This window comes from Mastacembelus armatus, chromosome 9, assembly GCF_900324485.2.
Source record: "Mastacembelus armatus chromosome 9, fMasArm1.2, whole genome shotgun sequence".
Lineage (NCBI taxonomy): Eukaryota > Metazoa > Chordata > Actinopteri > Synbranchiformes > Mastacembelidae > Mastacembelus > Mastacembelus armatus.
Genome location: NC_046641.1, coordinates 24,713,384 through 24,854,474, shown reverse-complemented (window position 1 = coordinate 24,854,474; position 141,091 = coordinate 24,713,384). Strand labels below are relative to the sequence as shown.

Here is a 141,091-nt window from a genome sequence, read left to right as displayed (position 1 = left end):
TCCCACACGCCACATAGACCACCACAAAGACCAGATCTGGATTCATCCACCACTGAAAATAGTCCCCAGCTAATGAAACTACAGGAATCTTAGGAAATAATTGTTTTTTTAAATGAAAGTATTTAGATTTTTGGCTTCAGCAGCAACGACTGAGCTCAGAGACACAGACTGAAGCACAGAAACCACAACTGAGTCTGCGCATCGATTAAAACCAGGCTGGACAGCTCCAATGTTCTTATCGTGTAAGAAAGAAACCACAACCTCCCTGTTCTGACCAGGGTTGAACCCAGAGGATGGATTTACCTTTGAACTTGGTGAAGACGCTCTTCTCCTCCACCTCCTGGCCCTGGCGGCTCCTCATGCTCCTGTGGAACTCCGTCGTCATGGCGGTCTGGAAGATCAGGATCTTCACGCTGCGAACAAACCTCGGCTGCTTCTTCCTCACAAACTCCACCACCGCTCCGACCATGGCGTCCGCCACCGCCGACGGGCTGGCCCCTCCCTGACCTGAGGGGGCAGACGAGGACCGGTGATGATGACGATGATCAGAGGAAGCACGTGAGGATCCGTGTGGAATGTGACAGTGGTCAGTAAACGTTAAAGCAAGTCTGCATCAGTGAGAGTCACTTTAGAGTCACAGCCCCCAGAACCAAGAGGAACTATTCCCCACATTCTCCTCAGTCTGATGCTCGTCTGCAGGAACAGAACAGTGGAGGCACGAGGTTGTTTGGTTCTTGGTTCTGTGGAGCTTCATACTTACAGGAATACGACAGAATGTTAGTGAAAGTCTGTTTCAGCTCTGGTGTGATGCTTTAAGTGAAACAAACTGATCTCTGCAGGTTTGTGACACTTTAAACTGTAAACCCAGCCAACAGTGACATGACGAGATGAACACAGGAAGAAAACAAGACGAAAGAGGCTGAAACTAGACCGAACAACAGTGAGGTTCTGGCACAGACCTGTTCCCAGGGCAGGTAAGGACACGGAGCTGAACTTGTTCTCCTCGCAGACGTTCAGCACCCTGAGAACCATCTCGTTGATCTTTGCAGGATCGTTCTGGCCGACGACGTGCAGGATGTTTTTACCCGGCAGCTTCCCCGCCGACGTCCTGATCATCGGACTGGACTGGTAACCTGGTGAGTTCACTACAGAGAGAAACCAAACACGCGTGGGACTGAAGCGTTAAAGTGCAGGCAGCAGAACTCTTAACATGGGACCTGTGTGAACCAGGGGGATCCTGAATAAACAAACGTGGATAGATGAAGGTTACGTACCGATCTGTGAGCACTCCTCCTCCACTGCTGATCCAGCCCCGTCTAAGATCGCCTTGGACACTCCTGAGGAACGACAGAGCAGCAGGTTCAGGAAAAGGTGCTACCGATGCTTCGAAGCAAAACACCAAACTGTTTGCACGTCTTTGCATTTCTTGTTCTCACTGATCAGTTTTTAGAGAAATGAACCTTCTTCAGTTCAGTTCTGAGGGAAAATCAGTGATTTGAGTCAGTTTGAGTCAAGAACTGATCCTGGATTAAAACTCAAACTGTGTTTCAGGTGTGACAGCTGCAAAATGCAGTTGCAGTAGCTGCTTTTCAACCAGCAGAGGGCAGTAAATAAAAACCTAAATATTTAGAAGACAATAGGAATCAACCAACAGCTCACTAAATACACAGGGACTCTGGTTGGCAGCTGAGAAACTGGTTTCTGGGTTCAGGGACTCGGCTCAGGAAGAAAACTTAGCAGTCACCTGACTTAAGGGTGAAGTCCGGATTGGAGGAGTTGACAATGACATCACTGGACTCCTTGGTGATGTCACCTGATGACACCTCGAGGGTGAGCGCACCCATCTGCATCTGGTGTATGCCGAGGGAGGGGGACAGGACTGGGCCGATAGAGGCTGAGGCTGAGAGAGAGAGAGAGAGAGAGAGACACACACACACACACACACACACACACAGACACACTCATTTTCAATCTGCAGCTCTCACTACAAACGTCACACTGCAGTGGGCGGAGTTTCTGCACGTTTCAACCAATCAGCAGCTGAATCCACTGGTTAGTTTACTGGTCACCAACAGGAACCAGTTACCTCTGCTGCTGTTTGGACTGACAACCTGAAGACTTTCATCTCTCCACTATCACCGACCGAGGCTCTAAAATTATGGACTAAACTGTATTTAAGTCACATTGTGTCTCCAATGAAACAATAATTACTGACGGAACTAACTGGTCTGTAGATTTAAGGCTGTTCTGTATCAAACTACACTGGTGATGTGGCTGTTTAGCCTGAAGTGTCAGTGTCAGACTTAACGTAACGTTTAGGTGAATGAAAAGACGTCAGGAAGAACCAACCAGCGAAGGTCAGAGTGGCTCTGAAACAGTCCGGTCTGGTCTTTGAGCAGCTGCGTTCAAACCTCATGCCTCTTCTTCACAGATCAGGTCTGTCTGTTCTCGGCACCGTGGTTGTTCATGAGTGCAGGGGGGGAACACATGAAAGGTGCTGGAGGCGTCTTACCTGAGGGCTGCTGTGACTGGCTGGATGTTTGCCAAACTGGAGGCTCTTTAAAATCCTGTGGCTCTGGTTGGACGTTTCTCTGGGCGGTCTGACCTCTGAACTCTCTGATGAAACACTGACAGACAACGTGTTGACATTTTATCTTATTGCAAGTCTTTTTTCCAGTGATGCACATGTTCTGAGCAGAAACCTGGATCTGAACAGCTGCAGCAGAACCTGTGGGATGTACTATGAGATCAGTGGGTCAGCCAGGACTGTTGAGTCTGAAGCCAGTTTGGAGCTGGTTATGTTCCAGGTTTCAGCCTAAATCAGCTACAAAAACCCCAAACTCAGCTGTTTCATTAACCACATTACCATCTGTGGAAAATCCTGAAAACCTTAAAGCACAAAATCTACTCAGGTCTCTGCTGAGACATTGAGTCATTAGATGCCGAGCGATCCGTCGGTTGTTCCTGACAAGGTTCTGCATCAGGTTCTACTGATCCCTGGCTAAAGGAACGTGTTATCTGTGCAGGCTGCTGGAGCCACGTGCTCACAGTGGCACAGACAGTTTGCAGAACTTTTTGCCACTGGATCCCACATGAATCCAGTTGGTGATACAGAAAATCTGAGCCAGAATCCTCAGCGTGCCGGGCTGCTCTGTGAATGTGTTTGTAGTGTTTCCTGAGCTTCACCTTCTGTACGATGTTTTTGTGCTTTTCAACGTAGTTTAACAATCTGTGCTAGTCCCCAGATCCAGACTCAGACAATGAGGAGACCGGACTTTTATAGTCACAGCCCCTAAACTCTGGAACAGTCTCCCTTCTTGGGTCAAATTTAAAACCCCCTTAGAGACACGTTTGTTTCATCAAGTCTTTGTACTCTCTCTATTTGATGTTCAGCACGTTGGTCAACATTAGCTGCTGTTGTACTTTGTTGTAAACCCCCACCAGAGTCTTTTTCCCCACATGTTTATCTTCTTCTTTGGAAGAACCTGGTGCCTACATTACCCACAATGCAACCTATGCCTGACCAATTACTCTTGCCAATAAATGAGAACCGATCTGTTGAGCTGCAGAGAACACACACTTACATCCACAGTTTGGCTGCTGCTGGGGTGAACGACGATGGCCACCTCCTTCAGATGGCGAGGAGCTTTCCTGCGGCTGAAGGAGTGGATCTCTGTCAGCAGGACTCTGGACACCAGGTCCTTGGGGAAGCTCAGGTTTCCTGGTAATAACTCAGATATATTTATACTAAGTAAAACACAACCCCCTAAGGTCCATCCTGGGACGTCCCTCATGGACTGAGCCTGTGATCTTTCCAAAGCCAATGTCAGAAACAGTTTCTCTGTATTTTGTAAGTGCATAAGTAAATACCCGACTTTCCCTTTGGGAGTTAATGGTTTATCTCGTCACAGTAAATGAAAACTAGGATCTGCATAGAGACAAATAAGAAAGTGATTATTTTTGGGTTGTGTGCATTGACTATGAGTTAGTGGTGTTTTAGTGGGTTGTGTGAAAAGTCTTATGGACAGTTGAGTCGTTTCTTGTTTCACATTTAGCAGGGACCCCAAACATCCAGGCTTCCTTCCAACCTTAAGGGAACCACAAAGGACCAGTAATGGATTTAAGGACAAGGCTCAGTGTAGAATAATTCATCCCACACCTGCTGATCAGTTTGGTCACTGTATTTCTTACAGGTTGGTAGAAGCAGAAAAGCTTGTGGGTCTGGTGGGTCTGGTGGGTTTGGTGGGTGGACCAACACCCTGACCTGTGATGTTCTGAACTCTTCATGTATGTGAATGTGGAGGCCAAGAAGTAGTGATGGATCATGAGCATCATTAAACTCAGTCCTTCAGTCTTTAATATGTGTGAGATGAGACCATGGGTTTAACACTATGTAGATTATTATTAAACATTATTATTAGACATTATTTACTGACAGCGTTCTGTGGCTCCATGTTCTCTTCCTAACTCAGAGAAAGGGGGTCAGGTCAGCGACGCCCCACCTGAAAACATCCGAGCCTGTCCTGATGTTGCATCTCTGGCAAGTGAAAATAATGTTTGGTGGTTTATGTTTCCATGTCAGTTTTGTTGGAAGCCATATTTATTTTCCCTGTTTATTATTGGAGGTGTCTAATGTGCTGCTGGTTTGATTCCTGCCGCCTTACAAAGACCCACAGGGGGACCAAGGGTCGCTGTTGTTGGATTCACAGTAGAATTCTTGTCCTGTGGTTTAAACATAAGTACGTTTGAGAAAGATCAGGTCTGTATGTTCTTTGTGTGTCTAATAGCAAGAAGAGATGAATCAATAAATGTTTATTGATGAATATTGATCTCAGGCGAGACGCTGATCACGCTGTCGGATCATTGGTGTCTGAGTAAAAGTCTCCCTGAAGCTCAAACTGCACAGCTTTTAGATCAAAGCTTTGTCGTTTTCCTCTTCCTGTGACTGTGACTGTTATTTTTCCCAGCCAGAGAAAACTGTTCTTTAAAATAAACACACAAATAAATGGAAGCATTTTATTAGCAAGAATTGATTATTGGTTATTGATTAATGATTCAGATGATTCAGACGTTGAGATGATGAAAACATTTGATCACAACAGCCTTAAATGAGTTAAATGAGTACGATGGAAATATCAGATACATTTTAAAGGAAAACATATAGAAGTTTATCAGCTTGTAATAAATGAAGTGATTGATGCAGTAATACATGAAGCCACTTTCCTTCCTCTAGCTGGACATAGATAAGTCTATAGCCTGATTACTTAGACAAGGACTAATTTCACTGCCGACATCAGCACCAACTACTGTCAGGTCGACCTCTGCAGTAAAACCTGTGTCCTTTTGTTGTGGTGTCCTTCTACGAGATTTTCTACCTTGTTGTGATATGACAACAAAGTGGAAAAGGACAAGACTGATAACGGTAACAGTAACGATAACCCAACCTATGACAGAGGACCAGAACCTTTCCTCCCATCTTAGCTCACACTCTTGCAGCAGTTGCCCACTGACACCTCTGCCTCTCCAAAAACCACCTTTAAATGTCCACACTCATGTGCGTCACCAGTCCAGCCTCTCAGTACAATGTTTACAGTACTTTGTCTGGGTCCAAAGAATGTCAGCAAAACGGCATCAGGTCGATGTTGGCAGTCAAATTTCAGTTCTGCCTGTGAACTGAAGTACAAAACATCTGTGGCGTTGTCCTTGGCACAGTTATCAATGGTCACTGAGTTGTTGTGGAAAGCCAACATGTAAACGTCATGTCCATCACCCCCAACCAGATAATCCCCCCCAGTGGACACCAACACATCGTTGCCATCTGAGCCTTGCAGAAGAGAACTTTCATACCCAGACACCAGGATATCAGAGTAGATGGTGCCAATAACGGTCTCCACATCCTTCAACACGTCCCCCTCAGCATCAGCATAACGGCCTTGTCCCGTCAGCAGGTTCACATAAACCCCTTTACCCTTGTCATGATCACCCCGGTACAGAACGGTGTCCCTGCCAGGGCCTCCATCCACTAGATCTGCCCCTGGTCCAGGAATGAAGATGTCACTGCCAGAGTTTCCCATCATCGTGTCATTTCCATCCTCGCCATAAAGGGTGTCGTCTCCCGTGCCACCAATCAGGATGTCCGCTCCACTTCCTCCAATCAGTGTATCGGCTCCTTCGCCTCCTTCCAAGGCGTCATCCTTCTCCCCACCAATTAGAGCGTTATCTTGATCATTTCCTAGTATAGTGTTGGACTGGGACTGACAACCTTGGACTGTGTGGACCTTTGACAGATTTCTCTGAGAGCTGAGGTCCATACGGCAGTCAACCTGTGGTTGTTTCAGAATCACTTTAAAAGCTTCGATCTGAAAGAAAGGAGCATTTCCAGTGGAGTTTAGTGAGTTCAGTTTGAACAGGACTCCGTCAGAGCTCTGGAATTCCAGGTGCTGATGTTGGTAACTTCTCTTGTAGTTTAGCAGACTGAGCTTGAATTGTTCCCCTTTTGACGTGATGGTCACTTCTACATCTGCTGTTGACGGTGAGTCCAGTGTGACTTTGCCTCCATCGATGAAATCCATGTCAACCAACAGAGTGTCAGTGTTCAGATCGTCTGCAAAGTTATCGATTATTGTGTTGTTCCCATATCCAGGTTTGATTATGTAGGTGTCTTTTCCTTCACCTCCAAACATCAGGGCGCCCTCAGTGTACGGATCAAGCAAATTGTCCTTGCTGTTACCAACCATGATGTCAAAACCAGAGGAGCCATACATTTCTTTCACCGTGTCAGCTTCACTCATCTCCATCACTTTGCCTCGGAGGCCACACAAACGTCTTTCGTCTGAATTCTTGTTCCTGTACACGTAGCACCCGAGCAGTCCATTATTAATTGATGGTTGAGAAAGTGGTTCTGGTTCCTGGTTCCTATAATCCACAGTTATTGGGAATATTAAATGCTCAGTACAGCTGTTGGGGCTGGACATCAGTCCAGCTGTTATTCCATCACTGGTCTTGATCTGTAGGTGCTGATAATTCTTTGAAACAAACCAGTTCTCTAAAATAATATTTCTTCTGCCATTTACAAAAATGATGATGTTCTGTCGTTCGCATGTCGATGTTATTTGCTGATATGGTCCTCTCAGGAGGAGGAGGTCCACGACCTGATCTGGTGATTGATTGTTGATGGTTTTTACTCCTTGGCCTGGTGTGATAACGTACCAGTCCTCTCCTCCTCTACCCTGGATGAAATCATCTCCTCCTCCTGGGATAAAAACATTGTGTCCTTTGTTTCCTCTGATGACATCACTGAAGTTTGACCCTGTGATCTCCGTCAGACTCTCTAAAGCCTGGTCCTCCTGAAGGTCCACCACCAGAGGAGACATAGACTTGCTGTAGTCAATGATTTGACTTCTAATGCACTTGGTGAACGGGTCTCTGTGCCGGCAGTCGGCCTTGTTGTCTGAGACAGTGAAAGTGATCAGATCCTTCGTGACAATAAACAGGTGTCTGTCTGCTGGGGATCTGAACCAGTTCACTAAAATCACCCTGAATATTGTTTGGTCATTGAAAATATTCAGAACAGCATCTTCACCTTGTACTTGAACTTGAAAACTGTGAAGATTTGCTTCTATTATGGCCAGATCTGTCAGATTGTCTGTGGAGTAATTGTCAATCGTCACCACAGAATCACGTCTGTCTTTTACCATGTACATGTCTTCTCCTTCACCCCCAGTCAGACGATCCCGACCTCCTGCTCCGTCTATCAGATTGTTCTCTTTATTCCCAATGAGCACATCATCATACTCAGAGCCAAAGATGGTTGTAACTGTGTGTAAAAGTGGCTCAGATGTGTCCACAGTTTGACCCTGTTTCATAAAACTCTTGTTAACTCCTCTGGCCACCAGCTGAACTGAAGAAACCACAGTGGAGGAAATCTCAAAGAAGACTCCGTCTCCTGACACCATGTTCATATGACGATACACTTCACTCAGAAACCAGTTCCATATGGTCACAGTATGAGTGTCTCCATACATTAACACAACATCGTCCCCAGATTTAGACACAGAAATGTGACTGTAGTCGACACTGAAATGAAGCGTGTCCTGTGCTTTGGAAGGATCGTAATTGTTGATGACTGTTTTCCCTCCGTTTTCAGGGATGAAGTATGAGTCTAGTCCACCAGAGCCTTCAACATAACTTCTCTGTGGACCGAGGAAGAACATGTCATTACCAGGTTCACCATAAAGCCTGTAATAGTAACTTAACATGACTTCCATCATGTGTTTGTCCTCTGCTTTCTGAACTGCAATGAAACGATTAGAGTTTCTGTTGCCCCTGTATGACCCGTATCTTGAATTGGAGTCAGCTTTATACCCTGAAACCACCCGCACAGACCCAAATGGTATGAACAAGAATATTTTTATTTTTCTGGTTGTATATTCTAACTGATGGGACTCTCCCAGGCCCAGAATTATATCATTGCTTCCCTGTGTGTCAATGTGCCAACACTTCCTCCCAGAACTTCCATCAGCAGATACAAAATCCTCCATGCAGAACCAAGACGGACCATCGTCAGCAAGACAGAAATCAATGCCTCCTCCATTCCAGGAATAGTTACCGCTAATGAAATCAATGACACTTGTTCCATCCTGCTGCTTTGTGACTTTGTAATATTTGTGATAATCAGATATCTGTTCAATAAGTTTGTGGCTCTGCTCAATTTCCTCATAAGGGTAGTCATAAAAAACACTGCAAAAGCAAAAATGCAAAAGCTCCTTATCAAGGCCAACAAAACCAGCTGCCAATTTATCCAGAACTCCAGAGTCCTTTGGGAGCTTGTTTAGTTTTTCCTGGGTGCCCATATAAACATCATGAATGGCCATCCGGACTTCCGACAGAGCCAGGTTTACAGGTGCTATAAATGGTGCCAGTTGAGGCTGAACAATGTTAATAACATCCAAACCAAGCTTGAGACCATCTAAGGAAGCATCGATGTATCCCAGTGTGTCATTTCTTTTCAAATCTTCTATAATATTGTATATCCCAAATCCAATCTTGACTATTGGTATAGCCACCATAGTCCTCTTCATTGCAGGGCTTCTCATGACTGAAGCTGCAGCTCTGGCGAGTCTCGTCTCTGAGGACAGGACTTGTTTTGCAACAGCAGCTGTTGTCATAGCTGTCACTCCATGAGCTGTTTGCAAAGTCCCCATCACACCATGTTCGATGTCCCCCTGTTCAAAGGCATGAACAGTTCCTTTCAGTCCCAGCATGAGGCCTACGGCCCCCACTGCAGTCCCAGTGTGCTCTAAGTATTTATTATGTGGATGGGAGGAGACTGGACTGTGATGCTCCATGTCGTGAACTGCTGTCTCAATGTTCTGCAGCATCTTTTGGTTGTAGCGTTGACTCTCTGGAGATAAATCAACTCTTGCTTCAACAGCTTTAGAATCAGCAGCATCAGAAACAAGATCACAGATGAACTGTCCGTTTTCTATCCTGGCACTTCCCTCCTTCAGGTGCAGATTGACACCGTACTTTTCTTTCAGCTGACCATGGATCTGTTCTGCAAACGATGCCGACGTCCTGGAGAAATAAGATTCAAGTTTGAAAGTTCTCTCCCACGCTGAGGCTGAAGTCAAGTCCTTCATTGTTACATGGCCATCATCAAAGCCTCCTAATGTCCCTGAGGTTGAAGGGATTTTTTTGCCTTCAGATGTTGTTAAAGGAAGTGACTTGACTACCTTTTTGAATTTTTTATATCCATTTTTAAAGTTCTTTTCATTTTTATTGTTAAATATGTTGAATTTCTTTGCAATATTTGCCATTTTCTCTCCTATATCTCCCTTATTGTATTTCCTCCACAATTTGAACATCTTCATTTCTCTGGTTGTGACTTCTTTGAGATCATCATTCAACTTGTCTCTTGATTTGGATGATTTGCTTGAACCCTCAGGTGTTGCTGAGCCAGTGAATCCACGACGGCTTGGGTCAATCCAACTGCCTCTTCTGGCCATTGGATGGTCTTCCAAAAAGAATTTCAGTCCTTTCTCTCTGATATTCTCGTCTTCACTTGAGACCATATCCAGGGCCATAAGAATCAGGGGGAATGTCCTGAAGTTTCTGGCAGATTCAGCTATAACTGATGCAGTAAAATATGTGGTGAACGCAGCCTCAGTTTGGAGAAAATCTACAGTTTTAATAACATCCTCTGAAACTGGGAGACTATCTAAGGTTTTGAGATTTTTTAAAGTCTTGTCAAATTTTGAATTTTTGAGAATATTTGATTTCCCTTTCTGAAACATATCTCTAACATATTCAACATATAGTTTTTGGTTTTCTATTTCTTCTGTTGTATATTCTATTTCAGTTTTTTTGTTTGTTTTTTTGTTTGTGTCTGTTTTTGTTTTTTTGTTGAATTCTGCTATTTTATTGTCCATGTCTGTTTTCATATTTTTTCTGATGGCTGGGTATGTTTCTTCCTTAATCTGTTTCCTAATAATAGTTTTAAGTTTCTCGATCACGAAATCCTGATATTCATTGTTGTCCAGCCTTTTTCCTACAGGGTACACATACAGACTTTTAGGATCAACAAAATAAATCCAGTCATTGACCATCAGGTATGTGGTATTCTCTTCTCCAGTCTTTGCGTAGTGACGAATAACATTTGTGATGTCTTCTCCTGACTTAATCTCATAACACTTGGAAAGGACATCATTTAATTCATTTTTATTTTCATTTTCTATCCATTCAATTTCTTTTCCTTTTATTCCTTCCTTTATTTTTCCTATTACATATTTTTCTTGTGTTTGCTCAGTGGTGGTTGGCTTAAAAAATGGTTCGTCTGAGTGAAAGATTCCCCAGGCCAGTGCCTCGAGTTCATCAAAACAATGTTCATCTGGATGTTCTGTATCCTTATTTAATTCTGTATAAGACTTATATATGTTTTCATCAATAAATCTCCTTGGCTCATCTGGCCAACCGTATGTGTCAATCTTAGAACGTTTCCCATCCCCATGTTTCACTTCACGACGTCTTTTTTTTAGAAAATTTCTTTCATTGGTAAATACCGCCTCTCCTTTACTGCCCTGCTCCTTCCTGATAATCACATCTCCGTTCCTATCAACGGTCGCCACCACTTTCTTGCTGTCATCTTTGTGTCTCCATTGCAGACCGTCTGGGGAGATTTCCTGGGTGATTTTCTGTCCTGAGTGTGTGACCTGAACCAAAGTGTCCCTCAGGTGCAGCTCAGTCTCGATGTGGGCGCTGTCATGGAGCTTTCTTGTCAGAGTTTTGACGAACACGTCGTCTGATCCGACCACACAGGCCACAACACTTGTTGTTTTGATTTTATTGTTGTACCTGGAGGTTTGTTGAATGATCGTGGCCACGTCTTCAGCTCTGTATCCTGACAGTCTCATCTCTCCTGAGCTGTCTCTGGCACCATGACCTACCAGCACCAGTCTGCTGTCCTCTGACAGAGGGACTGAGTCCCCGTGGATCAGTTTTGGACTGTGGTTCTCATCAAGAATATAGACGGCGCTAGTGGACCGGTGCTTTTCATAAAGAGAAGTAGCAGCTTTTCTGACCACAGGGTCATTCTCCATAATGAGGATGTGCTGGTGGTCGTACTGTGTGGTGTGATCAACTGGTCTTTGTGGAATTCTGTAGCTGGAAACAGCATCAGGTTGATCCATGACCTGATAAATCAGGTGATTCTCCTGGAGTGTTTCTAAGACTGCTTTGGAGCCACGGTCTATAAGAGCCTGAATGAAGTTACGCTGGAAGTCTGTGGTTGTTCTTCCATCAAGGGAAAACACTGGTGGTGCTTCCAGTGCTGAATTCAGCATGAGCTCTGCAAGTGCTGGTCCAGAGAGGCCAGACACAGTTTGTCCGTCGTCTGAAACAGTCCCGAATATTTTCACTACAGTGTAGTGGTCTGTTTCTGGTACACAGGACTCATTGTACAGGCATTCTTTGCTCACTATGACTGAGTAATGAGGGTCCAAGCTGTATTCCTGTTGGACTCGGTCACTTGTTGACTTTTCTCTGTCCGTGATGACCAGAAGTTTTTGACTGTAGCTGTGAGAGATCTCTGCAGCGCTGAGCAGCCAGTCGTCAGTCTTCTGTTCATCAATAGCTGCCAGGAACTTGTCCAAATCCTGCAGGAACAGCACGTGGAAGACAGCAGGTCAGCAGCTTCAGACTAAACTACACATGATGATGATAGAAATTCTTGTTATACGCAGGTGAGATGATGTGGATGTGGATTTTCTAATTATTATTATTCTTAGTTAATTCTTAACATTTACAATTATGAGAAAATGCTGTGGAGCTTTAGTTCTTCAACTTATATTTCTGGTGTCTTATTAATCTGATTTCTTCAGTTTCTTGTTGGAAGCAGTTTTTATTGATCAATCTGAGGCTGGTTTAGATTCCAGTTCCTTCTAAGCTGAGCACTGGTCCCCAGTTTGAAAATCCACCCACCTGTTCCGTCCGAATAACACAAGCTGTGAAGTTCTCACAGTCCTGAAGCTCATCCTGCAGACTCATTGGGTTTTGGTCAACGTCCACCCTGAACGAGGATGAACATGTTTATATCACAGAGGGAAACATTTATGTGCCGTCAGTTTCAAATCAGCTTCTCTGAGAGAAAACCAGAGATAAATAATAAAAAATATTTTGCTCTTCTGTGGAAAGTTCTCATGAGACGGTCAGACGGTCTTTTGTGGAGCATTTCAGTCTCACAGGGCAGATTGAACAAAAAGACCAAAGTTAACTGAGTATTGATTTGTCACTTTGCATATTAACTTGACAAGTTCATTTCAAATTGAATGAAGCAAAAACAATGAATGAAAAACCAAAAAACTTCCACAGGAGGGGGAGTTTTCTGGATCGAGTGGATCAGTCACAGTTGTTGTGGTCTCCCATCTTTTTCAGGGGTTCACTGCTTTGATCTGATCCCCAGCAGCTTCTTGAACCAAAGTAACTGTCAGCAGACGTATTTTAGGTGTAAACCAAAGATGAATATTCCTCCTTACCTGCTGGACGACCTCTGAACTCTGACCCCATGTGTGGATGTGTCCCTACGATGAAACACATTATCTTCTCAGTGCACTTTGCTCTTTGTTCTACACACAATAAAAGAACCACCTATACAGCCAAGACCAGGTCTCGGTTACCAACACCAGAGTCCAAACAATAAATCAACCAGGCCAGTAAATACTCAGCTGAGTATTTAGTATTTTGGTTTGGATGTTGGCTGATGTTCCCAGTTTGAAGTCTCAGTTCTCAGTGTGAGAGGGAGAGTCACAGTTACACAATAGCAATACAACTAATTATGGAGACTACTGCAAATAATGAAGGACTGTAGTATTACTACAGAATTATACTACAATAATACTCAGCGCTTTATGAAATACAACAACCTAACACTGGACCTGTCTGTCACAGGAGCTCAGAATTAAGAGAAAGATCCAGTTGTCAGTACGGACAGAATGAGGGTGATAATAATTCATCCTTTTCAGGTGGAAGCTAATGTGGATAAAACCAGTGTTGTTACTGACATTGAGCATTTTTACTGTAATACATGTAAACAGCAGTTTTCCCAGAATACCTCTGCTCTGTCGGCCCTTGGAGACTTCGGTGAGACATGTGCTGAGACAGTCCTGTGAGGCGATGCAGTGCAGCGATGTCAGGGCCCAGCTCCTCCCACTCATCTTCTCTCACCTCTGTAACATTGAAAAGACGTTTCACACTGAAACAGGAGGCTGCTCTGTCCGAACAGACACAGCAGCTGCTGCTGGAAAACACTGAGGTTCCTGCATCGGAGCTCTGAGGCTCCTCAGCAGGTGTTTCTTACCAAAGGGCTCAGTGAGGATGAGGAGGCTGCAGAGGATCAGGAGCCTCAGAGTGTGACCTGCCATCATCCTGCAGAACAGCACAGTGACAGAAACAGGAGGAGAAGTTACTAGTTAGTCTGTCTTGACTAGTATTACTACTTTTAGTGGTTTGCCTGTGCGTTACTGTGACTTACTGGGAGTTACTGTGTTTTACTGTGCAAAGGTTTTAAAGACGTCAGATTTGAGTCTCTGGAGAGCATCAGGTAAAACAGTTGCTGCTGTGATCACGTCCAGAGCTCTGTGTGTGTGTGTGTGTGTGTGTGTGCACTGTCAGCAGGCAGGAGTGTGTGTGGTCTCTGCTGGTCCAGTAGATGTTTAGCTGCTCAGCCTGTTGCTGATTTGAATAAGAAGCTTCTATTGTTCAGTAACGTTGTGTCTCTGATGTTAAAGCTTCTTGGAACAAACAGGTTTATGAAGTAAATTCATCTAAATCACTGAGAATCACACAGGAAGACACAAACACACGGCTGAGACACACAAAGCCACATTTCATCCCAACTAAGAAATATTTTTAACCCTCTGATGCATGAATTATGACAGTCTGAGTCAAGAGTTTTTATTCTTCTTCATGGTCTTCAGGTCATGAAGAAGAATAAAAAAAAAATTTCAAAAATCTGATTTTTTCAGAAAGTTACAGATATGTCCAATTCAGTGGACTACATGCACCTGACCAATCAAGATAAAATAGTTTGAACATGTAAAAATAAATTAAATTGTGTTTTTATGGTAAATTCATGAACAATCACTTCTTTTTATGATTCAAAGAAACATTTTAATATATTTCCATGAATTTTAACATTGTATTGCCTGTTGTTTAGACCTGAATAAGAAAACAAATGACACTCACAGTGTCTCCATAGTTCTTTAAGGATGCAGGACTGTTAATACCATGCCATTATAATAGCATTTTCCGCAACAAGAACTGACATATTAGTCCTTTCGTCTCTGAACACATATTTTTAAAAATAAACACCCTAGAGGCTGATATGCAGCTCCACCTTAGAAACCACTGCATTTAGAAGAAATTACTTTTAAATAGCTGTCCACTGTAGTGACCACTATACGTCAGAGGGATATAGGACTAAAACTAAATCAGCACCTGCTGCCAAAGTGAGTCCTGTGATTGGTTCAAACATCTGGATGGATGATGAGTAAAAGAAGCTGCACTACAGCGTAAAAAGACGTTTCAAACTAATAATAAATGTGTAAATGAATCACTTCAACCTGCTGTCAGACATGGTCCACAGTCATCACTGTCGTCACCTGCAGCTACTGAACATGTACAGTCTCATCAACACACACTCTGTTAGTTTGTCTTTGTTCCACTCACCCAGATGTGATCAGCTCCTGTGCAGCTGGGAAGATGTGTAGACAGGGGAAGTAGAGTTCAGCTTATATAGGATGCAGAAAGTGAAAGTGCCCAGTCCTGTGTGTGCACAGGAACCAGAGCCAAGTATCTGTCAACTGTATCATCATGGAGAAATAGCTCAGCAAAGAAAAAGGAAGAGCCACAACATGAAACCAGTCACATATAGGAAATAGTTGTACATGAACTCACTGTAGATATTGAATGAAATATATATGAATGTGAGTATTGATTGAAATATATGAGCAGGATGATGGTCCAGTTTTAGTCCAGTTTCAGGCCTAGTCGCCCTTATAGATTATTGGAGGTGTTGAAGGTAATGAAGACTGGCTGGAGATGTTGTATTCATGGATCAGAAGGATTACGACTGGCAGAGCTGGTCCTGATTCCTGTTGTGTCTGTCTGACTTTCAGAAACAGGGACGACCAGAACAAAACCAGCAGACGGAGTCCGAAGTGGCCGAGGGAAAGTGTGTGTGTGTGTGTGTGTGTGTGTGTGTGTGTCACTGTCAGGAGGAAGGAGTGTGTGTGGCAGGAGTGTGTGTGGTCTCTGCTTGTCCAGTGCAGGTCTTGAGTGAAGATTAGAGGAAGATTTAGCTGCTTGTGTTGAAATCCCACAATGATCTTTAGGCTCGTGTGCAGGCAGGTTCTCTGGGTGTTGCATTGATGCTTCATGGTGATACTGTGGGTTTTAACATGATCAGGACGTCATGAGGAGTTTGAGGTGACTTTATTTAGTGGCTGCTGTTGAAAGAGGTGGAATTAAAGTGATGATATGTGCGTTCTTTACATCTTCAGGATATTAAGTTGAATGCTGAGTAAAAACCTCTCTGACAATCTACTGATGGGAAGGAAGAAAACACTTGAATAGAAATGTTTAAACTGATCAGGTATTGCACTTAAAAGTTTCTGTCGAATTGAACTGAGGCTTGAACTTCAAGTTTAAAATAGCCTGGAAACCTTTTAACACTTTGTGCAAACCACACGAGGTAATGGCAAACACAGCTATATTTGGCTGAGCCTGCATGCACATCGTGAGCGGATCTCAGGCTGTGCATGACATGCAGAGACTGTCGCCCAGAAAGTCACAAGTGTAAAAACTAGTATGAACCGGTCCAAGTGGGGGATTTTGGCAATGTTCACGGTGGGGAACCCACCCCCCCTCCCGACTTAGGGTTAGGGTTCTCATAAAAACCCCTGATTTTATGAAGATAGGCCTTTATTTTTCCCGGCTCTCTTTTTTAGAGGCTCTTTTTTAGAAGCCCTCTGAAGCTCTTTAGTTTAGTTACCTTGTTTTGTAAAACCTAAAGCCAATATATTCTGACTGATAAAAACACAATGTTAAACTCTTAATACTTGTGTAAATTTTCCTTCTGAGAGAGACACAAATTACACAAGGACCAGGGTCTCTTCAAAAGAAGACCCAGACGGGCCCCTGAAGGTGAACTGATGCAATAGTCACACTAGGGCACACACACACCTCATATAGGTGACATAGTCCCTCCAGCGTGTCCTGGGTCTTCCCCGGGGCCTCCTCCCAGTGGGACATGCCCGGAACACCTCCTCAGGGAGGCTCCCAGGAGGCACTCGGTACAGATGCCTGAGCCATCTCAGCTGACTCCCCTGAGCAGCGGCTGTTTTCCGACCTCCTCCCGGGTGACCAAGCTCCTCACCCAATCTCTAAGGGAGCGCCCGGCCACCCTGTGAAGGAAGCTCATTTCAGCCGCTTGTATCCGAGATCTTGTCCTTCCCGTCATGACCCAAAGCTCATGACCATAGGTGAAAGTTTGAACGTAGATTGACCGGTAAATAGAGACTACTTCAGAGACTTCAGCTTGGGTAATGGCCGGATCAGCCTCTGATCTCCCAGCCTCTACTTCCTCTATGGAAGACGTGTCGCCGGGGTTGAGGTGATCCTCAAAGTATTTCTTCCACCGTTCGACAATATCCACAGTCGAGGTCAGCGCTCCCCACCTCTACTGTAAACAGTGTTGGCAGAGCACTGCTTCCCCCTCCTGAGGCGCCGGATGGTTTGCCAGAGCTTCTTCGAGGCCAACCGATTGTCCTTCTCCATGGCCTCACCAAACTCCTCCCATATCCAAGCTTTTGCCTCCACCAGTGCCTGGGCTGTGGCACGCTTAGCCTGCCGGTACCTGTCAGCTGCCTCTGGAGTCCCCCAAGCCAGCCAAACTCGGTAGGACTCCTTTTCAGCTTGATGGCATCCCTTACTTGTGGTGTCTACTACTGGGTTCGAGGATTGCCGCCACAACAGGCATGAGAGGGTGTGTGTTCACGGTGTGTGTGTGTTCACTGCTGTGTGTGTGCACTTCGGGTGGGTTAAATTCAGAAGGGAATTTCGAGTATGGGTCACAATACTTGACAAAAATTGTCACTTTCACTCCACTCTTCACTTTCAGAGACCTCACGACCACAGCGCCGAGCTGCTGCGTTGACAATGGCAGTGGAGAACATGGTCCATTCAGACTCAATGTCCCCAGCCTCCCTCGGGATCTGGTTGAAGCTCTCTCTGAGGTGAGAGTTGAAAACCTCTCTTACAGAGTGTTCGGCCGAATGTTCCCAACAGACCCTCACAATACATTTAGGTCTGCCGAGTCTGTCCCGCTTCCTCCTCCACCAGCGGTTCCAACTCAGCACCAGGTGGTGATCAGTTGACAGCTCCAGACCTGAGTTTGTGCTCTCGCCCTCTCTCTCTCTCTCTGTTCTCTCTGTACCTTCTGCAGGTGTCCCTGGTCCTGGAGCTGTATATCACTGATGTGCAGTTACTGGTCCCACCAACCTGCAGTGTCTATTTGTTGTTTATTGTTGCTGTTCTTTTCTCTCTGCTCTATCCACACACCCCGACCGGTTGAGGCAGATGGCCGCCCAGACTGAGCCCGGTTCTGCTGGAGGTTTTTTCTTCCGTTAAAGGGAGTTTTTCCTCTCCACTGTCGCCAAGTGCTGCTCATAAGGGAATTGTTGGGTTTTTAGTTTTTGTAAAGTGCCTTGAGATGATTTGTATTGTGATTTGGCGCTATACAAATAAAATTGAATTGAATTAAATTGAATTCCCACAATGATCTTTAGGTTCGTGTGCAGGCAGGTTCTCTGGGTGTTGCATTGATGTTGAAAGGACTTGGGTGATTTGCTTCATGGTGATTACTGTGGGTTTTTTGCAGCAGCTTCTTGACATGGTCAGGAAGTATTGAGGAGTGTCGTAGAAATTTCGTTTAGGTTATTCTCAAGAACAAACACAAGTGTGATGAATCATCCATCCATCTTCTATACCCGCTTTTCCTGGTTCAGGGTCACGGGGATCTGCTGGAGCCTATCCCAGCTCTCTCTCGGGTGGAAGGCAGGGGTACACCCTGGACAGGTCACCAGTCTGTCGCAGTGTGATGAATCATCTCAGGTTTAATTACATGCGCACAGAGAGAAGTCTTACAGAATTCTCAGTCTTTCTGTTACAGAATTCAGGTTTATATAGCTTGACACAAAAGGGGTGGACTCATATCGGAAAAGACCAAACACATGCTTGTTCAGGTGTCCTCTATCTTCAGACCTTTACCAGCACTGAAACAAATTGTTCGCAGTTATTTACAGGCCTCTAAAACCACAAACCACTACACCAATAAAACACTAAACCCCTAAAAACCAAATACCATGCGTTCTTTAGCCCAATATATTTAAGTGACCCTTTGACAACCTGTTCCATGCTGTGTAAAATAACCACAGGAGTTTGAGGTGACTTTATTTAGTGGCTGCTGTTGAAAGAGGTGGAATTAAAGTGATGACATGTGCGTTCTTTACATCTTCAGGATATTAAGTTGAATGCTGAGTAAAAACCTCTCTGACAATCTACTGATGGGAAGGAAGAAAACACTTGAATAGAAACGTTTAAACTGATCAGGTATTGCACTTAAAAGTTTCTGTCGAATTGAACTGAGGCTTGAACTTCAAGTTTAAAATAGCCTGGAAACTTTTTAACACTTTGTGCAAACCACACGAGGTAATGGCAAACACAGCTATATTTGGCTGAGCCTGCATGCACATCGTGAGCGGATGTCAGGCTGTGCATGACATGCAGAGACTGTCGCCCAGAAAGTCACAAGTGTAAAAACTAGTATAAACCGGTCCACATGGGGGATTTTGGCAATGTTCACGGTGGGGAACCCACCCCCCCTCCCGACTTAGGGTTAGGGTTCTCATAAAAACCCTTGATTTTATGAAGATAGGCCTTTATTTTTCCCGGCTCTCTTTTTTAGAGGCTCTTTTTTAGAAGCCCTCTGAAGCTCTTTAGTTTAGTTACCTTGTTTTGTAAAACCTAAAGCCAATATATTCTGACTGATAAAAACACAATGTTAAACTCTTAATACTTGTGTAAATTTTCCTTCTGAGAGAGACACAAATTACACAAGGACCAGGGTCTCTTCAAAAGAAGACCCAGACGGGCCCCTGAAGGTGAGCTGATGCAATAGTCACACTAGAGCACACACACACCTCATATAGGTGACATAGTCCCTCCAGCGTGTCCTGGGTCTTCCCCGGGGCCTCCTCCCAGTGGGACATGCCCAGAACACCTCCTCAGGGAGGCTCCCAGGAGGCACTCGGTACAGATGCCTGAGCCATCTCAGCTGACTCCCCTGAGCAGCGGCTGTTTTCCGACCTCCTCCCGGGTGACCAAGCTCCTCACCCAATCTCTAAGGGAGTGCCCGGCCACCCTGTGAAGGAAGCTCATTTCAGCCGCTTGTATCCGAGATCTTGTCCTTCCCGTCATGACCCAAAGCTCATGACCATAGGTGAAAGTTTGAACGTAGATTGACCGGTAAATAGAGACTACTTCAGAGACTTCAGCTTGGGTAATGGCCGGATCAGCCTCTGATCTCCCAGCCTCTACTTCCTCTATGGAAGACGTGTCGCCGGGGTTGAGGTGATCCTCAAAGTATTTCTTCCACCGTTCGACAATATCCACAGTCGAGGTCAGCGCTCCCCACCTCTACTGTAAACAGTGTTGGCAGAGCACTGCTTCCCCCTCCTGAGGCGCCGGATGGTTTGCCAGAGCTTCTTCGAGGCCAACCGATTGTCCTTCTCCATGGCCTCACCAAACTCCTCCCATATCCAAGCTTTTGCCTCCACCAGTGCCTGGGCTGTGGCACGCTTAGCCTGCCGGTACCTGTCAGCTGCCTCTGGAGTCCCCCAAGCCAGCCAAACTCGGTAGGACTCCTTTTCAGCTTGATGGCATCCCTTACTTGTGATGTCTACCACTGGGTTCGAGGATTGCCGCCACAACAGGCATGAGAGGGTGTGTGTTCACGGTGTGTGTGTGTTCACTGCTGTGTGTGTGCACTTCGGGTGGGTTAAATTCAGAAGGGAATTTCGAGTATGGGTCACAATACTTGACAAAAATTGTCACTTTCACTCCACTCTTCACTTTCAGAGACCTCACGACCACAGCGCCGAGCTGCTGCGTTGACAATGGCAGTGGAGAACATGGTCCATTCAGACTCAATGTCCCCAGCCTCCCTCGGGATCTGGTTGAAGCTCTCTCTGAGGTGAGAGTTGAAAACCTCTCTTACAGAGTGTTCGGCCGAACGTTCCCAACAGACCCTCACAATACATTTAGGTCTGCCGAGTCTGTCCCGCTTCCTCCTCCACCAGCGGTTCCAACTCAGCACCAGGTGGTGATCAGTTGACAGCTCCAGACCTGAGTTTGTGCTCTCTCCCTCTCTCTCTGTTCTCTCTGTACCTTCTGCAGGTGTCCCTGGTCCTGGAGCTGTTTATCGCTGATGTGCAGTTACTGGTCCCACCAACCTGCCGTGTCTATTTGTTGTTTATTGTTGCTGTTCTTTTCTCTCTGCTCTATCCACTCACCCCAACCGGTTGAGGCAGATGGCCGCCCAGACTGAGCCTGGTTCTGCTGGAGGTTTTTTCTTCCGTTAAAGGGAGTTTTTCCTCTCCACTGTCGCCAAGTGCTGCTCATAAGGGATTTGTTGGGTTTTTAGTTTTAGTTTTTGTAAAGTGCCTTGAGATGATTTGTATTGTGATTTGGCGCTATACAAATAAAATTGAATTGAATTAAATTGAATTCCCACAATGATCTTTAGGCTTGTGTGCAGGCAGGTTCTCTGGGTGTTGCATTGATGTTGAAAGGACTTGGGTGATTTGCTTCATGGTGATTACTGTGGGTTTTTTGCAGCAGCTTCTTGACATGGTCAGGAAGTATTGAGGAGTGTCGTAGAAATTTCGTTTAGGTTATTCTCAAGAACAAACACAAGTGTGATGAATCATCTCAGGTTTAATTACATGCGCACAGAGAGAAGTCTTACAGAATTCTCAGTCTTTCTGTTACAGAATTCAGGTTTATATAGCTTGACACAAAAGGGGTGGACTCATATCGGAAAAGACCAAACACATTCTTGTTCAGGTGTCCTCTATCTTCAGACCTTTACCAGCACTGAAACAAATTGTTCGCAGTTATTTACAGGCCTCTAAAACCACAAACCACTACACCAATAAAACACTAAACCCCTAAAAACCAAATACCATGCGTTCTTTAGCCCAATATATTTAAGTGACCCTTTGACAACCTGTTCCATGCTGTGTAAAATAACCACAGGAGTTTGAGGTGACTTTATTTAGTGGCTGCTGTTGAAAGAGGTGGAATTAAAGTGATGACATGTGCGTTCTTTACATCTTCAGGATATTAAGTTGAATGCTGAGTAAAAACCAGTAGTAATATACTGGTCCCTTTTGCTGATAAGATCTATAATTTGATATGAAGTTAATAATTAAGGGCCCCTCCCATAATAAAGGGTGTTTCCCTATTAAAATATAGCCTGCGCCCAATAAAAAGGCGTTACCCCCTAATTAAAGTTGCCTTCCATAATAATATTAAATAATAATACAGGGTGTAGTTTAAAATGAGTATATTTAATACCCTATTAAATATAGCCTACGCCCAATAAAGGGTATCAACCCTAATAATAAATAAATAAATAAAAGTAGCCTCCCATGATAATAATGGGTGTAGTTTTCATTTTAAAATAAAAAATATGAGGGAGGGCTGAAGGGTGTTACCTATAACGATGCAGTAATGCTAGTGTTTTTAAAAGATAAGTAAAAGTTCGTTTTGCTGTTGGGTGTATGTGTATGTGTGTGTGTGACGTATAGGGTGAAAGGGGAGTGACCTGGGTCAGTACATAAGGGATATTGATGCTCTGGTCATAGTGTGAATTTCACTAGACGTGTCAACATCGACGATGGATGTGACAAGAGATACCTACAGCTACGATACGCCGAGGTCCGGTGATAGCAGCCCCAGTAGCCCCATCAGCAGCAGCAGTGGCGTGGGTAGCGGTTCGGGGGGTTATGCTTCCAGCTCAGGAGACAGCAGTGCCAGCGAGTTCACATTGTACTGCCGCGGTGCGGGTCGTGGAGGGAAGTTAGGTATGTCTTATGAAGGCCAGACGCCTCCAGCTCCGGCTGCATACAACGTTGAACATAGACGTGTGGTGGGGGAGCAAGCGCCCCCGTGTGAGCGTCTATACGAAGGGGGTGGGGCGTACAACTATAAGGTAAAATATAGTGGGGGGGTGGTGCAGATGTGGGCGATAGAGGTTGCAAGTGAGGAGGAATGGGGTCTCGGGCGTTCTCACAAGATGGGTGTGAGAGATTGGTGGCTGTTCCGTGATGTGGTGTGCAGGGACCTGAATTGTAAAGTTTGGGATGATTGCGTCTATGTAATGCAATGGCAGAGCATTGACGGTCCTGGCCTGTATAGGGTGTTAGCGGACTGATATGAGGCTCCACCTGATGAGTTTATATTTTTAAGAGTCTGCAGTGACCGTACACGCATCTCCGCTGAAGACCTGAACTCAGAACGTCCAGACCACCCGTACCCCGTGACTCACATCGCCTGTTCTCGGTATTTCACAGAGTGGATGTTCATTCAGTGGTGCGATTGGGTGGGCATGCAGGGGGTGTTTAGGGAGATTGACGATGCGATCATGCAGGACAATGTCGGTAGGGAATTTGAAGGTGTTAGAAGGCGTTTATCTTTTAATGATTCTGAAACTGGTGACAACAACAACATGGCTCCGAATCAAGCAGCAGCAGCGGAACAGACGCTGTAATGCTCTATGGTATGTGACGATGTGTTTGTTTGCTTGTATGCATGCATGTATGTATGTATCTGGTATTTTTTTTCAACCACCATTCTATGACTTGACAGAGTGTATTTTTGTCAAAAAAACAGAAATCGACGGACCTCTGACAGCATCAGAACGACTACAACTGTACAAAGCCACCTATGGTCAACCCGGAAGTACTGATGAAGACATGCCCACTCACCCCGGAAACACAACACCAGAAAAAATGGCCGATGAACCCGGAAACCCAGACGATGCCTTTGTGGAGCTGCTCCAAACTGCCATTCAACATCTGGCATCTCGAGCGCTTGGGCTGTGCTGGGAAGACCGTGAAGAATGGTGCTACGCGTGCGAGATAGATGCCCCGTCTCAGGATGGCCACGACTGTTTGTGGGAATTCCCCGCGGGGTTCCTGGCGAGACGCTTCGGCCTACTGCTGAGGAGATTGTGGACGGAGCGCTTTATTCCTGCGCTTTCTGCATTCCTCAAGTCTGGTGGCATCGAGGCTGACGATGCTAGAATTCGAGGAGCAGCTGAAGTCATCTTGCACACCTTAAAATCTGAGAAAAACCGTAGCGCCATAGAGCCAATATGGATGGTCGACAAAACTAACCGGCAGAAACAGCTGGCTGTACTTGTCGATACATGGAGGCCCGGTCATGAGTGAGTGAGTGAGTGAGTGAGTGATAATACAGCATTCTTTGTTTAAAAAAAAAACACCATTATGACCATCATCATGATTAATTCATTCATTCTGTATCAATGATTGACCCACTTCAACAAGCTGCATGTTTTCATCATTCTGTATCAAGAGTTTTATAAACTTCAACAACAAGCTGTATGTTTTCATCCTGTATCAAGAATTTTATAAACTTCATCAAACCTGTATGTTTTTCATCATCATCATCATTAAATCATTCCGTATTAAAACTTCAACAAGTTGTATGTTTTCATTCTATATCAAGAATTTTATAAACAAGCTGAATGTTTTCGTCATTAAATCATTCTGAGTTTTTCCATATTCATATCATTGTACGACAGTATACCTAGTGTTTATATGAATAAAAATCAAGTACTGAGAAGAAAAGCATTATTGTTTTATCGACACCCACCATGGAACGATTGATGGATAAAATATATTATGATCCGGCCAATCCTGGAGGCTTAGCCGGTATTAACAAGCTTCGTGAAGCCGTAAAGGAGCAAACAGGAGTAAGTCCTGCATTATCTGATGTTAAAAAATGTCTAATTTCCCAAGACACGTATACTCTACATGCCCCTGCATTTAAGAATTTTAGCAGAAGAAGAGTGTTGGTCCCCGGTATCGATAAACAGTTTCAAGCAGACATCGTCGACATGAGCGAATACTCATCTGCAAATGATGACATTAGATATCTTTTGACATGTATCGACGTGTTTTCCAAGTATGCGTGGGTCAGATGCCTTAAGACAAAATCGGGCCTTGCTGTCACCAAGGCATTCAGGGACATATTATCTGAAGGGCGTGTACCTGTAAAGCTACAAACGGACTACGGGGGAGAATTTTATAATAAACACTTTAAGACGCTGATGAAAGAATATAACATTAAACATTTCTCTACCATGAATGAGACTAAAGCCAGTGTGGTCGAACGTTTTAACCGCACGCTGAAGAGCAAAATGTGGCGTTATTTGACAGCTGTCAATTCACAGAGATACATTGACTGTATTGATGATATGGTCCTAGCATATAATAATTCATATCACAGGTCAATAAAAAGAACACCCGCTAGTGTGGATAAAAACAATGAGAGGCTGGTGCGTAAAACGCTGTACCAGCCACAGGTTGAAACAACCCGTGCTAGATTCAAAGTGGGTGACACAGTTAGAATTTCAAAGCTCAGAGGATTGTTTAGCAAAGGCTATAAGCAAACTTTCACGGATGAATATTTCACCATCAAAGAGCGACTGTCCACGGTGCCTACTGTATACAAATTGTGTGACCTGGCTGGGGAGGTTGTGAGAGGATCATTTTATCATAAAGAGTTGCAGCCTGTAATCATAAATAAAAACAAACCCTATAAAATAGAGAAAATATTGGCCAAACGTGGAAAAAAAATACTGGTTAAATGGGTGGGCTGGCCTGAAAAATTTAATACATGGGTAGCTGCAAAAGACGTCGTGGATATATAATATAGTGAGAAAAGAGGGATTCAAAAAGCAGGGAGAAAGAGTTAAACTCTCAAAAGAGACATAACTAACTAAGGGTGAAGACGAGAGAGAGAGAGAGAATGAATAAGAGAAATAGTGGTTTTTATATAACGCTCCCCAGCAACGCATCGTCCCACATCTATCCAAACAATAAAATATGGAACTATAGAACAAAACTGGCCAAGACCATATATTTAGATGGACCTTACGAGGTAGGGGTCAGCGAGGTGCAATATCCGGCTACATGGTTCCGCTTTCTACAAGACGATGCAGAAGTATGGATAAAAGAGAGACAGAGTACCGAACATGTTAAAATATCAATACCTATGGCTCACTATGAGACCATAGATGCACTCGTCCATGAATTCAATACTGCATGTAGGATGCAATTATCGCATGCGGTGGGCCTAAAAATGTGGTATAATAACCATACCGACAGAATTTCCATAACAGGCACAGCGGGGACTGCTGTGAGATTTAAAGGACGCCTCGCTGAAATACTAGGATTTGAGGCGGACAAACAAGTGACTATTCCTAATAATAATAAGTCATTTATAGCCCCATACGCAGCAGACATACATGCAGGACTATATAATATTTTCATATATTCAGACATCATAGATTATCAGTTGGTTGGGGATTCATATGTGCCCTTACTCAGATGCGTCAACATATCAGGGGATAGCAATGCCAAAATACGCACATTGTCTTTTGACACACTACGTACAGCTGACAAACCCAGTGTTAGACACTATACAGATAACATTAAAGGACGACCAAAACGAATATATCTCATTTCTCTACGGGAAGGCAGTAGTAAAACTTCACTTCAGACCTGTAGGGTTGTGAAATAGACAGAAAAGATGGCGATGCGCGTGCCTTACAACTCTGACAATAGTGAGAGACTTCTCAGATATTACAACGCTCAAGCAGGCGGAGATTTACCTGGGTTTATAGGATCACGAATGCAATATGGAAATGGCCTGGGAGGTCTGTTTCGTAGCCTTTTCAGGATGGCTGTCCCGTTATTTAAAAGCGGTTTCGCGATTGCAAGACCGCACCTTAAAACGGCTGCAGCAAATATTGCGGGAGAGGTGGTGTCAAAGGTCAGCCGCAGAATTATGAACGGGCCGCAACAGCAGCAGGAGGGGGGCGGAGTGAGTGTCTTCACAAGCCGGGGGATTAAGAGACCACCAGGGGTTCTCGCTGTGAAATACAGAGCTAAGAAGAAGAAGAAGAAGAATGAGGTTAAAAAGTCCGGTAGATGTAACACCGTCAGAAAGAAAACAAGCGGACAGAAGCACAGAGCTACGCATCAAGACATATTTTAAAACATGTCGCTCATCCACAAACAATCAGCCGAGTGTGTAAAATCAGAACTCGACCTCTTCACAGTTCCATGCACACAGACATCCATTGAGAGATCCAGCTATGTTGAAATACCGCCGGTATCAGCCCTCACCGATTCAGGGCCGCTGGAATTTTTCATAAGCGCAAGTGGAGAAGACTATTTGGATTTGAACGACACCCATCTGTATCTGCGTATAAAGATCACAAATCCAGACGGAACCAATATTGCAAACGGCGCGGATGTGGGGCTGGTTAATTACCCAGGCTGTACATTATTCTCCCAGGTTGATGTAATGCTTGGAGATAGGTTAATTACCCAAGCGTCTAATACTTATCCCTACAGAGGAATTATAGAATGTTTAATTAATTATGGTCCGGATAGTCTGGCCACACAGTTTGGTACTGCACTATTTGCTATGGACACGCCCGGTCACATTAACGCCGTGGCCCTGGATGGGAACAATACAGGACTGAACACTAGGGGCGCATATACAGAAAACAGCAGGATTGTGGAATTAATAGCTCCCATACACGCTGATCTGTTCTTTCAGGAGAAATTGTTGCTTAACGGTATCGACATCTCTATGAAATTTATACGTTCAAAAGATGAATTCTGTCTAATGGCAGCTCCTAATACCCAATATGCCGTGAAAATCCTGACAGCCAGCCTTTTTGTGAAGAAAGTCTCAATCTCTCCAGCTCTAAGGCTGGCACATGGACGTGTACTTCAACATACTAACGTAAAATATGCCGTAGACAGAGTGACCTTGAAAACATTCTCAGTCCCTGCAGGAACAAGAGTCTGCAACCAGGAGAATCTCTACATAGGGCAGGTGCCGAAATTTATCGTGGTAACATTCGTCGACAACGAATCGTACACAGGAAGCTATGCCAGAAATCCGTTTAATTTTGAACATTTGGATGCAGAGTTTGTCAGTCTCTATGTTGACGGACACACGTACCCAGCAAAGCCGCTGCAGCCACACTTTCCCAGAAGACAGTATGTCAGGGAATATTATCAAATGATACAAGCCACAGGCAGACATCTTAAAGACAGGCCCTTAGCCATTTCAAGAGAAGCATTTGGAAATGGTTACACTCTGTATTGTTTCAACCTTGAACCAGACGGCGGTGGTGGTAGTAATGTGTCCCTGATCAAGACCGGGAATGTGAGGATGGAAGTGAGGTTCCGAACGCCTCTCCCACGCACCGTTAACATGATCTGTTATGCTGTGTTTGATTCAGTCATCGAGATATCAAACAGCAGACAGGTGTTGGTGGACTACTATTGAGTCACAGCAGCAGCAAGATATGAACACAATTCATATTGAGTTGACTTGTGTCATCAGAAGGATAATTAGTAAAAATGTTCATTTTCTGGGTGTGTTACCGTGCGATCAGCTGGCCAAACTCAAAATTTCACGACGACCTGCTGCCTTGGTCGTCAACACAGACCCATCTTACCTGCCAGGCGAGCACTGGTTGGCCGTATATTTCACAGTCGATCATCAGGCCTGGTTTTTTGACAGTTATGGCAATGCTCCAGATAAATTTCAAACATATATATCCAACTTTCTCATTAAAAATGCCCGCAGAGTGTTATACTCACACGTCCAGGTACAGTCTCCCCTCTCCATAACGTGCGGGCAACACTGTGTATTTTTTCTCTGGCATGTACAAAAGAGGATTTCTTACAAAAAATTTATCGACAAATATAGCTCTGATCTTACCCGCAATGATGCCATGGTTTTACGCTTTGTCAATAGAATCAGTCCTGTACCTGTACAGCAACATTTTACATGTGTACAATGTGCAATTATGACACGTATAAAATATTAATAATAAAAAAGACATTTCAATATACATGTTGCCATAGTGTGTTTTATTATTATTATTCATAATGCAAGAAAATAATCATTGTACAAATAAATTCATCAGATCAATAAACATTCAATGTCATACATATAAAGTTATTTAAAAAAAAAAGAAAAAGTAAAAATACTTTGTTTTGTTATTCATAACACATGAAAATAATCATTGTACTGTGTGTGTGTGTGTTTTGTTATTCATAATGCATGAAAATAATCATTGTACAAATAAATTCAACAGGTCAATAAACATTCATATACTACATTCAATAATGTCATAGATATAAAGTTATTTTTAAAAATGTCACAGCAAAAATTATTCCAAAAAAAAAAAAAAACTAGTATTGTGCCCAGAATGTACGATTAGTTATGCGTTGAGCACCCCTCCTAGATCTATGTACAAGTATGTCAGGGCTGCTTTTTTTTGCTTTACTGGAAATGATATGATGATGATGATGGTGGCTGTGTTTGTGGTGTGGAGGAGAAGGACTATAGTTCTTACCAGATTTAATCTCTTCAATATCTCTACTAGTAACTCTTTTAATCAAATCAAATAGATGTGTGCCCCTAATTGTCTGCTTATTGATAGTGAGCTCACCCTGGTCCGTCCATGAAACTGCATCTCCTGCCCTGGCCAGGGCTGACAAAATGTGTTCTGCATTTTTCCTCTGTCTGTGGGGGATATGATTCAATACATCCTGCACAACCAAATCTTTCACACTACCCTCGTTACCTGCATCACCAGCAGCAATTCCTGGTGGTGGTGATGGTGGTAGAGACAGTGTCAGTACATTCTTTTCACGCTCCCCCTGTTTCACCAGTGACAAATATCTCTGTAGAATAGCTGTATACTTTTTAGCTTTCTCGTGAACATCAGTGTCTGGTAATTGTAACACTTGTGACATTTCCCGGTCGAGCTCATTCTGTGCCGTCTGTCTTATGGTCTCGTTGCTCTGCTGCTGCTGCTGCTGCTGCTTTAGCATTTCCAGTTGATTGTGTGGCACCAAATACATTTTGTGTGTATGGTCCATATCTATCTTCTGTTATTAATAAGGCTGATTATAAAGGGTAAAGCGGCTCCTAGTAAGGGGAGTAGAAAACCACCAGACTGATTGATGAGCTTTCTTTTTCTAAAACTAGTCAATTTTCTATCTGCTATGCGTCTGATGACAGATTTCCGCTTTTTCAGCTGCTTATACTGCTTGTCACTGAGTGGAATATGGCCCCTCAACACGTTGAGAGCTATTTCACACAATGCTTTTATAAAATCGTCGGCGCTGTTAGTTATGATGAGTCTACGCTGTTTTGGTCCTGATTTAAGCAGTAACTCGAGCAGTGCCAAATTTCTCTGCATACGGAGCGACATTGTTACTTTAGCTTTCTAGGGATGTAGACAACCTGCTGTGTGGAGAGCAGATTCGATCTGAGTCTCAGACAGTCGGGTGTTTTGGCTTTATAATCAATGAGTAAGTAACCATAAGGGGCAGCTGTGGCATCGTTGAAAGCCTCTAAAAAGTATTTGGTGTTACCGGGATACATCTGACGGGCTATCAATGTTATCTGGAATTTGTCTCTGGGGTTCTTAAATAAGACTAGGTAATTGGTGTTTAGACTAATTGTGCGACTGACCTTGCCCTGTATGAACAAATTCTGTACTAGATAGATACAACTGAGATTTCTATGATGTACATATTTTGTAAAAACATTTTGAACTTCCAAATTACCGCTGGCATCATTCATCAGATCATCAATAATCAGGAGGTTAATTTTGTCCGGAGGTAGGAGGGTGTCGTCCCCCAGTGATTCCGGCAGGCCATTGACAAAGTTTATCTCTCTAATCTTTAGGAGCTGATTATACAGAGGCTGCCAGCATGAATATATATATACACGATGTTATCAATTTTGTGTGAAATAAGCCACTGTGCATTTTCAATAATGTTTTTGACAAAAAAAGTTTTTCCACTATTTGACGGACCGCTCACAATCATGCTGAACGGGTGTAAAAGACGGCTGTCAAACTCTATTTCAGAAGCCATAAGGTAATGTGGTAAAATCAGACAAGACCCTACGCTTGTTGTACACGACCCGGACTTTCTTCACAACAGTGTCGTTCTTCAAATGAAACTTGGTTTTATTCCTTTTGATGGTGTCTGCTACAGCTGTGAGATGTATGTTTGTTTTCTGGTCAGCTACAAATGCCTTGACAAGACCCACCAGTGACTCATGAGTCACAGCGGTCGCATTAGTAGAATTCAGTGTGACTCCTTTACATTTTACCTGTCTCTTGCCTCTATGTGTGTGGTAAGCATAACACTTGGGACCCCCGGATACAAAGTTTGTGATGAAATCATCCTCCTCACCGCCCAGCTCATCTGTTAAATCCCCTAGGTAAGGACCTAAGGGAGGCATCCACTCCCCGGGTCTAGATGTAAAGATTACAGAATCTGTGTCACAATACAAGACCCTCTGTTGCAGCTTATCCAGTAATTCGTACAACATAAGCCTTGCATGAGCCGTCGTCACTGCACCTATGAAAACATTAACATCAGCCACCCTAGCGTCTCGGCCATCAGCATTTCTCCACTGCACCATAGCAATTTCATCAGAAATGAAGCAGAATTGTCTGACATCAATACAATCATTAAACATCAGCTCTGTGAACCTCTCAGGCTCTGTAATCAACTCACACGACCCCTGATTGGTTCTCATACTAAAACGCCCCCATAGGGAGTTTAAAAGTAACTTGTTACAGCTCCTGACTGCCTTGTTGACGGCTATCTTGTCAGGATCGAGTTTGATGTCTTCATGAATGAAATAGTCTTGTACATATTTCTGCTTTTCCTCCTCGGTTCTGACATGGTTTGGATAGCCAGACGCTTCTTGCTTACATTTTAGAAATGTCTTGACATAGGCTTTAAAGAGAGTGTTGCTCTTTTTTGGAAAATGCCAGACCTCATCAATGCAAAGAACCCGATAGCCCTTTTCAATAGCTTTTTCAAGCTCAAAAGACACCCAGGTACCAGACAACTGCCTCTCACTGTCGCTGTGCATACACTCGGCATCCTGATTCAGGGCCTCAGCACATGTTCGGCAGAGAGGAAACATTAGTTTGTGGTGGCATCTATAGGGCAAAACAGGATGGAAGAGCCCTCTAGGAGGCAAGACAGTACATTTAACAAGACCAAAATAATTCTCAATACTGTCGAAATTACCCACAATCACCTCAGGGTGGCCTATTGGATAATCTTTCTTGGATTGAACGGTAGGATAAAGACTTGTAAAATCGTAGTAGTGGACTTTTTCCTCAGCTGTACAGTCTGTCACATGCAGGAGCTTCATAGCATTTGTTCTACCTCCAAAAAGGGCGTCCCTAGGATTCAGCCGTTCAGGTTTCTTGTAATTGGCTAGAAAGGCCTGAACAGCTGGATCTGATTGTATCAACTGCTTCCACTCACACTCCCACATCACAACCACACATAGACCGTGTCGCTTCCTCAGAGCATCCACCTTGTTGATAAACTGTGCATAAACACCAGTATTATCGGCAGAGGCCTGTGGATAGCACTTTATACATCTATGATAGTAACATCCTGCAAATTCAAAACACGTGTTTGAAGCCTCATCAAACCCATCCACACAGTAACTTCCTACCTTATGCTCACCGCCTCTGAGTGCGTGTCTAATGACTCGCTTTTCAGAATAAGCCACAAATTCCAACCACTGGATAGATACATCTGAAAATGCTTTATTGCACTCCAGATACATTCCATCGTACGTGAGAGCAAGAGTATTGTAAGGCAGGAACAGCGTCTTAAACACACCCATACAGCTTGATGCCAGTGTAGTGAAAGCAAAAGGGTCTACCTGGGTGCACTGCATGAATGCATCGCGATAGATCTCGCAGGCCTTACGCAGCACATTAACATCATTGCGACAGTAACGAGCCATCTCAGCCTGCATGTCAAAGCGTGTGTCTTTAACAATATTGTACCAGCTCATGAATTTCACCTGTTCACTCTGGGACATTTGCTCATAACCATAGAATTTGGGCTCAGGGTAAGATCCTACATAAAACTCATTCTCTACAGTGTTGAATTTGTGTGGGAAGTAGCCCTTCCCTATTTCATTCTCAAAACCAAGAGCTGCAGGTGTTTTAGACAGACTCATAGGCAGGAAGCTGAAGGAATCAATCCACCGTTGACTATAGTCATTGTCATACATCAGAATTACTCTGCTCCCTTTCATAATCACAAAAGGAGTTATGCGCTGCCGTACAAAATATTCAAGCACTAGATAGTTGTCAAAACCCGAGGCATTGTGTGCTATAAAAGTATAACCTCTATATCTTTTACGGCGATAAGATCTGACAAACCCTTCCACACAATCAACACCTCTGAAACAAGACGGAAACGGATCCACCTCATCCATCACAGTGGCACATGCCATAACGGCTTCATGTTTACCATCCCGGTATCTAGTTTCAAAGTCGTACAGAATATATTTAGGAGGGAATGCCTCGTCATCTTCTTCTTTAGGCGGTGTAGGTTGTATGAAACACATGTGTACCCAGTCTCCTATGAGGGCTCTACAGTGATCACATCGAGGCTTTATACATTTGTGCTTTTCGGTTTTTTGACGGTTGCGTCTGTATATCATACTACACTCATCACAGTAACGCATAGTGTCACAAGGTATGATACCGTGAACTGGGTCTTGTAATTTGTGGTTATCAAAACACTGCTGGGATTTACAGATTCATTTACAGTCATCACATTTAACAGTAGGGCCTGGATGCTGTATACATAGTGTAAAGCAAACATTACACAGGTGTTTACAACAATGTTTTAGCAGGGTTTCATATGTCTTATAACAATACTCACAAACATACGATGCTCCAAAAAAACCCCTAGGATTTGTTATCAAATGATAATGCTCATTATAAAGATACAGCCATATAGTCTCTGGATGATGCGCAATGTGTGTCTGAAAACAGTCTGGTTGTTTTCTACCCCCACTATGATGGAAAATTATAATTTTCACCCCTAATTCTCTCTCAAATTTACCAACATGGCTAAACGATACCTGCTGTGTGTGGTGAAACCCTACTGATTCGTGTAGTTCTTTAGCATTGTGTAAGATTTCAGCATCTACCATAGAGGGATTTTTTGAACGAATAACACACATGCTGAAACATAAATTATTGTCTGCGCCATCATTATTTGGTGTGTACAAATGACTACCCTTTCTTGCCAAAATTTCATCATAGGGAACACTACCGAGCTTCAACCTAGTGCCGCCGCTACGTTGCTGCGCCACACTCACAACAAACTCTAGGCCATCATCAGTCAGCGACTCATCATTACTCTGTATCACCTGACTTACCTCATCTGTAAAATGATCAATGTCATAACCATTTTCTGACCTCAAAATAACTTGCACATCGTTAACCAATGATGGACCCCTCAATACAATGTTTAAGACACTACCCTCTCGCGATACATCAATAGCTCTATTTATCACTTCAACCAACCTCTCCCTGATTAAAGCTGGCACACCCTGTGGATTGTCGTCTATGTCAATATCGCTGAAATTAATCGGTTGTCTTAGCTCCAAGGCATCATACATAGGAATGTTCCTAACACTAATGGATCCTGCTCCACACTGTGAACTATCGACTGCTGACCCAGCACAACAACAACAACAACTAGATGAAGGGAGCTGTGAGCTTGCTGTACTGACCAAACCACCACCACCACCAGAGCTGCTGCTCTGATCACCGACATGATACTGATGATGTGGCTAATGTTGTGGCATCCACAGATGTATCTGTGGAAGCTGATGTTGTGGCATCCACAGGTGGAGCTGTGGAAGCTGCTAAGACCCCCCGTTTAGCCAGAGAAGCCTGATGGTATTGTTTGATTTTTCTTTTGAGTTGCTCTGTTTTCATACGTGTATTTTCAGACCAATTGAGGAATTCAGATGGTGATAGTACAATGTTACGATATTCAGAGTGTGGTGGTGATGGTGGGATGTTCAATAGTTGTCTGAAATAAGCATCTTTCTCACGAATCTCTGCAGCCCTGTGTTGGAATCTAGCATGTAATATGGGCCAGTTAGGGTATTCACTATCTGCAGACATGTTCAAATTAGGGTGTTCACTATGTGCAGACATGGTGTTGTCGTTCTGGTTGATGACCCTGTCCATTTTAAGAAATTATTGTGTTTTGTCTAAAAAAGTAGTCATTACTTTATGTGTATTGTTCATGTATGATAGGCATAGTTCTGCACTGTTTACAAAATATAAGCCTAACTGTGCACCCTCTGAGCGAGTCTGCACTATCTCTCTATGTATACAATCAAGCTTTTTACCATTCTCTCTGAGAGTATCCCTGATGTCTGACAGCAGGTCTATACAGGGCTGGGCCAGAAAGAAAGTGTGTTCACTGGCACTAGGCTGTGATGCTATGTCTGTGTAAACAACAGCAGTATTTGTCTCAGATGAAGAAGAAGATTCTGAACTGGCAGCCCCACTGGTTGTAGCTGTATTTCGTAAGGAGGACAAATAATCATCTAGAATATCAAATAACTCTATACCAACTCCAAAACCACAACCATCGGCCAAGTCATGAGTGTCTGCTGCTGCTGTATGTACAAAGTTATGTCCTGACCCACTGTATAACAGACTTGAGGATATCAAATCCACATCACCTTGAGTTGCTCCTGATGATGATGATGATGAATAGATGTCCTGCAGTTCGTGAGCTTGTGCAGCGTTCAGATTCTCCAGGAGCTGTGTGGCTTGAAAGGTCTCAGAAGCAGGCTGTTGGTGCTCATCTGCGCCGGGTGTTGTAGAGTATCTCAGTCTTTTATAGCTCAACAAATCTTCAAACACACACACACACACACACACACACACACACATATATTTAAAAAATACAGTATATAAATATATATATATATATATATATATGCACACATTGTATTTAGATAGCATTGAAATACATTATTTCATCCTACCTCCATCATCATTATGCTGGACACCCTTGGATGTTGCGCGGTTCCTGGGTACCTGTGGCTCCCTCTGCCGACCACCCCTAGTTGTTGTACGGTTCCTGGGTACCTGTGGCTCCCTCTGCCGACCACCCCTAGTTGTTGCACGGTTCCTGGGTACCTGTGGCTCCCTCTGCTGAATACCTATGGGTATAGCACTGTTCCTGGGTACCTGTGGCCCCCTCTGCTGGACACCCCTGGATGTTGCACTGTTCCTGGGTACCTGCAGCTCCCTCTGCTGACCTGGCGGTACAAGCGCTCCCTGTCGTGAGCTGACCGTTACAGCTGGGACGTGTCTTGTATGAACTCCACCCTCCTCTGTAGATTAACCCTCAAACGTTAAAAAAAAAACAGTTAAACATCGAATGTTCTATATTAGCATTTTACATACCTGCTAGCAGCTCTCTGGGTCTTTTTTTTAGACTTTTTCTGGGCCGCTGCCTCGTCGGTACATTTTCTGTAAAAATAAACACGTCATTAGGCGCCATTTTTAAAAGGACGATCTTGTATTTTGGCCTAAATGCCTCGTATAACATCACATACAACGTCTATATTCACCTTAAAACGTACCCGTTTTTACAACACTCTAGACTCACGACTACATAAAAGAAACATTTACAAAAATAATCTCTCACCTTTATTACCGTCATCAACCACATGCTCATTTACCAAACCCGACACTGCATTTTCATCACCTGGCGAAAACACGTATTTCGTTTTTTCATTATCACTACATGTATTAGTGTTAAGAACATTGCTAATGAATGAAAAGTAAAGAAAACTACACACCAGGTTTAGACAATGACTTGCTCTCGCGCAGGCTGGTTGGTTTGTCACCTGTCAGATGTTACGCTTTTTTTTTTTTTCCAATTATGCCAACATTAATTTTCGTTCAATACAAAAGATACCACTCTCTCTCTATAATGCTAAAATGGTATATAGACAAGACTTACCTCTGTGAAAGATGAACATGATTCTCCGCTGTTTTACGCGATTCAGTGTAGCACAAACGGTGTGGACGACTCTGCGGTCTGAATGCTAATGCATTGCTAACGGTAGCGAGGCACGCTCATACCTACCGACGTCACTATGACGTGGCACTAAAATGGCGTCTACGAGATTTTAAAAAAGGAGTAGCAGAAATTATTTTAATGGTTTTTAATGTAAATTAGTAGGAGAAATTATTTAATGGTCTATAATTCCAACGGCAAGGTCACTCCCCTTACACCCTATACGTCACACACACACACACACACACACCCAACAGTAAAACGAACTTTTACTTATCTTTTAAAAACACTAGCATTACTGCATCGTTATAGGTAACACCCTTCAGCCCTCCCTCATATTTTTTATTTTAAAATGAAAACTACACCCATTATTATCATGGGAGGCTACTTTTATTTATTTATTTATTATTAGGGTTGATACCCTTTATTGGGCGTAGGCTATATTTAATAGGGTATTAAATATACTCATTTTAAACTACACCCTGTATTATTATTTAATATTATTATGGGAGGCAACTTTAATTAGGGGGTAACGCCTTTTTATTGGGCGTAGGCTATATTTTAATAGGGAAACACCCTTTATTATGGGAGGGGCCCTTAATTATTAACTTCATATCAAATTATAGATCTTATCAGCAAAAGGGACCAGTATATTACTACTAAAACCTCTCTGACAATCTACTGATGGGAAGGAAGAAAACACTTGAATAGAAATGTTTAAACTGATCAGGTATTGCACTTAAAAGTTTCTGTCGAATTGAACTGAGGCTTGAACTTCAAGTTTAAAATAGCCTGGAAACTTTTTAACACTTTGTGCAAACCACACGAGGTAATGGCAAACACAGCTATATTTGGCTGAGCCTGCATGCACATCGTGAGCGGATGTCAGGCTGTGCATGACATGCAGAGACTGTCGCCCAGAAAGTCACAAGTGTAAAAACTAGTATGAACCGGTCCAAGTGGGGGATTTTGGCAATGTTCACGGTGGGGAACCCACCCCCCCTCCCGACTTAGGGTTAGGGTTCTCATAAAAACCCCTGATTTTATGAAGATAGGCCTTTATTTTTCCCGGCTCTCTTTTTTAGAGGCTCTTTTTTAGAAGCCCTCTGAAGCTCTTTAGTTTAGTTACCTTGTTTTGTAAAACCTAAAGCCAATATATTCTGACTGATAAAAACACAATGTTAAACTCTTAATACTTGTGTACAGCCGAGACTGTAAAACCTTCAAACATGTAGGACTCATCTGTTGTCAGTACCACAGAAATATTAGTTTTTAGCCCAAGAAGAATGAACGCACTGACAAAACCAGTTTGAAAAAATTCATATCTAAGACCCAGCAGCAGTGAAAGTCAGTCCCAACGTCATTAGTGAGAGTTTAGTGTCTTATTTGTAGAGTTTGTGTGTTTAGATCTGATTTGCAGTGTGTGAGAGATGATGCTTTGAGGCCTTTAAGTGGTTCTGTTCCTTCAGGGGTTCTACTGGATTTAAGTCAGGACAAACAACACCATGTTCATAGTCCGGTCTGTAAATGTCTCCCCCTACACAGTTTGCAGCCTCAGACCAGGACCCTCCTGTCAGGTCTCAGTCTGGTTTCAGTCTTAGCAGGTGGAGTCATGTTGTTTCGTTCACAGGTTCTTGAATAACACTTTTGTGGTTTACTGTGTGATTCCAGTGGTGACGTGTTTAGATCAGCATCATTAACATTTCAAGTTAGGTCACTTTTATTGATCTAGTCCAGTATCACTGAACACAATCTGAACAGCTTAAACAGCTTCTATCCTGAACCACGTCCTGATGATGGTGCAGGATCTAAAAGGTCTAAACATTAGGCGCATTCGGACCAAACGGTGTGAGGGAACCAGTTCTAAGAACTTCTCCAATGTGAAACGGACCCAAGAGCTACAGACCTTAAGGGTCTTTTTCTGTTCGTATGATGATATTTCGACAGCAACACTAGTGAAACCCCAAAAGCAGAACTTCCTCCAAAAATTCTAAGAATTATGGAGAAGTCCCTCTGGTCTGAAAGTGCCTTAGTTCACCGTGAGAAAACCATCAAAGTGTGAAGCACATGTTTTATTCAGATAATTAAGCCTGAACAGAACCATGCTAACGGCTAATGCTGCAGCCTGCAGGGATTCACTATAAAAACTACATTTAGGTCCCATTAAGTCCCAGGAAGACCCTTGGTCTGATATTGAATCTGACCCTAAATCAGTTGTTGTGTTTCACCTATCAGTTTATTCCAAAACAAAACAAGGTGTGAAAAATGACTTTTTTCAAACATTCATGTTCTTCAGTTCTGTCATGTTCAGCCTGACACTGGAGCCAGTGGGACTTTTGCTTTTCTTTATCAGAATGGTTGAAGGTGTTTTTGAGGAGCATCTTTCTCAGCGGTTCATGTAAACGTGATCAGGTATTCTGGGTAGGCCTGGATGTCGTTGAAGACCACGAACATGGTTGGGTTGGCGGTTTTATCGGTGACGCTGTCGTACAGGTCTGCAGCGTTCCCCGAGCCTCTGCTGGGCGGAGTGATCATTCCAGCTTTGCCCTGGGTAAAGTCTCCAGCCAGGAGTCTGGTCAGGTACATGCGTTTGTGCCCCTTGGCGTCGGGTTTGGCGTAGCCCACCGAGTAGGCAGGGTCCACAGCAAAGTAAGAGCCATTACCAAACATCGCACCTGCAGAAACAGAAAACAGACTCAGACAAGTCTTGTTGGTTTTCAGATTGTTTTCAGATGATCCAGTCTCGATCCTTAAATCCTGGTTCTGTGCTTCAGGCTGCATCATGTGAAATCTATTGTAACGTGCACAAAAAGGTTATTTCAGGTTGAGGTAACATGGCTGCCAGGTGCTGTGCGAGTCTCGACAGTCCTGGGAGCAGAGAACAGTCGAGGTCTGAGCAGGAAACTCACCGTTTGTTCCTGCGTAGCCGCGGTTGAAGCCCTTGGTGTTGATGAGGTCGATGGAACCGGCCCCGGTGCCGTGAAACAGCAGCTTTTCGTTGTTCGTGTGTTTGTTCTTCACCTCCATCTGTTTCTTCATGAGCTGGTAGTTCTGCCACAGCGTCGCGTTCTGGACTCATTCAATCTGCCAACAGAGACATCAACACGTTACTTGTTGCTCATTTTCACTCTGCTGCTGTTACTTTGTGGTGGTGAAGCCACAGTGACGTAGAAACTGTCCCAGGACATTGAACCTTCATCAAAACAATTTCTATGATTCTGATCAGTGCAGGAAATGCTGAAAGTTTGATATTAGCTGAGCAGGCAGTGAACATACACTGATGATGTTTGGAGTGAGGCTGGTCTTTGTAAGTTCTGTCTTCACTTCGTCGTATTCTTTAGATCCTGCAGCCACAGGAAAGAGTTTCAGCAGCGCCTCCTTCATGTCCTCCCAGTGCGGCGGCAGAGCAGCGTCATCTGCAAACAGCGTCAGACTGAAGGTTAGGTCCAGTTTCACACAACCTGCATCTCACTGCCAAAGTGCTGAGGCCGAACCGTCAGTATCAGAAAACACGGGTCCACAAACTGCAGCTGTTCAGGTCACGTCCGACCCGTCTGACCTGAAGAACAGCTGGTTAGAGACCTGGGCAGGAGCTCAAGACTCAGCCACTCACAGGACTTCATAAAGAATGTAAGCCAGTCAGCTAACAGGGAACCATCTGACCCTGGACCTGAATAAATACAGCACATGGAAACAGCTGGAAATGAGGCCTGTGTGTTGTGATTTGTTCATTTGTTCAATCAGATTTTTTGTTGTTTAACTGTAAATAATGTTTTTTTAGGCAGCAAAGAATTTTTGTTAGCAAGAGCCAAGACCGTCCAGCTGTTTCTTCAGGTCAAACAGACAGAGAGTCGACCTGAAGGTCTGAAGACAGAAGAGGGACCAGGTGAAGGCCCAAACACTCTGAAGACTCTGTTCTAACCCTGAGAAGAATCAATGTTTTGGACACAGCTGTTCATGCTCAGATCTACTGAGTAACTGCTGCCAGACACAGAGGCACCTGACCTGGCCCTGACCTGCTGAACTCACTTTCAGTTTGACAAGACAACGAGTGTTTCTAGGAAGCTTTTTTCTAGGAAGTTCTACTTCTGCAAATGTTCTCAGCAGTGTGGAGTCACAGCCAATCAGATCGTCAGCCTGCCAGCACCAATATGCCTGAAACAGATGTTCAGTGAATAGAAATGTTCCTGATGTTTAGAAAACTGGGCGATAGTGGCTCCTCACCTGTTCTGGACTGGGACTGTGATTGTACTGACCCTGTTAAATGTGAGATCCTCACCCTTCAGGTCTTTTCTAAGCAGCTCCACCTCGTTACGTCTGTTTTCTGAAACAGCTCTTCTCAGCATCACGTCGGCCCTGTACATCTCATCGTTGATCTTGATCCTCACGCTTTGTTTTTTCTCCAGAGCCTCTTCCAGCTGGAGGTTGGCGTACATGTCGAAGGGAAACATGACCCCACTGCTATGACAAAACTGCCACTCGACCCGTCCAACCAGCAGCAAGGCCTTGCTCCTCTGGTTCTCCAGCCTCTCCACCCGCCGCAGGATGTCCCTGATGGTGAGTGACAGACAAGTCAAACTAGTATTTTAACTCTGAATCTTAAAGGGGGAGGCCAGTGAATTTCTACATGTTTCTTATTTTCCACATGAACTCTGTCTTTTTCCAAAAACCAGCTCCAGAGAGAAGCTGCAGTGGAACCAGAGCCTGTAAACAGTGACGGCCGTTCTCAGCGTCTGGAGCTGGTTTTTGGAAACAGACGGGCCTCTGTGGAATGCAGTCACACCCTGGGGAGTATTATGTTAGATCAACAGCTGCAACATGCCATAGCTTAATAGAGGGCCACCATCTATAACGGAAGAATGTGTACATGGCAATAACAACTCCTTTTATGGTATAGAAGTAGCAACTATTAGTGGAAAAGTACCAGCAACTTCGGGCGGTGGCCAACAGCTTTATATTGTGTGTAACTTCCTTATTGCTTCAGATCTCTCTACCGCTTGTGTGTGAGCTGATCTCCGGAGATATCTCTGTATGCTAATAAACCAGCTGGAAAACTTAATTTCCACTCCGTCTCTCATTATCTCTCAATTAACGGACTCGGGGAAAGTCTGGGGATTGACTTTCAACACCTCCCATTGTTGGTGAGGAAGAACCATGTGAGCCAGGTCAGCGGTGTGGCTCCCTGCTGGGTTTGTAAATAGTCTGCCCCTGTTTGCTGACCTGACTGCAGCCTCGGCGGTGAAGACGTCCCTGGTCAGGCCTTCCAGCTGGATACTGGGCTCCTGGCCCCCCAGCCCTTTGTCTAAACGGAGGCTGATGGTCAGTTCCCTCTGCAGGGCCTGCAGCTGATCCACGTCGTCCGGCGACAGCTCACTAATATACTGGTCTCTGATGGTTCTCTTCGCCTGCTCGGCCACAATCAGGTCCAGGATCTTTCTCTTAGCCTGACTCACAGCCTGTGGGGGGGATACCAGACACATTGTTGTATCTTTACATGAAACTTTAGTGTTTCCAGTCAGATTTAATAAACCATTTTACTGTATTTCTGAAATTATTCAGTAATGGCCCCCGGCTGCTGTGGAAAGATCCACTGTCTGCAACACATCAGCAGCTGGACACACCACATGTTTATCAGTCCTGTTCCTGAGCACACTGCTCAAACCTCCATCTCTGCACACAGAGCCAGGCCACCTTGACGCTAAGCTACGCTAAATATTGGAATAAACTCACATATTTGCTCTTGTACTTTATGTGGAGGATTAAAAAGTTTATTTATCATCAGGAGCAGATTCAAATTAAAGTTGTCCACCCCTGTTGATCATGTGCTGCCCTGATCCTCAGTCCTGTGAACGTGTGAGAACAGGAAGGAAACATGATGCAGCTGTGAAATACGAGTGAACTTCCCTAAATGAAGTATTATCTCCTGTTAGTCTACAATAAAGTTCTGATGGAGCTGATGTGTTTACTGTGTCCACATGTTCCTTTCAAAGCAAAGAGCTCAAACCTAAACTCAAACCTTGTTGTTGTCGGCGCACAGCTGGAACACTATGGACTCAAACTCCTCCTCCAGACCAGAGGTGCCACTGTTGGGCCGCTCCTCCCCGGGTCCCGTAAAAAACGAAGTGACGGATTCTGAAACAACATGAAACAAGAATCAGTGATCACATGTTCCTGCTTCAGCATGAACACACACTGTAGTTTGTTCTGACTGTCCCACACGCCACATAGACCACCACAAAGACCAGATCCGGATTCATCCACCACTGAAAATAGTCCCCAGCTAATGAAACTACAGGAATCTTAGGAAATAATTGTTTTTTTAAATGAAACTATTTAGATTTTTGGCTTCAGCAGCAACGACTGAGCTCAGAGACACAGACTGAAGCACAGAAACCACAACTGAGTCTGCGCATCGATTAAAACCAGGCTGGACAGCTCCAATGTTCTTATCGTGTAAGAAAGAAACCACAACCTCCCTGTTCTGACCAGGGTTGAACCCAGAAGATGGATTTACCTTTGAACTTGGTGAAGACGCTCTTCTCCTCCACCTCCTGACCCTGCCGGCTCCTCATGCTCCTGTGGAACTCCGTCGTCATGGCGGTCTGGAAGATCAGGATCTTCACGCTGCGAACAAACCTCGGCTGCTTCTTCCTCACAAACTCCACCACCGCTCCGACCATGGCGTCCGCCACCGCCGACGGGCTGGCCCCTCCCTGACCTGAGGGGGCAGACGAGGACCGGTGATGATGACGATGATCAGAGGAAGCACGTGAGGATCCGTGTGGAATGTGACAGTGGTCAGTAAACGTTAAAGCAAGTCTGCATCAGTGAGAGTCACTTTAGAGTCACAGCCCCCAGAACCAAGAGGAACTATTCCCCACATTCTCCTCAGTCTGATGCTCGTCTGCAGGAACAGAACAGTGGAGGCACGAGGTTGTTTGGTTCTTGGTTCTGTGGAGCTTCATACTTACAGGAATACGACAGAATGTTAGTGAAAGTCTGTTTCAGCTCTGGTGTGATGCTTTAAGTGAAACAAACTGATCTCTGCAGGTTTGTGACACTTTAAACTGTAAACCCAGCCAACAGTGACATGACGAGATGAACACAGGAAGAAAACAAGACGAAAGAGGCTGAAACTAGACCGAACAACAGTGAGGTTCTGGCACAGACCTGTTCCCAGGGCAGGTAAGGACACGGAGCTGAACTTGTTCTCCTCGCAGACGTTCAGCACCCTGAGAACCATCTCGTTGATCTTTGCAGGATCGTTCTGGCCGACGACGTGCAGGATGTTTTTACTCGGCAGCTTCCCCGCCGACGTCCTGATCATCGGACTGGACTGGTAACCTGGTGAGTTCACTACAGAGAGAAACCAAACACACGTGGGACTGAAGCGTCAAAGTGCAGAACTCTTAACATGGGACCTGTGTGAACCAGGGGGATCCTGAATAAACAAACGTGGATAGATGAAGGTTACGTACCGATCTGTGAGCACTCCTCCTCCACTGCTGATCCAGCCCCGTCTAAGATCGCCTTGGACACTCCTGAGGAACGACAGAGCAACAGGTTCAGGAAAAGGTGCCACCGATGCTTCGAAGCAAAACACCAAACTGTTTGCACGTCTTTGCATTTCTTGTTCTCACTGATCAGTTTTTAGAGAAATGAACCTTCTTCAGTTCAGTTCTGAGGGAAAATCAGTGATTTGAGTCGGTTTGAGTCAAGAACTGATCCTGGATTAAAACTCAAACTGTGTTTCAGGTGTGACAGCTGCAAAATGCAGTTGCAGTAGCTGCTTTTCAACCAGCAGAGGGCAGTAAATAAAAACCTAAATATTTAGAAGACAATAGGAATCAACCAACAGCTCCACTAAATACACAGGGACTCTGGTTGGCAGCTGAGAAACTGGTTTCTGGGTTCAGGGACTCGGCTCAGGAAGAAAACTTTGCAGTCACCTGACTTAAGGGTGAAGTCCGGATTGGAGGAGTTGACAATGACATCACTGGACTCCTTGGTGATGTCACCTGATGACACCTCGAGGGTGAGCGCACCCATCTGCATCTGGTGTATGCCGAGGGAGGGGGACAGGACTGGGCCGATAGAGGCTGAGGCTGAGGCTGAGAGAGAGAGAGAGAGAGAGAGAGAGAGAGACACACACACACACACACACAGACACACAGACACACACACACACACACTCATTTTCAATCTGCAGCTCTCACTACAAACGTCACACTGCAGTGGGCGGAGTTTCTGCAGGTTTCAACCAATCAGCAGCTGAATCCACTGGTTAGTTTACTGGTCACCAACAGGAACCAGTTACCTCTGCTGCTGTTTGGACTGACAACCTGAAGACTTTCATCTCTCCACTATCACCGACCGAGGCCCTAAAATTATGGACTAAACTGTATTTAAGTCACATTGTGTCTCCAATGAAACAATAATTACTGACGGAACTAACTGGTCTGTAGATTTAAGGCTGTTCTGTATCAAACTATATTGGTGATGTGGCTGTTTAGACTGAAGTGTCAGTGTCAGACTTAACGTAACGTTTAGGTGAATGAAAAGACGTCAGGAAGAACCAACCAGCGAAGGTCAGAGCGGCTCTGAAACAGTCCGGTCTGGTCTTTGAGCAGCTGCGTTCAAACCTCATGCCTCTTCTTCACAGATCAGGTCTGTCTGTTCTCGGCACCGTGGTTGTTCATGAGTGCAGGGGGGGAACACATGAAAGGTGCTGGAGGCGTCTTACCTGAGGGCTGCTGTGACTGGCTGGATGTTTGCCAAACTGGAGACTCTTTAAAATCCTGTGTCTCTGGTTGGACGTTTCTCTGGGCGGTCTGACCTCTGAACTCTCTGATGAAACACTGACAGACAACGTGTTGACATTTTATCTTATTGCAAGTCTTTTTTCCAGTGATGCACATGTTCTGAGCAGAAACCTGGATCTGAACAGCTGCAGCAGAACCTGTGGGATGTACTATGAGATCAGTGGGTCAGCCAGGACTGTTGAGTCTGAAGCCAGCCTGCATCAGGTTCTACTGATCCCTGGCTAAAGGAACGTGTTATCTGTGCAGGCTGCTGGAGCCACGTGCTCACAGTGGCACAGACAGTTTGCAGAACTTTTTCCCACTGGATCCCACATGAATCCAGTTGGTGATACAGAAAATCTGAGCCAGAATCCTCAGCGTGCCGGGCTGCTCTGTGAATGTGTTTGTAGTGTTTCCTGAGCTTCACCTTCTGTACGATGTTTTTGTGCTTTTCAACGTAGTTTAACAATCTGTGCTAGTCCCCAGATCCAGACTCAGACAATGAGGAGACCGGACTTTTATAGTCACAGCCCCTAAACTCTGGAACAGTCTCCCTTCTTGGGTCAAATTTAAAACCCCCTTAGAGACACGTTTGTTTCATCAAGTCTTTGTACTCTCTCTATTTGATGTTCAGCACGTTGGTCAACATTAGCTGCTGTTGTACTTTGTTGTAAACCCCCACCAGAGTCTTTTTCCCCACATGTTTATCGTCTTCTTTGGAAGAACCTGGTGCCTACATTACCCACAATGCAACCTATGCCTGACCAATTACTCTTGCCAATAAATGAGAACCGATCTGTTGAGCTGCAGAGAACACACACTTACATCCACAGTTTGGCTGCTGCTGGGGTGAACGACGATGGCCACCTCCTTCAGATGGCGAGGAGCTTTCCTGCGGCTGAAGGAGTGGATCTCTGTCAGCAGGACTCTGGACACCAGGTCCTTGGGGAAGCTCAGGTTTCCTGGTAATAACTCAGATATATTTATACTAAGTAAAACACAACTATTTACTAGGTAAGTGAGCTGAAACTGGACTGTCAAAGAAAGACTCACCTGTTTCCCAGAAACAGATTATAGTAGTTACCCATCACACACTGTAAGGTTCACATTATCTACCAAGTAAATTCTTAGTAATTAGGGGACTGGAAAAGGAAGCGTTACAAGCGCTTTTAATTTGAAGCAAACTGCTGAACACACAGAAACAAGAAGTCAGCCAAGGCTCATTGTTTAAAAGACTGTTGAATAGAACCGACGGCCTTTCTCCTGAAATCATCAAACATCTTTTCTCCTCTTGTTTAATCATCCTCAGAATCAGATGAATGTCCCTCCAGACTTTCCTTCAGTTCTTCCCACTGTTCGTTCATTTCTTATTAAAGCTTAGAGTCACAGCGATGTGACATATTACAGCCTCAGTTTGTCACATCACAAGCCAAGATGTTCTTTGGTCTTCAGGATGTTCAGAGATCTCGTCCTTACAGGCTGAAAACAAAAGAGATTTTTTAAGTCTGAAGACGCAGCGTGGTGGTCACTGTGTTCTTTCTGAAATGTTTGATTAGTTTCAGCAGCATTTAGGTTTGATCAATAAAGTTTTAACGATGCAGCGTCTGTGGTCCATAAATATTTCCTTCCAAGCAGTGTCCTCTCATTTTGGCTGGAAGTGCCCTGGAGTTTTAAGACCATCGTCGCCCTCAGGAGCCGATGTCGCTGCTGTCAGATGATGGGAGTCCCCCTAAGGTCCATCCTGGGACGTCCCTCATGGACTGAGCCTGTGATCTTTCCAAAGCCAATGTCAGAAACAGTTTCTCTGTATTTTGTAAGTGCATAAGTAAATACCCGACTTTCCCTTTGGGAGTTAATGGTTTATCTCGTCACAGTAAATGAAAACTAGGATCTGCATAGAGACAAATAAGAAAGTGATTATTTTTGGGTTGTGTGCATTGACTATGAGTTAGTGGTGTTTTAGTGGGTTGTGTGAAAAGTCTTATGGACAGTTGAGTCGTTTCTTGTTTCACATTTAGCAGGGACCCCAAACATCCAGGCTTCCTTCCAACCTTAAGGGAACCACAAAGGACCAGTAATGGATTTAAGGACAAGGCTCAGTGTAGAATATTTCATCCCACACCTGCTGATCATTTTGCTCACTGTATTTCTTACAGATTGGTAGAAACAGAAAAGCTTGTGGGTCTGGTGGGTCTGGTGGGTTTGGTGGGTGGACCAACACCCTGACCTGTGATGTTCTGAACTCTTCATGTATGTGAATGTGGAGGCCAAGAAGTAGTGATGGATCATGAGCATCATTAAACTCAGTCCTTCAGTCTTTAATATGTGTGAGATGAGACCATGGGTTTAACACTATGTAGATTATTATTAAACATTATTATTAGACATTATTTACTCACAGTGTTCTGTGGCTCCATGTTCTCTTCCTAACTCAGAGAAAGGGGGTCAGGTCAGCGACGTTCCACCTGAAAACATCCGAGCCTGTCCTGATGTTGCATCTCTGGCAAGTGAAAATAATGTTTGGTGGTTTATGTTTCCATGTCAGTTTTGTTGGAAGCCATATTTATTTTCCCTGTTTATTATTGGAGGTGTCTAATGTGCTGCTGGTTTGATTCCTGCCGCCTTACAAAGACCCACAGGGGGACCAAGGGTCGCTGTTGTTGGATTCACAGTAGAATTCTTGTCCTGTGGTTTAAACATAAGTACGTTTGAGAAAGATCATGTCTGTATGTTCTTTGTGTGTCTAATGGCAAGAAGAGATGAATCAATAAATGTTTATTGATGAATATTGATCTCAGGCGAGATGCTGATCACGCTGTCGGATCATTGGTGTCTGAGTAAAAGTCTCCCTGAAGCTCAAACTGCACAGCTTTTAGATCAAAGCTTTGTCGTTTTCCTCTTCCTGTGAGTGTGACTGTTATTTTTCCCAGCCAGAGAAAACTGTTCTTTAAAATAAACACACAAATAAATGGAAGCATTTTATTAGCAAGAATTGATTATTGGTTATTGATTAATGATTCAGATGATTCAGACGTTGAGATGATGAAAACATTTGATCACAACAGCCTTAAATGAGTTAAATGAGTACGATGGAAATATCAGATACATTTTAAAGGAAAACATATAGAAGTTTATCAGCTTGTAATAAATGAAGTGATTGATGCAGTAATACACGAAGCCACTTTCCTTCCTCTAGCTGGACATAGATAAGTCTATAGCCTGATTACTTAGACAAGGACTAATTTCACTGCCGACATCAGCACCAACTACTGTCAGGTCGACCTCTGCAGTAAAACCTGTGTCCTTTTGTTGTGGTGTCCTTCTACGAGATTTTCTACCTTGTTGTGATATGACAACAAAGTGGAAAAGGACGAGACTGATAACGATAAGGGTAACAGTAACGATAAGGGTAATGGTAACCCAACCTATGACAGAGGACCAGAACCCTTCCTCCCCACTTAGCTCACACATTTGCAGCAGCCCGTCCACTGACACCTGTTTCCCTCTAAAAACCACCTTTAAATGTCCACACTCATGTGCGTCACCAGTCCAGCCTCTCACTACAATGTTTACAGTACTTTGTCTGGGTCCAAAGAATGTCAGCAAAACTGCATCAGGTCTATGTTGGCAGTCAAATATTGGCGCTGCCTGTGAAATGAAGTACAGAACATCTGTGGCGTTGTCCTTGGCACAGTTATCAATGGTCACTGAGTTGTTGTGGAAAGCCAACATGTAAATGTCATGTCCATCACCCCCAACCAGATAATCCCCCCCAGTGGACACCAACACGTCGTTGCCGTCTGAGCCTTGCAGGAGAGAACTTTCATACCCAGACACCAGGATATCAGAGTAGATGGTGCCAATAACGGTCTCCACATCCTTCAACACGTCCCCCTCAGCATCAGCATAACGGCCTTGTCCCGTCAGCAGGTTCACGTAAACCCCTTTACCCTTGTCATGATCACCCCGGTACAGAACGGTGTCCCTGCCAGGGCCTCCATCCACTAGATCTGCCCCTGGTCCAGGAATGAAGACGTCACTGCCAGAGTTTCCCATCATCGTGTCATTTCCATCCTCGCCATAAAGGGTGTCGTCTCCCATGCCACCAATCAGGATGTCCGCTCCACTTCCTCCAATCAGTGTATCGGCTCCTTCGCCTCCTTCCAAGGCGTCATCCTTCTCCCCACCAATTAGAGCGTTATCTTGATCATTTCCTAGTATATTGTTGGACTGGGACTGACAGCCTTGGACTGTGTGGACCTTTGACAGATTTCTCTGAGAGCTGAGGTCCATACGGCAGTCAACCTGTGGTTGTTTCAGAATCACTTTAAAAGCTTCGATCTGAAAGAAAGGAGCATTTCCAGTGGAGTTTAGTGAGTTCAGTTTGAACAGGACTCCGTCAGAGCTCTGGAATTCCAGGTGCTGATGTTGGTAACTTCTCTTGTAGTTTAGCAGACTGAGCTTGAATTGTTCCCCTTTTGACGTGATGGTCACTTCTACATCTGCTGTTGACGGTGAGTCCAGTGTGACTTTGCCTCCATCGATGAAATCCATGTCAACCAACAGAGTGTCAGTGTTCAGATCTTCTGCAAAGTTGTCGATTATTGTGTTGTTCCCATATCCAGGTTTGATTATGTAGGTGTCTTTTCCTTCACCTCCAAACATCAGGGCGCCCTCAGTGTACGGATCAAGCAAATTGTCCTTGCTGTTACCAACCATGATGTCAAAACCAGAGGAGCCATACATTTCTTTCACCGTGTCAGCTTCACTCATCTCCATCACTTTGCCTCGGAGGCCACACAAACGTCTTTCGTCTGAATTCTTGTTCCTGTAGACGTAGCACCCAAGCAGTCCATTATTAATTGATGGTTGAGAAAGTGGTTCTGGTTCCTGGTTCCTATAATCCACAGTTATTGGGAATATTAAATGCTCAGTACAGCTGTTGGGGCTGGACATCAGTCCAGCTGTTATTCCATCACTGGTCTTGATCTGTAGGTGCTGATAATTCTTTGAAACAAACCAGTTCTCTAAAATAATATTTCTTCTGCCATTTACAAAAATGATGATGTTCTGTCGTTCACACATCGATGTTATTTGCTGATATGGTCCTCTCAGGAAGAGGAGGTCCACGACCTGATCTGGTGATTGATTGTTGATGGTTTTTACTCCTTGGCCTGGTGTGATAACGTACCAGTCCTCTCCTCCTCTACCCTGGATGAAATCATCTCCTCCTCCTGGGATAAAAACATTGTGTCCTTTGTTTCCTCTGATGACATCACTGAAGTTTGACCCTCTGACCTCCGTCAGACTCTCTAAAGCCTGGTCCTCCTGAAGGTCCACCATCAGAGGAGACGTAGACTTGCTGTAGTCAATGCTTTGACTTCTAATGCACTTGGTGAACAGGCTTTCTCTGTGCAGGCAGTCGGCCTTGTTGTCTGAGACAGTGAAAGTGATCAGATCCTTCGTGACAATAAACAGGTGTCTGTCTGCTGGGGATCTGAACCAGTTCACTAAAATCACCATGAACCTTGTTTGGTCATTGGAAATATTCAGAATAACATTTTCACTTTGTACTTGAACTTGAAAACTGTGAAGATTTGCTTTTATTATGGCCAGATCTGTCAGATTGTCTGTGGAGTAATTGTCAATCACCACCACAGAATCATGTCTGTCTTTTACCATGTACATGTCTTCTCCTTCACCCCCAGTCAGACGATCCCGACCTCCTGCTCCGTCTATCAGATTGTTCTCTTTATTCCCAATGAGCACATCATCATACTCAGAGCCACAGATGGTTGTAACTGTGTGTAAAAGTGGCTCAGATGTGTCCACAGTTTGACCCTGTTTCATAAAATTCTTGTTAACTGCTCTGGCCACCAGCTGAACTGAAGAAACCACAGTGGAGGAAATCTCAAAGAAGACTCCGTCTCCTGACACCATGTTCATATGACGATACACCTCACTCAGAAACCAGTTCCATATGGTCACAGTATGAGTGTCTCCATACATTAACACAACATGGTCCCCAGATTTAGACACAGAAATGTGACTGTAGTCGACACTGAAATGAAGCGTGTCCTGTGCTTTGGAAGGATCGTAATTGTTGATGACTGTTTTCCCTCCGTTTTCAGGGATGAAGTATGAGTCTTGTCCACCAGAGCCTTCAACATAACTTCTCTGTGGACCGAGGAAGAACATGTCATTACCAGGTTCACCATAAAGCCTGTAATAGTAACTTAACATGACTTCCATCATGTGTTTGTCCTCTGCTTTCTGAACTGCAATGAAACGATTAGAGTTTCTGTTGCCCCTGTATGACCCGTATCTTGAACTGGAGTCAGCTTTAGATCCTGAAACCACCTGCACAGACCCAACTGGTATGAACAAGACTGTTGTTATTTTTCTGGTTGTATATTCTAACTGATGGGACTCTCCCAGGCCCAGAATTACATCATTGCTTCCTTGTGTGTCAATGGGCCAACACTTCCTCCCAGAACTTCCATCAGCAGATACAAAATTCTCCATGCAGAACAAAGATAGACCCTGGTCAGCAAGACAGAAATCAATGCCTCCTCCATTCCAGGAATAGTTACCGCTAGTGAAATCAATGACACTTGTTCCATCCTGCTGCTTTGTGACTTTGTAATATTTGTGATAATCAGATATCTGTTCAATAAGTTTGCGGCCCTGCTCAATTTCCTCATAAGGGTAGTAATAAAAAAAATTTGCAACATTAATTACAAAATGCAAAAGCCCCTTATCAAGGCCAACAAAACCAGCTGCCAGTTTATCCAGAACTCCAGCGTCCTTTGGGAGCTTGTTTAGTTCTTCTTGGATACCCATATAAACATCATCAATGAGCAGCCGGACTACTGACAGAGCCAGGTTTACAGGTGCTATAAATGGTGCTAGTTCAGGCTGAACAATTTCAATAACATCCAAAACAACCATGAGACCATCTAAGGAAGCATCGATGTATCCCAGTGTGTCATGTCTTTTCAAATCATCTACAATATTGTATATCCCAAATCCAATCCCGACTATTGGTATAACCACCATAGTCCTCTTCATTGCAGGGCTTCTGATGACTGAAGCTGCAGCTCTGGCGAGTCTCATCTCTGAGGACAGGGCTTGTTTTGCAACAACAGCTGTTGTCATAGCTGTCACTCCATGAGCTGTTTGCAAAGTCCCCATCACACCATGTTCGATGTCCCCCTGTTCAAAAGCACGGACAGTTCCTTTCAGTCCCAGCATGAGGCCTACGGCCCCCACTGCAGTCCCAGTGTGCTCTAAGTATTTATTATGTGGATGGGAGGAGACTGGACTGTGATGTTCCAAGTCGTGAACTGCTTTCTCAATGTTCTGCAGCATCTTTTGGTTGTAGCGTTGACTCTCTGGAGATAAATCAACTCTTGCTTCAACAGCTTTAGAATCAGCAGCATCAGAAACAAGATCACAGATGAACTGTCCGTTTTCTATCCTGGCACTTCCCTCCTTCAGGTGCAGATTGACACCGTACTTTTCTTTCAGCTGACCATGGATCTGTTCTGCAAACGATGCCGACGTCCTGGAGAAATAAGATTCAAGTTTGAAAGTTCTCTCCCACGCTGAGGCTGAAGTCAAGTCCTTCATTGTTACATGGCCATCATCAAAGCCTCCTAATGTCCCTGAGGTTGAAGGGATTTTTTTGCCTTCAGATGTTGTTAAAGGAAGTTGTTCAGTTTTTTCTTTAAAAGTGCTGTAACTGTTTAAGAATTTATTTTCTTCTGTGTTCTGTGTGCCTCCAAATATCTTGTATCGTTGTGCCATCTCAGCCATCTGATCTGGTACATTATTGGTCAAACTTTGCTTCCACATTTCGAACATCTTATATTCTCTGGTTATGACTTCATTAATTTTTTTTTCTGATTGTGATTTGCTTGAACCCTCAGATGTTGCTGAGCCAGTAAATCCACGACAGCTTGTGTCAGTCCAACTGCCTCCTCTGGCCATTGGATGCTCTTCAAAAAAGAATTTCAGTCCTTCTGTTCTGATATTGTTTTCACTTGTGACCATATCCAGGCCCATAAGAATCAGGGGGAGTGTCCTGAAGTTTCTGGCAGATTCAGATATAACTGATGCAGTGAGATATGTGGTGAACCAGGCCTCTTTGGATGGGGTACTCTTGGGAATTTCATTTCCACTAAAAGTATCTCTAACATATTGAACGTATTTATTCTGATATTCAGTGGGTTGTTGTGCATTCTCAGGTACTATTTGTCTTTGCATGTCTGAGTATTTTTCCTTGCCAAACTGGTCTTTAATGGCCTTTTCAACTTCCTGTTGTTTAGCTGGATTTTCTCTTTCATTGTTGTCCAGCCTTTTTCCTACTAAATACACATACAGATTTCTAGGATTAACAGCATAAATCCAGTCATTGACCATCAGGTATGTGGGATTCTGTTCTCCAGTCTTTGCGTAGTGACGAATAACATTTGTGATGTCTTCTCCTGACTTAATCTCATAACACTTGGGAAGAATGTCCTTTATGGTTTTATCAGGTATCCAATTCAATTTATGATATATTTCTATCACATAGTGTTTTTCATTTATTCGATTTGGGTCAAGTTGGATTTTTTCAGGCGCTGGTCGGTCTGAGTGAAAGATTCCCCAAGTCAGCGCCTCGAGTTCATTATAAGCATGTTCTACTGCCTCTATGTTGTTTTGGTCAATGTTCTTAAAAATATCTGGGTTAACAAATCTCCTTGGCTCATCTGGCCAACCGTATGGGTTGCTCTTAACATGTTTGTCTTTACCATGTTTCTTTTTACCACTATTTCCCATTAGAAAATTTCTTTCATTGGTAAATACCGCCTCTCCTTTACTGCCCTGCTCCTTCCTGATAATCACATCTCCGTTCCTATCAACGGTCGCCACCACTTTCTTGCTGTCATCTTTGTGTCTCCATTGCAGACCGTCTGGGGAGATTTCCTGGGTGATTTTCTGTCCTGAGTGTGTGACCTGAATCAAAGTGTCCCTCAGGTGCAGCTCGGTCTCGATGTGGGCGCTGTCATGGAGCTTTCTTGTCAGAGTTTTGACGAACGCCTCGTCTGATCCGACCACACAGGCCACAACACTTGTTGTTTTGATTTTATTGTCGTACCTGGAGGTTTGTTGAATGATCGTGGCCACGTCTTCAGCTCTGTATCCTGACAGTCTCATCTCTTCTGAGCTGTCTCTGGCACCATGACCTACCAGCACCAGTCTGCTGTCCTCTGACAGAGGGACTGAGTCCCCGCGGATCCGTTTTGGACTGTGGTTCTCATCAAGAATATAGACGGCGCTAGTGGACCGGTGCTTTTCATAAAGAGAAGTAGCAGCTTTTCTGACCACAGGGTCATTCTCCATAATGAGGATGTGCTGGTGGTCGTACTGTGTGGTGTGATCAACTGGTCTTTGTGGAATTCTGTACCTGGAAACAGCATCAGGTTGATCCATGACCTGATAAATCAGGTGATTCTCCTGGAGTGTTTCTAAGACTGCTTTGGAGCAACGGAACATAAGAGCCTGAATGAAGTTACGCTGGAAGTCTGTGGTTGTTCTTCCATCAAGGGAAAACACTGGTGGTACTTCCAGTGCTGAATTCAGCATGAGCTCTGCAAGTGCTGGTCCAGAGAGGCCAGACACAGTTTGTCCGTCGTCTGAAACAGTCCCGAATATTTTCACTACAGTGTAGTGGTCTGTTTCTGGTACACAGGACTCATTGTACAGGCATTCTTTGCTCACTATGACTGAGTAATGAGGGTCCAAGCTGTATTCCTGTTGGACTCGGTCACTTGTTGACTTTTCTCTGTCCGTGATGACCAGAAGTTTTTGACTGTAGCTGTGAGAGATCTCTGCAGCGCTGAGCAGCCAGTCGTCAGTCTTCTGTTCATCAATAGCTGCCAAGAACTTGTCCAACTCCTGCAGGAACAGCACGTGGAAGACAGCAGGTCAGCAGCTTCAGACTAAACTACACATGATGATGATAGAAATTCTTGTTATACGCAGGTGAGATGATGTGGATGTGGATTTTCTAATTCCAGTAGCTTCTTAACATTTACAATTATGAGAAAATGCTGTGGAGCTTTAGTTCTTCAACTTATATTTCTGGTGTCTTATTAATCTGATTTCTTCAGTTTCTTGTTGGAAGCAGTTTTTATTGATCAATCTGAGGCTGGTTTAGATTCCAGTTCCTTCTAAGCTGAGCACTGGTCCCCAGTTTAAAAATCCACCCACCTGTTCCGTCCGAATAACACAAGCTGTGAAGTTCTCACAGTCCTGAAGCTCATCCTGCAGACTCATTGGGTTTTGGTCAACGTCCACCCTGAAGGAGGATGAACATGTTTATATCACAGAGGGAAACGTTTATGTGCCGTCAGTTTCAAATCAGCTTCTCTGAGAGAAAACCAGAGATAAATAACAAAAAATATTTTGCTCTTCTGTGGAAAGTTCTCATGAGACGGTCAGACGGTCTTTTGTGGAGCATTTCAGTCTCACAGGGCAGATTGAACAAAAAGACCAAAGTTAACTGAGTATTGATTTGTCACTTTGCATATTAACTTGACAAGTTCATTTCAAATTGAATGAAGCAAAAACAATGAATGAAAAACCAAAAAACTTCCACAGGAGGGGGAGTTTTCTGGATCGAGTGGATCAGTCACAGTTGTTGTGGTCTCCCATCTTTTTCAGGGGTTCACTGCTTTGATCTGATCCCCAGCAGCTTCTTGAACCAAAGTAACTGTCAGCAGACGTATTTTAGGTGTAAACCAAAGATGAATATTCCTCCTTACCTGCTGGATGACCTCTGAACTCTGACCCCATGTGTGGATGTGTCCCTACGATGAAACACATCATTATCTTCTCAGTGCACTTTGCTCTTTGTTCTACACACAATAAAAGAACCACCTGTACAGCCAAGACCAGGTCTCGGTTACCAACACCAGAGTCCAAACAATAAATCAACCAGGCCAGTAAATACTCAGCTGAGTATTTAGTATTTTGGTTTGGATGTTGGCTGATGTTCCCAGTTTGAAGTCTCAGTTCTCAGTGTGAGAGGGAGAGTCACAGTTACACAATAGCAATACAACTAATTATGGAGACTACTGCAAATAATGAAGGACTGTAGTATTACTACAGAATTATACTACAATAATACTCAGCGCTTTATGAAATACAACAACCTAACACTGGACCTGTCTGTCACAGGAGCTCAGAATTAAGAGAAAGATCCAGTTGTCAGTACGGACAGAATGAGGGTGATAATAATTCATCCTTTTCAGGTGGAAGCTAATGTGGATAAAACCAGTGTTGTTACTGACATTGAGCATTTTTACTGTAATACATGTAAACAGCAGTTTTCCCAGAATACCTCTGCTCTGTCGGCCCTTGGAGACTTCGGTGAGACATGTGCTGAGACAGTCCTGTGAGGCGATGCAGTGCAGCGATGTCAGGGCCCAGCTCCTCCCACTCATCTTCTCTCACCTCTGTAACATTGAAAAGACGTTTCACACTGAAACAGGAGGCTGCTCTGTCCGAACAGACACAGCAGCTGCTGCTGGAAAACACTGAGGTTCCTGCATCGGAGCTCTGAGGCTCCTCAGCAGGTGTTTCTTACCAAAGGGCTCAGTGAGGATGAGGAGGCTGCAGAGGATCAGGAGCCTCAGAGTGTGACCTGCCATCATCCTGCAGAACAGCACAGTGACAGAAACAGGAGGAGAAGTTACTAGTTAGTCTGTCTTGACTAGTATTACTACTTTTAGCAGTTTGCCTGTGCGTTACTGTGACTTACTGTCCATCACTGTCAGTTATTGTCAAAACCTGGAGGTCTTAGTTTTTTAAAGGACGAAACACACAGACTGGTACTCAGTGCGGGCAGGATTTTATTAAAGAAACAAACACAGGGAACTTAAACTGAGAAAACAGAAACACTAAGCAGACAAGATGAACACAGGGCTCGGAAACTGACACACGAACACAGAACTCGAAGGAACAGAAACCACATACACAGAACTCAGACTACACAGAACTCGGAGGTGCCGAAGCTCGTACACAGAACTCAGGGACTACACAGAACTCAGAGGTGAGTTACTGTTATTGCACATTACTGCACATTACTGTGCATTACTGCGAGTTACTGCGAGTTACTGCGAGTTACTGTGCAAAGGTTTTAAAGACGTCAGATTTGAGTCTCTGGAGAGCATCAGGTAAAACAGTTGCTGCTGTGATCACGTCCAGAGCTGTGCAGTCGTCTTTGTGAGGATCACAAACTCACAAACTCTTCGTCCTTTGCTCCTGACTTGTTGAGGTAAATTCTTGCAGCTCTGAGATGTGGATCAGTAAAAAGAGAAAGTCTGCTGGTATTTTTGAAATATTATTTCCCTGTTGACAAATTTATCAGCAGAGGCAGCCACAGTTAGTCTGATGGTCAGACATCAGCTTTACCTGGAAACTTCTAGTTTCGTAATGACTGTCCAACAGCCAGAAAAACAGGAAAGGGTGCAGTTGCTGCTGGAGTGTGTGTGTGTGTGTGTGTGTGTGTGTGTGTGTGTGTGCACTGTCAGCAGGCAGGAGTGTGTGTGGTGTCTGCTGGTCCAGTAGAGATTTAGCTGCTCAGCCTGTTGCTGATTTGAATAAGAAGCATCTATTGTTCAGTAACGTTGTGTCTCTGATGTTAAAGCTTCTTGGAACAAACAGGTTTATGAAGTAAATTCATCTAAATCACTGAGAATCACACAGGAAGACACAAACACACGGCTGAGACACACAAAGCCACATTTCAGATTGTTAAAAATCACAACTAAGAAATATTTTTAAAGGACTAAAACTAAATCAGCACCTGCTGCCAAAGTGAGTCCTGTGATTGGTTCAAACATCTGGATGGATGATGAGTAAAAGAAGCTGCACTACAGCGTAAAAAGACGTTTCAAACTAATAATAAATGTGTAAATGAATCACTTCAACCTGCTGTCAGACATGGTCCACAGTCATCACTGTCGTCACCTGCAGCTACTGAACATGTACAGTCTCATCAACACACACTCTGTTAGTTTGTCTTTGTTCCACTCACCCAGATGTGATCAGCTCCTGTGCAGCTGGGAAGATGTGTAGACAGAGGAAGTAGAGTTCAGCTTATATAGGATGCAGAAAGTGAAAGTGCCCAGTCCTGTGTGTGCACAGGAACCAGAGCCAAGTATCTGTCAACTGTATCATCATGGAGAAATAGCTCAGCAAAGAAAAAGGAAGAGCCACAACATGAAACCAGTCACATACAGGAAATAGTTGTACATGAACTTACTGTAGATATTGAATGAAATATATATGAATGTGAGTATTGATTGAAATATATGAGCAGGATGATGGTCCAGTTTTAGTCCAGTTTCAGGCCTAGTCGCCCTTATAGATTATTGGAGGTGTTGAAGGTAATGAAGACTGGCTGGAGATGTTGTATTCATGGATCAGAAGGATTACGACTGGCAGAGCTGGTCCTGATTCCTGTTGTGTCTGTCTGACTTTCAGAAACAGGGACGACCAGAACAAAACCAGCAGACGGAGTCCGGAGTGGCCGAGGGAAAGTGTGTGTGTGTGTGTGTGTGTGGTCTCTGCTGGTCCAGTAAAGATTTAGCTGCTCAGCCTGTTGCTGATGTGAATAAGAAGCATCTTCTGCTCAGTAACGTGTCAGAGTCAAACGTCACCTTATTATATGAGACATAAAGTCATTTGGTGGTAAAGCTTCAGCTCATGTAGCTGCTTTAAACCTGAGACAGAAAACAAATATAGACTTTTGTCTGGACTCTGATCAGCCAACAGCAGGATGACAGTGGAAATCAGCCCATTTCAAATAGTTTGTGTGTGGGCAGAAGTGTGTGTGTGTACTTGTATGCTATCTTTGTGAGTACCATTTTGAGCATATTTCTATCAAAGTGAGGTCATTTTTCTGGTCCTCGCTTTTTTCAGACCCCCGTTTGAGGGTTAAGACTTAGTTTTAGGGGTAGGGTTAGAATTAGGTTTAGGTAAGATTCATATCTAAGACCCAGCAGCAGTGAAAGTCAGTCCCAACGTCATTAGTGAGAGTTTAGTGTCTTATTTGTAGAGTTTGTGTGTTTAGATCTGATTTGCAGTGTGTGAGAGATGATGCTTTGAGGCCTTTAAGTGGCTTCGTTCCTTCAGGGGTTCTACTGGATTTAAGTCAGGACAAACAACGCCGTGTTCATAGTCCGGTCTGTAAATGTCTCCCCCTACACAGTTTGCAGCCTCAGACCAGGACCCTCCTGTCAGGTCTGGTTTCAGTCTTAGCAGGTGGAGTCATGTTGTTTCGTTCACAGGTTCTTGAATAACACTTTTGTGGTTTACTGTGTGATTCCAGTGCTGACGTGTTTAGATCAGCATCATTAACATTTCAAGTTAGGTCACTTTTATTGATCTAGTCCAATATCACTGAACACAATCTGAACAGCTTAAACAGCTTCTATCCTGAACCACGTCCTGATGATGGTGCAGGATCTAAAAGGTCTAAACATTAGGCGCATTCGGACCAAACGGTGTGAGGGAACCAGTTCTAAGAACTACTCCAATGCGAAACGGACCCAAGAGCTACAGACCTTAAGGGTCTTTTTCTGTTCGTATCCATAACATAAGCTGGTGGTTGCTATAGCAACATTATTTCGACAGCAACACTAGTGAAACTTTTCATGTTTTGGTTTGATCCATCAAGATCTCTGACTTTTCTGAGGTGTTTAGGCAGCCTGGACTTTTGGCATTGGTCTCTGTCAGTTTTCTTCCCTGATAAAAACTGTTACTACTGAAGTGAACTTGGTGAAATGTGGATGTTAGTGCTGCAAGTTAGTGTTTGATGAATCAGCATGAATGTACGTGGTTCCTGTTGTACTGAAATGTACCTAATCTGATCTAGGAGCTAAAAAAGTCCTCGAAAACAGCGTTTTAAGGACTGCTGTAGTTCTCAGTTCCTGCGGTTCCTACACAAAAAGCAGAACTTCCTCCAAAAATTCTAAGAATTATGGAGAAGTCCCTCTGGTCTGAAAGTGCCTTAGTTCACCCTGAGAAAACCATCAAAGTGTGAAGCACATGTTTTATTCAGATAATTAAGCCTGAACAGAACCATGCTAACGGCTAATGCTGCAGCCTGCAGGGATTCACTATTAAAACTACATTTAGGTCCCATTAAGTCCCAGGAAGACCCTTGGTCTGATATTGAATCTGACCCTAAATCAGTTGTTGTGTTTCACTCATTAGTTTATTCCAAAACAAAACAAGGTGTGAAAAATGACTTTTGTCAAACATTCATGTTCTTCAGTTCTGTCATGTTCAGCCTGACACTGGAGCCAGTGGGACTTTTGCTTTTCTTTATCAGAATGGTTGAAGGTGTTTTTGAGGAGCATCTTTCTCAGCGGTTCATGTAAACGTGATCAGGTATTCTGGGTAGGCCTGGATGTCGTTGAAGACCACGAACATGGTTGGGTTGGCGGTTTTATCGGTGACGCTGTCGTACAGGTCTGCAGCGTTCCCCGAGCCTCTGCTGGGCGGAGTGATCATTCCAGCTTTGCCCTGGGTAAAGTCTCCAGCCAGGACTCTGGTCAGGTACATGCGTTTGTGCCCCTTGGCGTCGGGATTGGCGTAGCCCACCGAGTAGGCAGGGTCCACAGCAAAGTAAGAGCCATTACCAAACATCGCACCTGCAGAAACAGAAAACAGACTCAGACAAGTCTTGTTGGTTTTCAATTGGTTTTCAGATGATCCAGTCTCGATCCTTAAATCCTGGTTCTGTGCTTCAGGCTGCATCATGTGAAATCTATTGTAACGTGCACAAAAAGGTTATTTCAGGTTGAGGTAACATGGCTGCCAGGTGCTGTGCGAGTCTCGACAGTCCTGGGAGCTGAGAACAGTCGAGGTCTGAGCAGGAAACTCACCGTTTGTTCCTGCGTAGCCGCGGTTGAAGCCCTTGGTGTTGATGAGGTCGATGGAACCGGCCCCGGTGCCGTGAAACAGCAGCTTTTCGTTGTTCGTGTGTTTGTTCTTCACCTCCATCTGTTTCTTCATGAGCTGGTAGTTCTGCCACAGCGTCGCGTTCTGGACTCGTTCAATCTGCCAACAGAGACATCAACACGTTACTTGTTGCTCATTTTCACTCTGCTGCTGTTACTTTGTGGTGGTGAAGCCACAGTGACGTAGAAACTGTCCCAGGACATTGAACCTTCATCAAAACAATTTCTATGATTCTGATCAGTGCAGGAAATGCTGAAAGTTTGATATTAGCTGAGCAGGCAGTGAACATACACTGATGATGTTTGGAGTGAGGCTGGTCTTTGTAAGTTCTGTCTTCACTTCGTCGTATTCTTTAGATCCTGCAGCCACAGGAAAGAGTTTCAGCAGCGCCCCCTTCATGTCCTCCCAGTGCGGCGGCAGAGCAGCGTCATCTGCAAACAGCGTCAGACTGAAGGTTAGGTCCAGTTTCACACAACCTGCATGTCACTGCCAAAGTGCTGAGGCCGAACCGTCAGTATCAGAAAACACGGGTCCACAAACTGCAGCTGTTCAGGTCACGTCCGACCCGTCTGACCTGAAGAACAGCTGGTTAGAGACCTGGGCAGGAGCTCAAGACTCAGCCACTCACAGGACTTCATAAAGAATGTAAGCCAGTCAGCTAACAGGGAACCATCTGAACCAGGACCTGAATAAATACAGCACATGGAAACAGCTGGAAATGAGGCCTGTGTGTTGTGATTTGTTCATTTGTTCAATCAGATTTTTTGTTGTTTAACTGTAAATAATGTTTTTTTAGGCAGCAAAGAATTTTTGTTAGCAAGAGCCAAGACCGTCCAGCTGTTTCTTCAGGTCAAACAGACAGAGAGTCGACCTGAAGGTCTGAAGACAGAAGAGGGACCAGGTGAAGGCCCAAACACTCTGAAGACTCTGTTCTAACCCTGAGAAGAATCAATGTTTTGGACACAGCAGTTCATGCTCAGATCTACTGAGTAACTGCTGCCAGACACAGAGGCACCTGACCTGGCCCTGACCTGCTGAACTCACTTTCAGTTTGACAAGACAACGAGTGTTTCTAGGAAGCTACTTTCTAGGAAGTTCTACTTCTGCAAATGTTCTCAGCAGTCTGGAGTCACAGCCAATCAGATCGTCAGCCTGCCAGCACCAATATGCCTGAAACAGATGTTCAGTGAATAGAAATGTTCCTGATGTTTAGAAAACTGGGCGATAGTGGCTCCTCACCTGTTCTGGACTGGGACTGTGATTGTACTGACCCTGTTAAATGTGAGATCCTCACCCTTCAGGTCTTTTCTAAGCAGCTCCACCTCGTTACGTCTGTTTTCTGAAACAGCTCTTCTCAGCATCACGTCGGCCCTGTACATCTCATCGTTGATCTTGATCCTCACGCTTTGTTTTTTCTCCAGAGCCTCTTCCAGCTGGAGGTTGGCGTACATGTCGAAGGGAAACATGACCCCACTGCTATGACAAAACTGCCACTCGACCCGTCCAACCAGCAGCAAGGCCTTGCTCCTCAGGTTCTCCAGCCTCTCCACCCGCCGCAGGATGTCCCTGATGGTGAGTGACAGACTAGTCAAACTAGTATTTTAACTCTGAATCTTAAAGGGGGCGGCCAGTGAATTTATACATGTTTCTTATTTTCCACATGAACTCTGTCTTTTTCCAAAAACCAGCTCCAGAGAGAAGCTGCAGTGGAAGCAGAGCCTGTAAACAGTGACGGCCGTTCTCAGCGTCTGGAGCTGGTTTTTGGAAACAGACGGGCCTCTGTGGAATGCAGTCACACCCTGGGGAGTATTATGTTAGATCAACAGCTGCAACATGCCATAGCTTAATAGAGGGCCACAATCTATAACGGAAGAATGTGTACATGGCAATAACAACTCCTTTTATGGTATAGAAGTAGCAACTATTAGTGGAAAAGTACCAGCAACTTTGGGCGGTGGCCAACAGCTTTATATTGTGTGTAACTTCCTTATTGCTTCAGATCTCTCTACCGCTTGTGTGTGAGCTGATCTCCGGAGATATCTCTGTATGCTAATAAACCAGCTGGAAAACTTAATTTCCACTCCGTCTCTCATTATCTCTCAATTAACGGACTCGGGGAAAGTCTGGGGATTGACTTTCAACACCTCCCATTGTTGGTGAGGAAGAACCATGTGAGCCAGGTCAGCGGTGTGGCTCCCTGCTGTGTTTGTAAATAGTCTGCCCCTGTTTGCTGACCTGACTGCAGCCTCCGCGGTGAAGACGTCCCTGGTCAGGCCTTCCAGCTGGATACTGGGCTCCTGGCCCCCCAGCCCTTTGTCTAAACGGAGGCTGATGGTCAGTTCCCTCTGCAGGGCCTGCAGCTGATCCACGTCGTCCGGCGACAGCTCACTAATATACTGGTCTCTGATGGTTCTCTTCGCCTGCTCGGCCACAATCAGGTCCAGGATCTTTCTCTTAGCCTGACTCACAGCCTGTGGGGGGGATACCAGACACATTGTTGTATCTTTACATGAAACTTTAGTGTTTCCAGTCAGATTTAATAAACCATTTTACTGTATTTCTGAAATTATTCAGTAATGGCCCCCGGCTGCTGTGGAAAGATCCACTGTCTGCAACACATCAGCAGCTGGACACACCACATGTTTATCAGTCCTGTTCCTGAGCACACTGCTCAAACCTCCATCTCTGCACACAGAGCCAGGCCACCTTGACGCTAAGCTACGCTAAATATTGGAATAAACTCACATATTTGCTCTTGTACTTTATGTGGAGGATTAAAAATTTATTTATCATCAGGAGCAGATTCAAATTAAAGTTGTCCACCCCTGTTGATCATGTGCTGCCCTGATCCTCAGTCCTGTGAACGTGTGAGAACAGGAAGGAAACATGATGCAGCTGTAAAATACGAGTGAACTTCCCTAAATGAAGTATTTTCTCCTGTCAGTCTACAATAAAGTTCTGATGGAGCTGATGTGTTTACTGTGTCCACATGTTCCTTTCAAAGCAAAGAGCTCAAACCTAAACTCAAACCTTGTTGTTGTCGGCGCACAGCTGGAACACTATGGACTCAAACTCCTCCTCCAGACCAGAGGTGCCACTGTTGGGCCGCTCCTCCCCGGGTCCCGTAAAAAACGAAGTGACGGATTCTGAAACAACATGAAACAAGAATCAGTGATCACATGTTCCTGCTTCAGCATGAACACACACTGTAGTTTGTTCTGACTGTCCCACACGCCACATAGACCACCACAAAGACCAGATCCGGATTCATCCACCACTGAAAATAGTCCCCAGCTAATGAAACTACAGGAATCTTAGGAAATAATTGTTTTTTTAAATGAAACTATTTAGATTTTTGGCTTCAGCAGCAACGACTGAGCTCAGAGACACAGACTGAAGCACAGAAACCACAACTGAGTCTGCGCATCGATTAAAACCAGGCTGGACAGCTCCAATGTTCTTATCGTGTAAGAAAGAAACCACAACCTCCCTGTTCTGACCAGGGTTGAACCCAGAAGATGGATTTACCTTTGAACTTGGTGAAGACGCTCTTCTCCTCCACCTCCTGGCCCTGCCGGCTCCTCATGCTCCTGTGGAACTCCGTCGTCATGGCGGTCTGGAAGATCAGGATCTTCACGCTGCGAACAAACCTCGGCTGCTTCTTCCTCACAAACTCCACCACCGCTCCGACCATGGCGTCCGCCACCGCCGACGGGCTGGCCCCTCCCTGACCTGAGGGGGCAGACGAGGACCGGTGATGATGACGATGATCAGAGGAAGCACGTGAGGATCCGTGTGGAATGTGACAGTGGTCAGTAAACGTTAAAGCAAGTCTGCATCAGTGAGAGTCACTTTAGAGTCACAGCCCCCAGAACCAAGAGGAACTATTCCCCACATTCTCCTCAGTCTGATGCTCGTCTGCAGGAACAGAACAGTGGAGGCACGAGGTTGTTTGGTTCTTGGTTCTGTGGAGCTTCATACTTACAGGAATACGACAGAATGTTAGTGAAAGTCTGTTTCAGCTCTGGTGTGATGCTTTAAGTGAAACAAACTGATCTCTGCAGGTTTGTGACACTTTAAACTGTAAACCCAGCCAACAGTGACATGACGAGATGAACACAGGAAGAAAACAAGACGAAAGAGGCTGAAACTAGACCGAACAACAGTGAGGTTCTGGCACAGACCTGTTCCCAGGGCAGGTAAGGACACGGAGCTGAACTTGTTGTCCTCGCAGACGTTCAGCACCCTGAGAACCATCTCGTTGATCTTTGCAGGATCGTTCTGGCCGACGACGTGCAGGATGTTTTTACTCGGCAGCTTCCCCGCCGACGTCATGATCATCGGACTGGACTGGTAACCTGGTGAGTTCACTACAGAGAGAAACCAAACACACGTGGGACTGAAGCGTCAGAACAGCAGAACTCTTAACATAGGACCTGTGTGAACCAGGGGGATCCTGAATAAACAAACGTGGATAGATGAAGGTTACGTACCGATCTGTGAGCACTCCTCCTCCACTGCTGATCCAGCCCCGTCTAAGATCGCCTTGGACACTCCTGAGGAACGACAGAGCAGCAGGTTCAGGAAAAGGTGCTACCGATGCTTCGAAGCAAAACACCAAACTGTTTGCACGTCTTTGCATTTCTTGTTCTCACTGATCAGTTTTTAGAGAAATGAACCTTCTTCAGTTCAGTTCTGAGGGAAAATCAGTGATTTGAGTCGGTTTGAGTCAAGAACTGATCCTGGATTAAAACTCAAACTGTGTTTCAGGTGTGACAGCTGCAAAATGCAGTTGCAGTAGCTGCTTTTCAACCAGCAGAGGGCAGTAAATAAAAACCTAAATATTTAGAAGACAATAGGAATCAACCAACAGCTCCACTAAATACACAGGGACTCTGGTTGGCAGCTGAGAAACTGGTTTCTGGGTTCAGGGACTCGGCTCAGGAAGAAAACTTAGCAGTCACCTGACTTAAGGGTGAAGTCCGGATTGGAGGAGTTGACAATGACATCACTGGACTCCTTGGTGATGTCACCTGATGACACCTCGAGGGTGAGCGCACCCATCTGCATCTGGTGTATGCCGAGGGAGGGGGACAGGACTGGGCCGATAGAGGCTGAGGCTGAGGCTGAGAGAGAGAGAGAGAGAGAGAGAGAGAGAGAGACACACACACAGACACACACACACACACACACACACACACACTCATTTTCAATCTGCAGCTCTCACTACAAACGTCACACTGCAGTGGGCGGAGTTTCTGCAGGTTTCAACCAATCAGCAGCTGAATCCACTGGTTAGTTTACTGGTCACCAACAGGAACCAGTTACTTCTGCTGCTGTTTGGACTGACAACCTGAAGACTTTCATCTCTCCACTATCACCGACCGAGGCCCTAAAATTATGGACTAAACTGTATTTAAGTCACATTGTGTCTCCAATGAAACAATAATTACTGACGGAACTAACTGGTCTGTAGATTTAAGGCTGTTCTGTATCAAACTACACTGGTGATGTGGCTGTTTAGCCTGAAGTGTCAGTGTCAGACTTAACGTAACGTTTAGGTGAATGAAAAGACGTCAGGAAGAACCAACCAGCGAAGGTCAGAGTGGCTCTGAAACAGTCCGGTCTGGTCTTTGAGCAGCTGCGTTCAAACCTCATGCCTCTTCTTCACAGATCAGGTCTGTCTGTTCTCGGCACCGTGGTTGTTCATGAGTGCAGGGGGGGAACACATGAAAGGTGCTGGAGGCGTCTTACCTGAGGGCTGCTGTGACTGGCTGGATGTTTGCCAAACTGGAGGCTCTTTAAAATCCTGTGGCTCTGGTTGGACGTTTCTCTGGGCGGTCTGACCTCTGAACTCTCTGATGAAACACTGACAGACAACGTGTTGACATTTTATCTTATTGCAAGTCTTTTTTCCAGTGATGCACATGTTCTGAGCAGAAACCTGGATCTGAACAGCTGCAGCAGAACCTGTGGGATGTACTATGAGATCAGTGGGTCAGCCAGGACTGTTGAGTCTGAAGCCAGCCTGCATCAGGTTCTACTGATCCCTGGCTAAAGGAACGTGTTATCTGTGCAGGCTGCTGGAGCCACGTGCTCACAGTGGCACAGACAGTTTGCAGAACTTTTTGCCACTGGATCCCACATGAATCCAGTTGGTGATACAGAAAATCTGAGCCAGAATCCTCAGCGTGCCAGGCTGCTCTGTGAATGTGTTTGTAGTGTTTCCTGAGCTTCACCTTCTGTACGATGTTTTTGTGCTTTTCAACGTAGTTTAACAATCTGTGCTAGTCCCCAGATCCAGACTCAGACAATGAGGAGACCGGACTTTTATAGTCACAGCCCCTAAACTCTGGAACAGTCTCCCTTCTTGGGTCAAATTTAAAACCCCCTTAGAGACACGTTTGTTTCATCAAGTCTTTGTACTCTCTCTATTTGATGTTCAGCACGTTGGTCAACATTAGCTGCTGTTGTACTTTGTTGTAAACCCCCACCAGAGTCTTTTTCCCCACATGTTTATCATCTTCTTTGGAAGAACCTGGTGCCTACATTACCCACAATGCAACCTATGCCTGACCAATTACTCTTGCCAATAAATGAGAACCGATCTGTTGAGCGGCAGAGAACACACACTTACATCCACAGTTTGGCTGCTGCTGGGGTGAACGACGATGGCCACCTCCTTCAGATGGCGAGGAGCTTTCCTGCGGCTGAAGGAGTGGATCTCTGTCAGCAGGACTCTGGACACCAAGTCCTTTGGGAAGCTCAGGTTTCCTGTACCGATTGGCGGAAAGGATAGAGATGCCATCTTAAGCTTCTCAGCCTCCTCCAGACAAAATCTGATGATGGACGTTAACTCCTGAGACAAAGACGCAGAGCAGCGTGAGACGAGACTGAGCTGCAGAGACTAAACAGGAAGCTACAGTAAAGACAGGATGATACTGATTTTCAGTGGAATATTCCTTTAAATGTATCGCTCTTCTGGACTGACTTCACATTTACTGAGAAGTCTGAGCACCAAAGTGGTTTTTATTCTGCGATAAATCCTCTCACCTCCTCTGCCTTGCCGGTTCCGTTGTCCCAAAAAGGACAAACAGCATGAAAGACTTTGCGGCATGAGAGTTTGAAGCCACTGGTGACGACCACGTCGCCGTACTGCAGCACGGTGGTTTTGGCCCCAGACCGAACAGTTGACTGCAGGGCCGGCCCGGCCGCCTCCAGGATCGCCTTGGAAACCGCTCCCTGGTTCAGGTTCATGGTCTCTGAGATGGTGTTGACGATGACGTCAGTCTGTGGAGCACAGCGACGGCACAAAAATATTTGCCTTGAGTTTTTGGTTTTGTTGTTGACCAAAGTGGCTCAGCTTCTTTAAAGGTCTGTGTCTGTGACTAAACACGATTATTCCTGTTCTGTCAGGAGGAGAAAGGGGCCGTCACATGATGGGACAGGCTGGAAACAGGTTAGACAGAGTCGGCAGGGAGGGGAACAATAAAGTTAAAGTTCAGTCATCTTTCAGTTCGACATCACAAAACTGATGCAGAAGATCTGGACTGTTCAGTGACCAGTATACAAATGTCAACCAATAGAAATGAAGGATTAGACTATGATACTTAACAGCTGGATGTTGGGCTCCACCCATACAATAGTGCCGTTTGTAGTGAACTGCTCAGGACTCACCCTCTGCTCCTGAATGTTTCCCTGGCAGAGAACAATCTTCAGGCCCTCAGCTGTCGTCTGCTCCATCCACCCTGGCCTGCAACCAACAAGAGCAGGGCTGAAGTTGTGACTCCAAACTAAACAGAGTTTTTCTTTTGTTACTCCGAAAGAAAGAAGGTGAGAAGGTTAATAACAAATCAAAAATACTTCTCAGTTGTACTGAATTGAAAATACAGACTAGTGTTCATTTGCTTGACTAGTGCCAGTGTGCGGCTTTCTTTGGTCTCCCACAGGACTAGCATTGGGCCTGACCTGTTCCTGAATATCTATAGTTTATGAATAAAGATTCCAGACTCCAGAGATACGGTTTTAAATACTTGACTGAAGAACAAAAACAAGTAGAAGAAGAAGAAAAGAAAAAAATCAAGCTAAGGAACAGCAGCAAAAGAAGCTCACCCTCCGGCCTCTCCAGGCCCGGTGTGCCCTCTGGGGCTCTGACCTCCCCTGTTAACCTGCTGACCCCCCCGAAATCCACCACCTTTCCTTCCTCCTCCTCCTCCTCGGCCCCTGGGAGATGGGCTCTGACCTCGACTCCAAGTATTTCCACTGTTGGATGAACAATAAATCTGATCAAACATGTTTGTTCCTTATAATGAGCTGCAGAAACAAAGCAGCAGGTTAGCATGATGTTTCTGGTTATTCTGGTCTCTGTGTTTATAAGGGATGACACTGAAATCCATGTTCTCCGACTCCATGTCAATATCTAACATTTCAAAGGAACATTTTAGATTTGCTTTAGAAAACCAATCACATCTGTGTTAGGCCTGAATAAGCTACAGCCAGCAGCTGATTAGCTTAGCTTAGCATAAATCTGCTGAGATTCTGTGTAAAGGTAAATAAATACACCATATATAAAAATGTTAGACTCCCTTTGTTCAGTCAGTACTAAATCCTAGTATAAAACAAGAATTTGCAGCTTTAAAGGGGACTGTGCACTGAACCATGTTTGTACAGTCCAGTTTTTGGATGTGGTTGCCTATGTCCTCTCTATGCTAAGCTACGCTAACTGGCTGGAGCTTCATGTTTACAAACGTCAGAGTGGTTTTAATCTGAACATCAGCAGAATGTTCAACTACTCCTTTAAAGGTTCATCTCTGTTCTGATCCGCAGTAAAAGTTTATTATAATAACTAATGTTTCCTCAACTTACCCTGACGCTGCGGCGCCTCTTCCTCCCGCCGGCTGTGGAACCGCCATGGTCGGTCTGAGGTCACTAAACTGCTGGTTCACGGCTGTGGCCAGGACTCTGACAGTGTTATCATTGTTGTCCACCAGGTGAATCTCAGTCAAAGACCCTGGACCCTCTGGACTGTCGCAGTACTCCCTCACGGCCTCAGCTATGGTCTCCGCACACAGGTCAACAGGAAAGCCAAACACTCCTGAGCTGATCGCCGGCAGGGCGATGGTGGAGCAGTTGGTCTTCGCGGCTTGTTTCAGACTTTCTTTAACTGCGAGCTTCAGACGGGCCACAGATGTCTTCTTGTCAGAGTCAGTGAACCGTGGACCGACTGCATGTATGACGTATTTGCAAGGCAGGTTACATGCACCTGTTACGATGGCGTCACCAGGGCGCAGCTTTCCATTGACGGCGATGTAGTCGTTGCTGATTTTCTGCAGCTGCGGCCCTGCGGCCTTGAGCAGCGCCAAGGCCAGGCCACCGATGTGCTGCAAATCCTCGTTGGCCGCATTGACCACTGCATCAACGCCGAAGCCACAGATGTCCGCCTTGGAGACTGAAACCAGAACTCCACTGGCCGTCTGCACTTTGCAGAAACACAGGCCACTTTCTTCCTCATAGCTGTCTTCCTCCTCTTCCTCTTGATTCTCTGGACAAAGCACCACCACACAGCTGAACTCCATCATTATGGTAGACAGCAGGAGACGTCCCTGAGACATGAAATACTTCTTAGCTCCAGGTTTGTCCACGGTGAGGGTGTCAGTGCACAGAGCACTAATCAACTCCTGGAAGCAGGACTTGGCTTTCTGCACGTGAAGATGAGCCCCATGGATGAAGATTCTTGGCCTCTCTGAATCAAACTGCACAGTGACACTATTAGCTTTGGCAATGCCGGTCCAGGCGTTGGATTTTTCCCTGTCAATGAACTGCACAACAGCACAGGACTTGACACGAATGGTCTCTTGAACTCTTGAGTAGTTCACAACAAACTCCTTCAGACTGCGGCTGATCTCTCTGACTGGATTCATGAAACCGGCCACCAATACTTTGTCTCTTTGCTCTGGGTGGATCTGGACCGACACCGTTTTCTTCTTTGAGGAGTTGTAGGTGTCCATCAGCTGTCGGCTCAGGCTCGCCCAGGTGTCAAGTTTTAGAACTTCTTGATCTTCCACATCCACTGTCTGCACAGCCAAAACCATCTTCATCTTATTCTCTGCGTCAGACAGGACACTGTCAGAACTCCCCAACAGCAGAACCCCTTTACTGTCAGTGCTGTAGATGGCACTGATCCCCTGGGATGTGAACAGGTCCTGTGACATGTCCATGGCATCCACTGTCTTAAGGAAGTCCAGAAGACTTGGGGGGACATTCAGCAGTTTTCTACTCATACGCATGTTCCTCTCCAACATCCATGCTTTAATCTTGTAAACCTCTGCAGGAAGTCCTGTAATGGTTAAGCTCTGGGTGCCTTCGTTGTAGGAGAGACTCATGTCAGGGGAAATGCTGGATGCTGCGCTCTGCAACCCGTCCTGCTTCAGGATATAAAACATTGCTGGTGCCCAAATTGTTACCTCAGAGATACTGTTTGTCTGCCGCTCGATCTGACTCATGGCTTTTAGAACAATATTCTCCACAGGAGCCCTGATCTGCTTTATGTCGTTTGCTCGGCCGGCCACGCTCAACATCCCCCTGGATGCATCCAGCACCAAGACAGCACATTCCTTGACAACGGACTGGAGGTCTCTCTCTGCAGCTTTCCATGCAGCTGCACTGGCGGGACATTCAAAGGCCGAGTACTGAGATATCTGCTGGCGAAAGGCCTCTTGGGCAGTCCCCATCCACTTATCTACAGTCAGACCTTTCTGCCTCAGGAAGCTCGGGAGAGGGCTGAGCTTGACGTCCGGGTTATCCAAGTCCACACTGCAGAAGTACGGACGCATCTGATCGTTGATGCTTTGCAACAGTTTCTTCATCAGGAGGAATTTCCAGACAGCAGGGTGGAGGCGCTCGGTGAAGGGCTCTGGCATCTTCCAGGTTGGCCGTTCTTTGCCGTACAAGGTGGTTCCCAGGGACTCGAGGTATGGATACACCGTGACATGGGTGGAGCGCAACACATGGTCTTCTTTTCTGCAAATGCTTTCCACAACTGCAGCAGGACAGAAAATAAAAGGGAAAGCTCAGGTTTGAGGTTCTTCTACTTGAATCTATGAGGAATATAAATAAAACTGATTTTCTGTAAAGGTTCTCCGGCCAAAACTATGTGGACATGAGTCTGCTCACATTTTTCTTTTGGTCTCAGTCTGTTTTACTTAAATTGGTCTGAATTCAAATATTAATGCAACAGTTTAGTGCAGTAGTTTTTTTCCATCCCTGCCTCTGTGGTTTGGCATAGTTTGGTTTGGTGTGGAAGAACAGATTTACAGAGCCCATCCAATAACCTGAGGATGGACTGGAACACTGACTGTGACCTCAGACCTCATCGCCCAGCATCAGTGCTGGACCTCACTAATGCTCTTCTGTCTAAACGGGAGTAAATCCCTGCAGCTGGTTCAACATCTGGAGGAAATGACTGAAACCAGAGGAGGCTGTTAGAGCAGCTGATTAAATCTCATGTCGACACGACAACATGGCGTCTGCACAGACAGATATTTAGTCTAACACTGGAAAACACTTTGACACATAACACAGTGGATAAAGCTAAAGTGAAAAACCTTTAGGGTCACTGAACGTGACAATGGCAGCTTGTTCCTCCGGGATCAGGACGATCTTGTCCGGCAGAGCCCAACTTTTTTCAAAATACAGCTCCAGCAAATCTGAGAAGGAATCCGAAAATCAGGAGTTTTAAAGACAACAGCCTCAACCGCACAGACTGAAAACTTTGAAATCCAGAATGAAATAAAACAAATATAAACTGCCATAAAATACCGGAGCTGGGATGAGGCTTATACACAGTTTCTATATGTTACGCAGCAGCTTCAGCTTTGTTCTCCTGGTGAAACAGTCTTTATGTTGATGTACCTTTAACCACAGTCGGAGGAAGGTTCTCCACTCGGACGCTCTTCGCTGCCTCCAGCAGTCGAGCCGTCAGTCCATATTTCTGCAACTTGGGGCTGGTCTCACTCAGAGAGAGGAACCTCAGTGCATCTGCAAAACAGTCCAGATTACTCCTTACTTTCAAGCTGAAACAGGCTCATCAGGTCGGTGTCTACATCCACAACATGACTGATGGTCACTTCATGCAGATCTGACCTGTGGTTCTGAGAGATGCTATGGTCTCTAGTCATCTAAAGAACGACGTGACTGCAGGGAAGCTCCACTGCTGAGCAGACACAGCGTACACCTGAGCTTTGCAGGTATTTGGTCATAAACTAAATTTAAACTATTGGACAGGTGTTGATCTGCTGGTTCCACTAGATGAAAAGTCAGATCCTCAGGAAACATTGACTGTCTGAACTAAATGTTTGTGCAAATGCATCAAGTAGAAACTGAGATATTTTGTTTGTGGCTTTGAAGATGAAAGGATTGTTGTTAATGTGTATCTGGTTCTGTCTACGCATTATGCTCTGTTCAGTCGTCCAGCTCCATCTTTGATATTTGAAACGGGCCAAAAACCTCATCAACTCTTTTATTAGTAATGAACCCCGAGCTCAGAGAGCGGAGTCTGTCTTTACGGTTCTAGTCTGAACCGGTCTGGATTCTGTTTGAATGACCCGTTTCCCACCTGCAGGTTTGTTGAAAGTGACCACGGCTCGGTTGGATTCCCAGATGATCTCCAGACTGTAGTCGCTCTCCTCCACGCCGGAGACGTTCTCCACCAGCATCAGCAGCAGATCTCTGGACATGTTCTCCTGCAGGTTTCCCAGCACCACCGCGGCGCTCTGAATGGACTCCGGGCCTGAGAGGACACAGGTAAAAACTGGGTTCAGTGTTTTCATATTTCTGTATGTTCTGAAGTCTCTTATCTAAAGTTTCAAATTCCCTCTGAGAACCGTTCTGTTGACATAAATTAGCTTCACATTATTCGCTTGTTTATTCTGACCTGCTGTAGAGAATGAAACAAACAAACAAACAAAATGAACCAAAACATAATTAAAACAAAATGTGTTCTACTGTACTTTTCCTGTGTTCTACTGTAGTTTTCCTGTTATACTGTAGTTTTCCTGTGTTATGCTGTAGTTATCCTGTGTTATGCTGTAGTTATCCTGTGTTCTACTGTACTTTTCCTGAGTTTTACTGTACTTTTCCTGTGTTCTCCTGTAGTTTTCCTGTTATGCTGCAATTTTCCTGTGTTCTATTGTAGTTTTCCTGTGTTCTGCTGTAGTTTTCCTGTGTTATGCTGCAGTTTTCCTGTGTTCTGCTGTAGTTTTCCTGTGTTCTACTGTAGTTTTCCTGTGTTCTGCTGTAGTTTTCCTGTGTTATGCTGCAGTTTTCCTGTGTTCTGCTGTAGTTTTCCTGTGTTATGCTGCAGTTTTCCTGTGTTATGCTGTAGTTTTCCTGGGTTTTACTGTACTTTTCCTGTGTTCTCCTGTAGTTTTCCTGTGTTATGCTGTAGTTATCCTGTGTTATGCTGTAGTTATCCTGTGTTCTACTGTACTTTTCCTGAGTTTTACTGTACTTTTCCTGTGTTCTCCTGTAGTTTTCCTGTTATGCTGCAATTTTCCTGTGTTCTATTGTAGTTTTCCTGTGTTCTGCTGTAGTTTTCCTGTGTTATGCTGCAGTTTTCCTGTGTTCTGCTGTAGTTTTCCTGTGTTCTACTGTAGTTTTCCTGTGTTCTGCTGTAGTTTTCCTGTGTTATGCTGCAGTTTTCCTGTGTTCTGCTGTAGTTTTCCTGTGTTATGCTGCAGTTTTCCTGTGTTATGCTGTAGTTTTCCTGGGTTTTACTGTACTTTTCCTGTGTTCTCCTGTAGTTTTCCTGTGTTATGCTGTACTTTTCCTGTGTTCTCCTGTAGTTTTCCTGTGTTATGCTGCAGTTTTCCTGTGTTCTATTGTAGTTTTCCTGTGTTATGCTGTAGTTTTCCTGTGTTCTGCTGTAGTTTTCCTGTGTTATGCTGCAGTTTTCCTGTGTTCTACTGTAGTTTTCCTGTGTTCTACTGTAGTTTTCCTGTGTTCTATTGTAGTTTTCCTGTGTTCTACTGTAGTTTTCCTGAGTTTTACTGTAGTTTTCCTGTGTTCCACTGTAGTTTCACTGTTTATATTTACAGTTTTTACCGTCTGCGCTCGCTGCAGCAGGTTCCTCTCCTGGTTCCACTTCAGACTTCAGGCTCTTTGTGGTTGAATCTAAGAATGGAGACAATCAGGTTTGTCCAGTTGAAACTATTTCCCCGTTTTATTAATAGTCGACTGTGTGACTGAGGAAAAACACATCATCAGTTTCACTACACAGTAGATCCATTCACTGTTTAAGATGATGGTTCATTTTCCTTCTCAACAGAACAAATTAAACAGTTTTTGTTCTGATGTTCCAGCACGTTTGATAAATTAAATACCAGTAAATATGAATAAATGCAGTCTGCTGATATTCTGTTTGTCTTTAACGTGTGTGGATCTTTCCTGCTGACAGTGCTGAGACATTTACGACTCGACTGAGCTGGTCCAAAGTCAAACTATTTACTGGTCTTACTGGAGACTCTTCAGCAGGAGCCAGTGGACTTGTTGCTGTGAGTCTTGGTCATAAGAACCATACAGAACACGATCATTTACTGTGCTAATATGAAGAAGCTTTACCTGAGACACTGTTGCTGTTTGTTGGACTCTGAGGAGAAAACACAAACATGACACTTTAATCACAGGATGAAGTTTTAATGAAGTACTTAGACTTTATGAAAACATATGTACTGTGTGTACAATCCCAGTACAGAAGTAGATGAAGTACCAGCAGTAAAATGTGATTTTACAGCAGCTGAATGTTAAATGTTTAACTGACTCGTGTGTTTTTATTGTCTCGATAAACTAATAAAAAGGATCCTCGTCATCAGGCTGTGATGGGTGTCAGGTCTTGACAGGAGGACTGACTCAGAGGCCTGTCAGTGAGTCCAGGACCAGGAGGGTTAACCTCACTACCTGTGGTTCCAATGATCTGATTATCTCTGATCAGGTTATTGATCCTGAGTCAGAGATAATCAGCTGTGGTTTAAAGGTGGAGCTGCTTTGAAATACTTCATAGTTTAGTCCAGTGGTTCGCAACATGGGGGTCAGGGTCCTCCAGAGAGTCACCAGGTAAACCAGAGGGATGGTCATGTGGTTAATAAAGGTGTGATAGACTCGACCAACTGCGTCCGTATGGTCTGATAGAAAAATCTGCTTCAGTTTTCGGGGTTTTACTTACTGCGGCAGAACTCAGCCGTAACCTGACGCTCTGATTCCCCAGGGTGATTTCATGGTTCTCCTTCGCGAGGACGTTGTCTCTCACTGCAACCACAGGGAACAGACGTGTCATCAATGTGTTTCCAATCACGTGCATCGGATCACAGACTTTGATCAGGCAGAATTAATTTTACTGGAAAACTGAATATGATTTGTCCTTCAGGACAAACTGCAGCCTCCGAAACGAGGAGGAGATTTACTGCAGCACTGGGTCCGACACAGGGGTTCCTAATAAACTGACCGGTTCCGACACAGGGGTTCCTAATAAACCGACCGGGTCATGCAGATCACTGACTGGTTGATATTTTTAGTGTTCAGTGACATTTAAACTGTGACTGTTCCTCAACACCAGTTACTGCTGTTCTGGCCTGTTTATCTGACCCACCTGATCAAAGACTGGACCTGATCCACCCTCAGAACCAGGGGTGCAGTAATGCATGCTGGGAAATCAGTTGACATGCTTGAGGGTAGTACCTGCTATTCATGTAAAAAGTACAGTTAAGAGCTCAGTCCAGTTCAAGCTGCAGATTAAAGATCATTTCCCACATTTGGGAAAGACGCAATAAGGAAATTGATCTGTCAATCAATCAATCACATGATCAGATCCAGTTTCCGTAACTTTCACTATGAGACTCTTTGAGCTGTGTTTCGGTTTCACTGTGTTTAAACTCGCTGTGTCTCGGTCTGTTGGACCATCGGAACCACAAACATCGCAGTGAACCGGTGGTTCTGACCGGGTCGGACTCACCGTCCTGGCGTTTGAAGTAAACAGCGGCTCTGGGAGCTCCGTCCTCCACCTCCACCCTGCAGTCCCCACCGCCGGACTTCTTCCTGCTCTGGAAGTACAGCTGTAGTTTGTTCTTCACGGTTTTGGACTGAGACGGATCCCAGTCCCCCTTCACGGTGACCGGCGGACACTCCGTTTCCATCCTGGTTCGGACTCAGACTGACGTGTTCAGGCTTCAGGCTTCAGACTCAGCTGCTGATTTCACTTTCGTTTCTTCACCGAAGGACTGAAAAAAAAAACCAAACAAACAGAGATGAGTCACACAGAGTACAAGAAGTACACACAGTACACAGAGTACTGCATTGTACTGCAATAAACAGGGGTCAGGTACTGAGCCTGCAGATCAATGCAGAGGAGTAAAACCACTAAAATACTTCAATCGTACATTGTTCGATACATAATGTTTCCAGTTAACTTGTGAAGTGATTGATCGAGTTTATCGTTAATTTCAAATGTTGTTCATTAAATATCTGTTGATGTAAAGTTTTTAATTATAAAGAACAATCTAGAAACAGATGATCTTAAACTATATTAACTAATATAAACACAATAGAGACCACAGCGCCCTCTGCTGGATGGCGGCTCGCACTGCAGCTGCTCGGTGCGCACACATGGTTCAGTGTCAGAGCAGCACAAACCACTGAGCCCTGGTCTCCATGAACATCCCACATCTCAACCTTTGCCTTCTCGGCTGCATCACAGTAAATACCAGAAGTACTTTCTACTGCAGTGCGTTTATCTGAGCTGCAGCTACACACTGATCTTAAATCAGTTCAGATACCAAACAGACTTTTAAAGTAAAGTCACAGCAGTGAGGATTAAACTACAGTATAGTCCTAGTACTATCTGATGTACTGCGTTTATCACGGTGCTGTTTTATCCTTTTAAGCTCAGAGCAGTTTTCTGTGAACTATGCTGTGCAGTCAAACCATCTCCAACTGACTCTGCACCTTAAAATAAACGTGTAACTGAAACATTAATAGCTGGTCACTTCTCAGAGCTGATTCTGTGACAACACTCAGCGTTTACTCCACAGAGTAGAGATAAACAGGAGGGGGGATCTGGTTTATGGACTCTATGGAGATGTCCTTGGCACAAATCATCGTCACGGCACCTGGTTGTTCTTGTTTTGCATTCCTGTCTAGAACGCCTCGACTCAATCGGCACGTTCCCTGTCAGGGTCCTGATAGTCCAGGATAAAACTCCCTGTGCCGTTTGTTTCTCTCTCCTGCAGGCTGCTTTAGTCTCTACCATGACTGTGACCTCTTTGCAAAGACAAACACCTGAAAGACATTTGAGTCTCAGTTCATTTCAGATTTTCTCTCTGTGATTTAAATACGTCATGTGGGTTCCATGAATATCAGACAATATTCAAGCTGCTGTCACATCCTGATAAACCGACTTAGGAGAAATAAACAGGAGGAAACTTTATTTGTGACACAGACTGAAAATGTAGAAGCAGAAACAAAGCAAAAACAAAGCAAACTGGTGTCTCTACACTCAGACTGTATAAACTCTGGGGTGTTTCTGGTTTGTTGGACTTCAGACAGCAGAGATCTGACATGGAGAACCTTCACAGTCCTGGGAACATGTTGTGTGTGTGAGTCCACTGATCAGTCTGAGGATGTGTCTTGGTTCAACAGCTGGAGGCTGAACCTCAGGCGTCTCCGGCCTCTTTGTCTTTGCCTGTGGAGAAACACAGTCAGGTCCGACTGATACACGAACACAGACAGAGCTGGGCCACCAGGGGGCGCCCTACAACAGACTTTTAATGAATCGCTGACATTTTATTTGACTGGACGGGGAGACTCAGGTGAGTCACACACATTCATTTATTTGGACTAAATTAAGGTGGAGCTGTGGTTGGGAAAGTTAAATTAAAATAATGTCCATAATTATTAATGGTCTGTGTATGTTGTTATACGTACAGTCAGGTTTGGGCGGAGGTGTTGGAGGAGGAGGAGGTGTTGGAGGAGGTGGTTTGGCACAGGTATAGGACACCTCCAGGTATCTGGTCTGCTCCTTACAGGGATATTCACCGAACACGTGCTCAGTGACCGGGACCTTACAGGACCTCCTGTTGTCACAGCTGGAGACGGAGACAAAACACCAGGCCAGATGTGTTGATAATATTACTCAGATGTAATATCACCAAAACATTCAAACAGCAGCTGATTCTTTTATTTGTTTGATTGTTTTAAATATATTTTAAAACTCTAATTATGAACTAGAAAATGTGTGTGTGCCCTAAAATAGAACCTTACCAAATAATAATTAATATTAATAATAATAATAATAATAATATTAACATAATGTAGGACCATAGGCTTATGTTGTGACCATCATTTGATTTATTAAGACTTTTTGTCTCTAAATACTACATTACCCATGAGCCTCAGCTGCTGTTGCAATGGAGGAAACACAGACATTTAAATCCACTGAGCTGATACCAAACTGATCCAGAGTCAGTCACTGATTTAATCTGCTGATGTTTTAGCAGGTTTCTACATTTGAACTTCTGTGACTGGATATTTCATACAGAAATGCATCATGGGAGTTGTAGTAGACTTCTCTCAATCAGACTTTTTAGTAAAGAATCACATATTTTCTAACACAGTTGGTCACTGATGATCCAACCAGGACAGATTTATGTCTATCCAAGAATCACCAACGTTCTCAATGGGAACCCAAACCAGACTGTTACTACAGGAACCCTGGACTGTTCTACTGGACGGGGAAGGAACCTGCAGACTCTGCTGGTGGAACAAAGTTCTGTTGTGTCTTCAGCTCTGACTGGATTAATTACAAAAACAACAATGAGTTTCTTACAGATCCTCCACCACCATCTCAGCCCAGGGGAAGGAGCAGAAGGTGCCAGGTCCATCGTCCGGGTGGGGTTTTCCCTCCCCACACCTCGTCCCCACACCAACCTTATAGAGGATGTGCTCCAGCTTGATCTTACTGCCGACATCTGCAGAGGAGGACGAATGAGAAGTTTCATCACATGGTGTTCACTCAGACGCTGTGCAGCAAACTGACAACAACATTTGCCTGTTTGTACTGGTCTGACTGGTCTGACTGGTGGGCTGAGAGCCTGATTTAAAGGACGACATGTCGACTCTTCAATGCAATAAGACACAGATTTGTTGTTACAGTGAAGACTGATCAGATCCATGTCTACATGTCACTGGAGGAACTAAGGCTGAAGTTAAAGCTTAGGGGACAGGAGCAGGGGTCCCCATAAGGCCAGCAAGGTGAGGTTTTGTTTTCTTACCACAGGACATGTCAGCGGTGCCGTTGTGGCAGGCGTAGACCACCTCTCCCTCTGTGAACACACACACATCTTCATCACCCTCATCACCCTCATCATCATCATCATCGTTCACTGCTCAGTGTGTCTCATCTGGTTTGTCTTTATTTAACACTCAGGGTCAAACAGCCTCATTGATCAGTGCGTCACTGCAGCTTTAACACATCGAACCGTCTGTTGGAAAAACTGCAGATATCCACTCCTGTGCTGAGTCAACTGGAGAGCTAACATATTTCACTTAACAGGCAATTTACTTTATGTAGATTTTGAATCTACAGATGTGAATGACGACAAACTTACCAGCAGCACCAGTGAAAAGCCAAACAGCAGCCAGCACTGAAAACACAACACAGGTCACAACTTTAACCACTAACACCGGGACCCAAAGGTCTTCTGTCCTGTCTGGAGCTGATTCAGGACAAAACTCAAACTTTTTCTGAATGTGGGACATCAGATGGTCTATGGGTCTGATCACATACAGTTTCAATATCAGCAAATGAGGCTGTTTACAGTCGACACAGACTGAACTCAAAACGTAAAATAAAGAAGAAAATTGTTCTTTTGTTTTTCTACATTTTTCTGTTGAGCTGAGAGTAAATCCTCAATTCCTGTTTGTGCACTATGTAGTTGGACAGCAGGACCAGGTCCAGAAACAGCGACTCTGTGACCGGAGGCTGTGAAGCCTCGGAGCAGATACTCACGGCCGAAGACGACCAGCCTCAGTGGGACCATGTTGGCGTCTCTCAGCCTCCTCGTGCGTCTTCCAGATGCAGACAGTCCGACAGTGAGAGCGGCATCTGGACCTGCAGGTATTTATGTGTCGGTCCTGACGGCAGACATGCAGACGCCTGTCCCCTCCAGCTGCAGGCATGTGGGGCCTCCTGACCCAGATGTGACGAACACGTAAAACCCTGTGGAGCTGCGGGAGAGGATCTATAAATCCACAGCTTTCAGGACCTTTAACACTTCAGGTCCCAGCTGCAGCTCATTCTGCTCCATGTTTCTCATTAGGAAGCTGAAAGAGCTAAAAGAAAACACCTGGATCTGCAAACCAGGGGCGGAAACCGTGTCAGGCAACAGGCCCCCATTTACAAAATGGGCATGTTTTGAAGAATTTATATGAGCGTACATGTGCACGGTGCAGACTTTTACAGTTCAGGATGTGAACCCACAGTCGCTGGATTCAAACGTCTCCATCACCTCCACATCTCTGGAATTCAGTCTGGGTCCAAGTTAGAAAACAGCAGAGCCAATAGATTAATATGTCTGACAGAATCATTCCTGCTAAAACAATAAGGTCAAATAAATCGGCTTAAAAAAAAAAAAACAGAGTTTAAATAATCAACAATTTGATTTTACTGATAAACAAATTAAACGATGAATTTCTTTTAAATTCAGCAGGTGATTAGAGGATTGGGTGTTAAAGTGATCTATGATTTTATCAAACCAAAAACCATATGAACTGAAATGTTCACACATATTTGCTGTTAGAGTCTCAGAGTCCTCAGGTCCTGTCCCAACATGCAGCAGCTTCTTCCAGGTGTCACTGAGGCCCATAAAGACCCAGAGCATGATCTTATATAACAGCGGCTTCTGAACTGACGTGCACGTTAAAATGTTAATGATACACGTCGAACGAAACGCGACAGAAACTTGACATGACAGATGATTCTCTGCCTTCAACATGTTTCCACAAGTGTCAGTACACGTGTCCCGACACGGGGCAGGTGGACATAAGGAAACGTTTTCAAAACTGGCACATCACAGACACACAAAGCCAACATCCTGTTGATGTGACGACTAATATAACTGGACCAAATGTGTTTATCTCACACGGACTCTCCACTGAAGCAGCCCATTAAAGGCCGAGCTCAACGGGCTGCAGCACAGGTCACATTTAGACTAGTTCCAACTACTGGGCAAACATTTCAAACCTCCACTACAATGACAAACAGATATTAGCATTAAGACATTTTTAAAGTCATGGTATAAGATCACTAACAGTAAACTCAAACTTTGGTTCATAATAGTAACATTTATCTTGTCTTATCTCCTCCAGAGGTGTAGTTTAAAGTCATAGTGCAGGTCAAAGGTCGGATTTATTTGCAGTGCTGCTCTATGTTTCTGCAGAGTTTGAGGTGGATCATGTTCATGAAGGTTTGAGATTTAAAACCACTTTATGGCAGTTTCCGTTACAGGCCCAGTGACTGGGGGGACCAGCTTTTCCTAACTCACTGTAACTGACAAACATTATGGCTCAGCTCTATGGAAAAACTCAGCGGTTCAGGCTGACGGAGTCACCATCGGGTGGGTGCACCGTGTTCATGTTTGAGAGAAAATGAAGCACATCTGTCTAACATCTGTCTGAAAACCTTCAGCGTAAACTGTAAAACAGGAAAAGGGACAGACACTTATCAAACACAACAAACCCTTTAAATGTGACGCTGACGTCTTTAACAACTGTCAAGTAGTTTTATGTATTTGTTAAATTTCATGCACTTTTCATTTATATGAGAATAAACTGCATCCTCACATTTTAGGTTCACAGATCTGTTCACAATCAGTTACCAACTAAACCTACTGCAAACGATTCACAGCAGCTATTCAAATGTGATGATTTGATTTGATAGAGACTAAAAAACCTGATGAGCCAAAAAACTACAGCCAGATTAGATTTTTACGTTTTGGCTTCATGTGTTCTTCTGTAAAGACACTGGGCTGGATGGACCAAACTGTGAACACACAGCTGTTTCAGCAGGACTGAGGCTCCAAGCTCACTGGACTCAATAAGTTTCCTGCATTTGCATTTTCAGTTAATCGTCTCATCAGAATGAATGGTCCATTCTGATCTTACTGACTGCTTCATCTTAATGAAACTATTTTTAAAGGTACTGCCATGTTGCCTTTAGTGCCTGCGTGAGAATTACTGGTTATTATAAAACCTCCCAGTAACTATAAAGAGCTGAAACCCTGCCAGGGAAGGTCCCTGCAGCAACTGCCCCCACTTTAAAACACGTGCTCTGCTGGGCACACCTCAACTTGAGAGGCTTCACTAGAAAGGCCAGGATGTCCTCTGCAGGACACCAGGACAAACGGGCTGCTGTATAAGCATGGTGTTTGAAGTAAACTAAGTTAGTACTGTCCTAAAGTGGTCTACGATAAAATCCATACATGTTTTAACAAGCAATAAAAATACACCTTTGTGTTTTTAAATTATCAGGTGATGTACAACCTGTGAAACATCTCAGATACTGCTACAGATAAAGTGACTGGTAAGTGAATATAATCACACCTCACTGGCATAAAACCAGGATGCATCCACTGAAAACCACTAACTCAACAAAAAGTATAGTTAAACATCAAGCAGCAGGATACCACTTCAGATAAAGTCTGTGAAGCTCTGGAAAGGGGGATCTTTAGTCCTTTAAAAGCAACAGCTGAATGAGCTCAGATGAGAGTCCAAGCTGCTTTATGGAGAACACACGGTTGATCCTGTATGTTATCACAAACGTTAACTTTATCATTGTGCATGAAATGCACTTAGCATCCTAAACTACCTGTGGTTGAAGGTTTGACCAGTAGGACAACTTCTCCTGCTGTGGAGCCACATGTGGACTCTTGGCAGGAGAGGTAAATCTTCAGTGTTCTTCTCATAGTGTAAGTCTTCTGCTTTATTATAACACCTCTGATCCTGCATCCGTTCTCCCAACTCATGACAAGGTTGCTGGAGGCTTCGCCCTAACCCTACACTTAAAGCACTCCACACGTTGCCCCAACTCAAGTGAAGGCCGAGCATAAACCGTGCACAGTATTATGATGCACATGTATCGAGTGAAGCAAGTACTCCTGCCAACGGCTTTGCTTAGCAGGTGTAATAAAGTCGCACTGAAGCAGCAGACAGAAAGGTCACTTTGTTGATACCACACCTTTAATACTACATGGAAGCTGTGGTTCTGTTCAATACAGAGATTATGTTCCATGATTTCCTTCTCTCTCTCTCCTGTTTTACAGAATCTAAACTCAGGATTGTACTGTTGGGGAAAAGTGACACCAAAAAGACAAGACTTGGAAACTTGATAATTGGCCTGCAAGGGATTCCTTTCCAAAAACAGTGTTGGTCACCTATGGGGAGTGGAGAGGGAAACCTGTGACAGTAGTTAAAGCCCCAAACATCTTCAGTCTGTCTGAGGAAACAGTGAAAGAGGAAGTGAAGAGATGTATGAACCTTTGTCTTCAGGACCAAATGTTCTGCTGCTGTTGGTGAAACCAACAAACCTCTAGATTCACCAGTTCAAAGAGAGAAACACTGGAGCTCATCCTGAGACTGTTTGATCAAGATGCTTTCAAACACTCACTGGTCGTCAGCTCACAGGAGGAGACTGAGCGTCTCTGTAAATCAGCTGCTCCTTCTGTGATCCTGAGGGCATCCATGCCTTCATCCTGGTCCTACCTGTGGGTCCCCTCACTGATGAAGACAAGGGAGAGTTAAAGACCATCCAGAACACGTTCAGCTCTCGAGTCAATGACTTCACCATGATCCTGTTCACTGTGGAGTCAGATCCTACAGCTCCAGCTGTTGTTAACTTTGTCAGAGAGAACAGAGACATCCAGGAGCTCTGTCAGAGCTGTGGAGGAAGATCTGTTGTTCTCAACATCAGGGACAAGCAGCAGGTCTCTGAGCTGTTGGACACTGTGGACACAATGAGACTGAACAAGGACAAACCAGGCTGCTATACAGTGGGAACATTCATGCAGGCCCAAACTGATAAAGTCATACAGCAGGAGAAATATATCAACAAGCTGCAGAGTAAAGAAGAGAAGCAGAGTCCAGACTGTCTCAGGATTATTCTGATAGGGAAGACTGGAACTGGAAAAAGCTCTTCAGGAAACACTATTCTAGGAAGGAAGGAGTTTAAAACTGAATTAAGTAAAAAATCAGTCACCAGATACTGTCAGAAAGTAAAGAGTGACGTGAACGGTCGTCCTGTGGTTGTGGTTTGTTGTGTCTGAGGAAACGTCAGTATCAGGAAACTCCATATAATGTCAGTGGCTGTGAGAATGAGCCGAACTAAAGGAAGAACTCTCACAAAAAGACAAACATCTCAAAGAGATGGAGGAGCTGATGAGAGAACAAGAGCAAGAAACAGCAACTAAAAGAGAAATACAACAACAGATGTGTCGTCCTCTGATAACTTCTCTCTGAAATGATTTAATACATCACAGACACACAATGACAACCAGATGTACTGAAAATTATATTTTATTTATTACACACACATACAAAAATATTTGCTTTGAATGATACATGCTACTTTGACATAAAAAATTAATAAAAAAACTTTCTAGAGCAGGAACACTGTCTTTTTAAACGTTGCTAGCTCCATTCAAGAAACCCTGCAGATACAGCTTCTAATGATTCTGTTAGAAATAGACAGAAATACTGGAAAACTTCTAATAAGTGACAAGTTCAACATTAGACTCCTACATATAAAAATGGACAATGAAGAATAAAAATCATCTGTCTCTGCCTCTTTAATAAATCAATTCAAAGCATAATAACCAGTTTTAATGACTGATGATAAAAACAGACTGTTTAACATTAGCTGCCGCAGCAGCGCCCCCTGCTGTCACAGCTGTGGTATAACACTGGATACAACAGACCGTAGGGCAGGTAAACTAAACCACACACCTGGTCAAACACACCTGGTGTCTCCCAGTCAGCGTCGGTGAGACAAAGCTCAAAGAGAAGAGAGAAGAGAGACTTATTGCGGAGAGCTGGGCCTGTTTGTTATTCACCGGGACACCTCGTCCACACAGCTGCTCCGCTAAGAGACTGAGGCTGGACACGGTACAACAGTTTGTGGCGCTTTAATGTGGAAGCTCACAGGCCTGGTTCATCGGACACTTGGGATCTGAAGTCTAATATATCGAAGCCCGGTCTGTAGTGGTCTGTTATTCTGGAATACATGAAATACAACGCAATCAGAAAGTGTTCGCTAGCTTTAGCTTTAGCACAGTTAGCTTTAGCATAGCTAGCTTTAGCATAGCTAGCTCACTATAGCACCAACGGTGCAGTAATTAGCGCTGAACAAATAACGAAACGTGGATAAGGCGCTAAAATGGTCGCTAGAACATTTACATACCAATAAACTAACTAGCGACATTAACGGATCATTAAAACCATAAACACGTGTATTTTATATGTCTGTGATTAAAACTCACCTTCTCCTCAAACACAAACAGTCAACGACTCCCGCCTTAGGACCTGAGCTGCCCGACGAGATGCCTGATGTGAAACGCGAGGACCCAACAGCGCCTCTGCGACTGTAACTTTGTGTTTTATTATATTGTATAATGACGCGTGATTCAGCCACAGTGCGCAGTGAAGTTCACATGATAGTTGGATGTTTTTCAAATAATCCAATGAGCCACAGCTGTTTGTTAATGAGATTTTCAATCAACAGTTAACACAGTTATATTTCCATTACATACTGGGTTAGACATTATTTCTGTGCTATAGTAACATTATATATTATTGTAGTATAATAATATTTATATGTACATTCCACAGCGGACACATATTGCTTGATTTTCCCTCCCCCACAAATAATGTTAGTTTCACTTCTACTTCCAATGTGTCATAAGACTAACACGGCAGACGGTGTAAGAAGGCCCAGTGATATCTGACAGGTAATGTGGTGCAATAAAAGCGGTGTGTTGTTTATGTTTGTATATGTAAAGGTCATTTATTCCTTTTATGAACAGAAAGCTTCATGTTACCGTCAGTCCAGGTGTGTTCGGGCTGACGCTCCAACTTTACTGAGCTGGAAACACAAACCAAGAGTTAACAACTCGTGTGTTTACAGATGTGGACAGATGTTTCTCTGTGTTTCAGTCTGTTTCCAGTCCCTGGTTATTCTCTGAAATGTTTCACTGTACAGACTGAATGTCTGCTCTCAGGACAAAGTGACTGTATCAGCCATTTTAGATTTGCTTGTTGTTGTCAAACAAAAATAATAAACCTGACTCTGACACTGTCACATTGGCTTTAATAAGTAAGTTGAGGACAATATCGATTGATTGATTGTTAGTTCAGCTGCAGACAGAATCGTTGCACAGTAAACAACACAAGGCATGAAAAAGTTTGTCCGGGTATATTTGTGAACCTCTAATATAATCCGAGTTGTTTCTGTAGTGATTATATCATCAGTATAGCCTAAATGGATGGATTAGGTCAAAGCTAAAGTTGTCATTTATTAGAAAACATGGAAAAGATATGAAAGAAAGACGTGTAAATTTCCTTTATAAGACCCAGGAACAACTGCCAGCAACATAATGACATTTGTAGACTGACAGCATCCTGCCATATGTTTTAAAGTAAAGAAAACAGAATTCACATTGTTGACAAGAGATGAGTTTTCTTATTGAATCTCCCCTGAAGCAGCACAGTTATTAGGAAAACTGCTTTAACTGTGAAAACAACAAATCCCACTTTAATTCTTCTCCCTTCAAACACAGCAGCTGCTCCTCAGTTGAACTGATATTTCCAGGGACATTATGGCAACTGCAGCACCAGGTGAGTTCAGTCACATTTTGTTTATTACTGAACCTTTTACAATGTTCACATTTCTTATTTTTCTATTGTTCTTCAGCTGAAGGTGCAAAACCACTTGGTGCATTAACACAAACCTGTGTGTTGTGTCAGTTTACTGTCATGTGACAGAGACCTCCATTACACAGAGACCTGCTTGTTAAACAGCAGCACAAGCTACATCCTCCAAAAATAATCACACACTGAATCAACACCTGCAAGACTGTTAGATTAGACTGACTGGGTCCGACTCAGGGGTTCCTAAGAAACCGACTGGGTCTGACACAGGGGTTCCTAATAAACTGGTGATACTGTGTTTTTACAGATGACCTGCAGCCACTGAAACGCAGCAGCAGCTATAATATGCTGCCACCTGACAGTGAGTCAAACTGAACTGTGTACAGTATTTAATATGCACAAACTGCAAGAAAATAACTTATGGAAGCAAAGCAGTGACAAAATGTGCCTGAATAGGAAATATTGACATTTTATAAATACTGAATACTTTATATTTAAATAGTACTGTTTTTACTGCACTGAAATATTTGACTTTCAAAACCACCTTTCTGAATTTATGTGGTCCAAGTATCACTGTTCTGGGGGACCAGAAGAACTTTATCCTAGTTTTTAGAACATTTAGTGGAACCACAGGAGCTGAGGATTACAGTAGCCCTTAGAACGCTGTTTTAAGAGACATTTTTAAGTCTTGCTTTAGAGTAGGTACTAGTCAGTTCGCCACGAGTGAAGTATGTTGATTTGTGAGAGAATAAGCCAATACAGCACCTGTATCCACCATTTTTAAAAGTAAATTTTAGAAATGTTTAATGTCGTACACAAGTGACATCGCTATAGTAACCATCAGCCAGCTTACGTTACCTAAATGTTGCTCCTCTAAGGTTCAGTTCAGAGGTCATGTAGTCTGTGATAAAGAATAATGAAAGTGTGACTTTACAAGAGGATTTCTTCTTCAACACATTCAAACATTGACTTGACTTCAGATACGCTGACAAATAAACCAACCATAAAACATATTGCACTTTCTTATTGTATTTCCTAGGTAATGTGAACTGTAGATTAAATTGTGCTCTCAATCATTTTACCATTGAATGGTGCTATTCTACCTTAAGGCTTCAACATAACTACCATATATCTAAGGTAGAGAATTACAATAACATTTCAGGTATTTCGTAATAACCTACAAATATTTTAATTTGGTGACAAATAAAACCAGTAAATGTCCAACCACACAGGACTATATCATTAGTATCATCTTTAAGATTTCTAAGGATGTCTGCAGCGTACACTTGATTTTTAAGTGTTTACTAACCTGTGATAAAGAATAGCAAAAGTGCACATGTTAAGCTGATGGGTTCTACTCTCTAATACCTCTGGCCTGTACATTAACCTAATGTTACAGCAGAGGAAGAGCCTTCACCAACTCAAAGCACAACTTTAAAAAAAGGGGAAGGAGTACCAACTAGAGGGTGGCGACTGTTGTGGGGACATTTTGAGTCCTGAGTTCAGTTCCATTTGTGCTCATCACAAATGATGTTCACATCTGAAAATATTTATATTGAAATCACACAACTTCAAGACCACATACATTCAGAAATAAGGCTTTTAAAGTCAAACATTTCATTGCAGTAAATTTGTCACTGCAAAGTCCTGATGTTAAATATCAGTAATACTAATAAATACAGGTTGGTGTTCAGGTGCCTTTTCTAAATTCTTGTTCTTCACAGTGTCAGAGCTGAGGCTGGTTCTACTGGGGAACAGCTGGTCTGACAGGAGCTCAGTGGGGAACCTCATACTGGGACAGACTCAGTCCAACCCTAAGGAAGAACCAGACACCTGTCAGAGTGTCAGAGGACAGGTGGAGGAGAAAGAAGTAGTTCTCATCAACACCCCAGATCTGCTGCATCCTGAAATATCCCAACACAAACTGACAGAGTTTATAAAAGAATGTGAGAAACAATGTGATCCTGGACCTCATGTGGTCCTACTGGTTCTACAGCCTGAAGACTTCACTGAGGAGCTCAGACAGAGACTCTGCAGAGTCCTGGAACTCTTCAGTGATCGATCATTTGATCATTCACTGATTCTGATATCAACACCCAGAGAGGAGAGTTCAGGGTCCATGTTTTTTTTCTGGTAGAAAAACACATGGAGGAAATACAGGAACTGAAGCAAAGACATGAGGGACAAATGAAAGAGGCTGAGGGCCGACATGAACGAGAAAGTGAACTGTTCCAAAACCTCTCAAAGCACAAAGAAGAACATTTGAAAGAAGAGATGGAGACACTGAAGAAAAAACATGACACAGAAATAAATGCACAAAAACATAAATACAAAGAGAAATGCATCATCCTGTGACCTCTGGGTCTGGACTCTGGACTGCTCTGACATCAACAGAGTGAATTTTGATTTATTTCCATAGTTTTGCCTTTTCCTGGACCACAGAGGAGACAAGTCCCAGAAAGACAAGTGGAGGCATCTGAATTCAAAGTGAAGGTCCTGCCTCACTAACGTTTCCTCCCAACATGCACAGACATCAGCAGTGTCAACATGAATGATGCAGCTTTAATGACAACAGGCTGCAGCACCTACTGTCTTTTATCTCACTGTTCTAATGATCCATCCCACTGTTTTCTCATGTTGACACATTATTCTGTGTATTGGAACCAGCTGATCTGTTACTGTTTAATGATCAATAAATCAACTTCCTGTCAATGAGCCAGTGTCCATTTAAAAGCTTGGTAACATAGAAATACAAGGAGGAGGATAGAAAACAAGCTGAAGATTTCAATGACTTCAAACTGAAACACAAACTTTGCAGGTCTGATGAAAGAACACAGAGGAAAAGGAGGTTCTGCAGCAAAAACACAAAGAACTGAGAGACAGAGAAGCATAAACTGTTAGATGACTGTTGATTCACAAAGAAACCAAACTAAAGCATATGGAGGAGTTGTCTCTTCCTCTTAAATGAATCAATTCAAAGCATAATAACCAGTTTTAATGACTGATAATAAAAACAGACTGTTTAACATTAGCTGCCGCAGCAGCGCCCCCTGCTGTCACAGCTGTGGTATAACACTGGATACAACGGACCGTAGGGCAGGTAAACTAAACCACACACCTGGTCAAACACACCTGGTGTCTCCCAGTCAGCGTCGGTGAGACAAAGCTCAAAGAGAAGAGAGAAGAGAGACTTATTGCGGAGAGCTGGGCCTGTTTGTTATTCACCGGGACACCTCGTCACACTAGCTTTAGCTTAGTTAGCTTTAGCATAGCCAGCTTTAGCATAGCTAGCTTTAGCTTTAGCATAACTAGCTCACTACAGCACCAACGGTGCAGTAATTAGCGCTGAACAAATAACGAAACGTGGATAAGGCGCTAAATGGTCGCTAGAACATTTACATACCAATAAACTAACTAGCGACATTAACGGATCATTAAAACCATAAACACGTGTATTTTATATGTCTGTGATTAAAACTCACCTTCTCCTCAAACACAAACAGTCAACGACTCCCGCCTTAGGACCTGAGCTGCCCGACGAGATGCCTGATGTGAAACGCGAGGACCCAACAGCGCATCTATGTAATAAGGAGTTTCCAACAATAATCATGTGGCTGTCGCCTGTTTGGAAAGCTGAGGTTAAAGCTCTGAGCTCATCATGTGTTCACTCACTAACGCTGGAGCATCAACATACTCGACAGGAAACACAAACTGAGAAAACGATTAAAAACTAAACAGTTTCCCACAAAGGATTAATAAAATATTTCTGACTCTAATTGTGTGTTTTCACGGTTGTGTCCAGCAGGTGGCGCTCTACCATTAAATCCCGAGGCCAAGTCTTTTATTTCCTGTGTGTCTGTATTTAATGAATCCTCTGAATAAGTGAATGTTGTCATCCTGTTTGCTGTGAAGGCTTTTATCATTTGAAAAGCTTAAAGATGTTTATTGTCTAATGAGGCGCAGTGAAGTTCACATGATAGTTGGATGTTTTTAAAATGATTTGTGCTTTGAAACACTCACTGGTCGTCAGCTCACATGAGGAGACTGGACCAGGTTTCAGTGAACTCCTTAGAGACTGTGGAGGACGACACTACAGGATGTCTGAAGAGAACTGGAACTCCTTAATGGAGAAGATGGAGAACATGGTGCATGAAAACAGAGGAGCCTTCCTCACATGCACTGAACAGACCATGAGACCAAAGTCTGGTTTAAACCTGGTTCTGTTTGGGAGAAGAGGAGCAGGGAAGACCTCAGCAGCCAAGACCATCTTAGGTCAGACAGAGCTTCATCCAGTGTCCAGCTCCTCAGAGTGTGTTAAAAAGCAGGCAGAGGTGTGTGGACGTTGGGTTTCCCTGGTGGAGCTGCCTGCCTTGGATGGAAAACCTCAGGAGGCAGTGATGGAGGAATCACTCAGGTGTATCTCCCTCTGTGATCCTGAGGGCGTCCATGCCTTTATCCTGGTCCTACCTGTGGGTCCCCTCACTGATGAAGACAAGGGAGAGTTAAAGACCATCCAGAACACGTTCAGCTCTCGAGTCAATGACTTCACCATGATCCTGTTCACTGTGGAGTCAGATCCTACAGCTCCAGCTGTTGTTAACTTTGTCAGAGAGAACAGAGACACCCAGGAGCTCTGTCAGAGCTGTGGAGGAAGATCTGTTGTTCTCAACATCAGGGACAAGCAGCAGGTCTCTGAGCTGTTGGACACTGTGGACACAATGAGACCTGAAGGATCCAGAAGCTTCACAAAGGACATGTTCACCAAGGCTCAGATGGAGATGGTCACAAAACTCACAGCTGAATTACAGAGAATTAAAGTCAGCAGTGAGATTGATGCTGGTGATGAAGCTCAGAACAGAGAACCTCTCAGGATGGTCCTGATCGGGAAGACTGGCAGTGGGAAAAGTGCAACAGGAAACACCATTTTAGGCAAAGAGGAGTTTAATTCTATAGTGAGCTCAAAGTCAGTGACCAAGTTCTGCCAGAAAGCAACAGCACAGGTTGATGGACGTCCTGTTGTTGTGGTCGACACCCCTGGTTTGTTTGACACGACTCTGTCCAATGATCAAGTTGAAGAGGAGCTTGTGAAATGCATCAGCATGTTGTCTCCTGGACCTCATGTGATCTTACTGGTGCTGCAGATTGGTCGATTCACACAGGAGGAAAGACAATCTGTGGAGCTGATCAAAAAATACTTTGGCAAAAAGTCAGGAGACTTCATCATCGTCATCTTCACCAGAGGAGATGATCTAAAAAACCAAACAATTGAAAGTTACATAGAAAACTCAGATGACTTTGTCAGAAAACTGCTAAATGACTGCGGAGGCAGATACCAGGTCTTTAACAACAACAACCAGACAGACCGGACACAAGTCAGAGAGTTGATGACAAAAGTTAAGACAATGGTGAAGGAAAACGGTGCAGGCTGCTACACCAACGAGATGTTCCAAGAGGCAGAGGCAGCGATAAAACACGAAGTGGAGAGAATCCTGAAGGAGAAGGAAGAAGAGATGAAGAGGAAGGAAGAAGAACTTCAAAGAAAACATGAGGAAAAAATACAGGAAATGAAAAAAAGAATGAAAGAACAGAAGGAAGAAACTGAAGAGGAGAGAAAACGGAGAGAACAACAACTTAAAGAAATGGAGGAAAAAATCAACAGGGAACGTGAGCAAAGAAAGAAAGAACAGGAAGAGAGAGAAGAAGAAGAGAAGAAGAAAATTCAGGAGGAAACTGAACGACAGGAGTGGGAACAGAAACTTGAAGGTGAACGGGAGCAGAACAGGGAAGAGATGAAAACACAACGAGAGAACTGGGAGAAGGAAAGAAAAGATTGGTGGGAGAAACGATACCAAGAAGATGAACAGAGACGACAGGAGGAACAAGACAAACTGAAAAGGCTCCAAGAAGAATATGAGCAGGAAAGAGAGAAATATGAAAAGAAAAGAAAAGAAGAAGATCGACTCAGACGGGAACAGGAGGAGAAAGAGAGAAACGAATTAGAGGAGAACTATAAGAAAAAAATAGAGGAGATGAAAAAGAAATATGAAGAGGAGGCCAGAAAACAGGCTGAAGAGTTTAATGAGTTCAGACAGAAATACACCAAAGACTTTACAGCTCTGGTAGAAAAACACATGGAGGAAATACAGGAACTGAAGCAAAGACATGAGGGACAAATGAAAGAGGCTGAGGGCCGACATGAACGAGAAAGTGAACTGTTCCAAAACCTCTCAAAGCACAAAGAAGAACATTTGAAAGAAGAGATGGAGACACTGAAGAAAAAACATGACACAGAAATAAATGCACAAAAACATAAATACAAAGAGAAATGCATCATCCTGTGACCTCTGGGTCTGGACTCTGGACTGCTCTGACATCAACAGAGTGAATTTTGATTTATTTCCATAGTTTTGCCTTTTCCTGGACCACAGAGGAGACAAGTCCCAGAAAGACAAGTGGAGGCATCTGAATTCAAAGTGAAGGTCCTGCCTCACTAACGTTTCCTCCCAACATGCACAGACATCAGCAGTGTCAACATGAATGATGCAGCTTTAATGACAACAGGCTGCAGCACCTACTGTCTTTTATCTCACTGTTCTAATGATCCATCCCACTGTTTTCTCATGTTGACACATTATTCTGTGTATTGGAACCAGCTGATCTGTTACTGTTTAATGATCAATAAATCAACTTCCTGTCAATGAGCCAGTGTCCATTTAAAAGCTTGGTAACATAGAAATACAAGGAGGAGGATAGAAAACAAGCTGAAGATTTCAATGACTTCAAACTGAAACACAAACTTTGCAGGTCTGATGAAAGAACACAGAGGAAAAGGAGGTTCTGCAGCAAAAACACAAAGAACTGAGAGACAGAGAAGCATAAACTGTTAGATGACTGTTGATTCACAAAGAAACCAAACTAAAGCATATGGAGGAGTTGTCTCTTCCTCTTAAATGAATCAATTCAAAGCATAATAACCAGTTTTAATGACTGATAATAAAAACAGACTGTTTAACATTAGCTGCCGCAGCAGCGCCCCCTGCTGTCACAGCTGTGGTATAACACTGGATACAACGGACCGTAGGGCAGGTAAACTAAACCACACACCTGGTCAAACACACCTGGTGTCTCCCAGTCAGCGTCGGTGAGACAAAGCTCAAAGAGAAGAGAGAAGAGAGACTTATTGCGGAGAGCTGGGCCTGTTTGTTATTCACCGGGACACCTCGTCACACTAGCTTTAGCTTAGTTAGCTTTAGCATAGCCAGCTTTAGCATAGCTAGCTTTAGCTTTAGCATAACTAGCTCACTACAGCACCAACGGTGCAGTAATTAGCGCTGAACAAATAACGAAACGTGGATAAGGCGCTAAATGGTCGCTAGAACATTTACATACCAATAAACTAACTAGCGACATTAACGGATCATTAAAACCATAAACACGTGTATTTTATATGTCTGTGATTAAAACTCACCTTCTCCTCAAACACAAACAGTCAACGACTCCCGCCTTAGGACCTGAGCTGCCCGACGAGATGCCTGATGTGAAACGCGAGGACCCAACAGCGCATCTATGTAATAAGGAGTTTCCAACAATAATCATGTGGCTGTCGCCTGTTTGGAAAGCTGAGGTTAAAGCTCTGAGCTCATCATGTGTTCACTCACTAACGCTGGAGCATCAACATACTCGACAGGAAACACAAACTGAGAAAACGATTAAAAACTAAACAGTTTCCCACAAAGGATTAATAAAATATTTCTGACTCTAATTGTGTGTTTTCACGGTTGTGTCCAGCAGGTGGCGCTCTACCATTAAATCCCGAGGCCAAGTCTTTTATTTCCTGTGTGTCTGTATTTAATGAATCCTCTGAATAAGTGAATGTTGTCATCCTGTTTGCTGTGAAGGCTTTTATCATTTGAAAAGCTTAAAGATGTTTATTGTCTAATGAGGCGCAGTGAAGTTCACATGATAGTTGGATGTTTTTAAAATGATTCAATGAGCCACAGCTGTTTGTTGATGAGATTCTCAATCAACAGTTAATTAACACACACAGTTATATTTCCATTACATACTGGGTTAGACGTTGTTTCTGTGCTATAGTAACATTAGGTTTAATTATTATTCTACTATAATAATAGATTTACATTCTGCAGCTGACACACATTTTTTCATTGCCGAGATTTTCTCCGCCCATAAAAAGTATTTTAGTTTCATCTTCGCCTCCAGTTTGTCAGAGGAAGAACACGGCAGGTGAACTCGCCCTCGACCAAATCCAGACAGTCAGTCGTCCTAATCACAGCTGACAGGTAATGTGGTGCAATAAAAGCGGTGTGTTGTTTATGTTTGTATATGTAAAGGTCATTTATTCCTTTTATGAACAGAAAGCTTCATGTTACCGTCAGTCCAGGTGTGTTTGGGCTGACGCTCCAACTTTACTGAGCTGGAAACACAAACCAAGAGTTAACAACTCGTGTGTTTACAGATGTGGACAGATGTTTCTCTGTGTTTCAGTCTGTTTCCAGTCCCTGGTTATTCTCTGAAATGTTTCACTGTACAGACTGAATGTCTGCTCTGAGGACAAAGTGGCTGTATCAGCCATTTTAGACATAAATATATAAAACAGGGTGGGGAGAGGAGGAGTCGGTCCTGTCTTGGCACCTGGTCCCACATGGTCCAGAAAAACCAGTTCAGCCAGTCAGACAATCAGTCTGTAGTTTTTACCTTATGAGACAGAAATGGATTAGTCCAGAGCTAATGAGTGATTTGACTATCAAGACACAGTTTGATAATCACTGATCCAAACATGAGTCTGAACCTGGTTCTGACCTGAACCTAAAACCAGGTGTGAAACTTCAAACAGGCCTTTGAAGCTGTGAGGACCAGACAACATGTCCTCACACTGTAAAAATGTCCTCCTGGTGTACCCGTAGTTATTAAGGGACACAATGGACTTAACCGTCCAGACATGAGGAGTTTCTTTCCCAACAGGACCAACATCCAGACCCATGGACACTGTTTCACATCTACGTTTATCTCTGTCCTCAGGCTGAATCAGGGTCTGGTGGGTCCAGAACAGGGACAACATGGCGACTGCAGCACCAGGTGAGCTCAGTCAGACTTTAGGAGTCTGGAAAACTTCTCATCCTCCACATTAAACATCTGGATCCTCTTTATAAACACACTAATATAGAACTGAAGCATATAGAACAGGGGTCAGGGTTGACGTGGGTCTGTGTCAGAGTCAGTGTGTCACTGTGTATCACTGCAAACAGCTGCATCACCAGATCAAACTAATCAATAAAACCTTTAACTATTTCAATAATCACTTGTTGATGAATTTGATGGTGTTTCTCATGTTTCACAGATCCATCCATCCTATTTCATTAACACCAAAGTATTTTGTTATTTGGTCGTTCTGGGATAAAATGTTGACTCATCATTTAGTCACATGGTTTGTTTTTTACTGGTTTGAAGCACAACCAGTAAAAACCCACCTTTAAAAATCCATCCCCCCAGGAAGTGTCTCTTTAATTAAAGATGTAATGAGCCAATATTCTGTTTTCCTCTTACAGACGATGTGCGACCACTGAGGCGAAGGAACAGCTTTGTCTTTTTGCCACCTGAAAGTGAGTTAAAATGAACTGAGCCAGAAACTTCTTCTGTTCATTAAAGTCTAAAAATATTGTTTGTACTTGGTGGATACAAACTTATATTTTCATAAAACTGACACCTTCACTTCATCTAATGCAACTTGGATCAGTTCTACATTAAACTGTTTTCATTCCAGTGTCAGAGCTGAGGCTGGTTCTACTGGGGAACAGCTGGTCTGACAGGAGCTCAGTGGGGAACCTCATACTGGGACAGACTCAGTTCAACCCTGAGGAAGAACCAGACACCTGTCAGAGTGTCAGAGGACAGGTGGAGGAGAAAGAAGTAGTTCTCATCAACACCCCAGATCTGCTGCATCCTGAAATATCCCAACACAAACTGACAGAGTTTATAAAAGAATGTGAGAAACAATGTGATCCTGGACCTCATGTGGTCCTGCTGGTTCTACAGCCTGAAGACTTCACTGAGGGACACAGAATGAAACTCTGCAGAGTCCTTGAACTCTTCAGTGAGCGATCATTTGATCATTCATTGGTTCTGATATCAACACCCAGAGAGGAGAGTTCAGGGTCCATGGAAAAGTACAGGCAGCATCCACCATTAAAAGACCTGATCAGAAAGTGCAGATACAGAAAATTGGAGCTGAAGGATCTTGAGCTTCCAGAGCTGTTAACACGACTGGGTCAGACTGTGAAGGAGAACAGTGGAGAACATCTGAGCTGTGATGTGTTTAAGGACCCAGCAGAAATTTCACCATTTGATCATCAAAGTGTGAAACAACCAGAAACACAGACTTCTATCACAGATGCTGTTAAAGCTGTTGGTAAAGCTGTTGGTAAGTGTAGAAACAAATCTGACAAGCTGATGAAGAGACAAGGTAACCAAAGCTTCACTGGTTCAATTACAACATTAACATGGAGATGGTCATGTGATCTTTTCACAGGGCTCCGTGCACTTTCACTACTCAGTCCACAAACAATGATGTCTGGGACTAAATCTCCATCTCCCAGTAAGTACACTCATCACTGTTTTCAAATGCAGCTTTAAGTGTGAGCCCTGGATGACCCTTGACCTTTGAACCAAATGTTGACCCTATGAATTGCAGGACAGATCCTGAGGCCACAGGTGACTGCAGAGATCTCCTCATGGGAGTGAAGTGCAGAGATTTGAGCCTGTGATGTTTGTCCATGTGTGATCACTGAAACATCCAGATCCTTTGGATCATTTCATCTTTCTCTCTGTTGTGTTATAGCTCCTCCACTCAGGATTGTGCTGTTGGGGAAAAGTGACGACACAAAGGCAAAACTTGGCAACTTCATCATCAGTGACCAGGTTTTTCATCACCAACAAAAACTTCCAGCAACCAGACAAAGTGTGCCTGCCCGCAGACAGTGGAGAGGAAAACCAGTAACTGTGGTGAAAACTCCAGATGTTTTCAGTCTGACTGTAGAAGCAGTGAGAGCAGAGATGAAGAGATGTGTGACTCTTTGTTCACCTGGTCCAAATGTTCTGCTGCTGTTGGTGAAACCTTCTGATTTCACTGAGGAGAACAGAAACTCACTGAAGTTCATCCTGAGTCTGTTTGGTCCAGATGCTTTGAAACACTCACTGGTCGTCAGCTCACATGAGGAGACTGGACCGAGTTTCAGTGAACTCCTTAGAGACTGTGGAGGACGACACTACAGGATGTCTGAAGAGAACTGGAACTCCTTAATGGAGAAGATGGAGAACATGGTGCATGAAAACAGAGGAGCCTTCATCACATGCATTGAACAGACCATGAGACCAAAGTCTGGTTTAAACCTGGTTCTGTTTGGGAGAAGAGGAGCAGGGAAGACCTCAGCAGCCAAAACCATCTTAGGTCAGACAGAGCTTCACCCAGTGTCCAACTCCTCAGAGTGTGTTAAAAAGCAGGCAGAGGTGTGTGGACGTTGGGTTTCCCTGGTGGAGCTGCCTGCCTTGGATGGAAAACCTCAGGAGGCAGTGATGGAGGAATCACTCAGGTGTATCTCCCTCTGTGATCCTGAGGGTGTCCATGCCTTCATCCTGGTCCTACCTGTGGATCCCCTCACTGATGAAGACAAGGGAGAGTTAAAGACCATCCAGAACACGTTCAGCTCTCGAGTCAATGACTTCACCATGATCCTGTTCACTGTGGAGTCAGATCCTACAGCTCCAGCTGTTGTTAACTTTGTCAGAGAGAACAGAGACATCCAGGAGCTCTGTCAGAGCTGTGGAGGAAGATCTGTTGTTCTCAACATCAGGGACAAGCAGCAGGTCTCTGAGCTGTTGGACACTGTGGACACAATGAGACTGAACAAGGACAAACCAGGCTGCTATACAGTGGGAACATTCATGCAGGCCCAGATTGATAAAGTCATACAGCAGGAGAAATATATCAACAAGCTGCAGAGTAAAGAAGAGAAGCAGAGTCCAGACTGTCTCAAGATTGTTCTTCTAGGGAAGACTGGAACTGGAAAAAGCTCTTCAGGAAACACTATTCTAGGAAGAGAAGAGTTTAGAGCCAAATCCAGTCAAGCATCAGTCACCAAATATTGTCAGAAAGCAGAAAGTGAAGTGAACGGTCGTCCTGTGGTTGTGGTCGATACTCCTGGTCTGTTTGACAACACTTTGTCCCATAAAGAAGTTAATGAGGAGATGGTGAAATGCATCAGTCTTCTGGCTCCAGGTCCACATGTCTTCCTGCTGGTGTTACAGATTGGCAGATTCACACCAGAGGAGAAGGAGACGTTAAAACTCATCAAGGAAGGTTTTGGGAAGAATTCAGAAAAATTCACCATCATTCTTTTAACTGGAGGAGATAAACTGGAACGTGACAAACTGTCCATTGAAGAATATATAGAAACAGAATGTGATGATTCCTTTAAGAAACTGATCAGAGACTGTGGAGGAAGATACCATGTGTTTAATAACTATGATCAACAAAACCAGACACAAGTCAGTGAACTGATCAACAAGATCGACACCATGGTGAAGGAAAATGGAGGCAGCTGCTACACCAACGAGATGCTGCAAGAGGCTGAAGCAGCGATAAAGAAAGAAACGGAGAGAATCCTGAAGGAGAAGGAAGAAGAGATGAGGAGAGAGAGGGAGGAACTAGAGAGAAAACATGAGGAAGAAATGGAAGAAATGAGAAGAAGAATGGAAGAACAGAGGGAGGAAATTGAAAAGGAGAGAAACCTGAGAGAAAAACAACTTAAAGAAATGGAGGAAAACATCAAGAAGGAACATGAGGAGAGAAAGAAAGAAGAAGAAAAGAGAGAAGAAGAAGACAGGAAGAGGAAACAGCAGGAAGAAATTCAGCGACAGGAGTGGGAACAGAAACTTGAAGATTTGACAAAAAAGATCAAATCAAAATTAGAGGAAAAAGAAACTATTGACAGAGAACTGGAGCAGAACAGAGAAGAGATGAGAAAAGAACGAGAGAACTGGGAGAAGAAACAAAGAGAGTGGTGGGACAGACGATACCAAGAAGAAGAACAGAGACGACAGGAGGAACGAGACAAACTGAAAAGGCTCCAAGAAGAATACCAGCAGGAAAGAGAGAAATATGAAAAGAAAAGAAAAGAAGTCGATCAAATCAGAAGAGAACAAGAGGAGAAAGAGAGAAACGAATTAGAGGAGAACTATAAGAAAAAAATAGAGGAGATGAAAAAGAAATATGAAGAAGAGGCCAGAAAACAGGCTGAAGAGTTTAATGAGTTCAGACAGAAATACACCAAAGACTTTACAGCTCTGGTAGAAAAACACATGGAGGAAATACAGGAACTGAAGCAAAGACATGAGAGACAAATGAAAGAGGCTGAGGGCCGACATGAACGAGAAAGTGAACTGTTACAAAACCTCTCAAAGCACAAAGAAGAACATTTGAAAGAAGAGATGGAGACATGGAAGAAAAAACATGACACAGAAATAAACGAACTAAAAGAGAAATGCAGCATCATGTGACCTCTGGGTCTGGACTCTGGACTGCTCTGACATCAACAGAGTGAATTTTGATTTATTTCCATAGTTTTGCCTTTTCCTGGACCACAGAGGAGACAAGTCCCAGAAAGACAAGTGGAGGCATCTGAATTCAAAGTGAAGGTCCTGCCTCACTAACGTTTCCTCCCAACATGCACAGACATCAGCAGTGTCAACATGAATGATGCAGCTTTAATGACAACAGGCTGCAGCATCTACTGTCTTTTATCTCACTGTTCTAATGATCCGTCCCACTGTTTTCTCATGTTGACATATTATTCTGTGTATTGGAACCAGCTGATCTGTTACTGTTTAATGATCAATAAATCAACTTCCTGTCAATGAGCCAGTGTCCATTTAAAAGCATCAATTCCTCAAAAGAGACTTTTCCATTTTTACGTGACCTTGAAGGCATCTCTCAGAGACGGCCCACAGAAAAAGACACCTGAACACATCATCCTGGTCTTTCAATAAATAACCAAAAGCTGCAGATGTACATAATTTTACTCTGAATCATGTGTTGGTAAAAAGTTGAATTAAGCCCCAGAGTGTTTCAGTCCTGAGGGAGAACTTAGAACAAAAGATGAGGATCCAAACAGAGGTGAGCAGCTGGAAAATGAAAGAAGAGAGTTGGAAGAAAAATACAAGAAATTAATGGATGATATAAATAATAAATACAAAGAGGAGGCTAGAAAACAAGCTGAAGATTTCAATGACTTCAGACAGAAATACATCATGAACATTGCAGGTCTGATGGAAGAACACAGAGAAAAAGGAGGCTCTGAAGTAAAATCACAACAAAGAACTAATAGAGACAGAGGAGAAACATTAACTGTTAGATGATCTGTTGATTCACAAAGAAACCAAACTAAAGGAAGAACTCACACAAAAAGACAAACAGCTCAAAGAGATGGACGAGCTGATGAGAGAACAAGAGCAAGAAACAGCAACTAAAAGAGAAAAACAACAACAGATGTGTCGTCCTCTGATAACTTCTCTCTGAAATGATTTAATACAACACAGACACACAATGACAACCAGATGTACTGAAAATTATATTTTATTTATTACACACATACAAAATATTTCCTTTGAATGATACATGCTACTTTGAAATAAAAGGGGTTTGTGCTCCTGGTTTGCTGTACTCTCTCAGTCCTCACACAAAAAATCTGCTATGCTGCTTTATGTATTTACATGTCCTCAGTCATCATTTTAACAAGGTACAGGGATGAGGAGAGGTTAGTTCAGTTTATCTCTGCTGAGTATGGACGATATATTGACTTACATTTTACATCTTTGTGTAGGCAGCATATTGTCTTTGGTGTGTGTGAAATGGAGAACGGTGATATGGGAGGACAATTGGAATAAGTAAAGGGGTGGGACCAGATAAGTGCTTACTTCTTCCTATTGTACATATACATGTAATATGTATAGACGAGATATCAATAGTTTTAATCAGCATTTATTAGAACAAATATATGGACACTAATGGACTGTGGACAAGCATGGACACACTTTAGTTTGTTTTGGAACTGGACAATGAAGTGCGGTGCTAATATTGGAGTTTGTTTATTATTGTTTTTACAATCATTACTGCATTTTCAAAATAAATGTTAATAAAACTTTCTAGAGTCTTTTTTTAAACGTTGCTAGCTCCATTCAAGAAACCCTGCAGATACAGCTTCTAATGATTCTGTTAGAAATAGACAGAAATACTGGAAAACTAATAAGTGACAAGTTCAACATTAGACTCTTACATATAAAAATGGACAATGAAGAATAAAAATCATCTGTCTCTGCCTCTTTAATAAATCAATTCAAAGCATAATAACCAGTTTTAATGACTGATAATAAAAACAGACTGTTTAACATTAGCTGCCACAGCAGCGCCCCCTGCTGTCACAGCTGTGGTATAACACTGGATACAACGGACCGTAGGGCAGGTAAACTAAACCACACACCTGGTCAAACACACCTGGTGTCTCCCAGTCAGCGTCGGTGAGACAAAGCTCAAAGAGAAAAGAGAAGAGAGACTTATTGCGGAGAGCTGGGCCTGTTTGTTATTCACCGGGACACCTCGTCACACTAGCTAGCTTTAGCTTAGTTAGCTTTAGCATAGCTAGCTTTAGCTTTAGCATAGCTAGCTCACTATAGCACCAACGGTGCAGTAATTAGCGCTGAACAAATAACGAAACGTGGATAAGGCGCTAAAATGGTCGCTAGAACATTTACATACCAATAAACTAACTAGCGACATTAACGGATCATTAAAACCATAAACACGTGTATTTTATATGTCTGTGATTAAAACTCACCTTCTCCTCAAACACAAACAGTCAACGACTCCCGCCTTAGGACCTGAGCTGCCCGACGAGATGCCTGATGTGAAACGCGAGGACCCAACAGCGCCTCTATGTAATAAGGAGTTTCCAACAATAATCATGTGGCTGTTGCCTGTTTGGAAAGCTGAGGTTAAAGCTCTGAGCTCATCATGTGTTCACTCACTAACGCTGGAGCATCAACATACTCGACAGGAAACACAAACTGAGAAAACGATTAAAAACTAAACAGTTTCCCACAAAGGATTAATAAAATATTTCTGACTCTAATTGTGTGTTTTCACGGTTGTGTCCAGCAGGTGGCGCTCTACCATTAAATCCCGAGGCCAAGTCTTTTATTTCCTGTGTGTCTGTATTTAATGAATCCTCTGAATAAGTGAATGTTGTCATCCTGTTTGCTGTGAAGGCTTTTATCATTTGAAAAGCTTAAAGATGTTTATTGTCTAATGAGGCGCAGTGAAGTTCACATGATAGTTGGATGTTTTTAAAATGATTCAATGAGCCACAGCTGTTTGTTGATGAGATTCTCAATCAACAGTTAATTAACACACACAGTTATATTTCCATTACATACTGGGTTAGACGTTGTTTCTGTGCTATAGTAACATTAGGTTTAATTATTATTCTACTATAATAATAGATTTACATTCTGCAGCTGACACACATTTTTTCATTGCCGAGATTTTCTCCGCCCATAAAAAGTATTTTAGTTTCATCTTCGCCTCCAGTTTGTCAGAGGAAGAACACGGCAGGTGAACTCGCCCTCGACCAAATCCAGACAGTCAGTCGTCCTAATCACAGCTGACAGGTAATGTGGTGCAATAAAAGCGGTGTGTTGTTTATGTTTGTATATGTAAAGGTCATTTATTCCTTTTATGAACAGAAAGCTTCATGTTACCATCAGTCCAGGTGTGTTCGGGCTGACGCTCCAACTTTACTGAGCTGGAAACACAAACCAAGAGTTAACAACTCGTGTGTTTACAGATGTGGACAGATGTTTCTCTGTGTCTCAGTCTGTTTCCAGTCCCTGGTTATTCTCTGAAATGTTTCACTGTACAGACTGAATGTCTGCTCTGAGGACAAAGTGACTGTATCAGCCATTTTAGACATAAATATATAAAACAGGGTGGGGAGAGGAGGAGTCGGTCCTGTCTTGGCACCTGGTCTCACATGGTCCAGAAAAACCAGTTCAGCCAGTCAGACAATCAGTCTGTAGTTTTTACCTTATGAGACAGAAATGGATTAGTCCAGAGCTAATGAGTGATTTGACTATCAAGACACAGTTTGATAATCCCTGATCCAAACATGAGTCTGAACCTGGTTCTGACCTGAACCTAAAACCAGGTGCGAAACTTCAAACAGGCCTTTGAAGCTGTGAGGACCAGACAACATGTCCTCACACTGTAAAAATGTCCTCCTGGTGTACCCGTAGTTATTAAGGGACACAATGGGCTCAACTGTCCAGACATGAGGAGTTTGTTTCCCAACAGGACCAACATCCAGACCCGTGGACACTGTTTCATATCTACGTTTATCTCTGTCCTCAGGCTGAATCAGGGTCTGGTGGGTCCAGAACAGGGACAACATGGCGACTGCAGCACCAGGTGAGCTCAGTCAGACTTTAGGAGTCTGGAAAACTTCTCATCATCCACATTAAACATCTGGATCCTCTTTATAAACTCACTAATGTAGAACTGAAGCATATAGAACAGGGGTCAGGGTTGACGTGGGTCTGTGTCAGTCAGTGTGGACGAATGTCAGATAAAACAAGAGTCTGCTCAGTGAGATGAACTGTGCCAATTCAGTCAACCGTAAAGTTTTCACTGGATGACTGATTATCTGACCACAAAACAGAAAAAGTAGAAGGCTCCACCACTGCCCACATACCAGTGTAATGTTTAATTTCACTCTTGTCTGCTATTTGGTTCTCTGTAACTGCTCACTGTGTCACTAGTTTGAAGCAAAACCAGTAAAAACCCACCTTTAAAAATCCATCCCTCCAGGAAGTGTCTCTTTAATTAAAGATGGAATGAGACAATATTCTGTTTTCCTCTTACAGACGATGTGCGACCACTGAGGCGAAGGAACAGCTTTGGATTTTTGCCACCTGAAAGTGAGTTAAAATGAACTGAGCCAGAAACTTCTTCTGTTCATTAAAGTCTAAAAATATTGTTTGTACTTGGTGGATACAAACTTATATTTTCATAAAACTGACACCTTCACTTCATCTAATGCAACTTGGATCAGTTCTACATTAAACTGTGTTTTCTTTCCAGTGTCACAGCTGAGGCTGGTTCTACTGGGGAACAGCTGGTCGGACAGGAGCTCAGTGGGGAACCTCATACTGGGACAGACTCAGTCCAAACCTGAGGAAGAACCAAACACCTGTCAGAGAGTCAGAGGACAGGTGGAGGAGAAAGAAGTAGTTCTCATCAACACCCCAGATCTGCTGCATCCTCACATCTCCCAACACAAACTGATACAACATGTAGGAAACTGTGTGAGACTCTCTGATCCTGGACCTCATGTGTTCCTGCTGGTTCTACAGCCTGAAGACTTCACTGAGGAACACGGACTGAAACTCTGCACTGTCCTCCAGCTGTTCAGTGATCGATCATTTGATCATTCATTGATTCTGACGTCAACACCCCAAAAAAAACGATCAAGATTTAGGGAAAAACCCAATAAAAACCAGCCATTAAAAGACGTGATCAGAATTTGCAAATACAGACACTTGGAGCTGAAGAACCTTGAACTTCCAGAGCTGTTAACACGACTGGGTCAGATTGTGAAGGAGAACAGAGGAGAACATGTCAGTGTTGATGTGTTCGAGGACCCAGCAGAAACTTCACCATCTGATCATCAAAGTGTGAAACAACCAGAAACACAGACTTCTATCACAGATGCTGGTAAAGCTGTTGGTAAGTGTAGAAACAAATCTGACAAGGTGATGAAGAGACAAGGTAACCAAAGCTTCACTGGTTCAATTACAACATTAACATGGAGATGGTCATGTGATCTTTTCACAGGGCTCCGTGCACTTTCACTACTCAGTTCACAAACAATGATGTCTGGGATTAAACCTCCATCTCCCAGTAAGTAAACTCATCACTGTGTTTTCAAATGCAGCTTTAAGTGTGAGCCCTGGATGACCCTTGACCTTTGAACCAAATGTTGACCCTATGAATTGCAGGACAGATCCTGAGGCCACAGGTGACTGCAGAGATCTCCTCATGGGAGTGAAGTGCAGAGATTTGAGCCTCTGATGTTTGTCCATGTGTGATCACTGAAACATCCAGATCCTTTGGATCATTTCATCTTTCTCTCTGTTGTGTTATAGCTCCTCCACTCAGGATTGTGCTGTTGGGGAAAAGTGACGGCAAGAAGACAAAACTTGGCAACTTCATCATCAGGAGCCAAGTTTTTCATCAGCAACAAATACTGTCAGCAACCAGACAAAGTGTGGCTTCCTGTGGACAGTGGAGAGGAAAACCAGTAACTGTGGTGAAAGTTCCAAATGTTTTCAGTCTGACTGAGGAGAACCAGAGAAGAGAAGTGAAGAGATGTGTGACTCTTTGTTCACCTGGTCCAAATGTTCTGCTGCTGTTGGTGAAACCTTCTGATTTCACTGAGGAGAACAGAAACTCACTGAAGTTCATCCTGAGTCTGTTTGGTCCAGATGCTTTGAAACACTCACTGGTCGTCATGATGCAAAATGAAAAGGGACAGAGTTCCTCAGTGAAAAACCTCATCCAAGACTGCAAACAAAGGCTGCACAGAGTCAATCTGGACAAAAAGCATTTTTCAGACAGTGACCTACAAGAGTTAATGCAAAAAATAGAAAATATAGTGACAGACAACAGAGGACGGTGTCTAACTTTAACTGAAGACACTGATCCCATGACAGTGATGAACTGGTCCAAACCCTCTATGAACCTGGTTCTGTTTGGGAGAAGAGGAGCAGGGAAGACGTCAGCAGCCAAAACCATCTTAGGTCAGACAGAGCTTCATCCAGTGTCCAACTCCTCAGAGTGTGTTAAAAAGCAGGCAGAGGTGTGTGGACGTTGGGTTTCCCTGGTGGAGCTGCCTGCCTTGGATGGAAAACCTCAGGAGGCAGTGATGGAGGAATCACTCAGGTGTATCTCCCTCTGTGATCCTGAGGGCGTCCATGCCTTCATCCTGGTCCTACCTGTGGATCCCCTCACTGATGAAGACAAGGGAGAGTTGAAGACCATCCAGAACACGTTCAGCTCTCGAGTCAATGACTTCACCATGATCCTGTTCACTGTGGAGTCAGATCCTACAGCTCCAGCTGTTGTTAACTTTGTCAGAGAGAACAGAGACACCCAGGAGCTCTGTCAGAGCTGTGGAGGAAGATCTTTGGTTCTCAACATCAGGGACAAGCAGCAGGTCTCTGAGCTGTTGGACACTGTGGACACAATGAGACTGAACAAGGACAAACCAGGCTGCTATACAGTGGGAACATTTGCACAGGCCCAAATTGATAAAGTCATACAGCTGGAGAAATATATCAACAAGCTGCAGAGTAAAGAAGAGAAGCAGAGTCCAGACTGTCTCAGGATTGTTCTGATAGGGAGGACTGGAACTGGAAAGAGCTCTTCAGGAAACACTATTCTAGGAAGGAAGGAGTTTAGAGCCAAATCCAGTCAAACATCAGTCACCAGATACTGTCAGAAAGCAGAAAGTGAAGTGAACGGTCGTCCTGTGGTTGTGGTTGATACTCCTGGTCTGTTTGACACAGATTTGTCCCATGAAGAAGTTAATGAGGAGATGGTGAAATGCATCAGTCTTCTGGCTCCAGGTCCACATGTCTTCCTGCTGGTGTTACAGATCGGAACCAGATTCACACCAGAGGAGAAGGAGACGTTAAAACTCATCAAGGAAGGTTTTGGGAAGAATTCAGGAAAATTCACCATCATTCTTTTAACTGGAGGAGATAAACTGGAACATGACAAACTGTCCATTGAAAAATATATAGAAACAGGATGTGATGATTCCTTTAAGAAACTGATCAGAGACTGTGGAGGAAGATACCATGTGTTTAATAACTATGATCAACAAAACCAGACACAAGTCAGTGAACTGATCAACAAGATCGACACCATGGTGAAGGAAAATGGAGGCAGCTGCTACACCAACGAGATGCTGCAAGAGGCTGAAGCAGCGATAAAGAAAGAAACGGAGAGAATCCTGAAGGAGAAGGAAGAAGAGATGAGGAGAGAGAGGGAGGAACTAGAGAGAAAACATGAGGGAGAAATGGAAGAAATGAAAAGAAGAATGGAAGAACAGAGGGAGGAAACTGAAAAGGAGAGAAACCTGAGAGAAAAACAGCTTAAAGAAATGGAGGAAAACATCAATAAGGAACATGAGGAGAGAAAGAAAGAAGAAGAAAAGAGAGAAGAAGAAGACAGGAAGAGGAAACAGCAGGAAGAAATTCAGCGACAGGAGTGGGAACAGAAACTTGAAGCTTTGACAAAAAAGATCAAATCAAAATTAGAGGAAAAAGAAACTATTGACAGAGAACTGGAGCAGAACAGAGAAGAGATGAGAAAAGAACGAGAGAACTGGGAGAAGAAACAAAGAGAGTGGTGGGACAGACGATACCAAGAAGAAGAACAGAGACGACAGGAGGAACGAGACAAACTGAAAAGGCTCCAAGAAGAATACCAGCAGGAAAGAGAGAAATATGAAAAGAAAAGAAGTCGATCAAATCAGAAGAGAACAAGAGGAGAAAGAGAGAAACGAATTAGAGGAGAACTATAAGAAAAAAATAGAGGAGATGAAGAAGAAATATGAAGAGGAGGCCAGAAAACAGGCTGAAGAGTTCAATGAGTTCAGACAGAAATACACCAAAGACTTTACAGCTCTGGTAGAAAAACACATGGAGGAAATACAGGAACTGAAGCAAAGACATGAAAGACAAATGAAAGAGGCTGAGGGCCGACATGAACGAGAAAGTGAACTGTTACAAAACCTCTCAAAGCACAAAGAAGAACATTTGAAAGAAAAGATGGAGACATGGAAGAAAAAACATGACACAGAAATAAACGAACTAAAAGAGAAATGCAGCATCATGTGACCTCTGGGTCTGGACTGCTCTGACATCAACAGAGTGAATTTTGATTTATTTCCATAGTTTTGCCTTTTCCTGGACCACAGAGGAGACAAGTCCCAGAAAGACAAGTGGAGGCATCTGAATTCAAAGTGAAGGTCCTGCCTCACTAACGTTTCCTCCCAACATGCACAGACATCAGCAGTGTCAACATGAATGATGAGGCTTTAATGACAACAGGCTGCAGCATCTACTGTCTTTTATCTCACTGTTCTAATGATCCGTCCCACTGTTTTCTCATGTTGACACATTATTCTGTGTATTGGAACCAGCTGATCTGTTACTGTTTAATGATCAATAAATCAACTTCCTGTCAATGAGCCAGTGTCCATTTAAAAGCATCAATCGCTCAAAAGAGACTTTTCCATTTTTACGTGACCTTGAAGGCATCTCTCAGAGACGGCCCACAGAAAAAGACACCTGAACACATCATCCTGGTCTTTCAATAAATAACCAAAAGCTGCAGATGTACATGATTTTACTCTGAACCACGTTTGTTGGTAAAAAGTTGAATTAAGCCCCAGAGTGTTTGAGTCCTGAGGGAGAACTTAGAACAAAAGATGAGGATCCAAGCAGAGGTGAGCAGCTGGAAAATGAAAGAAGAGAGTTGGAAGAAAAATACAAGAAATTAATGGATGATATAAATAATAAATACAAAGAGGAGGCTAGAAAACAAGCTGAAGATTTCAATGACTTCAGACAGAAATACATCATGAACATTGCAGGTCTGATGGAAGAACACAGAGAAAAAGGAGGCTCTGAAGTAAAATCACAACAAAGAACTAATAGAGACAGAGGAGAAACATTAACTGTTAGATGATCTGTTGATTCACAAAGAAACCAAACTAAAGGAAGAACTCACACAAAAAGACAAACAGCTCAAAGAGATGGACGAGCTGATGAGAGAACAAGAGCAAGAAACAGCAACTAAAAGAGAAAAACAACAACAGATGTGTCGTCCTCTGATAACTTCTCTCTGAAATGATTTAATACAACACAGACACACAATGACAATCAGATGTACTGAAAAATATATTTTATTTATTACACACACATACAAAAATATTTGCTTTGAATGATACATGCTACTTTGAAATAAAAGGGGTTTGTGCTCCTGGTTTGCTGTACTCTCTCAGTCCTCACACAAAAAATCTGCTATGCTGCTTTATGTATTTACATAGTCATCATTTTAACAAGGTACAGGGATGAGGAGAGGTTAGTTCAGTTTATCTCTGCTGAGTATGGACGATATATTGACTTATATTTTACATCTTTGTGTAGGCAGCATATTGTCTTTGGTGTGTGTGAAATGGAGAACGGTGATATGGGAGGACAATTGGAATAAGTAAAGGGGTGGGACCAGATAAGTGCTTACTTCTTCCTATTGTACATATACATGTAATATGTATAGACGAGATATCAATAGTTTTAATCAGCATTTATTGGAACAAATATATGGACACTAATGGACTGTGGACAAGCATGGACACACTTTACTTTGTTGTGGAACTGGACAATGAAGTGCGGTGCTAATATTGGAGTTTGTTTATTATTGTTTTTACAATCATTACTGCATTTTTAAAATAAGTGTTAATAAAACTTTCTAGAGTCTTTATTTAAACGTTGCTAGCTCCATTCAAGAAACCCTGCAGATACAGCTTCTAATGATTCTGTTAGAAATAGACAGAAATACTGGAAAACTAATAAGTGACAAGTTCAATATTAGACTCTTACATATAAAAATGGACAATGAAGAATAAAAATCATCTGTCTCTGCCTCTTTAATAAATCAATTCAAAGCATAATAACCAGTTTTAATGACTGATGATAAAAACAGACTGTTTAACATTAGCTGCCACAGCAGCGCCCCCTGCTGTCACAGCTGTGGTATAACACTGGATACAACGGACCGTAGGGCAGGTAAACTAAACCACACACCTGGTCAAACACACCTGGTGTCTCCCAGTCAGCGTCGGTGAGACAAAGCTCAAAGAGAAGAGAGAAGAGAGACTTATTGCGGAGAGCTGGGCCTGTTTGTTATTCACCGGGACACCTCGTCACACTAGCTTTAGCTTAGTTAGCTTTAGCATAGCTAGCTCACTACAGCACCAACGGTGCAGTAATTAGCGCTGAACAAATAACGAAACGTGGATAAGGCGCTAAAATGGTCGCTAGAACATTTACATACCAATAAACTAACTAGCGACATTAACGGATCATTAAAACCATAAACACGTGTATTTTATATGTCTGTGATTAAAACTCACCTTCTCCTCAAACACAAACAGTCAACGACTCCCGCCTTAGGACCTGAGCTGCCCGACGAGATGCCTGATGTGAAACGCGAGGACCCAACAGCGCCTCTATGTAATAAGGAGTTTCCAACAATAATCATGTGGCTGTTGCCTGTTTGGAAAGCTGAGGTTAAAGCTCTGAGCTCATCATGTGTTCACTCACTAACGCTGGAGCATCAACATACTCGACACGAAACACAAACTGAGAAAACGATTAAAAACTAAACAGTTTCCCACAAAGGATTAATAAAATATTTCTGACTCTAATTGTGTGTTTTCACGGTTGTGTCCAGCAGGTGGCGCTCTACCATTAAATCCTGAGGCCAAGTCTTTTATTTCCTGTGTGTCTGTATTTAATGAATCCTCTGAATAAGTGAATGTTGTCATCCTGTTTGCTGTGAAGGCTTTTATCATTTGAAAAGCTTAAAGATGTTTATTGTCTAATGAGGCGCAGTGAAGTTCACATGATAGTTGGATGTTTTTAAAATGATTCAATGAGCCACAGCTGTTTGTTGATGAGATTCTCAATCAACAGTTAATTAATACACACAGTTATATTTCCATTACATACTGGGTTAGACGTTGTTTCTGTGCTATAGTAACATTAGGTTTTAATTATTATTCTACTATAATAATAGATTTACATTCTGCAGCTGACACACATTTTTTTCATTGCCGAGATTTTCTCCGCCCATAAAAAGTATTTTAGTTTCATCTTCGCCTCCAGTTTGTCAGAGGAAGAACACGGCAGGTGAACTCGCCCTCGACCAAATCCAGACAGTCAGTCGTCCTAATAACAGCTGACAGGTAATGTGGTGCAATAAAAGCGGTGTGTTGTTTATGTTTGTATATGTAAAGGTCATTTATTCCTTTTATGAACAGAAAGCTTCATGTTACCGTCAGTCCAGGTGTGTTCGGGCTGACGCTTCAACTTTACTGAGCTGGAAACACAAACCAAGAGTTAACAACTCGTGTGTTTACAGATGTGGACATATGTTTCTCTGTGTTTCAGTCTGTTTCCAGTCCCTGGTTATTCTCTGAAATGTTTCACTGTACAGACTGAATGTCTGCTCTCAGGACAAAGTGACTGTATCGGCCATTTTAGACATAAATATATAAAACAGGGTGGGGAGAGGAGGAGTCGGTCCTGTCTTGGTACCTGGTCCCACATGGTCCAGAAAAACCAGTTCAGCCAGTCAGACAATCAGTCTGTAGTTTTTACCTTATGAGACAGAAATGGATTAGTCCAGAGCTAATGAGTGATTTGACTATCAAGACACAGTTTGATAATCACTGATCCAAACATGAGTCTGAACCTGGTTCTGACCTGAACCTAAAACCAGGTGTGAAACTTCAAACAGGCCTCTGAAGCTGTGAGGACCAGACAACATGTCCTCACACTGTAAAAATGTCCTCCTGGTGTACCCGTAGATATTAAGGGACACAATGGACTCAACTGTCCAGACATGAGGAGTTTGTTTCCCAACAGGACCAACATCCAGACCCGTGGACACTGTTTCATATCTACGTTTATCTCTGTCCTCAGGCTGAATCAGGGTCTGGTGGGTCCAGAACAGGGACAACATGGCGACTGCAGCACCAGGTGAGCTCAGTCAGACTTTAGGAGTCTGGAAAACTTCTCATCATCCACATTAAACATCTGGATCCTCTTCATAAACACACTAATATAGAACTGAAGCATATAGAACAGGGGTTAGGGTTGACGTGGGTCTGTGTCAGTCAGTGTGGACCAATGTCAGATAAAACAAGAGTCTGCTCAGTGAGATGAACTGTGTCAATTCAGTCAACCGTAAAGTTTTCACTGGATGACTGATTATCTGACCACAAAACAGAAAAAGTAGAAGGCTCCACCACTGCCCACATACCAGTGTAATGTTTAATTTCACTCTTGTCTGCTATTTGGTTCTCTGTAACTGCTCACTGTGTCACTAGTTTGAAGCAAAACCAGTAAAAACCCACCTTTAAAAATCCATCCCTCCAGGAAGTGTCTCTTTAATTAAAGATGGAATGAGCCAATATTCTGTTTTCATCTTACAGACGATGAGCGACCACTGAGGCGAAGGAGCAGCTTTACAGTTTTGCCGCCTCACAGTGAGTTAAAATGAAATGAGCCAGAAACTTCTCCTCTTCATTAAAGTCTAAAAATATTGTTTGTAGTTGGTGGATACAAACGTATATTTTCATAAAACTGACACCTTCACTTCATCTAATGCAACTTGGATCAGTTCTACATTAAACTGTTTTCATTCCAGTGTCAGAGCTGAGGCTGGTTCTACTGGGGAACAGCTGGTCTGACAGGAGCTCAGTGGGGAACCTCATACTGGGACAGACTCAGTTCAACCCTGAGGAAGAACCAGACACCTGTCAGAGAGTCAGAGGACAGGTGGAGGAGAAAGAAGTAGTTCTCATCAACACCCCAGATCTGCTGCATCCTCACATCTCCCAACACAAACTGACACAACATGTAGAAAACTGTGTGAGACTCTCTGATCCTGGACCTCATGTGTTCCTGCTGGTTCTACAGCCTGAAGACTTCACTGAGGAACACGGACTGAGGATACAGTCCATCCTTGAACTGTTCAGTGATCGATCATTTGATCAGTCATTGGTTCTGATATCAACACCCAGAGAGGAGAGTTCAGGGTCCATGGAAAAGTACAGGCAGCATCCACCATTAAAAGACCTGATCAGAATGTGCAGATACAGATTTTTGTGGCAGAAGGATCTTGAGCTTCCAGAGCTGTTAACACGACTGGGTCAGATTGTGAAGGAGAACAGTGGAGAACATCTGAGCTGTGATGTGTTTAAGGACCCAGCAGAAACTTCACCATCTGATCATCAAAGTGTGAAACAACCAGAAACACAGACTTCTATCACAGATGCTGTTAAAGCTGTTGGTAAGTGTAGAAACAAATCTGACAAGGTGATGAAGAGACAAGGTAACCAAAGCTTCATTGGTTCAATTACAACATTAACATGGAGATGGTCATGTGATCTTTTCACAGGGCTCCGTGCACTTTCACTACTCAGTCCACAAACAATGATGTCTGGGACTAAATCTCCATCTCCCAGTAAGTAAACTCATCACTGTGTTTTCAAATGCAGCTTTAAGTGTGAGCCCTGGATGACCCTTGACCTTTGAACCAAATGTTGACCCTATGAATTGCAGGACAGATCCTGAGGCCACAGGTGACTGCAGAGATCTCCTCATGGGAGTGAAGTGCAGAGATTTGAGCCTCTGATGTTTGTCCATGTGTGATCACTGAAACATCCAGATCCTTTGGATCATTTCATCTTTCTCTCTGTTGTGTTATAGCTCCTCCACTCAGGATTGTGCTGTTGGGGAAAAGTGACGACAAGAAGACAAAACTTGGCAACTTCATCATCAGTGACCAAGTTTTTCATCATCAGCAAATACTTCCACCAACCAGACAGAGTGTGGCTTCCTGTGGAGAGTGGGGAGGAAAACTATTAACTGTGGTGAAAACTCCAGATGTTTTCAGTCTGACTGAGGAGAACCAGAGAAGAGAAGTGAAGAGATGTGTGACTCTTTGTTCACCTGGTCCAAATGTTCTGCTGCTGTTGGTGAAACCTTCGGATTTCACTGAGGAGAACAGAAACTCACTGAAGTTCATCCTGAGTTTGTTTGGTCCAGATGCTTTGAAACACTCACTGGTCGTCCTGATGCAAAATGAAGAGGGACAGAGTTCCTCAGTGAAAAACCTCATCCAGGACTGCAAACAAAGGCTGCACAGAGTCAATCTGGACAAAAAGCATTTTTCAGACAGTGACCTACAAGAGTTAATGCAAAAAATAGAAAATATAGTGACAGACAACAGAGGACGGTGTCTAACTTTAACTGAAGACACTGATCCCATGACAGGGATGAACTGGTCCAAACCCTCTCTGAACCTGGTTCTGTTTGGACCATTTGGAGTGGGGAAGACCTCAGCAGCCAAAACCATCTTAGGTCAGACAGAGCTTCATCCAGTGTCCAACTCCTCAGAGTGTGTTAAACAGCAGGCAGAGGTGTGTGGACGTTGGGTTTCCCTGGTGGAGCTGCCTGCCTTGGATGGAAAACCTCAGGAGGCAGTGATGGAGGAATCACTCAGGTGTATCTCCCTCTGTGATCCTGAGGGCGTCCATGCCTTCATCCTGGTCCTACCTGTGGGTCCCCTCACTGATGAAGACAAGGGAGAGTTAAAGACCATCCAGAACACGTTCAGCTCTCGAGTCAATGACTTCACCATGATCCTGTTCACTGTGGAGTCAGATCCTACAGCTCCAGCTGTTGTTAACTTTGTCAGAGAGAACAGAGACATCCAGGAGCTCTGTCAGAGCTGTGGAGGAAGATCTGTTGTTCTCAACATCAGGGACAAGCAGCAGGTCTCTGAGCTGTTGGACACTGTGGACACAATGAAACCTGAAGGATCAAGATGCTTCACAAAGGACATGTTCACCAAGGCTCAGATGGAGAAGGTTCTTGAGCAGGAGCACATTAATGCAAAACTTAGAGCTGAAATGAGGAGCCTACAACAGAAGAGTCAGTTGACAGGTGGTGATGAAGCTCAGAGCAGAGAACCTCTCAGGATGGTCCTGATCGGGAAGACTGGCAGTGGGAAAAGTGCAACAGGAAACACCATTTTAGGCAAAGAGGAGTTTAATTCTATAGTGAGCTCAAAGTCAGTGACCAAGTTCTGCCAGAAAGCAACAGCACAGGTTGATGGACGTCCTGTTGTTGTGGTCGACACCCCTGGTTTGTTTGACACGTCTCTGTCCAAACATCAAGTTGAAGAGGAGCTTGTGAAATGCATCAGCATGTTGTCTCCTGGACCTCATGTGATCTTACTGGTGCTGCAGATCGGTCGATTCACACGGGAAGAAAGAGAAACTGTGGAGCTGATCAAAAAATACTTTGGCAAAAAGTCAGGAGACTTCATCATCATCATCTTCACCAGAGGAGATGATCTAAAAAACCAAACAATTGAAAGTTACATAGAAAACTCAGATGACTTTGTCAGAAAACTGCTAAATGACTGCGGAGGCAGATACCAGGTCTTTAACAACAACAACCAGACAGACCGGACACAAGTCAGAGAGTTGATGACAAAAGTTAAGACAATGGTGAAGGAAAACGGTGCAGGCTGCTACACCAACGAGATGTTCCAAGAGGCAGAGGCAGCGATAAAACACGAAGTGGAGAGAATCCTGAAGGAGAAGGAAGTAGAGATGAAGAGGAAGGAAGAAGAACTTCAAAGAAAACATGAGGAAAAAATACAGGAAATGAAAAAAAGAATGAAAGAACAGAAGGAAGAAACTGAAGAGGAGAGAAAACGGAGAGAAAAACAACTTAAAGAAATGGAGGAAAAGATCAACAGGGAACGTGAGCAGAGAAAAAAAGAACAGGAAGAGAGAGAAGAAGAAGAGAGGAGGAAGAAAATTCAAGAGGAAACTGAACGACAGGAGTGGGAACAGAAACTTCATAATGAACGGGAGCAGAACAGAGAAGAGATGAAAACACAACAAGAGAACTGGGAGAAGAAACAAAGAGAGTGGTGGGACAGACGATACCAAGAAGATGAACAGAGACGACAGGAGGAACGAGAAAGACTTAAAAAGCTCCAAGAAGAATACGAGCAGGAAAGAGAGAAATATGAAAAGAAAAGAAAAGAAAAGAAGAAGATCGAATCAGACGGGAACAGGAGGAGAAAGAGAGAAACGAATTAGAGGAGAACTATAAGAAAAAAATAGAGGAGATGAAAAAGAAATATGAAGAGGAGGCCAGAAAACAGGCTGAAGAGTTTAATGAGTTCAGACAGAAATACACCAAAGACTTTACAGCTCTGGTAGAAAAACACATGGAGGAAATACAGGAACTGAAGCAAAGACATGAGGGACAAATGAAAGAGGCTGAGGGCCGACATGAACGAGAAAGTGAACTGTTCCAAAACCTCTCAAAGCACAAAGAAGAACATTTGAAAGAAGAGATGGAGACACTGAAGAAAAAACATGACACAGAAATAAACAAACTAAAACAGAAATATGAGAAATGCAGCATTATGTGACCTCTGGGTCTGGACTCTGGACTGCTCTGACATCAATATTTGGGAGAGCAATGGGAATAAGTAAAGGGGTGGGACTAGATAAGTGCTTACTTCTTCCTATTCCTTTTCAAACATGTAATATGTATAGATGAGATATCAATAGTTTTAATAATCATTTATTGGAACAAATATATGGACACTAATGGACTGTGGACAAGCATGGACACACTTTAGTTTGTTTTGGAACTGGACAATGAAGTGCGGTGCTAATATTGGAGTTTATTGTTTATTATTGTTTTTACAATCATTACTGTATTTTTAAATGTTAAACCTTCTAGAGCAGGAACACTGTCTTTTTAAACGTTGCTAGCTCCATTCAAGAAACCCTGCAGATACAGCTTCTAATGATTCTGTTAGAAATAGACAGAAATACTGGAAAACTAATAAGTGACAAGTTCAACATTAGACTCTTACATATAAAAATGGACAATGAAGAATAAAAATCATCTGTCTCTGCCTCTTTAATAAATCAATTCAAAGCATAATAACCAGTTTTAATGACTGATGATAAAAACAGACTGTTTAACATTAGCTGCCGCAGCAGCGCCCCCTGCTGTCACAGCTGTGGTATAACACTGGATACAACGGACCGTAGGGCCGGTAAACTAAACCACACACCTGGTCAAACACACCTGGTGTCTCCCAGTCAGCGTCGGTGAGACAAAGCTCAAAGAGAAGAGAGAAGAGAGACTTATTGCGGAGAGCTGGGCCTGTTATTCACCGGGACACCTCGTCACACTAGCTTTAGCTTAGTTAGCTTTAGCATAGCTAGCTTTAGCTTTAGCATAGCTATCTTTAGCTTAGTTAGCTTTAGCATAGCTAGCTTTAGCATAGCGAGCTTTAGCTTAGTTAGCTTTAGCATAGCTAGCTTTAGCATAGAGAGCTTTAGCTTAGTTAGCTTTAGCATAGCTAGCTTTAGCTTTAGCATAGCTAGCTCACTATAGCACCAACGGTGCAGTAATTAGCGCTGAACAAATAACGAAACGTGGATAAGGCGCTAAAATGGTCGCTAGAACATTTACATACCAATAAACTAACTAGCGACATTAACGGATCATTAAAACCATAAACACGTGTATTTTATATGTCTGTGATTAACACAAACACAAACTGAGAAAACGATTAAAAACCAACTTCTTGACGTGTTTTCACCGTTTATTGGCTCGAACCACCAGGTGACAAACAGGGAACAAACCGTGGCTGGAGGTAACAGTGGTAATATTTTACTGTTACATGCGGAGGGAAAGGCCATGGAGGATTCTTCTTATAAGCTCTTGGAGGCTTTATTCTCTGTTTATTTCTCTGTTTACCTTCACTTTCTATATTTGAGGTCATCCTGTTATTTTGTCCACACGTTTACAATCACTATATTTCACTCAGTGGGTGGTTGTGTAAATATCTAGAATTAAATTGAGTTTATTCTGCAAAGTGTTTTGGTTTTATTTTCTGTTTTTAAAAGATGTGGGTTTATTTTATTTTTATTTCATTTGTTATTGTTGTATTTTTATTTTGCTCTGCAGCTCAAGAACAAAACAGTTTCCCACAAAGGATTAATAAAATATTTCTGACTGACTCTAATTGTGTCCAGCAGGTGGCACTCTACCATTAAATCCCGAGGCCAAGTCTTTAGTGTATTTAGTTGTGTATCTAGTCTTCCTGATGATGTTACACAAGCCTCATCTCTGATAATGTTTAAGCCGAAGCTAAAATCTTTTCTTGTTAGCTCTGCATGTGACAACAGAAAGTGTTTTATCTGCACCCAGTCTCATTTCAAATTAATGTTCTATACTATTTGCTGTTTATTTTAACTTTTCTGAATTTCCCCCATGGGGGATAAATAAAGTATCTATCTTTATTTCTGTAAATCACTTTGAATTATTCTGTGTATGAACTGTGCCACTGATCAACGAGATCGACTCTGGTGAAGGAAAAAGGAAGCAGCAGCTGTAACAACGAGATAATTCAAGAAGAAATAAACTTTCATTTTCCTTTCCCCTCCCCCACGAAAAATGTTAGTTTCACCTTCGCCTGCAACGCGTCAAGACGGACGGAGAAAACGCTCTCGACCAAATCCACACAGTCAGTCGTCCTAATCACAGCTGACAGGTAATGTGGTGCAATAAAAGCGGTGTGTTGTTTATGTTTGTATATGTAAAGGTCATTTATTCCTTTTATGAACAGAAAGCTTCATGTTACCGTCAGTCCAGGTGTGTTCGGGCTGACGCTCCAACTTTACTGAGCTGGAAACACAAACCAAGAGTTAACGACTCGTGTGTTTACAGATGTGGACAGATGTTTCTCTGTGTCTCAGTCTGTTTCCAGTCCCTGGTTATTCTCTGAAATGTTTCACTGTACAGACTGAATGTCTGCTCTGAGGACAAAGTGACTGTATCAGCCATTTTAGACATAAATATATAAAACAGGGTGGGGAGAGGAGGAGTCGGTCCTGTCTTGGCACCTGGTCCCACATGGTCCAGAAAAACCAGTTCAGCCAGTCAGACAATCAGTGTGTAGTTTTTACCTTATGAGACAGAAATGGATTAGTCCAGAACTAATGAGTGATTTGACTATCAAGACACAGTTTGATAATCACTGATCCAAACATGAGTCTGAATCTGGTTCTGACCTGAACCTGAAACCAGGTGTGAAACTTCAAACAGGCCTCTGAAGCTGTGAGGACCAGACAACATGTCCTCACACTGTAAAAATGTCCTCCTGGTGTACCCGTAGTTATTAAGGGACACAATGGACTCAACTGTCCAGACATGAGGAGTTTGTTTCCCAACAGGACCAACATCCAGACCCGTGGACACTGTTTCATATCTACGTTTATCTCTGTCCTCAGGCTGAATCAGGGTCTGGTGGGTCCAGAACAGGGACAACATGGCGACTGCAGCACCAGGTGAGCTCAGTCAGACTTTAGGAGTCTGGAAAACTTCTCATCATCCACATTAAACATCTGGATCCTCTTCATAAACACACTAATATAGAACTGAAGCATATAGAACAGGGGTTAGGGTTGACGTGGGTCTGTGTCAGTCAGTGTGGACCAATGTCAGATAAAACAAGAGTCTGCTCAGTGAGATGAACTGTGTCAATTCAGTCAACCGTAAAGTTTTCACTGGATGACTGATTATCTGACCACAAAACAGAAAAAGTAGAAGGCTCCACCACTGCCCACATACCAGTGTAATGTTTAATTTCACTCGTCTGCTATTTGGTTCTCTGTAACTGCTCACTGTGTCACTAGTTTGAAGCAAAACCAGTAAAACCCACCTTTAAAAATCCATCCCTCCAGGAAGTGTCTCTTTAATTAAAGATGGAATGAGCCAATATTCTGTTTTCCTCTTACAGACGATGTGAGACCACTGAGGCGCAGCAGCAGTTTTAGATTACTGCCACCTGAAAGTGAGTTAAAATGAACTGAGCCAGAAACTTCTCCTCTTCATTAAAGTCTAAAAATATTGTTTGTAGTTGGTGGATACAAACTTATATTTTCATAAAACTGACACCTTCACTTCATCTAATGCAGCTTGGATCAGTTCTACATTAAACTGTGTTTTCTTTCCAGTGTCAGAGCTGAGGCTGGTTCTACTGGGGAACAGCTGGTCTGACAGGAGCTCAGTGGGGAACCTCATACTGGGACAGACTCAGTTCAACCCTGAGGAAGAACCAGACACCTGTCAGAGAGTCAGAGGACAGGTGGAGGAGAAAGAAGTAGTTCTCATCAACACCCCAGATCTGCTGCATCCTCACATCTCCCAACACAAACTGACACAACATGTAGGAAACTGTGTGAGACTCTCTGATCCTGGACCTCATGTGTTCCTGCTGGTTCTACAGCCTGAAGACTTCACTGTGGAACACAGACTGAGGATACAGTCCATCCTTGAACTGTTCAGTGATCGATCATTTGATCAGTCATTGATTCTGATATCAACACCCAGAGAGGAGAGTTCAGGGTTCATGGAAAAGTACAGGCAGCATCCACCATTAAAAGACCTGATCAGAAAGTGCAGATACAGACACTTGGAGCTGAAAAACCTTGAACGTCCAGAGCTGTTAACACGACTGGGTCAGATTGTGAAGGAGAACAGTGGAGAACATCTGAGCTATGATGGATCTGAGGATCCAAGTTTAACCATGAGACCCATGTCTGAACCCAACAAACCAGCTTTAAACCTGGTTCTGTGTGGGAGAAGAGGACTAGTGAAGACCTCAGCAGCCAAAACCATCTTAGGTCAGACAGAGCTTCATCCAGTGTCCAACTCCTCAGAGTGTGTTAAAAAGCAGGCAGAGGTGTGTGGACGTTGGGTTTCCCTGGTGGAGCTGCCTGCCTTGGATGGAAAACCTCAGGAGGCAGTGATGGAGGAATCACTCGGGTGTATCTCCCTCTGTGATCCTGAGGGCGTCCATGCCTTCATCCTGGTCCTACCTGTGGATCCTCTCACTGATGAAGACAAGGGAGAGTTAAAGACCATCCAGAACACGTTCAGCTCTCGAGTCAATGACTTCACCATGATCCTGTTCACTGTGGAGTCAGATCCTACAGCTCCAGCTGTTGTTGACTTTGTCAGAGAGAACAGAGACATCCAGGAGCTCTGTCAGAGCTGTGGAGGAAGATCTGTTGTTCTCAACATCAGGGACAAGCAGCAGGTCTCTGAGCTGTTGGACACTGTGGACACAATGAGACTGAACAAGGACAAACCAGGCTGCTATACAGTGGGAACATTCATGCAGGCCCAGATTGATAAAGTCATACAGCTGGAAAAGTTTGTCAACACACAAGAGAGTGAATATATAGACCAAAAGAAAAACATCATGATCACAGGTAAGTACTTCTTTGACATGGTTATGTCTACTTTTTTAAATATTAAAATGAATATGTCAATAAGCTGTTCAAAGCTAAAATAACCTGCCAGTGATAAACAATATTTATATTAAATCTTCTGAGTAATGACAGATATTGTTTAAGATTTGCCAGTTGTTTATATTTTGCATAGGTTTATGTGCAACATTGACATTAGGAAAAGGAGGGTGGGAAATTAATGACATCGACTAAACACAATGGAACAGCCTCATGGGCAGATTCAATAGATAATTATCCATCCATACATCTTCTTCCGCTTATCCAGAGCCAGGTCGTAGGGGCAGTAGCCTAAGCAGGGATTCCCAGACTTTCTTCTCCCTGGACACTGCCTCCCAGGCCAGCAGAGTGACATAGTCCCTCCAGCGTGTCCTGGGTCTTCCCCGGGGCTTCCTCCCAGTGGGACATGCCCGGAACACCTCCCCAGGGAGGCGCCCAGGAGGCATCCGAAACAGATGCCCGAGCTCTACTCCGAGCTCCTCCCGGGTGACCGAGCTCCTCACCCTATCTCTAAGGGAGCGCCCAGCCACCCTGCGGAGGAAGCTCATTTCAGCCGCTTGTATACGAGATCTTGGCCTTTCAGTCATGACCCAAAGCTCATGACCATATGTGAGAGTAAGAACGTAGATTGACTGGGACATAGAGAGTTCCTCTATTGGCTCAGCTCCTTCTTCACCACAATGGACCGGTGCACCGACTGCATTACTGCAGCCGATGCCCTGATCTGTCTGTCAATCTTACGCTCTGTCCTTCCCTCACTCGTGAACAAGATTCCAAGAAAGTTAATCTCCTCCACCTGAGGCAGGATCTCTCCACTGACTTGGAGGTGGCAGGCCACCTTTTTCCGGTTGGTAACCATGGCCTTGGACTTGGAGGTGCTGATTCTCATCCCAGCTGCTTCACACTTAGTTGCAAACTGCCCCAGTTCACGCTGAAGGTCCTGGCTCAATGGAGTCAACAGGACAACATCATTTGAAAAAGGAGAGATGAAATCCTGTGGTCCCTGAAATGGACTCCCTCTAGCCCCTGGCAGCTCCTAGAAATTCTGTCCATAAAAATAATGAACAGAACCGGTGTCAAAGGGGAGCCCTGCTGGAGTCCGACATGCACTGGTAACAGGTCTGACTTACTGCCGGTAATGCAAACCAAGCTCCTTCTTCGGTTGTACAGAGACTTTAGCAAAGGACCCTGGACCCTGTACCATCTCCCACAGGATGTCACAAGGGACTTGGATGAATGCCTTCTCCAAGTCCACAAAGCACATGTGAACTGGTTGGGCAAGCTCGCATAAATCCTCGAGCACCTTGAAGAGGGTATAGAGCTGGTCCAGTGTCCCACGACCAGGATGAAAACCAGATTGTTCCCCCTGGATCCGAGGTTCTACCATCGGCCGGATTCTCCTTTCCAGTACTCTGGCATAGACCTTCCCAGGGAGGCTGAGGCGTGTGATTCCCCTACAGTTGTATACTTATTCTTGCCAGGAAATTTCATGAGAAACTCAACTGCCAAACTCCTGGGAGGCCCCTGTCACTGTAGCTTCATATGCCTTACAAGATGTGTTATAAAGATCGTCATACCTCCTCACCGCCTCTGGCAGCTGTTTCTCAAAACTATCTGTTGCTATGACAACCACCAGCTGAAAAAGCAGGAAGAAAACATTTCCGCTTCCTGCATTAACCACACCCACTTCACATTTCTGACCAATCACACAGTAACTGTCAGACACCACCTGAGAAAAAAGTTCTGCCCACAAGATGTGTCGACAAGAAGCTGCAAGAACTCCCAAATCAGGGAGAGAACAAATTTCTCGCTTCTCGCAGAATATGTATAGGCCTTTAGGGTTGATATGATTTTAATCTCACCTTAGGGTTGAAGAGGACAATGGAATCCCTTAACACAAAAGTCTTTAGTTAAAAAAAATACACTTCTTGTCTCTTTTGAGAGATCAGCTGGGGAGGTCAAGATCTCTAGACCTTTGGAAATCAGTCAGTCAATAGTTACTGATCTTTGAGTTTACCAGTATAAAGTCTTCTTAGGATGATTCCTGCCTTCCTGACATAGGTGTGAAACAATTATAATATTCAATTCAATTCAGTTTATTTGTATAGCACCAAATCACAATACAGTCTAGATACTTTATACTATACTAAAAACAAATCATTTATGAGAATGAGAACATGTACATAACTCCAGCTGTTCTGATCTGTTCTGTTACAGGTGAAGAAGAGAAGCAGAGTCCAGACTGTCTCAGGATTGTTCTGATGGGGAAGACTGGAACTGGAAAGAGCTCTTCAGGAAACACTATTCTAGGAAGGGAAGAGTTTAGGGCCAAATCCAGTCAAGCATCAGTCACCAAATATTGTCAGAAAGTAGAAAGTGAAGTGAACGGTCGTCCTGTGGTTGTGGTCAATACTCCTGGTCTGTTTGACAACACTTTGTCCCATGAAGAAGTTAATGAGGAGATGGTGAAATGCATCAGTCTTCTGGCTCCAGGTCCACATGTCTTCCTGCTGGTGTTACAGATCGGAACCAGACTCACACCAGAGGAGAAGGAGACGTTAAAACTCATCAAGGAAGGTTTTGGGAAGAATTCAGGAAAATTCACCATCATTCTTTTAACTGGAGGAGATAAACTGGAACGTGACAAACTGTCCATTGACGAATATATAGAAACAGAATGTGATGATTCCTTTAAGAAACTGATCAGAGACTGTGGAGGAAGATACCATGTGTTTAATAACCGTGATCAACAAAACCAGACAGAAGTCAGTGAACTGATCAACAAGATCGACACCATGGTGAAGGAAAATGGAGGCAGCTGCTACACCAACGAGATGCTGCAAGAGGCTGAAGCAGCGATAAAGAAAGAAATGGAGAGAAATTTGGAGAGAGTTTTATTGACTGTCATTTATGTTGTTGCTGAACTTTTCAAACTGACTCTGGTTAGTTACTAAGTTTGTCATGTGTTTGAACTTTGCTGGGTGGAAAAAGAAAATAATTTCTCCCATTTTAAAAAACCTTAAAAACATATGACACTTAGGGGGTGGCGTAGCAGTAGTGCGTCCGTTCTTATACGTAGGGCACGCTGGTTCAACTCCTGTGCTGGCCATCATATATAACCTGCATGTCTTCCCTCAGTCCTTCCCCTAATTTCCTGTCTCTCTCCACTGTCCTATCAAATAAAGGCAAAAACTACCCAAAAAATTATTTAAAAAAAAAGCTTATGACACTTAAAAAAACATAAGTCTCTTGATTCACACAGACCAGTGAGACTGCACCATCACAGTCAGGGGACTGTGAACCAATCACCAGCAAGGATGGAGTACTTCCTGGACCAACCACATTGTGCCAAGCACAATGACGGACCAATCAGATGGATTCCCTACCCAGTGTGGCAAGACAAAAAAGAGATTTTCTGATTCTAAAGAGTTTTACAGATTTGCAGATATACAGAGAGCTCCCCATTCTTGCAGACTCCTCAAGACCCTCTCACTCTAAAGAGAAAAACCTTCAGAAAGAGAGCTCCTACAGAACAATGAGGTAGAGACTACTTTTACTGGTGGAGAGACCCAAAGACACCTCCCCATGTGTGACTGTCCTGCAGTAAACGGCTCACCTCCATCTGACCATCTCAGATCAACCATACTCCATGTGACAACCATGCAGCAGCCAGACAGAGAGCGAGGAAAGGTGATGAATGGATTCCAGACCTGCAGCCAAGGATTTCGGGGAACCCCAAAATATCTCCAGCCCACAGCGTAATGGACTGAGCCTCAGTAAACCTGAGGTCAAGCCACTCAAGGCTGTGCTGGTTGTCTCACACTAATCTCAGTTGGTCTCCATAATTACTAGAGCTTCCTCCTAAACTATGTTTAGACCTCAGACTCAAACACAGAATCTAAATTAATTTCCAGATTTTTTTTCCACCACTGCAAACAACCTGCCGTTAGATTGTTCTGTTTTATTCTTTAATTCAGCTAATTTCTCTGCTCACTTTCTGTTCCCCCCTATGTAAATAGCATGTATATATTGTGTAATCTTTAAAAGACATCTGTGACCGGCATCACTGATGTTATTTCACACAGTAAATACGTCACTGAATCAGGGAACTCTCACTCAGATTGTAGACTGATGTCCTGTATTGCTCATTAATTGACTGGCTGAACCACCATCAAAGGATCTGGTGCCCTGAAATGATCAAGACGGTTTATGACATTCATAAATGATAATGTAACCCATGCTCACACAGCATGTACTGTAGGGCTATACCGCGGCTGACTGCAACACAAAAGAATGGGTTCGTTACGGAGCCTATAGTGTGTGACTGAGAAAACAAAATAGGACAGAATAAATTGATGGTGTTCCACATTGATATATTCAAAGGTTAACTTGAAATAATAACAGGCTATGCACAAATAAATCATATATGGGAACCACACAAAACAAAAAATAAATACATTCACACAGCGCAGTTCAACTTCAGATTTGTGAATCCGGCAAGTTCATAATAATTGAGTTCTTCATTTCCTTTAGTCCGATCGGTTCCGTCCTTAGTTCATTTATTTGTCCAAAGTAACTTAATCCATAATCCAGATAGAAGAGGGGAGAAGAAAAGAATGAATCCTACCAGCTCGCCACTTGTAACCAAGTACAAGACTTCATCCCTGGAAGGGGTAAGGGGGAAACATCTAGGAGGAAAAAAAACCTGACCTGTGGAGGCCAGTATCATCTCTTGTTTAAATTCATCACCGGTGACAAAACATTAACATTCAATCAGGACAATTAACGTAGTTACACTTAATTCAGTCTATTCATTCCATAAAAATCAACAATTTTAAACGTAGTTTACTCTCAGCTGCGCAGCCGTTATCGTTCATACAATTACACAAATTTCAGTTCAGTACTATAAATTCCTTTAGGGAGAAATTAGACTACATTAAAAGAGGTTATTGAGTAAAGTACCCCAACACACTGGTTTACATCCTATGGTATTCACTTCTTCCTCTGTCAGAAGAAAAGAAACACCGACGCTAACAATAACTAAAACCATCGAATCACACAGAACTCACCGTTGCGTTACTGCAATTGATCGCTTATCTTAGCATCTTGACGAAAGAAGGGACTTCTTCATTCCCTCTATGCGCTTTCTCTATAACCACAGCCACAGCGGAGCCACATGTCAGCCAACTTTCTTCCGTGTATCGCGTCTCATTTATATTACGCGGGTTACCGCGGCCAATCAAGGAAGGTCCTTCGAAATCAACTGACTTGCTCACGTGACAGGGGTTACAATAAACCAGGCATAATAAACCTTCGTGTTCAATACATGTATATTTTTCTATTCACTACATGTTGTTTTAACACTTAGTGAAACGTCCACTGACCCGTGAATAAAGTTTGGTGTTAAAGTTACTCAGTGTGTCGGTTTGTGTTTAATGTGACACAGAAATGATCAGAGCAGGGACGATGCATTTAGAAAGTTCAGGTTAACACGACTTCACATTTCTGTCCTGAGACAATATAAAACACAACGTCATAGAAAACTGACTCTCAGATAAAATGGGTTTATAATGAACAGAGTCTGTTTGTTCACATTTCAGTTTATCATAAAATACATATATATATTTTAAAAAGTGTCAGCTGAGTATTTCTACACATACTACTGCAGTTATTTAGTTTTAATAATTATTATTATGCTGTATGTCCAAACTATCAGTCATGAAGTTTATTCCAATGGGTTTTATTTACTTTCACTTTCACTTTAGTTGTGACGCAGTAAAAGTTCAGCTGAACAATGAACAGCAGCTTATCGATGTGTGGACGGATCAATAGAACTGATTAGCTTTATTTTTGAACCAATCATTTGTACTAGTCGAGGAGACAAATGGATTGATCATTGATTAGGTGAGTATTGTCTGATTAGACCTGCAGTGTGTTATTATCACAGGAAGTTCAGTTCTGTGGTCTCACTCAGTGAGAAGCTGAAACACAGAAACTATGATTCTGAAACGTATCATCAATTCATTTTCTATGGGCTCTAATCGATTCTGATCTATCAGATCTCTGACTGCAGCTCACTCCTCTGACTCTCCCTGAGTTTTATCTCTGGTCTAAACCGGGAGAACAGGCGCCATGTTGAGCTGCCAGTTTCCTCAAAGGAAAAGTCATAATGTCAGTGGCTGAGAGAAAGAGTGGAGCCTGTGTGAGGGCAGGAAGTGAGCAGAGGGTTGAAAACGTCCTTATTGTGCTTTTCTTCCAGGTTCTGACAAGGACACAGTCTTTGTTTCCAGAGGAGACACTATGGCGGCTGCAGCAGCTGGTGAGTCCAGCCTGAGACTGATGTTGTAGAGATGGTTCAATGTTCCATGTGAAGTGTCTCAGCCTAATACAATAATTTCCTACTGTTGGAATTATTCCTTAATGTTCCTCAACATTAATATGCTCAGAAAGTCTGTTGTGCCCCCTGGTGGTTGAACTAAAACACTGTTCTAAACATTTTTATTAATCTGTGATTATTTTGCCAGTGATGGACATGGAACTCTATATGATTATATTGTTTGTACATTAAAGTGGATTAGGGTCATATTTTAATACTGATTGTTGGTTTTAGCTGTGATCTTGTTTTCCATGTTTCAATATTTAACAGCAGCAGTGAGATTAGAGAACTTCCTGTTCCCATTGTTACAACCTGACCTCTAAGGTCACGAGTCAATAGGAGAAACGCTGCTCAAACGGATTTTTAAAAACTATTTTACTGAACAAAAATATAAACAACTGAATGACAGGGGCTGTGGAAACCAGGAAACCAGGAGTGTGGGTGGGAATCAGCAATCAGTGGATAAAAGAAAGAGAACTAATGGGAAAAGACTTACACTGCAACAGGAAGCTGGTGCAGTGGTGTCGCACTAGGGTCCTCCCAGCAGGTGGCTATTTGCTGTCAGCTAAAGCAGCTGTCCTGGGTGAGAAATGATCCCAGTCCTGATTATTAATATCAAAGCCTGAGAAGCTACTGCAGGCCACTTTAATTTGGACAGGAGGGAATTACCTGAGCCGGTCTAATAGGTAAAGCATCACCGCCACCACATGGACCGACAGACCGACCAACAGCCACAGTGTGCTCTGGAATGGCTGCATGAACGAATCCAGAGTGCTGCGAGGGATTTCCTGAACACACACACACACACACACACACACACACACACACACACACACACACACACAGGGTCAGTCCACATGCAGCAGCTGTTACAGTCACTGTGTTAAACCTAAAACCTGTGCTCTGTGACAGATCTTTGACCGTCTGCAGTCGTCCCACTGCCCACAAACTCCACTTCAGCCGACTGACTGACAAATGCGAGTCTGTTTCACTGTTTAGTTCTTTTCTCAAGTCTGAACTGTTCAGACTTTGGACTCTGCCTGTCGTGGACAGTTCTAAAGGCCTTGGACCTGTGTTCTCTGACTGTCCCTGCTCTGTTACAATAAAGAGAACTAATTGGAAAAGACTTACACTGCAACAGGCGGCACGATGGTGCAGTGGTGTCGCACTGTCTCTTCCCAGCAGGTGGTTAGGTTTAGGGTCTGAACCCAGGTGGACCCGGGCCTTTCAGTGTGGAGTCTGCATGTGGTCCCTGTGTCTGTGTGGGTTTTCTCCTCCCACAGTCCAAACACATGCAGGTCAGGATTAGGGTCTGAACCCAGGTGGACCCGGGGCCTTTCTGTGTGGAGTCTGCATGTTGTCCCTGTGTCTGTGTGGGTTTTCTCCTCCCACAGTCCAAACACATGCAGGTCAGGATTAGGGTCTGAGCCCAGGTGGACCCAAACACATGCAGGTGATGGATGATGCTGCAGCATAAGTGTAGGGTCAGATCTTACAGAAACATGAGACACTGATCACCCTTCACACCAACAAGCAGCGACATGAACCATCAGAGCTGAACATCCAGAACAAAATCATCGGTGTCACATATGAAGATGTTTTCGTGGTCAATCAATCCTCTCAGAGGTGATTTTGCCTGTAGGTTTTTACGAGTCTGACCTGAGGTTTGATGTCGTCTGTTGATGTTCACAATTAGAATCAAACTTCCCTCCCAGTGTCTCCTACTTTCCTGTCCCATGTTGACGACCCAGGAACAGTTGATGTTAGCGTGTTTGGTGTCAGTCTGATGTGTTCTTCTTCTTCACAGAGAAAGAGGACAGGAAGCATCGGGAGCGCAAAAGCAGCTACGAATATCTCCCCCCCAACAGTGAGTGAAACTGAAGTGGACTGAGAATATCCTCTGTAATACTTATATTTTTCCATCTATCTGAAGAGGATCAAACTGTATTTAGTCATATGTGCCAACCACCTCCTGCTGTGATGAATGAACACCCACACTGGCTGCTCCTTAGACCTGGTTCACTCTGCACAGAGCTAATGAATCAGCTACTGAGGTTTGTCCCTCAGTTAGTGTGAATGTCTGGTAGACTGACTGGAGACCAGCACACAGACCAGCTGCAGGTTCACTACAGACACCAACACAACACTGGTAACACACAGCACCAAGCGTCTTAGACAATGGAAGCAGCTGCACAAAAATGCATCTTCACTGTTTTTGGACTTTAAAGGACCAGAGACAGTTTGGGGAATCCTCCTGTTAGCTGTTCTCACAGGACCATGGGATTCCAGTTTCTTCTGTGCCCAGTACAGAGCATAAGTCCAGGATGTCTTCAGCCTAGCTCAGCACACACACTGGAGGCAGGGGGAACTGTGAGTCTGGTTCCATCACAGGACCTTACAAGAACAACACATGTGATTAATAGGTTGCATTTTTAGCTAAGACGATCGTCACCGTCCATTCAGGTCTAGTTCCCTGGACAGAGATCAGACCTGATGACCCAGTTTGAGCTCAGTCACCTGTGGCTCCTAAAATTACATCAACATGTTTATTCCTACATAAATAACATGGAACATGTAAACCCTGTTTGAAGCTGAGCTTGATGTTATTTTTTAAGAGGATCTAAATGGTTTGCCTCTCCCTGCAGTCTTTGACTTAAACTGGCCCAAACGAGACCTGGACTGAAAGTGTTTGTGTCTGTTTAAAGGTAAACAAGATTTTAATCAGATAAAAATCATGTCATGTGGATCTGAGCTTGTTCTTTATTTTTGTGTTCGCAGTGTCAGAGCTGAGGCTGGTTCTGCTGGGGAACAGCTGGTCTGACAGGAGAGCCGTTGGGAACCTCATACTGGGACAGACATATTGGGACACTCACAAAGCACCAAACTGCTGTCTGAGAGTCAGCGGACGGTGCAAGTGGAAAGAAGTAGTTCTCATCAACACCCCAGATCTGCTGCATCCTCACATCTCCCAAGACAAACTGACACAACATGTAGGAAACTGTGTGAGACTCTCTGATCCTGGACCTCATGTATTCCTGCTGGTTCTACAGCCTGAAGACTTCACTGAGGAACTCAGGCTGAGGATACAGTCCATCCTGGAACTGTTCAGTGATCGATCATTTGATCATTCACTGGTTCTGATATCGACACCCAGAGAGGAGAGTTCAGGTTTGGGGGAGAACTTTAAGGAACAGCCACCTTTAAAGCACATGATCAAAATGTGCAGGTACAGATACCTGCAACAGAAGGACCTGGAGCTTCAGGAACTGTTCGTACGCTTGTGCCAGGTTGTGAGGGAGAACAGTGGAGAACATCTCAGCTGTAATTTATCTGAGAACAAGGCAGATGGGTCTCATCAGAACCAGAACCAAAAGAACAGAGAACTTACTGCTGGTACGTGCAGGGAAACATGTTGACAGTGAAAGAGAAATTTAACTGATGGTTCTCAGTGATGTTCACTCATGTTACAGTGACGATCTAAAAAACATGATCAGTAAAAGTCTCATTAGGGGATTTGTTGACTGCAGAACTTCACAGGTCTGAGTATTTTACCAACCTGGAACTGGACATTAGAACATAGTTTAACATTCAAATCATTTTAGTTTTCAACTATAAGAGTCATTTTTTTAATAAACTACGACTGAATGTGACAAGTTGAAAGTGACAATGTTCAACTTTTTCTCTCCTTGTTTTAAAGATCATGGACTCAGGATTGTGCTGTTTGGACAAAGTGAGGAAGAAAAAATGATGTTAGGAAACTTCATCATGAAGAAAACATCTTTTCACTTTGACAGACTTTCTCCAACCAAACAATGTGAGTCAGTCCATGGACAGTGGGGAGGAAAACCAGTAACTGTGGTGAAGACTCCAGATGTTTTCAGTCTGACTGTAGAAGCAGTGAGAGCAGAGATGAAGAGATGTGTGACTCTTTGTTCACCTGGTCCAAATGTTCTGCTGCTGTTGGTGAAACCTTCTGATTTCACTGAGGAGAAGAGAAACTCACTGAAGTTCATCCTGAGTCTGTTTGGTCCAGATGCTTTGAAACACTCACTGGTCGTCAGCTCATACCGTCATCAGTGGAACGAAACAAGTGTTTCTGTGAACGAGCTGCTTCAGGAATGTGGAGGACGACACTACAGGATGTCTGAGGAGAACTGGAACTCCTTAATGGAGAAGATGGAGAACATGGTACATGAAAACAGAGGAGCCTTCCTCACATGCACTGAACGGACCATGAGACCAAAGTCTGGTTTAAACCTGGTTCTGTTTGGGAGGAGAGAAGCAGGGAAGACCTCAGCAGCCAAAACCATCTTAGGTCAGACAGAGCTTCATCCAGTGTCCAACTCCTCAGAGTGTGTTAAAAAGCAGGCAGAGGTGTGTGGACGTTGGGTTTCCCTGGTGGAGCTGCCTGCCTTGGATGGAAAACCTCAGGAGGCAGTGATGGAGGAATCACTCAGGTGTATCTCCCTCTGTGATCCTGAGGGCGTCCATGCCTTCATCCTGGTCCTTCCTGTGGATCCCCTCACTGATGAAGACAAGGGAGAGTTGAAGACCATCCAGAACACGTTCAGCTCTCGAGTCAATGACTTCACCATGATCCTGTTCACTGTGGAGTCAGATCCTACAGCTCCAGCTGTTGTTAACTTTGTCAGAGAGAACAGAGACATCCAGGAGCTCTGTCAGAGCTGTGGAGGAAGATCTGTTGTTCTCAACATCAGGGACAAGCAGCAGGTCTCTGAGCTGTTGGACACTGTGGACACAATGAGACTGAACAAGGACAAACCAGGCTGCTATACAGTGGGAACATTCATGAAGGCCCAGATTGATAAAGTCATACAGCAGGAGAAATATATCAACAAGCTGCAGAGTAAAGAAGAGAAGTAGAGTCCAGACTGTCTCAGGATTGTTCTGATAGGGAAGACTGGAACTGGAAAGAGCTCTTCAGGAAACACTATTCTAGGAAGGAAGGAGTTTAAATCTGAATTAAGTCTAACATCAGTCACCAAATATTGTCAGAAAGCAAAGAGTGAAGTGAACGGTCGTCCTGTGGTTGTGGTCGATACTCCTGGTCTGTTTGACACAGATTTGTCCCATGAAGAAGTTAATGAGGAGATGGTGAAATGCATCAGTCTTCTGGCTCCAGGTCCACATGTCTTCCTGCTGGTGTTACAGATCGGCCGACTCACACCAGAGGAGAAGGAGACGCTAAAACTCATCAAGGATGTTTTTGGGAAGAATTCAGGAAAATTCACCATCATTCTTTTAACTGGAGGAGATAAACTGGAACGTGACAAACTGTCCATTGAAGAATATATAGAAACAGGATGTGATGATTCCTTTAAGAAACTGATCAGTGACTGTGGAGGAAGATACCATGTGTTTAATAACTATGATCAACAAAACCAGACACAAGTCAGTGAACTGATCAACAAGATCGACACCATGGTGAAGGAAAATGGAGGCAGCTGCTACACCAACGAGATGCTGCAAGAGGCTGAAGCAGCGATAAAGAAAGAAATGGAGAGAATCCTGAAGGAGAAGGAAGAAGAGATGAGGAGAGAGAGGGAGGAACTAGAGAGAAAACATGAGGAGGAAATGGAAGAAATGAGAAGAAGAATGGAAGAACAGAGGGAGGAAACTGAAAAGGAGAGAAACCTGAGAGAAAAACAACTTAAAGAAATGGAGGAAAACATCAAGAAGGAACATGAGGAGAGAAAGAAAGAAGAAGAAAAGAGAGAAGAAGAAGACAGGAAGAGGAAACAGCAGGAAGAAATTCAGCGACAGGAGTGGGAACAGAAACTTGAAGCTTTGACAAAAAAGATCAAATCAAAATTAGAGGAAAAAGAAACTATTGACAGAGACCTGGAGCAGAACAGAGAAGAGATGAGAAAAGAACGAGAGAACTGGGAGAAGAAACAAAGAGAGTGGTGGGACAGACGATACCAAGAAGAAGAACAGAGACGACAGGAGGAAAGAGAGAAATATGAAAAGAAAAGAAAAGAAAAGAAAAGAAAAGAAGAAGATCGACTCAGAAGAGAACAGGAGGAGAAAGAGAGAAATGAATTAGAGGAGAACTATAAGAAAAAAATAGAGGAGATGAAAAAGAAATATGAAGAGGAGGCCAGAAAACAGGCTGAAGAGTTCAATGAGTTCAGACAGAAATACACCAAAGACTTTACAGCTCTGGTAGAAAAACACATGGAGGAAATACAGGAACTGAAGCAAAGACATGAAAGACAAATGAAAGAGGCTGAGGGCCGACATGAACGAGAAAGTGAACTGTTCCAAAACCTCTCAAAGCACAAAGAAGAACATTTGAAAGAAGAGATGGAGACACTGAAGAAAAAACATGACACAGAAATAAACAAACTAAAACATAAATATGAGAAATGCATCTTCCTGTGACCTCTGGGACTGGACTCTGGACTGCTCTGACATCAACAGAGTGAACTTTGATTTATTTCCATAGTTTTGCCTTTTCCTGGACCACAGAGGAGACAAGTCCCAGAAAGACAAGTGGAGGCATCTGAATTCAAAGTGAAGGTCCTGCCTCACTAACGTTTCCTCCCAACATGCACAGACATCAGCAGTGTCAACATGAATGATGAGGCTTTAATGACAACAGGCTGCAGCATCTACTGTCTTTTATCTCACTGTTCTAATGATCCGTCCCACTGTTTTCTCATGTTGACACATTATTCTGTGTATTGGAACCAGCTGATCTGTTACTGTTTAATGATCAATAAATCAACTTCCTGTCAATGAGCCAGTGTCCATTTAAAAGCATCAATCGCTCAAAAGAGACTTTTCCATTTTTACGTGACCCTGAAGGCATCTCTCAGAGACGACCTGAGTCCAGATGTAGTTAAATATAGAAACAAACATTATCCAGACTTTACTTCTTACACTGGTTCTTTCTGAAATATGTCAGCCCACAGAAAAAGACACCTGAACACATCATGCTGGTCTCTCTTGTACATGATTTACTCTGAACCACATCGATCACAAAAGCCCCAAAGTGTTTGAGTCCTTTATAAGATCTGTTGTCACTGAGCTGGAAACAATCCGGACTCACTTCAAACCATTTAACACTTTATGTTGTGACTGACTCTTTCCTTCTGTGCTGCCTTCACTTTCAGCTGATTCCCTTTAAAATCAACGTGCAGAGACATTTTATCTCCGTATTCATCTCCTCTGAGCAAACCAGGATCAGGCCTGTTTCCAGTCTCTGTATCAGCACTGAGCTGTAGCTCTGCAGCTTCAAGTCTCTGCATGTTGAGAGGAGTCCCACAGAGTCCACCTTTTTTGGTCTTTGTGCCGCTGCATGTTAGTTGTCTCAACAGGCCTGAACCAGCCGGAGAATGTGCACAATGTCAGCTCTGCCTGACTGCAGGCCATTATCACAGGTCACAGACCTGAGCGGCATGCCGAGGCAAACTGGTTCCCTGCAGCCGGGTCCTGCACTGTTCTGCAGCAGCACGAAAACATCTAAATCCTGACACTGCTGCATCCACGTCATCAGACTTTTCCTCCAGTGCCGAGCTGGATTCTGTTTTTAATACAAGTGTGTGGTTCTGGTTCTTTAAATACTGTGATTAACAACTTTAATCTGGTGGTGACTGTGTTTGAATCTGCCCCCAGTGAACTAGTATCTGATCCTTGACGTCAATACAAACAGCAGCAACACACTGAAAAAACTCCAGTACAGGTACAAGTTCTGCCTCTGAAATCTGAAGTATTATCAGCAGAGTACTGTAAGTTTAATATTATCAGCATTAAAATACTGTTTTCTGAACATTTTTGTAAGTGAAAACCTGAAAAGTAACAACAGCCTTTGAAAACATACAGAATAAACCTCAGGAACAAACTCAGGTCTGGACTAAATGGACTTTTCATCTCAGTGTAAAATCAGGTTTGATCAACTTTCTGTTTATTTTGTGAGAAAGTTCAGGTTCTAGTTTCCAACAGCTGAACAGGTAAATGATGAGAAATAAAGGGAGACAGTAAAAACCGGTAACGTGCAGCAGGACCTCAGTGAATCTGCAGCAGATTTTCCTCCATATAAGGAAGAAGCTGTAAAAACACTCAGCAGGTCAGTTTCAACAATCAGGCCTGATTCATTGGGGTCAGTTCCTAAACTTGATCCTAATCCGACACACGCCGACGTGTGTTTCAAAGACACTGAATCATTTTCTGTCAAACCCTCACAACATTTCAGTGTTTTCAGCTTCTGGATCGTTGCTGCTTCAGGTTTTATCAGGTTGTTTATTGATTCGTCTCCTGGGCCTGTTGTCAGATGTGGACTGAAGGTGACAACAGTCACAGACAGTAAAACCTGATCAGGGTGGGGCTCGAACGTGTTCCTGAGGTGAGTCAGCCACAGTTTAGTCCATACAAGGACAGAAGGGACCAAGCCTCAGTCTCACACGGTGGGCGGGGTCACACCTGTAAGCCCCGCCCCCTCGAACCTGAGAAGCTGATTAAGGTACGACCCCAGAATCCTGCGCTGTGATTGGCTGAACGCCCAGGTAGAAGTTAAAAAAGGAAACGATTTGCAGCTTCTCTCATGCATTAAAAAAACCCCAAACATTTCCTTTGCTTTCCAGGAGAAAAATTCAGTGAAAGACGAGTTTCCAGTGTTCGTGGTTGTACCTGAAGACAGGGACGTGTCTGTGCAGGTCCAGGGAGTGGACACAATAACAGGAACACATCCGCAGTGAAAAACAATCACAGGCAATAGTACAGCTTCATGGTTTAGATAATGAACATATAGAGAACAGATCCAGAGTCAGGACAGGTCCTGGAGCAAAAACCGGCTCTATCAGAGAACGTTACTTTTTACAGGGGAACACTCAGACCCTGCAGCATCTTTCCAGACAAACCAGCTGGTGACAGACGGACTGTGTTTGGACCCAAATCAGAAACTGGAGCAGCAGAACAACGTCTGCAGGTAAAGCAGGTCACAGGACAGAAGAGACAAAAAATATTCAAGGAGCCAAGAACCAAAAACCCCGAACCAGGAGCTGTCCATCTGAAAGCTGCTGGAGGTAAAACCTGCAGATCCAGACCAACAGAGCGAAAACAGGATGGACAGAAAGGGTCAGGGGTTTCCAGCCTGTGGGACGAGACACCACAAAGGGTCATAAGATGAATGAAAGGGGCCCAACAAGGAGCCCTGGTGTAAAACACACAACAGCTTATAAAAAGGTTTAATCTGCTCTGTGTTCACAGGCCATGAGCAGGTCACTGATGTCGGAACTAAACTGGACTAAACTCAAAAACAACAGCTGTTTATCAGCAGCAGGTTGTTAAGGAGTCAAAGATGTTTTTTTTGGAGGACATGTTTGTATTTACAGGAGAGAAGGCGACAGAGAGGAACTGATCATTTTACACCAGGGCCCCTTTCATTCATCTTATGACCCTTTGTGGTGTCTCGTCCCACAGGTTGGAAACCCCTGACCCTTCCTGTCCATCCTGTTTTCGCTCTGTTGGTCTGGATCTGCAGGTTTTACCTGCATCAGCTTTGAGACTGACATATCAAATCAAATCACTGACATTAAAGGAAACGTTTTCTTATTTACAGTAAATACAACAGGTCACAAACGACCTCAGGTTCATTGTTGTTGTTGTTAAAGACTTTAACTTTATTTAAGGTGAACCTGTGGACTGACACAAACACAAACTGAACTGGAGCAACATGTTGATGTTTAATCTGCAGAGACGTCTCCATTAAAACACTGTGGCTGCACAAATACACAACTACACAACTACAACACAACTACACTACTACACAACTGCACAACTACACAACTATAACACAACTACAACACAACTACACTACTACACAACTGCACAACTACACAACTATAACACAACTACACAACTACACAACTATAACACAACTACACAACTACACTACTACACAACTGCACAACTACACAACTATAACACAACTACACAACTACACCACAACTATAACACAGCTACACAACTATAACACAGCTACACAACTACAACACAACTACACTACTACACAACTATAACACAGCTACACAACTGCACAGCTACACAACTATAACACAACTACACAGCTGCACAACTACACAACTATAACACAACTACACAGCTACACAACTATAACACAACTACACAGCTGCACAACTACACAACTATAACACAACTACACAGCTACACAACTATAACACAGCTACACAACTATAACACAACTACACAACTACACAGCTACACAACTATAACACAACTACACAGCTACACAACTATAACACAGCTACACAACTGCACAGCTACACAACTATAACACAACTACACAGCTGCACAACTACACAACTATAACACAACTACACAGCTACACAACTATAACACAGCTACACAACTATAACACAACTACACAACTACACAGCTACACAACTATAACACAACTACACAGCTACACAACTATAACACAGCTACACAACTGCACAGCTACACAACTATAACACAGCTACACAACTATAACACAACTACACAGCTACACAACTATAACACAACTACACAGCTACACAACTATAACAACTACACAACTGCACAGCTACACAACTATAACACAACTACACAACTACACAGCTACACAGCTACACAACTATAACACAACTACACAACTATAACATAATTACACAACTACACAACACAACACTGCAGACACTGAGAGACTCTTCA

At 43.6% G+C, this 141,091-nt stretch overlaps 12 protein-coding genes, 1 long non-coding RNA gene and 1 pseudogene across 20 annotated transcripts in view; 9 read left to right on the top strand and 5 right to left on the bottom strand.

The window, feature by feature from the left end:
• The window catches only part of LOC113139221 (protein mono-ADP-ribosyltransferase PARP14-like), a 7,338-nt gene extending 3,544 nt beyond the window's left edge, over positions 1-3,794 (bottom strand). The window contains exons 1-6 of the mRNA XM_026322273.2: positions 3,585-3,794; positions 2,513-2,627; positions 1,745-1,900; positions 1,275-1,337; positions 960-1,145; positions 304-507 (exon numbers count right to left, since the gene is read on the bottom strand). Of these exons, the coding sequence (XP_026178058.2) occupies positions 304-507; positions 960-1,145; positions 1,275-1,337; positions 1,745-1,900; positions 2,513-2,627; positions 3,585-3,794 (934 nt within the window). The remainder of the gene's footprint in view (positions 1-303; positions 508-959; positions 1,146-1,274; positions 1,338-1,744; positions 1,901-2,512; positions 2,628-3,584) is intronic.
• A 35,144-nt stretch (positions 3,795-38,938) lies between these two features.
• Positions 38,939-46,741, bottom strand: LOC113138603 (protein mono-ADP-ribosyltransferase PARP14-like; the record flags this gene model as incomplete). The annotated part of the gene is given in 12 exon segments (XM_033325370.1): positions 38,939-39,544; positions 39,779-39,953; positions 40,146-40,285; positions 41,149-41,420; positions 42,090-42,325; positions 42,886-43,001; positions 43,384-43,587; positions 44,040-44,225; positions 44,348-44,410; positions 44,819-44,980; positions 45,613-45,727; positions 46,496-46,741. Coding segments are annotated over 12 exon segments (2,196 nt in total), but the record flags the coding sequence as incomplete, so codon positions are not given.
• Positions 46,742-48,635: 1,894 nt separating this feature from the next.
• Positions 48,636-59,011, bottom strand: LOC113139216 (uncharacterized). Its single transcript, XM_026322268.1, has 6 exons — positions 58,758-59,011; positions 57,306-57,373; positions 57,060-57,174; positions 56,482-56,526; positions 55,928-56,015; positions 48,636-55,612 (listed from the first exon to the last, which is right to left on the bottom strand). Exons 2-6 carry the CDS (start codon positions 57,370-57,372, stop codon positions 48,863-48,865), a joined length of 7,065 nt encoding a protein of 2,354 aa, XP_026178053.1. The 5' UTR covers position 57,373; positions 58,758-59,011; the 3' UTR covers positions 48,636-48,862.
• A 1,751-nt stretch (positions 59,012-60,762) lies between these two features.
• Positions 60,763-77,960, bottom strand: LOC113139217 (protein mono-ADP-ribosyltransferase PARP14-like). 3 transcript variants are annotated; one of them, XM_026322269.2, is made up of 23 exons: positions 77,694-77,957; positions 76,908-76,990; positions 76,307-76,334; positions 75,791-75,859; positions 74,304-74,477; positions 73,601-73,726; positions 73,294-73,395; positions 70,556-72,728; positions 69,803-69,952; positions 69,368-69,443; positions 68,744-68,980; positions 68,328-68,549; positions 67,445-67,559; positions 66,655-66,816; positions 66,184-66,246; positions 65,875-66,060; positions 65,219-65,422; positions 64,721-64,836; positions 63,926-64,161; positions 62,985-63,256; positions 61,982-62,121; positions 61,615-61,789; positions 60,763-61,380 (listed from the first exon to the last, which is right to left on the bottom strand). In XM_026322269.2, the coding sequence occupies exons 1-23, from the start codon at positions 77,872-77,874 to the stop codon at positions 61,100-61,102; spliced, it is 5,571 nt and encodes a 1,856-aa protein (XP_026178054.1). In that variant the 5' UTR covers positions 77,875-77,957; the 3' UTR covers positions 60,763-61,099. The 3 variants fall into 3 exon arrangements, 2 of the variants coding, with proteins under 2 accessions (XP_026178054.1, XP_026178055.1); XM_026322270.2 differs by having other exon boundaries at positions 66,655-66,810; positions 77,694-77,956; XR_003296533.2 differs by lacking the exon at positions 60,763-61,380 and having other exon boundaries at positions 61,650-61,789; positions 62,962-63,256; positions 77,694-77,960.
• Positions 77,961-79,134: 1,174 nt separating this feature from the next.
• On the bottom strand, positions 79,135-96,631 carry LOC113139224 (L-rhamnose-binding lectin SML-like). 6 transcript variants are annotated; one of them, XM_033325373.1, is made up of 9 exons: positions 87,823-90,377; positions 87,265-87,476; positions 86,732-86,999; positions 81,744-81,961; positions 81,343-81,378; positions 81,007-81,057; positions 80,562-80,703; positions 79,661-79,821; positions 79,135-79,418 (listed from the first exon to the last, which is right to left on the bottom strand). In XM_033325373.1, exons 4-9 carry the CDS (start codon positions 81,772-81,774, stop codon positions 79,390-79,392), a joined length of 450 nt encoding a protein of 149 aa, XP_033181264.1. In that variant the 5' UTR covers positions 81,775-81,961; positions 86,732-86,999; positions 87,265-87,476; positions 87,823-90,377; the 3' UTR covers positions 79,135-79,389. The 6 variants fall into 6 exon arrangements, 4 of the variants coding, with proteins under 4 accessions (XP_033181264.1, XP_033181262.1, XP_026178062.1 ...); XM_033325371.1 differs by lacking the exon at positions 86,732-86,999 and having other exon boundaries at positions 81,343-81,961; XM_026322277.2 differs by lacking the exon at positions 87,265-87,476 and having other exon boundaries at positions 81,343-81,961.
• LOC113138602 (GTPase IMAP family member 8-like) lies at positions 81,773-86,052 on the top strand. Its single transcript, XM_026321151.1, has 2 exons — positions 81,773-81,945; positions 85,443-86,052. Exons 1-2 carry the CDS (start codon positions 81,773-81,775, stop codon positions 86,050-86,052), a joined length of 783 nt encoding a protein of 260 aa, XP_026176936.1.
• Positions 87,662-95,352, top strand: LOC113139225 (GTPase IMAP family member 8-like). Its single transcript, XM_026322281.2, has 5 exons — positions 87,662-87,732; positions 88,561-88,618; positions 88,959-89,012; positions 90,376-90,766; positions 92,682-95,352. Exons 2-5 carry the CDS (start codon positions 88,600-88,602, stop codon positions 94,990-94,992), a joined length of 2,775 nt encoding a protein of 924 aa, XP_026178066.1. The 5' UTR covers positions 87,662-87,732; positions 88,561-88,599; the 3' UTR covers positions 94,993-95,352.
• Positions 96,632-96,859: 228 nt separating the features above from the next.
• LOC113139218 (GTPase IMAP family member 8-like) lies at positions 96,860-111,033 on the top strand. The gene is given in 8 exon segments (XM_026322271.1): positions 96,860-96,951; positions 97,691-97,747; positions 98,218-98,271; positions 98,433-99,089; positions 99,198-99,263; positions 99,507-100,615; positions 109,075-110,307; positions 110,309-111,033. Coding segments are annotated over 7 exon segments (3,510 nt in total). The 5' UTR covers positions 96,860-96,951; positions 97,691-97,728; the 3' UTR covers positions 110,681-111,033.
• Positions 100,622-101,440, top strand: LOC113138482 (GTPase IMAP family member 4-like; the record flags this gene model as incomplete). The annotated part of the gene is made up of 1 exon (XM_033325358.1): positions 100,622-101,440. A coding segment is annotated over one exon (819 nt), but the record flags the coding sequence as incomplete, so codon positions are not given.
• On the top strand, positions 105,297-107,989 carry LOC113139223 (GTPase IMAP family member 5-like). The gene is made up of 5 exons (XM_026322276.1): positions 105,297-105,388; positions 106,128-106,184; positions 106,640-106,693; positions 106,857-107,501; positions 107,610-107,989. Exons 2-5 carry the CDS (start codon positions 106,166-106,168, stop codon positions 107,681-107,683), a joined length of 792 nt encoding a protein of 263 aa, XP_026178061.1. The 5' UTR covers positions 105,297-105,388; positions 106,128-106,165; the 3' UTR covers positions 107,684-107,989.
• Positions 111,034-113,737: 2,704 nt separating the features above from the next.
• LOC113139226 (uncharacterized) lies at positions 113,738-115,117 on the top strand. Its single transcript, XR_003296534.1, has 3 exons — positions 113,738-113,814; positions 114,554-114,610; positions 115,066-115,117. It is a non-coding gene; the product is annotated as an uncharacterized LOC113139226 (long non-coding RNA).
• A 17-nt stretch (positions 115,118-115,134) lies between these two features.
• LOC113138601 (GTPase IMAP family member 8-like) lies at positions 115,135-119,575 on the top strand (annotated as a pseudogene).
• A 1,568-nt stretch (positions 119,576-121,143) lies between these two features.
• Positions 121,144-127,877, top strand: LOC113139222 (GTPase IMAP family member 8-like). Its single transcript, XM_026322274.2, has 5 exons — positions 121,144-121,238; positions 121,978-122,034; positions 122,487-122,540; positions 122,704-123,963; positions 126,217-127,877. The coding sequence occupies exons 2-5, from the start codon at positions 122,016-122,018 to the stop codon at positions 126,951-126,953; spliced, it is 2,070 nt and encodes a 689-aa protein (XP_026178059.1). The 5' UTR covers positions 121,144-121,238; positions 121,978-122,015; the 3' UTR covers positions 126,954-127,877.
• A 1,499-nt stretch (positions 127,878-129,376) lies between these two features.
• LOC113139220 (GTPase IMAP family member 8-like) lies at positions 129,377-137,140 on the top strand. The gene is given in 5 exon segments (XM_026322272.2): positions 129,377-129,903; positions 130,259-130,318; positions 132,183-132,242; positions 133,154-133,768; positions 134,073-137,140. Coding segments are annotated over 4 exon segments (3,402 nt in total). The 5' UTR covers positions 129,377-129,903; positions 130,259-130,299; the 3' UTR covers positions 136,781-137,140.
• The last annotated feature ends 3,951 nt before the right edge of the window (positions 137,141-141,091 follow it).

Excerpts from the sequence above, each read along its gene's own strand:
- LOC113139216 (XM_026322268.1), bottom strand. The coding sequence starts at position 57,372 with ATGATGGCAGGTCACACTCTGAGGCTCCTGATCCTCTGCAGCCTCCTC. Across the intron at positions 56,527-57,059 it reads CAAGGGCCGACAGAGCAGAG|GGACACATCCACACATGGGG; the intron begins GTATTCTGGGAA and ends GTTTCATCGTAG. Across the intron at positions 55,613-55,927 it reads GTGTTATTCGGACGGAACAG|GAGTTGGACAAGTTCTTGGC; the intron begins GTGGGTGGATTT and ends CTGTTCCTGCAG.
- LOC113139217 (XM_026322269.2), bottom strand. The coding sequence starts at position 77,874 with ATGGAAACGGAGTGTCCGCCGGTCACCGTGAAGGGGGACTGGGATCCG. Across the intron at positions 68,981-69,367 it reads GAAACATTCAGGAGCAGAGG|ACTGACGTCATCGTCAACAC; the intron begins GTGAGTCCTGAG and ends TGTGCTCCACAG. Across the intron at positions 62,122-62,984 it reads GCTTAGAAAAGACCTGAAGG|ATGACGCTGCTCTGCCGCCG; the intron begins GTGAGGATCTCA and ends CGCTGTTTGCAG.
- LOC113139224 (XM_033325371.1), bottom strand. The coding sequence starts at position 81,493 with ATGTCCCACATTCAGAAAAAGTTTGAGTTTTGTCCTGAATCAGCTCCA. Across the intron at positions 81,058-81,342 it reads GCTTTTCACTGGTGCTGCTG|AGGGAGAGGTGGTCTACGCC; the intron begins GTAAGTTTGTCG and ends GTGTGTTCACAG. Across the intron at positions 80,704-81,006 it reads CACCGCTGACATGTCCTGTG|ATGTCGGCAGTAAGATCAAG; the intron begins GTAAGAAAACAA and ends CCTCCTCTGCAG.
- LOC113138602 (XM_026321151.1), top strand. The coding sequence starts at position 81,773 with ATGTTGGCGTCTCTCAGCCTCCTCGTGCGTCTTCCAGATGCAGACAGT. Across the intron at positions 81,946-85,442 it reads GACCCAGATGTGACGAACAC|CTGCTCCTTCTGTGATCCTG; the intron begins GTAAAACCCTGT and ends TCTGTAAATCAG.
- LOC113139225 (XM_026322281.2), top strand. Across the intron at positions 89,013-90,375 it reads TAATATGCTGCCACCTGACA|TGTCAGAGCTGAGGCTGGTT; the intron begins GTGAGTCAAACT and ends TGTTCTTCACAG. Across the intron at positions 90,767-92,681 it reads CCCAGAGAGGAGAGTTCAGG|CTCACATGAGGAGACTGGAC; the intron begins GTCCATGTTTTT and ends ACTGGTCGTCAG.
- LOC113139223 (XM_026322276.1), top strand. Across the intron at positions 106,694-106,856 it reads TGGATTTTTGCCACCTGAAA|TGTCACAGCTGAGGCTGGTT; the intron begins GTGAGTTAAAAT and ends TTTTCTTTCCAG. Across the intron at positions 107,502-107,609 it reads AGATGCTGGTAAAGCTGTTG|GGCTCCGTGCACTTTCACTA; the intron begins GTAAGTGTAGAA and ends ATCTTTTCACAG.
- LOC113139222 (XM_026322274.2), top strand. Across the intron at positions 122,541-122,703 it reads TAGATTACTGCCACCTGAAA|TGTCAGAGCTGAGGCTGGTT; the intron begins GTGAGTTAAAAT and ends TTTTCTTTCCAG. Across the intron at positions 123,964-126,216 it reads GAAAAACATCATGATCACAG|GTGAAGAAGAGAAGCAGAGT; the intron begins GTAAGTACTTCT and ends GTTCTGTTACAG.